This window comes from Natator depressus, chromosome 6 (genome assembly GCF_965152275.1).
Source record: "Natator depressus isolate rNatDep1 chromosome 6, rNatDep2.hap1, whole genome shotgun sequence".
Classification (NCBI taxonomy): Eukaryota; Metazoa; Chordata; order Testudines; family Cheloniidae; genus Natator; species Natator depressus.
The window spans coordinates 25,883,397-26,027,575 of record NC_134239.1 but is presented as its reverse complement, the minus strand read 5'-3'; the positions used below and the strand labels follow the sequence as shown (position 1 = coordinate 26,027,575).

The following is a 144,179-nucleotide window of genomic DNA, read 5'->3' as shown; positions in this document are numbered from 1 at the left end:
AAAGCAGGTTGAAGGGACCGAATGAGCAAATGCCATTAGACATCATGTGTGAGCAATCTGCACAGTGAGTGGTGGATAGTGGGGAAAGCCTGGCAGGGTCAGTGCTCCCACCCCATCTGATCTGAGACAATGGATAGGTATGGGAGCGTGGATGGCAGTGCCAGCATAAGGCTATATTGGTTTTTCTCTCTGCACATTAGTGGGTCTTGCAGCCTAGAAACAAGATGGAAGGTCAGAAGATCATCTCCTGTGTGGGTGCTAGAAAATTAAAGATCAGACTTTTACGGGGAGCTGCTTCTGCTTGCTCAGGTGAGAGCCATCAGGTGAGAGAGGGTCCTAAACATGCCCTACCAGATCCTCCCAGCATTGTGGTGGGGCAGAACGCTGCAGGAAACCATAGAAGAGAGAATCCAGACTGGAGCTCCTCCCAAAAAAGTGTTCATGTCCCTGAACTAGAATAGATAAACCTGATTCTCACTCTTCCTGCTCTAAGCTGTGGGGCTGCAAAACTGGATCTAGGAATCCAGGCCCGGGCTGTAACCACCACTGCATATTCTAGCCAGAACCAGAAACAGCGTGGGGGCTGTTGTGAGACAAAGGAGCAGGGATGGAGGTAGAGGGACCATGTGCATTTGGAGAATCTGGGCAGCAAGGCACAGAGAAGTGACAAGAGACCCCACGTACAGGCCATTTCCCTCCAATCCTTTGCTCCTTCTCTGCCCACCCCCTGCTTCTAAACAAGGAGAGAGACAGTTTAGCTGCTCTGACCTGAACAAAGCCCTCTGTCCTGCAAACTGCTTTGCTTCCTGTGGGACAAGCATTGCAGCACTGTGGAAAGGGCTTTTTTCCCCCTTCAGGCCCCCTGCTGCCTGCACACACAGGGAAACACGGAAAGATGGGGCCTTCCCTGCCTTTCATCTCTTAGCTTGTTTGTTTTCTTTGTTCTGGTTTTTAAAGCCTACTGGATGCCCAAACGGAAGGTGGTGGTTGGCTCTTTACAAGAAAGGGTGAAAAACAAGTGACACCAGTACTTTAACAAGACCACAGCAGAGAGTCCCTTATGGCACACGCTGCAGGATTTAATAGAAAACTATCCTCTTCCTAGGCATCTTTTGAACCTTCCTATTAAATGTAATTGAGAATTATATCCCCGCTACCAAATTCTTTTTTTAATTGCCAGTAGAAAGGACCTACTTCCCCTGGGTTTTAGAATAATTGCTATAGAAGTACTGCTCATACCAAGCATCCACAATCATGAGACAAGCTCCAAAAAACATCCTGAATTTTTTTTTAAATCTCATGATTTTTAAGCCGAAAAAGGTTTTTTCTTAGCCTTATGGTTTTTTGAGCCTTTAGGGTTCATGCTTTCAAGCTTTTCTCTGCATTCTTGAGGGCTACAAGTTCACTTAAAAAAAAAAAGTCACATAACTCAGAGCTGGGGCTTTGGGAAAACCACCAAATACTGTGAGATTCATAATGAAGTTGTGGGAGCTGGCAACAATGTTCACTGGATGCCTCGCTAATAAATTCGATAAGCTTTTCTTAAAGGGCAGCTGCACGCAATAGAACCGGTCAGGTCCCAGCCTTTGGAAGGAGGGGGAAGACTTTGCTCACGACTTTGCTTGCTCCCGAGCACTAGCAAAAGTCTATGAAGAGGTAACGGTGATTTAATTCAAATGCTCTGTGTGTATTTACACCACTGCATCATGATCAAAGCCAGTACATGCACCTGCACTCACATTTACCACACTCTATCTTCAGCAGCCACAATCAATGATGGATCACAAATGATAAGTGCATGCAAGGTGCATCCTCCTGGCACCGGCAATGCCTAACTTACAGTGGTGAAGCCAAGCGTACCACTGATTAATATGACCCCAGGAGAGCAGAATCTGGCCTCTTTATACCAGGTAATCTGGAGTAGCTCCCCTGAAATGAGTGTAGTCACTTCAGATTTACACTTGGTTTAGAGCAGAATCTGGCCCATTGTGCTCAAGGTACTTTACTCAAAGTGAAGACGACAACACTGAATATTTTAGGCCCCAAATGTGATCAAACAGTGCCTCAAAAAGTGTTTGCTTCTTTTGAGCTCTGCTGTCTGCATTCAAAAGCCAAGACCCCAGGCTCTGCTATAGCTACTTTGCACCACTCCAGTAGCACAAAGGAGCCAAGAGGTCCTCTTAACTGTCTTGTGGAGAATCCCACTAAATGGGGGTATCCCAGATGGAACAGTACCACTGTAGTGACTTTTAAGCTACGTCCCATCCTAGCACCTAATGCAGGAGGTCATGTACAGAGGCTCTCTCTCTCTGCACCTATGATCCCCAATGGCTAGAATAGTCCCTCGGAGCTATAGGTAGCCACCAGTAAATTAGAGCAGCCTGCTCCAATTTATTTTGGAGACTGAGCTAGTCCAGCAGCCAGACCCAAGGTCTTAGGGGCAGGTAAAGGGGGCATAAAATTACCTTTGTCCTCCCTCTCCCAAAGCTGCAAAGAGTACAGCTCTGACAGCCCAGAATCAGGACCTAAATATCTAAATTTAAAACCTCGTTACTCCATCCTCCTAAAGCTAAAAGATGCCAGTAACCAGTGTTTATTTAAGGCTGGATTTGCAACAGGGCCCAAAGGACTGATTCCCATTGACTTTCACTACAGGAGCGACACATATTTGAAAATCCTAAGCACCGCATTGCACACCGCTCCTCCCATCAGCAAAAGGGAGTACAAGTTAATATCACCAAATGGAGCAGAAGGACTGTGATTTGCTATAAAAAGAGTTAACTGACCACTGGGCTTCCCTGCAGCTGGGCATGACATAGCAGCCTCTCCTCTTCCAGCCCTGCAGCAATCTGCCTCTTCTTGTGACTCAGACCTCCCACCGGGTCACATTTACTCCCACCCCTTGAGGCATAGCATGGAGTCCTGCAAGAACAAGTCTCTCTATCTGGTCTGCCACCTTCACTTCTGAACTCAGTGCAGGAGGACTTCAGGCCTGTAGCAGAGCCAGTTTCCAGGCAACCTAACGAGCACAGCTGGCCTATAGAAAGCTGCCTAATTGGCTACCCTGTCTGAAGAGTCAGCAGCCCAGCAGCAGTAGTTTGGCAGGTGCTTAAATTATTTGCCTACTGTTGCATTAGCTGCTGGTTGTTCCTAGCCCTGTGTCACTCCAGGTAATCCAGCTCTGATCCTGGACTCAGATTCTGGCTACTAACTCCTGCTTCAACTACTATTCACATCCCACTCTCAGACACAGTGGGCCAGACATCCTTTTCTCAGGGCTTTCAGTAGTCCACACCCTCTTTTCAAGGACTATATGCTATCATGCTAGTCTAGGGACCATAGGAAAAGCAGTCAAGATTCACTGCACCAGGATCCTTGCTACAACCTCTCTGGACTTCTTCCTATGAAGCATTTCCCTAGGCTTTCTCCTCACCCTACAAGAGTCTTCTTATTCCCTGACATGCTCTTCACTAACTGAACCATGACTGCAGAGCTTCTCCATGCAGTGGCCAAACTTCCTCTGTTTATAGTACCATCCAGCCCCTCCCCAGCTAGGTGCCATCATTAATTAGAGTTGGCTCACCCACAACCAGGTGGGTTAATTGGCATCTCAGACTCACATTAATCCTTTCACCAGCTTGCCCTATCACACTTGCCCTTGCAGGGGTGACGTACGTGGAGGTCTGAACATCTCTTTGTCTAGCTTTGATTATTTCAGAATGTTCATGACCCTAAAACAATGCTCAAATCTCAGGTCGGACCACTGGTGAAAGGGATTAAAAAAATACTGGAAGAAACGGAGACTGGAACAACCCCTGTTAAGGACACAAGAAAAAAAATGTTAAGTTTTATCAAACCAAACAGGACAAGATTTTTTTCCCCAAAACTCCTGAAAGGGCATCACAATCAGTGGACAGTAAATAATTTGTCTATTAAAAGCAGAGGTGGGTGGGTTAGTCACTATAAATAATATTTATTGGGAATTTAACTCTCTTTATTCTCCTTGCCAATTGTTCGCAAACCAATCCTGATTTCTCCAGATGGATCTGTAATTTCTGATGAGGATTTTCAAAGGCATCTGTGGGAGTCAGGGAAGTTAGAAATTCCATGGCATTTTGGTGCCTAATTCCCTTAAAGGCTGTCTCCATATTCAAAGGACTTTACTGAAATGTCTGGACAAATCATTTGCAAGCTGTTCACTTCGACTGTTTGCTATTTGTCATGTGTGATTTGTCACATGATACTGTTCCTGCTCTTTGACTGGATGACTGAAAGCTTTAAAACAAGACAGTAAATAATGATGAATAGCCAAGAAGTCACTTTTAGTTCACTTTTTTGGACAAAACAAACTTGTGTGAATGTTTGTGGTAACTTCTAGATTCATAAACATTTTTTCCCACTATCCAGACGTCATCCAAATATTTAAATAAACCCATAATGAAACTCCGTAGAGAACAGCAGAGCCAAGTCAGACTATTGGTTTGTCAAAATTCTGTTTATTCCATTAGCTGACAACGTCCTTGCAAAAAGGTATTTGACACTGTTCCTTTAAAAGCCATAATCCAAAAGAACTCATAATCCATTTTAGAGCTGCCAGACAATACCTGATTTTCTCCTTGCAGGCTCCTGTGCAGTTCCATCATCCATATATTGGATGTCAAACCATATGGTCTAAACCTCCTTTTAAAAAACACTTGCCTGAATGGATTGGAGAGGATTTTTAAAACTGATGAGGTTTTAATCGAAACACAAACATTGCAACATTTAGAAGTGAATGGATTTGACTCCAGAAGTGTCAGAGGGAAATGGGAGAGGGTTCTGGAAACAACTAAACCTTTCACCTGTCTCTCTTCGCCACCATTGCAAAACCCTCTGTCGAAACACAAGACAAGTTGAGCTGCCATATTTTAAACAAAACACAATGGTTTATTGTACTACACTTTTGACACTGGGAACTCGGAGTCGGAATTTTCAGCCCTCTTGGGGTTTAAAGTATACATACACTGGCTGCCTTACTATTGCAATGTAGGGGCTTCAGATTTTCTTTTACGATGGCAAAACTGGAGAGCAGCGTGAGCTGGAACTTCAAATAAAAAATTCTGAAAAGCTCTGCTATGTTTATCTTCACTTTCCCATCCTGGGGTTTTCACCCACTGGGACCTGAAACAAGTATTTTTTTTTAAATGTGGGTGGGGGGTGTATTTTCTTTTACAGATTTCAGGAAAATTCAAAAGCTGGATTTTGAAGGTTAGCTCTGTATGTTACAAAATGTGTCAGTGTGAGTAATGAGGACAGAAGATCTGCCAGAAGGGTCATGGAACAGAAAGAGCATAGAAGGGGGATGTTGTCCAAGAAGTACATGTGAAATAGGCCTGGGTTTGAAATGCAATACAGGGAGAAGCGAAAGAAAGATCGAGTCATAGATATTGAGTCCAGAAGGACCACTAGGATCATCAAGTCAGCCCTCCTCCAGAAAGAGGCCATAGAAGTCCCATGCAGAAACTCCTGCCATGGAAGCAACTGGTTTTCCTGCTATCTAAGGTCCCCCGCCCCCGGTTCATCAAAGCACTTAAGCACATGTTTAAAGTTAAGCTGAACCTTGGGCCTTAGTGATCATTATTGAGATGAATAACTTGTGGATGAACTAGAAGACCATAGGCCAGATCCTGAGCTGATGTAAACTGATGATACTCCATTGATTTCAGTGGTGCTAAACTGATTTACACCAGCTGAGTATATGGTAGATTATCTTTCAGACAAATTGACTGATTGGCAGGATGGAGAAGATGGGTCCCAGTAGAGATATATGATGAATAGCCTATCATCTATCTATGCAGTTCAGATTATTCCCACTTCCTCCCCAAACCTATTTTATTACATATCTTTATGTTAACTACTGGCAAGCGTACACATTTTGCTTGATATTTTAACCCACTTAGCATGGGACTGGGAAAGACAGTTGCCAACTCCGGGCTTCCCATCCAAGTTCTAGTCTCCCTCCCCAGGCTCCTCATCCCACTCTAATGCTGCCCAGGCTCTTTACCCTGCCAGTCCCAGTCATCTCCTATTCCCCCCCCTTCATTTTCCAGTCCCATCAGCCCAGCTCCTCTTCCTGTCTTTCGCCTCCCGCACTGGCTCCCAGTCTTCCTCAGCTTCCTCCAGGCTCTCCAATCCCCACTCTAGTCTTCCCCTCTGCTGCATCCCCCACCAGGTCCAGCTCTTGTCTTCTGCATTTGAGTCTGGCTGTCTCCCCTCCATGTCCAGTTGTGTGCCTGGGCAATCAGAATACAGGAGAGACAGACAGTCTCTCCAGTCACAGTTTCTGTCCTACAGCTGCTGTGAGTACCCGTTGCAGGGAAAGTATTGCTAAACCCCGACAGCTCCAGGATGGAGCATTGTGACAGGGTGCTCTACTCAACAGCACCCCCTTCTGGTGATTAGCACTGCCAGGGAGATGCCCCTTCCTGCAGTTGCACTTCATCACTCTCTCTCACTCCAGGAGCTGTAGCATCTTCTTTCGCGATACAGCCCTCACGCCAGATCACTAAGTGGTTTCCCCTTTCAAGGTTGAGTCATTCAAAGCCTTTCTGCTCAAGTGGCATCAGTCATCACACCCACCACCCTGACCCTGCCATTCCTGCAGTGACCCCCCAGGCAGTCTTCTAGTTCACTGTCCCAAGCCGTACCACTCTGCAGTGGTTGGCAGGGGAACTCAGGTTCCAGGCCAGGGCCCTTTTCCAAGCAGTCAAGGTGTGCAGCTTCTCTAACCTTACTGCTCTCACCCTTGGACTTCTTCCTAACTTACTTTCACCCATTCTAGTCAGACCCCTCTCTCCTGAAGTCCACTGGGGTCTGAGGGATTCCTATCCCTTCTTCCCTCAGGGAAAGCGACTGTCACTCTTCACCTTGCAACCCTCTTTCAGTTGCTAGTCTCTGCTTCACGTAAGCCCTGCCTGTTTCCTCACAGGTGAGCTTGCTTGCAATTACCAGCCCCCTCCTAACCTAAATCTCTCCCCTGTTATCTGCTTCATTGGCTGAGTGGGCCCACCTGGCCTAATTCAACCCCCTCTGGGCCAGTATGGGGAGCCAGCCCCATCACAAATATGCTCAGTGCAGTCAGCACCAAGGAGTTGTGAGGGGATGGAGCATGGTGAGTGCAGGTGGACTTTTTTGGAGAATCTACCTGCAACCTCTAACAAGTCTTTACTAAGTATATACAAACAGATTTTTGAATACTTATAACTTGGCCAGATGTGCGTAGTTTTTCACAGGAACAGCAAAAGACTCATTCCTGATATCAGAGTGACTCCCCCCCCCCCCACTCCAACCAAATGTCAAGCCTCTGCTTCAAAACATGGAGGTGCTAGAGCTTCTCAATGAAGGGGCTACAAGAATTTTTAACATGGATAAAACAATGCATTTTCCCCTAATCTTGGTCTGGGCTATGGCTGAGCCATTTTTTTTGAGGAATCTTCCCCCAAAAATTCAAAATGAGGCAGACACCCAGCATGGAAAATTTCAGCACAAATGGTTAAAGTTTGGCAAAGTTCTACACTTATAATGGGAAGTGTCAGGCAACATGAACTGTAAGCGGTGCTACCAGTTCCATCTGTAATATACAGGGCACCCACTATGTCCATGTGGATTTAGAGCAGCTTTTCCATTCCTAGTAAATAGCTCCATCTTCTTTTCCGTTTGGAAAATATGCTAGTTTTTGTTTGTTTGTTTTTTAAATGACTGACCCTTGGGAGGGGGCAATGAATTTGGTCTAAATTATAAGGGGAAAATATTCATGGAAAACTACTTTCCAAACTGAAATAGTTTTCAACTAATCTTTCTACTCTGCAGGATTCACACCTCCCTGATGTTAACATTCTGCAGGCTCCAGTTTCTGACCCAATCCACATGAAATTTTGAGACAGGTTGTCAGATCAATACTAATATATTTTTCAAGTATTTAAAACGGCTCCCAGCCACTTCTTCCATTGTGCCCTGCAGAGATGCAGAGGGTATGTGTGCCTTAGGGCATGGAGAGAAAAAGGAGCTTCGTTTATTACTGGGTAAAAATAAAAGACAATAAATCAAAGGAAATTAAATCCGCTCCAGATATGTTCAAGTAACATTGAAGGCCTGTCTTAAACCACAAAAATCAAAGAAAGTCAGTGTTACTGTTGCATCCCTGTCCTTAACTTACCCTGATGTGTTAGGAGTAAGATGAGAGTTTCAGCCTTAACTGTGGATTCCTTGGCTGTCTTGCGTTTCCCACTTGATATCATTTTACTACAGTATTTTGTTAGATTTTAGCTCCTCCATGGCTAAAGGTCAGGGCAAGTGACTCGGCAAGACATCTATTCAAACAAACAACAATAATGCTAGCAAGAAGGTACATGACACTTATGGTTTGCATTGGGGGGGGAGGGGGAATCCCATTTCCTAGGCATGCTAGGTTACTGCAGGACATATATATGTGTGAAATCTAATTCAGCCCCCAGTGATGAAAATGCCACCCTTACAACCATCTTTAATGGACTCTGTAAAATTAAGCCCCTGGCCTTCTGTAGGTGTGTCTACTTCTTCTGGGCAATGGAGCTGCTGCTGCTTTAGAGAAGTGCAAGTGAGAGGTGAAACAGGCCCATAAGATCAGAGGCCTGGATTATCCGCTGCCTTACACTTTGGGTGTGTCTATCCTTTGAGGTGGGGGCATCACCCCCAAATCAAGGAGACATACCTACTATGCAAACTCTGATCGAGCTACTGCGCTAAAAATAGAGGGTAGCTGCAGTGGCATGAGGGGCCCACCTGAGTATGTTTGGATAGGTAGGTATGTTGGGTGCCTAGCCCTTCCTGGTGTTTATGCCACCCCAGCTGCACTATTTTTAACATGCTAGCTCCATCAGAGCTAGCCTGGGTATGTCTGCTCCAGCTGGAAATTACACCTCCAGCTCCCAGGGTAGACAAACCCTGTATCATCATTTATGCAAATTGAGTATAATATGTTGCCATTCTGATCTGGTGGAGTTTCACACTCACTGTATGCAGGTGTGAATCACAGCCCTAGGAGCAAGGTGGGAGAGAATCAGGCCCTGGAGAGCAATATGGGATATTTTGATCTACTTCAAATTCCTCCTGTAACTGCAGCGATTCTTCACCTCCCACACTCCACTTTGTGACATGCACATGAGGAACGACTGCCATATTCTACCCCAGATGGATGGATGCATTTCAGTTGTGAGCAATCACTGGATAAAAAAAGTAGATGGTTAAAATATATATGCAGTCTATGAAGCACCTGGGATGAAAGAGGCTATCAAAATGTAGGAAGCATTTTTATAGCTGTATAGCCAACATTATCCCAAGTGACTAATAATTTTGGGGTACCTTTAGAAGGCCCTGATTTTCAGAATATGCTGAGCACCTAGGAGCTGGTAGGCCAGCCAGGGCTGCTGGAACCCAATGTGGTCTAGCCCCACCCCCTTCTGGCACCAGACCACCCCTACCTCACGGTGGCATGGAGTAACTTTCCCTGTACCTGTCACGGAGTTCTCTATTACAGGGAACTTAAAGCTACCTTAAAGCAGAAGCTGAGAATTGTTTTATGATAGGGGGAGCCGGAGCTGCTGTGTGAAACCAGCTTTAAAAGCCCTTTGCTTCACTGCAGCAGCATAGAGGGGACTTACCTGGGGCCGAGGATCTGATGCGTAGATTCTTGGGATTTCCCTGTAGCAGGGGCCAAAAAGCTGGTAGTCTGTGGGGAAAACCCGTAGGCTTGGCAGACCCAGGATGATCACTTAGTCATCAGTAAGGAATCCTGCTAAAAGGAATAAGCCGGTTATGTGAACAGTCTTCCCCCAGCACCGCGGCTGGGTGTTTAGCAGGTACTGCCTACGTTCTCCAGGTACTCTGCACTGTTCACCTCATCTTGGAAGATGTGGCCGTTGACAATAATATCTCAGATACTTTATTTTTTATTGCAAGCCCTCCCGCTTTAGAAAGCACTCATAAAGGATCCACTGTGCTCCTGGCAACGTCAGCTCCAAAAACTCATGCCTGTGGCTTAGTGGTACATAGGATGTACCAACACCCCTCCTCCTATCCCCCGCTTCCCATCCCACAGCGTTGGAGAGCTGCTCTGAGTCATGGCAAAAAATTTTCTGCATAGTTTGCTCACTGACGTACAGAAGGGATTTTACCTACTGGAAAACAATTGAGGCAATTCCCCCAGGGTGCCCTGCTGAAAGCATTCGACAACTTGGCGTCTCTGTGATGTCTCTGCGACGTCAGTGATGGATCTGGGGTCAGGTCTGTTTAAGGGGAACTGGAATCCTGGATTCCACAGTGATTCTTCAGACACCAGGGAGAGGTGGTACAAGTTGCGCCTGGGCCAGAGAGGCATGTACATGGGACATGAAATTTGAATCACGTGCAGCATGGGAAGGGCATGGCAAAGAGGTGGCCCAAGGCTCAAGGCTTAGTATTCATTGTTCTCATTGGTATGCTCACATAGGTATTGAAGTCATTTGTGTTACGGAGCAAGACAATCTAGTCTAGCAGTTAGAGCTGGGGATTGAGAGTCAGGACTCCTGAGTTACAGTCCTGGCTTTGCCATTGACTTGCTCTGTGAAAGTCACTCAGGATCAGATTGTGATATCCTTACTCCCAGCAAGTAGTACCTTACTCCACAAGCAGTTCCATTGACTTCAGTGGGGTTACTCATGCCAGAAGGTACTAGTCAACCTGAGTAAGGGGGTGGTCACAGCCCTATCCTTCACCTTGCTGTGCCTCAGTTTACCCATCTATGACAAGAATACCTACATCACCAGGATGTCGTGCAGCTGTGTTGATGAAAGGTTAAGCTCCTTGTGGAAGGGTAAGAGAAGTGCAAAGTGTTAGTTACCTGGGGTTTGGTGGCACTCACTGTAATTACAGGTTTCAGAGTAATAGCCGTGTTAGTCTATATTCGCAAAAAGAAAAGGAGTACTTGTGGCACCTTAGAGACTAACAAATTTATCTGAGCTTAAGCTTTCGTGAGCTACAGCTCACAGTTGCTAGCCAGTTTCAGTTCACAGCCTCCTGTTTCACAGGCCTGCATTGGTCATCTCCATGGACATGGACCCTTACGGCAGAACTTGAACAGAAAATACAGGTAGTAGAGAGGAGATGCTTCCGTAAAATCCTGGGCATCTCCTATTTCGACCACGTCACTAATGAAAAGGTCCACAACATCATCACCCGATGCGCTGGGTCATATGAAGACCTCCTGAGGACCATGAAGTGCAAGCTGAAGTGGTATGGCCATGTAACAAGATCATCTGGCCTATCCAAGATCATCCTCCAAGGGACAGTACAGGGGAAGAGAAAAAGAGGTAGACGGAAGAAGAGATGAATTGACGACATAAAAGAGTAGACAGGAATGGACTTCACGGAGACTCAGCACTGACACACAATCGTCAGGGGTGGAGACAATTGGTTGATTGCTCATCAGTGATGGTGCCCCAATGACCAATGCAGTTATGGGAGTAATGATGATAGCTCAAATGGTTGAAAGATGTGAAAATTTGCCACAGCTATAGTCCTTATTAAAGGGGAATTTGATAGCAGCCTTCAGCTACCGGAAGGGGGGTTACAAAGAGGATGGAGCTCTGCTGTTCTTAGTGGTGGCAGATGACAGAACAAGGAGCAATGGTCTCAAATTGCAGTGTGGGAGGCCTAGATTGGATATTAGGAAAAACTATTTCACAAGGAGGGTAGTGAAGCACTGGAATGGGTTACCGAGAGAGATGGTGGAATCTCCATCCTTAGAGGTTTTTAAGGCCTGGCTTGACAAAGCCCTGGCTGGGATGATTTAGTTGGGGTTGGTCCTGCTTTGAGCAGGGGGTTGGACTAGATGACCTCCTGAGGTCTCTTTCAACCCTAATCTTTTGTGATTCTATGACTAATATGTATTGAGTGGCGCTGTTGGGCACTGTATGGAATGGCTAAATTCTGCCATAGATGCCATCCTGAGAGGCGGTAAAAAGGGGACAGAGTGTCCAGGCAGAATGAGGAGTGACTCAAGCCAGACTCACTCCCCTTGGGTGTCTCCTCAAAGACAGTGCACCATACTCTCCCTCTGCACCTGAGCGGCTCCACTGGGCAGTGTGGGGTTGGGGGAACACAGCTATAGTCTGGTACTCCCATTCTCTTTCTTCTGCACTTAGCCCTCAGGATGACACCCGGGGGGACAGTCTGAGAAGCTTACTGCAGAGGACATGTTGATTAATTAATTGCCCCTTTGTTTTAGAGGGGCTTTAGCTCCTGCAGCATGCCTTCCTTATCTCTACTGAGCCCTGCATGTGAGCATGCACCCTGCCGGAGAGACTGGGATCTTACATCCTAGATCTAGCCGAGTGGCTTTTACAACATAGAGGGCAAGATCCTGGCCCCTTTGCGCCACTCTCACAGTGCACGGGAAATGGAAAGGTGGTTCAGTGAGGATTCGCCATGCATCTGAAAACCCAGAGCTGGGCAAAAGCCAGCCTAGCCAGCTCTGGGCTAGCCTGACTTCTCAGTGCAAAGGGAGAGGCTGGAGGTGTGGTCTGAATGCGCAGGGCTCCGGATGGGCCAGTGGTAATCAGGCGTAGTGTAGAACAGCCTGCTCTAGCTTGCTCCAGGGCTCAAAATGGAGGAAGAGCAGAAGGGAATTCCACCTCTATCTGCACCGTAGGTGCACTGAGTGTCTAAGAATCTATTCCGGGTCAGCTGAGAGCATGGCTCCTTAGATGACCACAGTTGGGTGTGACTCGCAGTGCCCGCAGAAACTCGGGGGGTGCTGAGTGCGACTCTCGGCACTAGTGGTCTGCTCATGCATGAGTCATGCTTCATTTTGCCCACCCCGGTACAAGAATTTCAGTGTGCCAGGCCTCGAACGTTCGTCTTTGTGTCAGAAGAAGTGGTAACCAATGGCAGGTCATTGCCAGTCCTCTCCTTCCTCTTCGGCTTTTCCCTTTCATAGATTGATAGATTCATAGATATTAAGGTCAGAAGGGACCATTATGATCATCTAGTCCGACCTCCTGCACAACGCAGGCCACAGAATCTCACCCACCCTCTCCTGCGAAAAACCTCTCACCTATGTCTGAGCTATTGAAGTCCTCAAATCCTCTCAGCCTCTCCCCATGTACGCACACCAAGAGGCTGGGGAATCGGAGCTGACGCAGATGGTAGGTGTCAAGCAGAGGAGGCCGTAGCATTGGTTTAGTTTTAAAAGGAACAGAAAACATACTGGAGTCAGTGGACGCAAGAGCTGAGCCTTGTTTTTGATTTCTCATAGACTGGAGTTACTCTCCCCAGGGAGAACTATCTTTTTTTTTTAATATATTTTTTTATTTTTTTTGTTATGCATGTTTTTGTTTGTAAGTTAAAAAGTCCCAGGATTTGCAGTCTTTGAAGCACGGTCGGCCTGCCAGATGGAATCAGTCAGGGCCTTTTCAGTCGGAAATCCTGGGAAGATGAAGCAGGATGAAGATACAGTGTTTTTCTCATTTGCCAGGGAAAGCTCTGCCCCACCCCCAGCAAGTTCAACTGGAGACTGCTGCAGGCCCCCTCAAGTGGTCAGGACGGAGGCAGCAGGAAGCCAAGCAGAGGGCCAGATTCTCCACTGGTGTAATTCAGTGTGGCTCCACTGAAGTCAATGGCATTACACCGATTTACAGCAGCTGAGGATCTGACCCAGATGTTTCTGGTGGTATATGCTCTAGCTATAAGCAGTGGAGTTTCATCCACTTACACTGGGTCTGAATTGGCCCTCTCTCTGCCTTGATGCATGCCTTCACCCCTCCGCTCCCCCTTCCTGTCTTGAATCGGTCACCTCCTGACTACACTACAGCTTCCCTTTCCTGAATTCCTCAAGGACTTCCGCAGGGAGAAGAGTCCTCTGTGTTCCACATCTCTGACCGGGCTCTTTCCTCCTTTAACTGGACACCTTCAATTCGCTCCTAAGTCTAGAAATCTTGGCCTCACCTTTCAGCCTAGCTTACCTTTTCCTCTCCATTTCCCTTTGCCTCTCAGCCTGCTCTGAAACGCTGCCAGAATTCATCCTTCCTTTGCTCCCATGTCGCTGCTACACCCTTCAGTTATCCCGTGATCACTTCCTGTCCAAATTGTTATTTCACAATAGTATCAGCTTACTCTCTCCTCAACCAGCAGTGGAGTGAGACCATCGGCCACTGACTGCAACCTCTGGCATATGAATCACATCCCACCATATACACCCAGGCATTCAAGTGTTGCTAACGGAAGAGTTCAGACACATTACACTTGGTCTGAAAACCTCCTAGGGGGAGGCCAGGGTCATGTTTACTCACCATTACTCTGTGGATATTCTGATTGCCTCCGCGAAGAGGAAGAGGAAGGAGAGAGGGGACAACCACAGCGTAATACATTGTAATGCACAGTTGAAGGAGCAATTTAAACCATTTACACATGGCAGAATACTGCATGAGCTCGAGGCTTTCAGAAAGAAGTATCTCTGCAGGGCTGAGGCCAACTCAGTGAAGTTTTCTCAGCGTGCAGTAGCGGTCCAAAGACAGGGAGTAAGATGCGCAGCTGTATTTGCAAGGGAATAAACTAGAAAAAGTGTAGCTTTCAACATGGCCAAATCTTGAGAGGGAATGAGCATCTGCAATTCCTAATTATTATTTATATTACACTAGTGTTTAGAGGGCCTAAGCAAAATCAGGGCCCCATTGTGCTAGGCACAGTATATACACATAGTGAGCTTGTTTGTGCCCCAAAGATCTTATAGTCTAAATAGGCAAAGGGCAGGAGGGGAAACCGAGGCACAGAACGATGACATGACTCGCAGCAGGTCAGTAGCAGAGTTGGGACTAGAATGCAGGTGTCTTGAGTTCCACTCCAGTGCCTATCCACTGACCACGCTGCTCCTCTAAAGGCAGCAGAAGTTTGGCTGAGTAAACAGTGAGTATGGCCCTCAGGACTCGGCCCCCAGAGGTTAAACTGTGGAGCTCACGGCTTTAAGATATTGTTGAGGCAAAATATTGTAAGAAGATTCAGAAAGGACTGGGGTTTTAAACGAAGAAGAACATAGGGCAGTAGATTGGAAAGCCCACCTCCAATGGTTGGAATTTCAGGAACAAAAATGGAAGCCAGCCACGTGACAACTAGGCTGGAAAACCAGGCTGATAATCTACATTTGCTAGGATAAAAACTAGCAGGGCGAGCGGTGGTCATGTGCTGAAGCATACGCTCATTGCCAGGCAGCGCTCAGAAGGAATTCTCCTCTCAAAGATTGTGTAACTGGCAAGGTAACTTGACCAGCTTCCCCTTCCTTTAACGTATGAGGTGCAGCTTATAGTGTGTGTGTGTTGCGGGGAGGGGCGCTCTATATCAGAAGAGAAGACCATTGCTGTGTCCTAGTGTGAGAGTGCCCATGTCCTTATGCAGAGGAGTAGGGTCTTAAACTCAAGAGAAATAGAGTCGTAACAAATACAACATGGAAAACATGAATCAGGTTCTCTGTTCCCATGGCAATTTCCCTGGGCAAGACGTCTCCTTCTGCAGCTGGGTTGAGATCACGAGGTCACCTCTCTTGAATCAGGAGCAGCTAAGACCTTAACAGGCAGATGGGTTAATATTCAGTCAGCCTCTCCTTCCACCCCTGTCTGACCCTGGGGTCACCTGTATCCCTACGTCTCTCTCTCAGTGCTGCCAAACAAATGGTGGCACAAAGATAGTGGGGCTGGTTACCCATATTTATGAATGTCTCCCCTCTGATGCCCCACCTACACCGCCAGGTGGATGATTCCCCAACAGTGTTTCTGTAGAGTGACACTGCCCTCCTGTGGCTAAACAGAGCTGCTGCCAGCTAAGGATCCCAAAGGATAAAAGTCACCTGTTTTCCCCACAGACTAGACAACAGTCAAGGTCAAAGAGCAGTGACCCTGCTCCTCCACTCCCACATGCACACCCTGCCTGCAGTGAGAATCCACATGGACCTGCTATCAAAATGGCAATATGGAAATCATTAAGCATCAGGAATGTCTTTTTAAAATCCCTATTTCTCATGCCTAGGATACTTAACAGCAGAACAGTATTGATCTCCCTTTTGCCACCAAGGCCATGAAATGTCTCATTTTTATGGGCCAAGAGATTCCTCTCAAATTCCATCTTCCTCGTTGCCGACTTGCAAATACACTTATGGTGCCACCCCCTGAGCTTGTCTTTGGACTTGTCTTTTAAAGCCTAATCCCCATTCTGAGGGTGGACAACAGTCTTAAGGCTCAAAGCAGCCTGTGCATGGGGAAAGCAGAGTGCCACAGTGCCTTGACTGTCCTCCTCTTTAATATGGAGGTGCTCTGTGCAGAGAACACAAGTCTCAGCAGGTAACGAACACCACTTGCGCTGGAACAGAACAGAACCGCCTGCTGGGATCTGCAGGCTCAGTGGGCCACAGCTTCGGATGGAAAACAGGGGCAGAATCTCGATGGAATGATGGCAGTTTACACTAGCTGAGGATCTAGCCCTGAAGGGTTGTGTTCTACTCCACTTTGTGCACATTAAGGGCTCCTGGGAAGCTGCCAGCATGGCCCAGGGCTGGGCAGAATGTCTTAGAATGACAACCTGTATGGAAGTGTGGGGGGTATGAAACCAGGGAAACAGTCCCGTTTACAAGCCAAAAAGTAAGAGCATGTAGCATAGTCCAAGGTCCAGTGTGTTTTCCTTCGAAGTCACTTAGACTTGGCTTCCCGACTGCTCTAAAGTAAACAATGGAGAGAGATACAAAGAAAGTGGGCAGGCTTCACAGAGGTTATAAAAATATCATTTGTATAATTAGATTGAGTCAAAACGCATGACTCTCTGGTTGGAAGGGAGGCTTGTTTTTCTCTCATTTCTTTTTCTCCTCTGCCTTTTTTTCCCCCCAATAAAAATCTGGATAAACAAAATCCCTGGGATATTAGAAGGTTGTTTCCATATTGTTTCTAAAGCAAAACAACAACAAGAAGAAAGAGTATAGATATTTGGTTTCTCCACAATCAAGAGGCTAAGAAACTTATTTTAAAGTAATAAATATATAAATAGTCTCACATAATCACAAAAAGAAAAGGAGGACTTGTGGCACCTTAGAGACTAACCAATTTATTTGCGCATAAGCTTTTGTGAGCTACAGCTCACAGATGAAGTGAGCTGTAGCTCATGAAAGCTTATGCTCAAATAAATTGGTTAGTCTCTAAGGTGCCACAAGTCCTCCTTTTCTTTTTGTGAATAGAGACTAACATGGCTGCTACTCTGAAACCTGTCACATAATCACATGAATCAAGGAGCTGGGTCTTAAATAAAATCATGTGATTTGCGATAAAATTGTGAGAGCTGATTACATACAGTATGAATAGCAGTTGATAACTCTCTTCCCCAGCTGCCTGCTCTGTTTATATCTTCTCAGTAGATTTTTAAAATAAGTTGTTGTATGACTTTGCTTCTCTGTGGACCAAGCTACACCCCCTCTAAAAGAGAAGGGACAAACCAACCAGGAATGGTGCTACTTTTTCCATATATCTTCCTATGCTGCGACCTTGGAGCACATTCCTATTTAAGTCTGTTTGCAGTATGGTAGTTAGTCCTCTTATTGATCCCTCTATTTTTTTTGTTTTGGGGGAACCTCAAGAAGGAACAGTTTTATAAGTCCACACTAGGCAGTGGGCAATGCACAGAATCAGAATGGTTTCAATAACAAGGCCTTGACTACATGATAACAGGTTTTTGCATTTCAGATCCTAAAATTTTGTTTGGGGAAGGTCCACCTTACTGAGGCCCTATCTGTCTCCTTCTGCCATCCAGGCCCTTTGGGAATATTCATCCTTTCTTCGTAAATTTTAACTGTATTGTTGATGATTTTGTGCCAGATCCCATTTATATTAGCTAAGGTTAGTTAGGGGCTCCATCCCAGGCAATCCAGAAGAGAAACAGTGGAACTGAAGTGCAATAATAGTGAATTCCAAGGAGATTCATTCTCCGTTCTGGATTACCCACTACTGAGATGACAAAACCAGGAGGCTGGTAATGATGAACTGTTGGGCAAGTAGCCATCCCTCTCAGTTGCTATTATGACAATGGGTTTGGGCAGCAATTATGTTAAGTGTGAAGGAGATTAGCCCTCCGGCCAGCTCTGGAGTTCTTTTAAAACCTCCCTTTTTTCAGCCTCTCACAGATAAGAAAAAAAAACTGATCTTGTGAGCTGTAGCTCACGAAAGCTTATGCTCAAATAAGCTGGTTAGTCTCTAAGGTGCCACAAGTACTCCTTTTCTTTTTGCGAATACAGACTAACACGGCTGTTACTCTGAAACCTACAACAGACTTGTTATCCTACTTCTGCAGTCACAATGGCTAAAATTCTTTCTAGTATAGTACTAGAGAACAGCGATCGCCCCTAACACTGCTCCAAAATACCACTGGGCGACACTCTTTTGTGTAGTGCTAACGAGTAAGAAGGCCTAACAAAGGAGAGAAACATAGTTCATGCTAGCAACTGTATCTACAGACACATCTCTTTGCTGCCCTCTACAGAGGAAATCAGGTAAAGCCAAAGGGGTGAAACACTGGCTCAAAGTATTCAAGTAACAGGCAGCTTAGCCAGTCTCAGAGGTGCTGATCCAAGGAAAATATGAAATAAAAGTCAATGGATCAGAGTGGAAAGTGTTATAGCCGTCAAATAGGCTGTTCCAATACCTCTACCCACAGGTATGTTTGAAGGGGCAGGGGGGTGAGAAGGAGAGAGAGAGCTCTGTGTTGAAAATTAAGGTTGGGGTTTTTTGCATAAATCCCACCCATCACCACAGCAGCCATAGGGCTGCCCAGTTTGTAGAGCCCTGAGGCTCAAGGAGGAGATGACCGAGGAGGAAGTTAAAACAACTGCATGGCCCATTACACACACCAGATCAGCTTGTATAAGGCCTTGTATAGATCGTTGTCACAGGGCAAGGAACAGTGACATCAGCCCATTGCAAGGTCACCATCCCAGCCGCTCCTAACACAGGATAATACCTCCCCCTGATACGGCACCTTTCACTTGAGGACACCCCTCCCAACCTACCAACGTGTGACACAAACCACCGAGTTGGGACAAGGGACTGAAACGCGTGAAACCTGCGTGTTGTTACACACCACAACTGACAGATTAGAAAGTTTTTTTTTTAAAGAATAAAACCTATTTTTAAGGCTCTCTCACTGTGTAAATCAACTACACCAATTTTGCAACCTGTAACAGCCTCCCACATACAATGAACCTGCCATAAGCTTCAACCAGTTCAATTGCTCCCCCTTAAAGCGCTCCCTCCTCCCCCAACCCACACGTATGTTAAGATGCCTGGGGAACCCCCAGAACAATCTACCAAGAGCCTGAGGCAAGCAGAGATGGGGACTCCTCTGCTAGGAAAAGGAATTTCACAAGCAGAGCAGACCTGTATGTGTGCGTGTGTGTGTGTATGCAGCAAGGAAGCTGTATTAGTACTGGAATAGAAGCAGTTCAATAGATCACGATCCTGGTGCATACACAGAGCTAATACAGCTAAGGACTAAGATGCATTAGCTGGGATGTGTGAAGAAACTGGAACAGCAAGGAAGTTAGCAGGTGGCAGAGCTGTGGTGAGGAAGATCTCACAGCGCCTGTCCGCACCATCCATGGGTTTAGTGATTGCTATCAGTCACTTCTGATTAAAAGCGCTAAAATATATCAAATTCATCCCTTCTCTCTTAAAATCCAAGGCTGGCTAATTGAGCCTGAGTCCTCGTGTTGAGTTCATCCCTTCCGATGCCGGTGAGAGATGAAACCAGAACCTGGAACTCCACAGCTGAAAGCTGGGCATGATGGTTAGACTCCAGATCCCTAAGAAATCCTTTGTGGATGCAGAGACGTCACAACTGAGGTGGGTTTTACCCAGTTTGTGGAGGCAGCCTCTGGTTGTTATTAGCTGTATTGAGGTATGGAGGACAAGAAGGCAACAAGCCAGAACCAACTGCAAAATGTAGTGAGCACACACTTGTGTCTGGTCTTCATTAATTTTAATGTGTGTGTGTGTGCATGAGTTTACATACATATGTGTGGGACAGATGGGCCTGTACCAAAACCCTGGCTTCAAACTCCCCCACATTTGATGGGATGGGTGGATGTGAGGGAGAAAATTTGAACCTGGATCTTGAATTTTGCAGCATGGTCCCAACTGTAGTGTGAATGACTAGTTCTCTCAGAAAGAAAGTGAGAGAGAGGGAAAGTGGGTGGGATGTACATGAGTAAATGAGTAAGTAGATGCCAGCAGGAGTATATATGTGTATATGTGTCCATCTATGTATAGGTAAAGGAGCAGTGTGTACATGAGCGGGTGTTTGTCAGAGAAGGTGTGTGTATATATGATTAGACAGATGTGCCTGTCTAATGCACAGTACTTGGATACAGGATGGTAGCAGATACAGAAAAACTTCCAATGGACAGATAAGATGTATATATGCGTGAGTGGCTGTGTATGAGCATGTGCTTATGTTAAGGAGAATGTGTTTGGGGGTGTAGGTGGAAGGATGGATATATAAAGCTGAATGCACATGTGTGGGTAACAGAGCAAGTAGCTGAAGGAGAGGGTGCAAATGTGTGGCTATGTGAACACATGAGTGTATCAGTGAGTGCATGTACAGGAGTGAGTGTGGGCCAAATTCAGTTGTATGAGTTACGCACAGTGCCAAATTCGGTCCTCAGTTAAACCCGTGAAACCCCATTGATTTGTTGTGGTTCTACACAGTACAACTGAGGGCAGAATGTGGCCTGTATAGAGTGTAAAACTTTCAGAACTGTAGCCTAGGTGGTCGAGTGGTATAACTTGCACTAATGTGATGTTCAGGGAGTGTGCAAAAATGAATACTTTAAACATCAAGTGGGCAGAATAGGAGGCACAGTGGGTAAAGCAACTAACAGGAGGGTGTAAGGTGAGTAAGGGAGAAGGGGAGTAAAGGTATAAGCTTGATCTTACACTCTGCAGGTAGATGCTTTTCTTGTTTCATCTCCCCTCTTCTGCTCTCATGGTGGTGAAGTTACATGGGTTTTGAATGCCAAATTCACCTGCTGAATCCCAAACTGGTGCAAGTTCCCATTTAAACTGCTGTTCTAACCCACATGAAACGTACAACACATCATGGTTTACATCACTGCCAAAGTTCGCCCAGAATGCTTGGGAGGCTGTAGGTATGCTCAGAGTTAATTTGGGGGGAAGTTTTGATCCCAACCTAAATTTTGCAGCTGGGCTCGTCTGATGGGCTGAACCAAAGTTATTAATTATTATTATTATTACTACATGTATTATGGTAGTGCCTAAAGGTTCCCACTTAGATTGGGTCCTCACTTTGCTAGGGTCTGTACAAACATACTGTGACTGTGGTGCCTGGAAGGGCCTCACTGAGATTGCTCAATCAGGGTAAACTGCAAAGAATGGGGCAGACAATCCCCCAAAACTGGTGGTTTATTCCAATACTTAGATTCACCAACCCAGCAACAAAACAGCTTCTATCATACCTAACTGGTTACCCAGGAGCTGAAAACAGAGCTCCCTTAAAGCAAGCCAGCCCTGGGCTTCCACCCAGGCAGTCAAGTCAAATATGGTGAGGCTTACTTAAAACATATATGAAGTTCAACCAATCCCAAGCAATCAGACACATTATCCATCCGGTCAATGAATGTTCCAGATCTTACCCAAATACACGCTTACAGCCAATTCTTATTAACTAATCTAAGATTTATTTTAAAAAAAAGAGAGAGAGTATTGTGACTAAAGATCGTTATACATACAGATATGAGTAAAGTTCTTAGGTTAGTTTCGTAAGTAGAGATGGTGAGCTGCCAATTTGTAGAAAGTTCTTCCAGAATCAGTCCCATAAATGATAATCCCATAGGCAGTCCACGTGCAGTGTCTGTTTAAATTCTTCCATGAGAAATGGCAGGCTAATCCAGACTGGAGCGGGAGACCTCAGTCTTGCGACTTAAACTTCCCCTGACCAAACTTAAGCAGATCTGAGATGAAAAAAGGATCAGGTCCCAAAGTTCTTTTATAGCTCTCTGGCCGGTTATGTAGCCTCTTGCTAGCCAATAGCACAGCCAGCATTCCTTGGATGAAGAATAGGTAATATACATGGTTGCTTTGAAGTCAATTCCTATTTCCTATGTATACACAGGTAATTAGTTGCATTGATTAGCATAAAGCATTTTACCATTCAAAGGTTCACAAGCAGTTTACTACAAACTTCAAAGAGAAATAAAGACAATGATACCATTACACCCAAGTGTCATCTAATTGCTAATATCCGCTTTTGATTTCTGAATCAATAGAATATAGCAATGAAATATTACAGACAGGAACCGAAGTATAGCATCTACATGAAAATTAGATCACATTGCTCAACGCCTTACAGATACAGGTAAACACAGACAAATACAATAGTATTTACTAATTCTCTGACAATATAGGTTTGCATTTCAAAGGATTTAGTCCACTTACATGGCTTTGATAACTATCTACAAGAAATGGCCCTGCTTATAATGTCAATATTTCTCGAATATGTTTTTAAAGGTTGATCTTGGGTCAATTAGCCTGCTGGTGTTTAACCCTCACTGGCTGAGTGTCACACATATATTAGAATATAGTCCCTGCCCCAACCAGTTTATACTCTAAAGAGATAAGACAGATAAATAGCAGGAGGGGAAATAGAGGGAGAAGAAGGTGAAGTGACTTTCTCAAAAAGACTCAGCAGGTCTATGGCAGGCCTGGGAATAGAACGCCGGTCCCCTGAGTTTTTCCCCATTGGAGCATGCTGCTAAGAACACAGAAGTGCTGAACCTTTGAAAAGGCCACACCTGGATGTAAGCTCAGATTCTGATCTCTGCTACACTGACCTAAATGGAGTTACTCTGGATTTGTGCTGTTGTTAACAAGGATCCACATCTAGCTACTTTCTGCCTTTAGCCCAACTCTAGTTTTGATGACATTTTAGATAGACATAATCTGTGTGTAGATATTCATTACCCAGAGTTCTGGGCACCCTCGGTTTGAATGCGCTATCAAATGTTTTTGGGTTTTTTTTTTTCTGATCAGTAGAAACAGTCTCATCACATTCACAAAGAACTGAAAGTACTTTGCGCAATGGATGGTTTTAACCTTGGGGTTTCTCATCACTTTTTGTTGGTGGTGTGCTTCGGTGGTGTTAAAATTGCTATTCACTCCCCCCCCACACACACACACTTCCAACACTGCCGTTGGGGAGGGCAGAATATTACATTTCTAGGGCAAAAAATAAGGGTGTCTGATCTCCACCAGTGCACATATAGACAGAAAAGTTCAACCATATACAGATGTGCTAGCTGTAAAAACAGCCTTGTTACAGTGACCCAGTTAAACAGACACGCTGAACAAAATACAGTTAGGCTTCCTTTGGCCAGCCTATAACATATGGTATTTGTCAGCCAGTCTTGTTCCTCTCTGGGGCCTGGCAGGAGACAGGTGGCCGGTTCCAGAATGGAGAGAGCTCCTGGAGAGTCAGCACACTGAGCACACTGTAGGAGTGGGCTAGCTGGGAACATAACAGCTCACAAAGGCACAGATTGAACAACATTTCTTCCACATTGTTCAGCGCAGCACTAGGTTATAGAGGCTCTGGCTTTGATGAATTTATGGTTCACACTGTTCCCTGTGGTATTGTATCTGTAAGTTCTCATTTGCTAAGCGTACACACAGTTCTATGACAAACCTCTCTTTCCAAATGGTCGACAGACAAAGGTGTGTGGCTCAGGGAGAGTTTGGGTTAGCTTGGGAACAAAGAGATTCTCATAAAGATAAATCACACCAACTGTCTGTAGGTAGGTGGCAGACTGTTGTGTTGCCTTTCTACTGTGATGTAAACTGAAGATGGTTGCTGCCACTAGGTAATTTTAAGGGAGACTAATCATTGCGGGGAGGAATAGCTCAGTGGTTTGAGCATTGACCTGCTAAACCCAGGGTTGTGAGCTCAGTTCTTGAGGGGGCCATTTACGGATCTGGGGCAAAAAAAATTGGGGATTGGTCCTGCTTTGAGCAGGGGGTTGGACTAGATGATCTCTTGAGGTCCCTTCCAGCCCTGATATTCTATGATTCACAGATTTGATGGGTAGTCACAATGAATACTAAGATGCAACGTCTCCCCACCTTCCCCAAAGGAATGTTCAATTAACATGACTATTATTAACTAAAAAACTATCCTCCAGTTCTTGCTTTGCCCAGGGATTATTATTCCCTAAAGCAAGGGCCTTGCCACTCTGTGTTACAAATTAAAATGATGAGGAGGTCTTCTAATTCATCTTGAAATAAGTATGGGTTTTGGAACAGTGGAACTGGAAAATTCATCGCATCATGCTGCATGTGAAACAGATGTCCCAGCGCAATCAGTTAGTGATATGGAAAAGGAAGCTGATTCAGGATTATCTGTTTATTCCAACAACAGAAAAGGCTTGAGAATGGAAGAGATCTGAATGCTTCATTCACATGTTCTGGATCTGAAATTCTTGCATTTTCTGCTAATTCAACCAATGAACCATCTTAGCATCTAAAGGGCCAAACACTGCTAATCATAACTCCAGCATGCAAGACATGCCTTTCATCATATGTTTGCTGTGTATGACACTGGTCCTCTTTCAGCAGTGAAACTCATTCAGCCCTTGCAGCATAGATATGAGCTAGTGCTGCTTTTAAAATATCTGTCTGTCTTCTATCTGCTCCCACTCCTTGTTGATTTCACTTCTCCTTGGCAATGACTCAAGATGTGTTTTGATAGATTAGTAAAAATTAGCTAATGTTATAGTAGAGATGTGCAATGTAATTTCTGCTGACTTGTTCTGTTTTCTTCCTGTCCAGAGGGATCGTCCAGTGTCTTCTTGCCACACTTTATTGCTGGTTTGTTTGTTTTTTGGCCAGTATTGGCCTTTTCTGTGGCCACTTTATTCTGCATACAGGGACAATCAGTTGGTTCCTCGATAGTATATTGCAAGCCCATCTGATCTGTACACGAGCACACTATTCTTGATGTCCAGTCTTGCCACATCAGTAAAATCCCAGAATACCTGACATTTCCCTTGGAATCTTGTACCTTTTTGGATGAATATTCAGCACTAGGGATTCCCTGGGCTGCAATTTCCACAGCCTTTTGGCCTGTGAGATCTGGCTCAGACAATAGTCACTTCTGTATATCCTCACTACGAGGACTGAAGACCAGCTTGACACAAAGGGTGTCTGCCAGCATCAAACGCACTGTGAAAGCATTTCCCACTCTTTTTGGTTTCTATTACAAAACAGAAATCTCTCCATCACCACCAGCAGTGTTGGAACATACTGTGACTGCAACACTTGCACAATCTTTTCATATGTTTTGGTTCCAGGTCTGTCTAGTCCCATTATGCTCAGGGGAGGGGTTATAATCCATTGCTCCACATATGACATTTGTGTCTGCAAAGTGTTCAGTGTTCCGTTCCATGTGCCCCAGAAATCCGGTTACAGCTGCTATTGTTGTGCTCTTTCTTCTAAGATCAATGGGCCAGATCCTCAGCTGGCGTCAATGGACGATAGCTCCATGGACTTCAGTTCAAAGAATTGGCCACACTCCTTTGGGTTTGACCTAGAAGATAGTGAAGAGATTAATTAATGCAGCCAGATGAGCCATCAGTCCATATGAGTTCAGTAGCCTCTGAAAGGAACTTGGTGGACTCTTATTTTCAGGAACTGGGGTACCCACGGTGGCCTTGGCCTTTACTAGTAACTTGTGAAGACAACACACATCAGTTTTGTGGCCATGATATTCTATGGAGCGCTGCAAAAAAATCACATTTCTCCTCCAGTCTGCAAGGCAGAATCAGGAGATATCTGCTCTTGTTCTTGTCCAGCTCTAGAATGTCACTTACATAGCATTTCAGTGGAGCCAGGTGAATTGACACCAGGTGAAGATCTGACCTAGTAACTTTAGTGGTGTCCCATAAGCACTCAGCCATGGCCAGTAATCTCCCTTTGCTCTCAGATTCTGTCCGGCTGCACCTCAGTTGGATTTCCTTGCACATAGTTACTGGCAATCTTAACTTTCTCTCTCAGGGTGTAGCTCCTCCTCTATGTTTGAAAGCTTCTTTTCTCTCCAAAGAACTTCTGACTTTTACTACATGGTGGTGGCATCTTTGGAAATACGCATGGCTCAGTCAGACTTGTTTCATCCTCCTAGCACTAGGAAACTGGACATACTTTCGTTTCTCTTTGGCTTTTCTGTTTGCACAGTCCAATCTTCCTGTGGCTTTTTCCCCAGCAGCAGGGCATTTATGGCGCCTGGCCTCCAAGACACAGATTTAAGATGACTGCTGCCATCCCATAACTTTTAAAGGTAAACTGTTAAAGATAACTGTTCAATCCATAGACAGTCACACCGTTTCATAGTATTATCTCCCTTAAAGGAGCCGTATCTCTTTGTTTTCTTCCGTAGGTCTCAGGGTGCCCATCCCTAACAAGGAGCTTTATCCTGCTCCAACTGTCTTCAGTGGAGCAGGATGAAGCCCAAATCACTACAGCCACTGCAGTATAATACCCAGGCATGTCCCTCTGCAGATGACAGCTCATTAACTACAAAACCTTGCTGGAGCCAGTCGCTCCCAGGTCACACATACGGCCAGTTTTAGTATGCTGTTTGATTTTGTACATGATTTATATTATTTCACATCTCAAAGGGTATCTCACAATATTTTTAAAGTTTTCAAAACCATGCAATGGAAACAGAGAGAACTAAAATGACATTTACCCAGTCCCAGCAGGGTTGTGTCATTGCTGTAACATTACCAGTACTGGGACACTACTACCCAAGAGTGGCCAGTGATCTGGGTGGGGTTGACCAGGGTTTAAAAGAGAACTAGATAAATTCATGGAGGTTAAGTCCATTAATGGCTATTAGCCAGGATGGGTTAGGTATGGTGTCCCTAGCCTCTGTTTGTCAGAGGGTGGAGATGGATGGCAGGAGAGAGATCACTTGATCATTTACCTGTTAGGTTCACTCCTTCTGGGGCACCTGGCACTAGCCACTGTCGTCGGACAGGATACTGGGCTGGATGGACCTTTGGTCTGAGCCAGTATGGCATTCTTATGTTCTTATGACCTTGTAGGTAATGAGAAACAAGAATCATTATATGCATATATGGGCCTGGCTTTCAAAGCAGCCATCCAGTTTTGTGGGCAGAGTATTAAGTCTACAATTAATTGTGCCCACAGTTTTCCACCTGTAGTGCATTCATGCTTTTTCCTGGTACTTCAATATAGCCACACAATTGTGGGTGTAAGATTTTCATGGCAAAAATCTAGCTTGAAACTTAGAATCACATTGTACTGAATGCCGTTTGGCATGGTTTATGGGGCAGTTGAAACAAACTGCTCTTTTGTAAGAAGATGTGCAGTTCCCCCTTATGTCAGTGGTCTGAGTTCTCAAAGTCAGGTCTGTGCAAATGCATGCATATATTTGCATGTGCCTCATCAACAGATAACTGGTGTGCGAATTTAAGTCAGGTATTTGCACAAGAACATGGACAGATAAGTACAAAGACCTGAGTTTTGCACACAGATAGAAGCACTTGAGCGTGGAAATTAGGCACATGCAAATATATATATATATACCCACCTCACTTTGAAAAATTGGCCCAGTACGTGAGTAAATGTTAAACATAATAAAAATAACAAGACACAGACAGGCAACAGAATTAAGAACTATAGCCATCTGCGTTCTTCTAATCATGACATCAAGGGATTGCTTAGGTAATACACTGATGGTTTTTAAATGAGCTGTAACCACTCAGGAAAAAGATCCAGGCGTCATTGCAGACTGCTCAATGAAAACATCTGTTCAGTGCACAAAGCCCAGCAAAAAAGCAACCAAAATATTACTTTGAATGGGGCAGACAACAATACAGAAAATATTTTAATGCATAGTAGGCATCCTTAGAAAAGGTTACAGTCTCTTTGTAATTAAGTCATGTATCAGGGGGTAGCCGTGTTAGTCTGTATCCACAAAAACAACAAGGAGTCCGGTGGCACCTTAAAGACTAACAGATTTATTTGAGCATAAGCTTTCGTGGGTAAAAACTTCAGATGCATCTGAAGAAGTGAGGTTTTTACCCACGAAAACTTATGCTCAAATAAATCTGTTAGTCTTTAAGGTGCCGCTGGACATCTTGTTGTTTTTGTAATTAAGTGACACTCCTGAAATATTCACCGATTTCCTTAGGTATTTTCTATACAAAGGAAAAAGAGAAGTTCAGATACTGTGAATACACAGAAAACATTAAGGCAAACATAAGGCAAAACTGTACAGTGGGTATGTCTGTGAGCGTGGCAATAGGCATGTCTGTGGACCAGTATGTGCAGTTCTGTCCTGTCAAAGGTGCGTAGGGGTTGTTTGTGCATGTGTGTGTGTTTCAGTTTGTGTCTGTGAATGGACATTTGTATGGCATAGGTGGGTCTCTGTAGAGATCTTTGTGCAAATATTCACAAGTGCATTCCCCTAGGCATGTTTAGAGTACCCCAGCTGTGCGTGTGTCATCAGTGAGTGCATCTAGAGCAGTTTCACCATCAGTGAGACGAGGGACCCCACAGGGCACAAAGCAAAGGTCCCAATGTGTGCTCCCTTTGAATATGAGCTTATGTCCCTTCAGAACATCAACCTTGATGACTTTCCCCCAAACAGCTGCTGGGCAAGAGGAGTAACAAGGGCCAAATCCTCATGTTGGGTAAAACTGGCATTGATTTCTTGCCTCTTTGTGCTTATTAATCATCCAGGAAAGGCAACTCCTCTCCACTTGCCTCCTACTCCAAACCCCATCTGCACTCCTTTCCCTGTGTCTCTCCCAGCACACAAGCAGCATTACCAAACTACAATACTCACAAGTTACAACACGATACAGCAACAGAATCATGTGTTGTTTAGGGAAGGCAACTGCAGCCAGCATCCCAAGGAGCACAGTAAATGCTGTATACTCTAGTGCCGTCAGACTCCATGGATGAATTTCTCCAGTGTTTTGGGAGGGGGGAGGAGAGAAACAGACTGAGCTTTGTGGAATTCTTTTAAGAGTGTGTGCACGACTGTATAAAAGAACATTTTTTTCTGCCCTTGAAAAGATAATATTATTTCACCCAGGCCCATTTCCAAGAGCAGTCGAGCTGTTTCTAAATGAACCAGTGCCTGGGTTGAAGCAGAGATGTCGGGGAAACCCTCTCGCCGCGTGCGACATGGAAATTCCTTGACCTCAGCAGGAAAGCAGAGCTACTTGCACGCAACCAGCCAAGGGGAAAAAATATTGAGGTGGAAGAAGTGGACAGAGGCAGGTGTGTTGGGAGGAGAAACAGCCCGCCTTTTACCGGCAAAGGGCGTGCTCGTCTGAAAAGCCATGTGTTTGTGACCAAGTTGCAAGGACAAGATGGACAGGGTTGTGCACAGGATGGGGTGGTGGTTAGGGCAGTAAGAAACTAGTCATAAAAAGGAAAGCCAACCAAAATGCCTGTCACAGGGGCTCGGCGTGACGAACGGGGCCACCCCTGTTTGCCCAGTGCGGGGTTCAGCCACCTCGTCACACAGTTGTTGGGATTCTCTGTTGGGTCAAACAACCACAATTGGGGTACCTCAGGACCCCTGAAGGGGCAGAGCAACCAAGCAGTCCATAACCCCTCAGGCAGGGCAGAGCAAGGCAAACACTCAGTCTATGGCCCCTGAGCCTCCTGGCTGGGGCAGGCAGTAGCAATGGGCGGGAGGGGCTCTGACCCTATGGGCAGGGCAGAGTAACAATCAGTCTGTAGTCCCTGAGGAGGAGCAGAGCACTCAGTTTGGGGCTCTGGTCCTATGGACAGGGCAGAGCAAACACTCTGTCTATGGCAGGAGCCCCTGGTAGCCACAACGAGTGGCAAGTGCAGGGGGGGAGAGGGTAGGGGAACCCGGGCCCACCCTACTCCACCAGGTTCCAACCAAGGGCCCTACGGAGCCAGTAAACTCCCTATAAAGGGTCCAGGCACCAGCTGCTAACACATCCCCTGAGTCATTTCCTACCAAAAAGCCCATCTCGAGCATCTTCTCAGCTGTTAGCAGCTTGGCATCCCAGTAGGTCTCCGAGGTCAGTTAGTTGTCCGCAGCATAATCTGAGTTCACAGTCCCTACAGACTGGAGAGTTGACAGTTCCTCAGCGGAAGCCTGCAACACATGCCCTTCCTCTTCCTCCACCAGCCCTGACTGAGCTGGACTGCCTTTTTATCTGTCCCTTCAGCTGGAGAATGCACAGCAGGAGTGAGGGGTCATGGTCTCCTGGGCCCACAGTGATTGGTCAGCCCCCACTGGCCCAGTCACAATGCCACCCCGTCACAATGCCAAGCAAACAAATTCTGATGCAAGCCTCCTTCTTCACACTGGGACCATATCCTGAGCTAGGGTAAACTGGCATTGAAGTCAATGGAGCTACATTGACTTACACCAGCTGAGGATCTGGCAGCAACCTGAGTTCTTCGAGATATTTTGACCCTATAGGTACTACACTACTGGTGCATGCATGACAGTGCATCTTTGATCAGAGGTTTTTGGTAGCAGTGTCCATGTGATCCTCACCTGTGCTCTGTACACCCTCAGTGTGGAACTGCTGCCACTCCAGTTCCTTCTCCTTTGTGAAATATGGCTTAATGCTGGCACTCCGAAGCAGAGGGGAAGGAAGGCAGATAGTGGAGCACCGATAAGGACAAAACATTTTGAAGAACTCACCTTGCTGTACCAAGTAATCAGCAATCCTTCTTTGAATAATTGTCCTTATGGGTGCTCGACTTCAGGTGACTCCCAAGCAGTGCCCAGACTAAGGGGTCGGGTGATGAGGAGTCCTGTCTAGTACAGTTTGGAGAACAGCTGTCTCAAAAGCTGCATCAGACCTGCACTGTGGCATAGTGCTGGGAAAAGCAGTGAACAGATAACCAGGTGGTAGCTTTACAGCTGTCTTTGATGGGGAGATTCATGAGCCAAGTCAGAGAGGTGGGCCCTAGTGGAATGAGCAGTCACCTTAGTGGGAGGGTGCATTCTAGAGAGGACAAAAAGCATCCCAAGTTCCCTTTGGAAAGTCGTGGGATACAAATAGAGGTTCCACTCATCCTATGAAGGAGATGAAAAACTTAGAAGAGGTTTTGAAGGGTCAAATTCTTTCTAGGTAGAACGCTAGTCCCTCCAACATCCAGAGTGTGGAGATTAGCTTCTTCCCAAGAGTTGTGTGATTAGGGTAGAATATGGGTAATAGAATGTCATGGAGAAATCAGAGGAGATCTGGGAGAGAAAACAAAGATAGAGGAAAGAGTCACTTTGCCCTGATAAAACCTGGGGTAGGATGGATGTGCGAGAGCTACCAGCTGCAAAATGGACTTCAAAGGAACTTAGCAACAAACCCACGGTGTTTAAATTTAATGGGTAATCTAAAATCTGTATTATGTGAAGCTTAGAGGGAAACAATCACGCTGGGAGCACCAGTGGAAGAATCACATTCATTTATGAAGGTAAGTCTTCCTCACTGATGGTTTCCTGTTCATCCCTATGTTCTGCACTTGAAAATGAACAATCCCTTCCTATGCCCGAGAGTCATCCAAGAGCCAGCCCTTGAGATATAGTGTGGGTAAATTGGGGTAACTATTTTTCCCGAAGAGGTTCCCTTGAGCCAGCAAGTTTGTTGTCAGTGGCAGGTGAAGAGGTGGCCAAAGTGGCAGGCAAATCAAGTCTCAGAATCAGACCCCTCTTGCGTAGGTTGATTTTGGATTTGTCTTTTTTTCATCTTTTTCAGTCCTTTGAGAAGCAGTGGCATAGGAGGATAGGTATACAGCAGGAGCCAATTGTGTAGGCAGGGAAAGACTGCCACTGCTGTCTCAGCTGGGCAGCCACCACTGAAAGGACCTTTGTGGAGCATCTTGAGACAGTCAAGAGGCTCAATGGAAGTATCCACTATTGATAATATTTGTGACCAACCATGAACCTCAGGAAGTGCTTGTGAGCTGGACACAGTGCTATGTAAAAGTATGCATCCTAGAGATCGAGGGTCATAAATCAACCCCCTGGATCTAGAGATGATATAATTGCTGCTAAAATTGCCATCCTGAACATAAGAGTCTTGATGAATATGCTAAGTGTGCTGAGGTCCAAAATCAGTCTCCACCTCCCTTTTTTTCTTGGGTACCAGGAAGGCTCTGGAGTAGACGCCTTTTCCCACATAGGGAGGGGAAGCTGGCTCTACTACACCCAGTTATTTCCTATCTTAGGAGACCTTCATGAGATGGGTCCCTGAAGAGTAGGTGGGGAGGGATGGAGCTGAAGTGAACGGCATATCCTGATGTGATGCTTGCTAGCACCCATCTGCTCTATGTGATTCATTACCATGAGTGCTTGAAATGGGAAAGACAGTCCCCATAAGGTGGAGAGGTAGGAAATAGAAGGGTGATGCAGCATAAGATCCAGATGACAGAATGACTTGTAGCTATTGACCAATAACCAAAATGGCTAGAGGTTGATGGCTGGATGTAGATGTTGTAGAGGTTGATGGCTGGGTGACTATAGCTTTGGAGATCAATGGTCTTTTCCTTTGAATCTAGGTCTTTTCCCAGGTGGCTCTATAGCCCTGTGATATGTTAGAAACCGGACCAGGCTGGATCTTTGGGCTGTAAGATCTGCTATATCTTCTTTTGGTTGCAGAGGTGTAAATTCTCAAAGACTGAAGAATTGCTCTGGAGCCCTTTAAGGAATGGAGGGATTCATCCATGGTGTTGCTGAATAGCTTCGAGCGCTCACATAGAAGATCCTCCACTATGTTCTGGATCTCTCTATGGACTCCAGAGGACTGTAAGCAGGATACGCAGCACATTACTATGGTTGTTGTCATAGACCAAGAGGCTGTGTCTGCCACATCCAAAGTTGCCTGTGATGGGGCCTTGGCCCCTAGTTGTCCTTCAGTGATGAGTACCTAAAACTGGTCTTTGTTCTTGTGGGAGATATTCAACAACATGAGTGAATTTCTTGTAGTTTGTGTAGTCATACTTAGCAATCAGGACTTGGTAATTTGCTACCCTGAATTGTAAAGAGACCAAGGAATAACTTTTGTGCACTTACATTTCTTTTTGGTGTGGTGTGGACCAGGAATGATGCTGTTTGTTTCTTTCATTCAGAGCATCAACCATGAAAGAATCTGGGACAGGATGGGGGAATAGGTATTGTGTGCCTTTCGAGGGTGCAAAATATTTCTTGTCCACCCATTTGCAAGTGGGAGGAACAGTGTCTGGCATTTGCCATGCTCTTCTGGTTGGCTCTAGCAAGGCATTATTTATTGGCAGGGCTTCCCTGCCCAAGTAGGTGGTACCCAGAAGGCTGTTGAGGGACTTGCAAGTGCCTGTTTCCTGATGACCCTCTTTCAGAAAAGGCTGGGGGGGAGGGGGTCTGAATGGGTAGGTGGTGGAACCCTGAATGGAAATCTTCAAGACAGAAGAGGGGAGCTGATCTTGTTGGTATTGTTGGTATTGCAGTGCTTCGGTGCCAGAGGAGAGCATAAGCCCACACAGCTGCACTCCGTCTCAGGCCTCAGATGGTTGAGAAGGAACTGGAGGGACGGCAGGTTCACCCTGCCTTACATGCCCTTACATGATCAGAGCATGAGGACACACAGCGTGAAGACGTGGACTACGTGGACACTGCTACCAAAAATCTCCAGTCAGAGGCATAGGGGTGTGCACACACCTGAAGTGGAGTACTCTTAGGGACAATTACTTGCAGAAGTAGTCCTGGTTCTCAGATTTGAGGAGGTCATTAGAGACTTTGGTGAGAGCAGTTTCAGTGGAGAGCAGGGGGCAGAAGCCAGGTTGGAGATGGTCTGGCATGAACTTGGAAGAGAAGAACACCAGATAGCATTTGTAAGCAGCACATTCACTGAGCTTAGAGATGAAAAGGATATGGTGGTGGTAGCTGGACAGGCAACTGGAGTTAAGGATGTTTTCTGTTGCTGAGCTGGAAGAGACAAGAGCATGTTTGTGTTATGAGGGGAAAGAGTCAGAGGAATGTAAGAGGTTAAGGTAGGGGATGAGAGGGGGCACCAGAGCAATGAGGAGATGGGCCCAGGACAGAAGTATATTGTATTAGGACTAACAGACTACCAATGAATGGAGTGTGTATGAATTAGAAAATGAGCCCAGTTTGCACTAGGGTTGGGCAAACTTGTTTTGCCTAATTTAGAGGCCACTCAAACACTGTGGGTTTGAATGTCACTGGATTAGTGTTTCATGTAGGAAAAAGTGTAGAAAAAAAGGTGCAGAGAAGAGGAGAGGGGAAAAAAATCCAATGGAAAAATAAATACAGTATAACATACACGGGGCATCCCCTTGTGCCAATGTGGCATTTCTAGCCCTAATTCATAGCACAAGCTTCCCTTTAGCTAGAAGATCATTTCTAAAAATAAAAAATTGGCTCACCCTGGAGGGGAGGGAAAGATGAATTTAAATTACAAGGACATCAGGTTCTAAATGATGAAGAGTGGGGGTGTTCATTAATTCAAACCAGTTTTGTGAAACTTATAAATCCAGAAACTAATTTGTGAAGTTCAGAAAAACCTCATACTCCTCCAGGTAACAATAACAACTCTTAGAATTTATATAAACACTTTGCAAATATAAATCAATCAACTAACAAGATTCATCCCACTCCCTGGCTGCGCTCTCTGCTTTCTGAGCTACATCACTGTACACCTGTATCCAGAAATCTCCAGGGCTTCTGGAGACATTTGTTGAAAGCCAGTTTTAATTTGCATTTTGCTTTCCTCTTTTCTTTCTTTCTATGGTGCCTTGTTTGAGTAATTCAGATTTGGGTTGGACTGGAACATTATGGGCCACATCATCGGCTAGAGTAAATTGTTGACTTCAATGGAGCTACACTGATTCATACCAGCTGAGGAAGAGGCCGTTTGGTCCAAATCTGATCTAAGACCAAAGTTAGACCTGTCCTGTTCTCTCCAAATAAGTACAAACAATAGGGGGAGATTGGAGAAAGACTTGGGACAGGGAAAGAGAGAAGGGAACAAGAGTTGAAAGAGGTGAAGAACTGGAAGAGAATGAAAGGAGATGTAAAAAAGAGAAGCATAGGAATTTCCACACTTGACCAGACCAGATCAGATCTAGTCCATCATCCAGTCTCCAAAATCGACCAATGCCAACTACTTCTCCGGAAGCTGCAAGTGGCCAACTATAAAGTAACTTGTCCACAGGGGAAGTTTCTTTCTAGTCCCCGTCAGTTAATGTTCAATTTAAATAAAGATAGAGAAAAGGCAGCCAGGAAAAGGAAAAGATATAAGGGACTGAAAAGAAGGGAAAGGAAAGGAAGAGAATAGGGAGAGAGGTAGAGACACAGATGGGAGGCAGAGGATGATTTCACACACTGCTCATGCCCAGGGGGACAATGATCGGGGTTTGAGGATGCTGGATACTCTGACAATCATCCTCCTACAGAAACCTTGACAAAGGTTGTGCACCTGGTACGCAGTGACCCCTGCCTATCACGTGGCCCAGCATCGCCTCACTGATTCCTTGAAGTTCCCCATCCATTTATTGTATCCACCTGTTGTCTACAGTCTTGTATTTAGATTGTAAACTCCATGGGGCAGGGACTGTCCCTTTGTTAAATGTCTGTACTGTGCTTAGCACAATGGGACCCTGGCCTCTAGGCACCACAAAATAGAAAGAGGGAGGCTGACGCCTACATTTTTTCAGAATAGTTTGACCAGGGTGGCAGGGAAAGGAAGAGAAGAAAATCCAGGCCAGAGCCTCAGCTGGCACCACTTGACACCTGCTGAGATTTTGAGCTGATGTGTCATCCGCACTACTTCTTCAAGAACCGCACTCCAACTATCGCCTGACCAAGACTGTTTCCTCTGTTAGGCAGGGTTCAGAGCCGAGTTGCCAAGATTCCAGTGTCACCTATTCACATGCATTATCCCTGAAGATGCCGTGACCCTGGAGCTGTGAGGGATGCAGCAAAGCACATGGCGTTGCTTCTCTTTTCAATACATCTCCTCCCCCACCGAATCTATGGTTTTTTTCCCCCAATCCGATGTATACTTTCCAGCTCGTTTCCTCTTGCGGTTCTCATTTCCCGCTCCTAGGAGGTGAGCTCATACGTTTCTCAATTACAGGCCAAAGAAAGGGAGAGGGAGAAAGAAATCTTATGGAAACAGATGAAGTCATGCCTGTGCAATGCTGTGTTATGGCCCATGCTCACGGAGCCATGAGGAGGACGCAACCGCCCCCCAACCCTGGCGGGACACCCTGGTTTGTTTATTTCCTTCTCATTCTCTCTGTTGTTTTCTTCTTTGCCATTGAGAGAAGATGCACCACTGACACACAATAACAGCAACATGTTTTTGTCTCCCTCTTTCTCTCTCCCCTCCCCTTTCATTCTCCCACCCATGGACCTTTGAGTCATTCACAGCACGCACTTGAGTCAATAGTGAGCCCACAGACCATGTAGAAGTCTCCGAGTGCTGTGTACTCTCCGATGGCTATGCGGACTTCAGAAAAGTTACACAAGGGAAATCTAAAGGCAATTAAAAGAATAATACAAGTGGTTGTTTAGAAAAAGGGGGGTAGAGAGGGGAAACTAAAATTAAAATAAATAAAGGGAATGTTTTAAGGAGGTTAACAGTGAAAGCTGAATTAGAGGCGCCCGAACTTCATCTATATATTTCTCATATAGAAAGGAGCTCTGCCCTGTGCAGCCAGAGCTGACTAAAACTAGCCAGGGCCTCAGGCTGAGGGAAATATTTGCATAGAAAGGAAAGATGGTAATTGCTGCAAATGGAGACTAATTCAGAAAACAACTGACTCTGCATTGGGTCACTGTTCTTTTGCTTTCAACGAGCTACTGATGCTTCATGGAACACTGGGGATGGAGGGACAAGGAGCTCCGGAAAATCTTTCCTTCCTGCAAGTCACACATGGTTAGCACTTCTTTTTCCTTATTCTTCATTCCCAAGGATGCTTCCTACCTGCCTCGGTACTTACATGGCCCAAGCATCACCACAGCATCCAAGCACCTTGCAGTCATTAACATAGCATTTCCCAAAGTGTGGGACATTTCCCTACAAGGAAGTGTCCTTGCTTTATAGATGGGGAACAGAGGCAAGGAGAGACTTAACAATTAACTCAAGGTCACACAGGAAAAGTTTGTGGCAGAGCTGGAAATGAAACCCAAGTCCTCTAGTCCAAGGTCAACACCTTAAGCACAAGACCTTTCTGAGAGCTGGTCAAAAAAAAATATGGGAAATAATTTCCATTTTCCAATCAACTTTATTTTTTCCTAGCAAAATCTTTTTACTTTTTTTTTAAATTGCAATACTAATCTGTTTTATCATGTATATTTGCTTCTGCAACAAACACTGCAGCAGTCTTCTTCCCATATAATTTACTCTAAGAACTGACCCAGACAAAATCCTTTGTTGGATGAGACTAAAGACCCACAGATCTGCAAGGCACTTTACAAACAACTACATATAACAGGCCCCTGACTTGACAAATTTAAAATATAGAACCAACCCTGGGTGGCACTGAGCAAGGGCATATTCCACTGAATTCAATGGGTGCTGGAAATAGGTGTTCGATGTTTCTCAGGATTTGGCACTAAATTAGACATGAGAGATGACAGCGGACACATCTCATGTGCTAGTTATGTGTATAACAATGAGTGAACCATGTCACCCTCTTGTGATAACCCCAGAGACACAATAAGAGAGAGACCTGCTACTGAAAACATTGGAGAGTCCTCCATTAGTTCTGGTGGTAGCTACATATGTTTTTCTGGTTGAAGAGTAAGGGTTTTAGTCCCAGTTCCCTGAGTATGTTTTATACCCTATTTGTGTCTGTTGCCTGTATCATACAGATTAGTTACAAAAAGATAGGATTAATACAATATATACATCAAGAGTTTGGGTTGATAGAGGAATGTGGGTCAGTAATGGAAAGCTTTCTACTATATAAAGGAAATATGAACACATAGAAACTAGACTGTCTTTGCAGTCCACCTGCTGTTCGGGGAATGCATGTGTGATCTGAGAGACAGTGTACAGAGGACTCTATACAGTTCAAAAACATCAGCCATATCGTTAATAATATTTTTGTTTCATTGGAGTTCATCTGCCCCATTTCTTATTCCTAACTAGACATCCTAACCCTGTGTTTGTGGCGCCCGAATTAATTACCCATAACAATTTACATCTTCAAAGTGCATTAAGGTTGAGTAGTATTGTAACTACTGCTAGCCCTATATTACAGGCATGGAAACCAAGACTTAGTGAAATGTCATGACTTGCCTGAGCCCTACAGCAAGTCAGAATTAGAATTCAGGTGCTCCTGATTCCCCTCTACCAACCTTTAACCAGGCCATGTCCCTGCACCTGCTCTTGCCTGCAAAGACAATAATTACGATGTTACAAAAGAGAGGATCAGCTGTGAAATCCTGCCCTCGTTAAAATCAGTGGCAAAATCCTCATTGACTTCAACAGGATTAGGACTCCCCCCAACCCCCAAGACTTAAGGTGAAGAGGATGAAATAGGAAGCAGATAAAATCTTAGGCTGAGATTCAAATTCAAAGCTACCTTAGGGATTGCCATTAATGGAAAACTCCTAGGCAGCTATGAAAATTGAAGCTGTGACAAAGGCCTTACATTAATGTTGAATAAGCGGTTAAATTAGCTCCTGTTCGTACAGCACTTTGGAAAAATGTAGAGCACTTACAGAAATTCTCACTATGATTGAGAAACAAAGATCCCATTTAATTGTTTTTAATTACCCATACTGGGTCAGACCAAAGGTCCATCCAGCCCAGTATCCTGTCTACCGACAGTGGCCAATGCCAGGTGCCCCAGAGGGAGTGAACCTAACAGGTAATGATCAAGTGATGTCTCTCCTGCCATCCATCTCCACCCTCTGACAATAGAGGCTAGGGACACCATTCCTTACCCATCCTGGCTAATAGCCATTATTGGACTTAACCTCCATGAATTTATCCAGTTCTCTTTTAAACCCTGTTATCGTCCTAGCCTTCACAACCTCCTCAGGCAAGGAGTTCCACAGGTTGACTGTGCGCTGAATGAAGAAGAACTTCCTTTTATTTGTTTTAAACCTGCTGCTCGTTAATTTCATTTGGTGGCCCCTAGTTCTTATATTATGGGAACAAGTAAATAACTTTTCCTTATTCACTTTCTCCACACCACTCATGATTTGATACACCTCTATCATATCCCCCCTTAGTCTCCTCTTTTCCAAGCTAAAAAGTCCTAGCCTCTTTAATATCTCCTTATTTGGGACCCGTTCCAAACCCCTAATCATTTTAGTTGCCCTTTTCTGGACCTTTTCCAACGCCAGTGTATCTTTTTTGAGATGAGGGGACCATATCTGTACGCATTATTCAAGATGTGGGAATACCATGGATTTATATAAGGGCAATAAGATATTCTCTGTCTTATTCTCTATCCCTTTTTTAATGATTCCTAACATCCCATTTGCTTTTTTGACTGCCGCTGCACACTGTGTGAACGTCTTCAGAGAACTATCCACGATGACTCCAAGATCTTTCTCCTGATTTGTTGTAGCTAAATTAGCCCCCATCATATTATATATTGTGACAAAGCTCTGTCCTCGTCTCTGTGGGTCCCGCGTTTCCTAGAGGATTTCGCTAGCCTCAGAGACTCACTGTGACCTTCCCCATAACCCTTCTCTCTCTAGAGACAAGGGTCAGTCTACTGAGCCATTTTCATCATAAGGCAGCGAGGGAGGTGAGGAGAAGTTATCCTTCCTTGCACAGTCTCTGTTGTCTCCCATCTCAGTGATTAATCAGGGGTAAAGGGGGTGGGGGGGAGCCCAGGCCCACCCTCTACTCCAGGCACCAGCCCAGGGACCCTAATAGTATCAGCTATGGTAGCTGACCTTTTAGAAACATGACATGTACAATTCCCTGGGCTACTTCCCCCACAGCAGCCCTCACTTCCTCAAGCTCCACTTCACTCTTAACCCAGGGCCTCCTTCCTTGTGCCTGATATGGTGTGTGCTACTCAGTCTCTCCAACAGCACAACTTCCTCCCACAGCTCCTGACATGCACACCCACCTGACTAACTGGGAGGCTTTTAACTAGTTTCAGCCAGCCCCTGACTGGCTTCAGGTGTACCAATCAACCTAGCATTCTCCCTGCCTTCTGGAAAGTTCTTAATTGGCCCCAGGTGTCTTAATTGACCTGGAGCAGCTGCCATTTCACTTATCCTGGTACCAGGGATTTGTTTAGCCTGGAGTTAATATATCTATCTCCCACTACTTTTCTATAGCCATCTGGCCTTGCCCCGTCACAATATATATAGTTGGGGTTATTTTTTCCAATATGCATTACTTTACATTTATCCACATTAAATTTCATTTGCCATTTTGTTGCCCAATCACTTAGTTTTGTGAGATGTTTTTCAAGTTCTTCACAGTCTGCTTTGGTCTTAACTATCTTGAGCAGTTTAGTATCATATGCAAACTTTGCCATCTCACTGTTTACCCCTCTCTCCAGATCATTTATGAATAAGTTAAATAGGACTGGTCCTAGGACTGACTCTTGGGGAACACCACTAGTTACCCCTCTCCATTCTGAAAATTTACCATTTATTCCTACCCTTTGTTCCCTGTCTTTTCACCAGTTCTCAATCCATGAAAGGATCTTCCCTCTTATCCCATGACAACTTAATTTACATAAGAGCCTTTGGTGAGAGACCTTGTCAAAGGCTTTCTGGAAATCTAAGTACACTATGTCCACTGGATCCGCCTTGTCCACATGTTTGTTGACCCCCTCAAAGAACTCTAATAGATTAGTAAGACATGATCTCCCTTTACACAAACCATGTTGACTTCTGCGCAACAATTTATGTTCTTCTATGTGTCTGACAATTTTATTCTTTACTATTGTTTCAACTAATTTGCCCGGCACTGACGTTAGACTTACCGGTCTGTAATTGCCAGGATCACCTCTAGAGCCCTTCTTAAATATTGGCGTTACATTAGCTATCTTCCAGTCATTGGGTACAGTATCTGATTTAAAGGACAGTTACAAACCATAGTTAATAGTTCTGCAATTTCACATTTGAGTTCTTTCAGAACTCTTGGGTGAATGCCATCTGGTCCCGGTGACTTGTTACTGTTAAGTTTCTCAATTAATTCCAAAACCTCCTCTAGTGACACTTCAATCTGTGACAATTCCTCAGATTTGTCACCTACAAAAGACGGCTCAGGTTTGGGAATCTCAGCAGTGAAGACTGAAGCAAAGAATTCACCCCTGACTGATAAAGGTATCCTGGTACACAATCTTCAATCTGTGTGTGGACCAGGCTTGTGTATCATTATCATCATTTGACAGATGGGGGATCTGAGGCAAAAAGAAGCAACTTATCGAAGGTCATGCAGCAGAATAGAACCAAGCTCTCCTCAGCCCACTCTTGTGCTCTATCTGCTAGGCCTTTAATTTCTCCAGTACTGTGCCTTGTGCCATTAACAGAGGAAAAAAAAAACACGCCTTCTTGAACTGTTAAGGAAGGTATAATTCTCCAGAGAAAAATGTCATTACGTGAATCAAGGCCAGCTGACTCCTGTAGTGACCCAGTGTCACATGACCTTCCTAGAGAGAAAAGATAGTCCAGGTGTTGGAGTGCTTCCCAGGAAATGAGGAGACATAGGTTCAAGTCCCTGCTCTGCTACAGATTTCCTGTGTGGCTTGGCCAAGTCATTCAATCTTGCTGTGCCTCAGTTCCCATCTGTGAAATGGGGATAACAACACTTCCCTACCTCACAGGAGTGTTGTGAGGATAAATATATTACAGATTGAGAGACACTCGAATACTACACTGATAGATAGACAGACAGACAACATGCACTGTAACAGGACTGTGTCTAAAAATATCAGTGGGATGTGTTGCCTATGAGTCTTGCTTTGAATTCTTCCCACATAAACGAGAGACTACAAAGTTAGGAGGGTGCTGGGTGCTCACATGCAGGCAGTCTTGGGGAAAGTGTTTGCCTTAGCCTGTGGGATTTAAAATTGCAGGTCTCTCCCTCTTGCCCAATTTTTTGCTGGCTGAGTATATAAGCATCAAAAAAAGATGCCTGGATTTTAGAAAATGCTTACAAGGAAGCTTGGTTTTGATACAGGAAGGTTTTTTAAACCACCTATCGAACCAACAAAGGTAGTGCCAATGTGCTCACCTCTGCTATAGCTAGCAGAGTAGTCTGGATCTAGGACTGAAACACTATTAGGGAGGTTATTGATCAGAGACAGGAGCTGGTACGGAAAAAGACTGAATACAGTTTTCACTTCTTTGTCCCCACTTCTGAATAGATTAAGTGAATTCCTGGAAACTCATGGGCTTGGACAGTAGAGTTGTAGACTTGGAAAAATACTCCTTCTGGTGATGGTGATTTATTTATAGTTGCAATTAGAGACAAAAGGGCTCTTCAAGAGAGTGGGGAAGAAGTGGAAAACAAGGCCGGGATTAGAAAGTTGACAGATGGGGATTCCCAGAGCAAAGTGAGTCAGGGGAATGAGCTGTTTTCTAATCCCTTCATAAATAGTTATCGGCTTTATTTGGCTATGAGTTCCATTATGATTAAATCTGTCTTTCAATGGCCAGGAACATTACCTGCTCGAGAGGGTCCTTACAAGGAAGTTATTCCTGTTTATGTATATAAAATTTAGAGAGAGGCCCAACCCAAAACTCTGGCTCTGAGAACTGCTGAGTTTTGAATGCTGGATATGGCCCCTCCATATTGGTTTTGGATCCAGGCAAGATCCCAAACGGGCAGCAAAGGAGCAGGGATAGGTATCAAAATGGCTGAACACTTTGCAAGAGTCATTTGAAAGATCTCAACCCCATAAAAGGCCAATGCACCATCCAGCGGGTGCCATTTTGCAAGTGGTAGCAGTAGAGGCAGTGGTGGTCTAGTGGGAGAGCAGAGCCAAAGGTCACTGACAAGCCACATCAAATAGTTTGGGACCTTGGAGATGGATAGAGAATAAAGCGGGGAAGGGAGGGGGAGAAGGAAAAAGAAGCCCCTGCACTGTTAAAGAGATAGTTTGTTTCCCACGCGGCCCTGTTCTTATAATACCCTGGTTTATAGTCTACAATTATATATCTACCTGCTTTACATTATTCAGCTATTAGATGTCTGTGTGCTGTATAGAGATCCAGACAGGGTATGGTCTCTGGTAAACAACACAGTTAGAGCTGGAACCCGAGCTGAGTGGAAGTCTGTTTGTTGGTAGGTTTCAGAGTAGCAGCCGTGTTAGTCTGTCTTCGCAAAAAGAAAAGGAGGACTTGTGGCACCTTAGAGACTAACAAATTTATTTGAGCATAAGCTTTCGTGAGCTACAGCTCACTTCATCGGATGCATTCAGTGGAAAATACATAGGGCCTAATCACATCAGCCACAATATCAGAGGCTCGTTCACCTGCACATCTACCAATGTGATATATGCCATCATGTGGCAGCAATGCCCCTCTGCCATGTACATTGGTCAAACTGGACAGTCTCTACATAAAAGAATAAATGGACACAAATCAGACGTCAAGAATTATAACATTCAAAAACCAGTTGGAGAACACTGCAATCTCTCTGGTCACTCGATTACAGACCTAAAAGTGGCAATTCTTCAAAAAAAAAACTTCAAAAACAGACTCCAACGAGAGACTGCTGAATTGGAATTAATTTGCAAACTGGATACAATTAACTTAGGCTTGAATAGAATTGAATTGAGACTGGGAGTGGATGGGTCATTACACAAAGTAAAACTATTTCCCCATGTTTATTCCCCCCCGCCCCCCACTGTTCCTCAGACGTTCTTGTCAACTGCTGGAAATGGCCCACCTTGATTATCACGACAAAAGGCCCCCCCACCTCCGCTCTCCTGCTGGTAATAGCTCACCTTAAGTGATCACTCTGGTTACAGTGTGTATGGTAACACCCATTGTTTCATGTTCTCTATGTATATAAATCTCCCCACTGTATTTTCCACTGAATGCATCCGATGAAGTGAGCTGTAGCTCACGAAAGCTTATGCTCAAATAAATTTGTTAGTCTCTAAGGTGCCACAAGTCCTCCTTTTCTTTTTGTTTGTTGGTAGTTGTTGTTTTGGTTAAGAAATGCCTCCTGTTTAAGAAGATCTGCAATTTCATGTATCTTGATCCAGATAACAGAGAAGGGAGGGAAATTTGAGGGCCTGAAGAAAGAGAATGCAAAAGAGCGACTCCTCATTAACCCCACCCTCAACATGTTTCACGAATGGGGGGTGGGGGTGTCTCCAAAATACAGCAAAATCTCCAATTGATGTAGCACCCAGCTTTATAACATTCCAGTAAGGTGATTGCTGCAAAGCACCCAGCTTTGCAAAAGCCGGGAGGGTGATCTCCAATCTGTGTAGCACCCAGCTTTAGAAATGCAGAGAGGGTTTTCTCCAAAGGGCGCCCCGATTCCATACAGCACACTGGGTGCTCTCCCTTCAGCACCTAAATCTAAAATATCAGGCTGAACCTTCCCTTCACGCAGACATTGCATGCCTGATTGGAATAGGGGCCTTACCCTGACCCCAAGTGCCTACCATTTATAAGCACTTTCCACTAAACCGTTCATAGAGGCTCGCCACTAAATCTGTGTGTCCACTGTTTATGCACTGCATTCCAGACTGTAAGAGAGGCTCACTCCTCCACCATTTATATACACTGTGCTACAGAGAGGCTTTTTACTCCACTATTAGTTATTGAGTTCCACAGTTCCACACTGTAATAAGGGGCTGCCATTGTACCATTTATATACTGTGTTCCACACTGTAATAGGGCCCCTTCTCCTGACCCGGTGCACACACCTTTATACACTGCATTGCTGCTTGTAAATGGACTTATACTGTCACTTTTAAGCCAGTATTTCATTCACATGAAAATCTGCCCAGGCACCCCAGCCAGGCCTTTCAGAAAAATCACAGCCATGGAAAACAGGAATAGCCCCAGATAGCGCAGAATACATAGAACCAAAGAAAGAGCTATGCAAGCATCCGTGCCGTGCAGCACTGAGGAATATCCATCTTCATCCATGTGTACTATGTCGCCTGAAGAATGACCATGCAGCCCAGCTGTAAGGTCCGTCATCAAGCAAAGAATGCACATGGACATCTGCAAAAGGGTAAATGATGACGTGGACATCATGGACTATCTGTCGCTTTGTATCCCTCCATGGGTTCTCCCTTCTCAGTCACATCACACGTAAGCTGCTTGCCTTCACTTTCAAGGCCCTTCATGGCCTACTCCCCACCCACCATCCCTATTCATCTCTCATTCTCTGTTGAGCTGTCGACACTCCCCCGTGACTGGCCCACAATGCCAGCCTCCATTGCCCACTTCTTACATTTTCATATAAACACCTCAGTGCTTCCTCCCATGCTGCCCCACATGCTTGGGAGGTGCTCCTTGTAAACATTCACAAAGCTACCTCCTTATCCATGATCTGAGATTACAGCCCATCATGCTGAGCAATATTGTCTCATTGTTTCCTTGGACTCCCCCAGTTATGTGTATCCACCTGTTGTCTCTCATCTTGGACTTAAATTGAAAGCTTCTTGCAACAGGGGCCACCTTTTTGGTTGTTAGTCTGCATTTGTACAGTGCCTCGTACAGTGGGATCTTGGTCCATGAGGGCTCTTTGGTGTCACATAATACAAATAACAACTAAAGAATAATAACAAATGTGCTAAAACCACACATATGCTCTCAACATACAGACGGACACCATCAGCCAAACCATCCCACAAATACATCTGTCGACTCAAAGGTTGGCGTGACAAAGACAACAGTGTTGAAGCCAGAATAAAGGTGTGATAGGAAAGACCATCTGTCAATATTCTTCTCCAAGATGCTGTGATGTGAGCATTACTATCTTCCCACCACGTGAGATCCATGATTCAACAGCAATATGGTACCCAGGCTGGTCTCAGATGATGCCTCACAACTGAGCTGCTGGAAGGAGACAGTTTATGCATAAATTTTTTGCCAAACAAGAGATGGGTTTGCGCAAGATTTCCATCCCTAAGAGCAATAGAAAAGACCAACAAAAAGACTGCATCAAAATACTTCAAATTACTGAGTTAATCAGATTACTTTAAAGCTCAACAATCGGATCTGGTGGTTATGAAACAGGCTGCAACTCTTTTGCTCCGTCTCCAGAACAAGTCTATTATCTGTCTGACAAGATAGACACACTGTATTGAGTGAGCTGCTAATTTTGGATAACAGTAGCAGTGATGAAAGTCCTTTGCAATACTGCAAACAAAAGCAAATATGGTGGTCGCCATTATGAAGCCAAGAATGTGTATTGCAACCAAGTTTTCAGTAGCCAGTGCAAGGAAGAATTTCACCCCAAAACAAAACATGGAAACACGTGTTCATCAGAATATACTCCATGTCTGAGAGGTGTCTCTGGGTGGCACCAAAAGAGGACACGCACAACAGGGAGGGTGACAAACTATGGCCACTTTTCATGGAACAACTGCTGACAACATAGACATCTGATGATCAGCAAAAATACCAGTGGAAGACATTATCTGTGCACTGTGACAGGAGTGGGCATGTGGGACCTTGCAAGTGGGCGTGTGGGACCTTGATTAGACACAGGGTCTGCTACATGGATCAATTATGCTTCTGGCTGTGTGTGCATGCATCCTCATCCTTAGACTGACTCCTCATCACTGATAAGAGAAATGGTGTATAGGGTAGCACTTTAAGATCTCACTGTGACACGCTCAGAAATTATCAAATTCACTGCCTCCAAAGAGACACTGTACCCACTAGCTTGTCAGGTTAGCTGAAATCACACTTCATGTTAATATACAGCACTGAGATGGTTTTGTACTAAACCAAGAATAAATTTATTAATAAAGAACAGAGATTTAAGTGATACTAAGCAAGAGAAAAGAAGACTGATATGGTTACAAACAAAACAAAATAAAACATGCTTTCTAGTGTCTAAAGTTTAACAGATTATAATCTTGCTCACAGGTGATTTCTCACCTATAGTTAGGGCCCTACCAAATTCATGGTCCATTTTGGTCAATTTCATGGTCATAGGATTTTAAAAATAATAAATTTCATGATTTCAGCTATTTAAATCTGAAATTTCACAGTGTTGTAATTGTAGGGATCCTGACCCAAAAAGAAGTTGTGTGTGCGGGCGAGAGGGGGGGAGGGGAGATCGCAAGGTTATTGTAGGGGGGATTGCAGTACTTATACCCTTACTTCTGCACTCCTGCTGATGGTGGCGCTGCCTTCAGAGCTGGGCAGCTGGAGAGCGGCGGCTGCTGGCCGGGAGCCCAGCTCTGAAGGCAGAGCCACCGCCAACAGCAGCACAGAAGTAAGGAGGGCCTGGTATGGTATTGCCACCCTTACTTCTGAGCTGCTGCCTGCAGAACTGGGCCCTCAGTCACCGGCTACCACTCTCTGACCATGCAGCTCTGAATGCAGCAGCGCAGAAGTAAGGGTGGCATGCTATGGTACGGTATTGCCACCCTTACTTCTGCACTCCTGCTGGCAGGGCGCTGCCTTCAGAGCTGGGAGCCTGGCCAACAGCCGCTGCTCTCCGACCACCCAGCTCTGAAGGCAGCGCAGAAGCAAGGATGGCAATACCGCGACGCTCCTAAATTAACCTTTTGACACCCCCCTCCCTCCCCCGCAAATTCCTTTTGGGTCAGGACCCCCAATTTAAGAAACGCTGGCCTCCTCCATAAAATCTGTATAGTGTAGAGTAAAAGCACACAAAAGACCAGATTTCACGGTCCATTACATGTTTTTCATGGCCGAAACTTTGGTAGGGCCCTACCTATAGTCAGTTTCCAGAGACTTCAATCTACCTGGCTGAAGGATCCACCTTTCACAGGTTCCAAAACCTCTGGCCTCTTTTGTCTCTGAAGTGAAGGAGAACTAAAATATGTTGTTGCTCTCCTTATATTACCCGAAGTCCTTTGTCTATGCTTCCAGGAAGCCTCCCTGGGAGTGCAGACTCTGTCCCCTGGTGTGCTTACTAAACCGTTTCCTCCTCCCACTTATTAGCTTGATTGTTTAATGTATATGTAAATGGACTTTCACTGTCATTGCCTGTAATCAAGCCAGTCAGACAGGGGAATCCACATTCCTGTGTCTAGGGCAGGTTTGATTTCTGGACTGCCTCCAAGACACATTTAAAGCCCATATTTTTCCAGCACAAATACATAATTCTTTATACACAACCCAGACAATCAGGCAATGAATTTTCAGAAGCAGGTTGTCACCACTTTACATCTGACACCTTACACAAACACCTTTTTGATACATGTTATGACAACAGGGTGTTGGGGATAGTGACTGTGTCAGGCCTGATATGAGCCACGATATAGTGGGCCCACTGCCAGTGAACACTGAGAGGTTCTTAGGGTCACACTACCTGAGTAGCCTAACTGAGCACTATGCAAGCACTGTGCCTGACAGGATTTGCAGGATTAGGCTCTCTAGTAAATCTGTACTACAGGTCTGTGGGCAGGTGGCCATGCCACAGTTGTGCTAAACATTCCAGTTCACAGAGAAGCCCACAATCTCAGCATTGCAGACACTTGTCAAAAAGCCAGCAGACTCCATAAAAATGAAGGTCCGTTTCTAAATTGCTTACTGGGTGACATGCCTACATCCACTGTGACAACTAATGAGCTCACACCACTGAAGGTAAGCCACATGTGAAAATCAATTTGAAACTCTTTGTTGTGTCCTCCTCTCTGTCTCTCAGCAATGGGGCTGGATTCGGTGGATACTGGGACCTGGTCTATTGCCTCCCCTGCCCACCCCCCCCCACCCCCAATTGTCCTCCTGTCTATCTTCACAATATGGGGTTTTGTTCAGTGTATGCACATAAGAACACACAACCAGGCCAATCTTTTCAAAGTAACTAGTGATTTTGTGTGCCCAACCTGAGACACCTTAAAGGGGCCCATTTTTCAGAAAGTGATGGGCACCCACTCTCTTGAAACCTGGCCCCTTTCAGGTGTCTCAAGTCGGGCACCCAAATATTGAGACATCCAGACAAATCACCAGCCACTTCAGAAAACCTCAATGTTAGTGTTTTGTCCGGCAATGTGGGAGACACTGAAGGATTACATGACTAGCTCAAGGTCACAGAACAAGTCTGTGTTATAGCTGGGAATCAAACACAGGTTTTCTGGCTCCTGGGTTTGTGATCTTACTGTGAAGCTGTCTAGAGTGGCTCATGAATGTGGGTGCTAACCTCAGGGGAAACTGTTACAAACCAGGGCACAAACCCCAAACTGGTTGTGTGTTCTATTATTAGATTTCATCAACCAAGTACCAAGTGTGAACTCCTCAAGCACGACAGCAGTCTTAACATGGAGTCACAGACAGTCCCCTTCAGTACTCCAGTCTATCTTGCACCCAGGCAAACCTGACTTTGTGATAGATGGTCCCTTACAGCAAAAATCACAACAATATTCAGGTTATTCCCAGTCTCAAAGGACCAGTTACTTACCCCAGGTCAATTGTACCTTAGATCTCTCACCAAAGACAACACTTGTAGCCACTCTTGTAACACACTAACTAAAGGTTTATTAACTAGGAAAAAGAATTGAGAGTTATTTACAAGGTAAACATACACACACAAATGAGTTATAGTCTTAGATTCCGAAAGGTGATAGTAGCTGCTCTATATACAAGCTCTATACGCCCTTTAGGGCTCACCCAAACTAAGCACCTTGGGGATCCCTTGCTTATGCTTAGATATATTGTCCTCTCCAAATTCCAAGCAGCAGTTCCTTTGGGTCAGGCATTTTTATTCCCTTCCCCCAAAGTGTCAGTGCCCATCACCTCTTCATTGGGGGTGGGGGTGGGGGGCAATCTACAAAGTCTTGGTCCTTTGATGTTTCACAATGGCTCATTGGGTTTCAGTGGGCCTTCTTGTGTGCAGGACAAGCATTTTACACAAATTAATGCTTCTTTCCTGTTTGGTGAGTTACACAATTACAGAGGTTTACCATGCAAACGCTCAGTATAATTTTAGACCATGGGCTACAGATGTTATAAGTGAGATCAATACATGCAGCATCCTACAAACATTTTATCAAGTCTAAACACTAAACACATTCTTATCACTTAACAATGCTAACACACAGGTTGAGCCACCCAGGTTTCCCACTATGCATTTGTCAGTGTTCAGTGAGACCTTGGGGCCTTGGCATGAGGTGGCACCTGGCCTGCCTGTATCACACGTACCGCACCACAATCCTTCCCCCTTGTCCCTGTACTGCATTGAGTAGATTGCTGCAGATAGTTACTGGGAGTGTACTGACTATGGTCTTAATGGTCTGAGATCTAGATCCAACTCCCACTGAAGTTAATGGAAAGAGTCCCAAGCAAATCAGTGACAATGGAGCAGGAGAAACTCAATAGCTTCCTCAAGTGACTTGTCTTCTTTGGGGTAGGCAAATAAAGATAAAATGCAAACAAACAAATCCAGCAGCAAACCGGAGCCATACTGAAGGCGTGGTAGCACCAAATTGCAGTGCCAGGCAGGACGTGAGTCTGGGACTTGGCTCCCTCCCCAGACTCAATGGGTGTCAGTGGCAATGTGGCTGGTGTCCTGGGGAATGGGTGACATCCAACCCTTGGTGTTACTCAACGCTGCAGGCTGCAATACCCAAAGTGCAGGAAGGAGCATTCTACACTCCCAGTTGGAGGGAGAGAATCATCTCAGCATGAAGAGGAAGGGGCACCGCCCATGCTCAAAACGCCTAGAGCACCGGCCAGACAAAGACAACAACAACAAAAACTGAATATGAAAGGAATAAATAAATAAAAGCAGATGGAGTTGTGCAGCCTCCATGCAGAGGGCTCTTCCCACCAGCATTCCAGGCGTACCAAGACCGGTCACCTCCCCTGACTAGATTACTCTGTCCTCATTTAACAGGAGAACTCCACTATAAGATCCATCTGGTATTCCTCATCTGTGAGGAAAGCAAAACCTCATGTCTCTGACAAATAAACTGCAGCTGTTCTTTTAACTCTCTCTCTCTCACACACACAGACCCCAAAGAGAATCCAGTTCTCCTCCTTTTGAATTCCCAGCAGGAGAAGTGTCATCTCCTGAAAAGATAAACAGTCAGACCACAGCTAATGAGAAACCTTTGAAATTTTCTCCAAACAAAATTTTTTTTTACATTAACAATTCTCCCCTGTTTTCCAACTGGATCGCAGGCCTTGTCAACACATAGAAGTTGGACTGATTTAACTTAAATCAGCTTTTAAACTGATTGAGTTAAACTAGTGCAAAACCATGTATAGACTCTCTGATTTCAGTTTAGTTTAAATCTAGTCCAAATTGATTATATGTAAATGAGGTTTATAATGATTTTAAAGTGTCCACATAGTCATTTGCAGCGGTTTAACTAAATCAATTTTAAAAAGCTTGGTGCAAATTTGTGTACCAACAAACCCTAAGTAAGGCCTGGTCTGTACTTGACAATTGTACCTGTAGAACTATGTTAGTTAGGAGAATGTTTTTCTTTTTTACTAATATAGTTACACCAGTATAATCCACAATGTGGATGCAATTACACCAGTATAAAGATGCCTTATACCAGAATAGCTTATTCTCATGCTTGGACAAGAATAAGTTATACTGGTATAACTGCATCCATGCTATGGGGTTGTTTCACTTTAACTATCCAGTAGATTTAAATCAGTACAACTTTTATATGCAGACACACCCTCCCACTATTTATTCCCTGAAAGCAGGGACCTGTGGTTACCTTGTACCACAATTGCATTGATGTCTTCACTCATTCACTAGAAGAACACCATGCATTTAAGTAGGTCTACAGAAGTGATCCAATACCTGAAGACCTCATGCTGTTTTTTCTTGCACTTACTGGATTTAAAAATAACAGATTTTCCTTCTTGACTAGTCAATGTGATCTGCTAGTTGCTCCAGTTCTTTTGGGGCTGATTGAACAAGGAAGAGGAGGCTGGGAACGGCCAGTGAGATCTTTGCAAATATAGAGTTGGGCAGCAGTCAGTGGGGAAAGACTTCTTCGGAGTGAGAACCTTTACCACCATTGTGGCATGCCTGCATCGACTCACCAGTAGCCAGTGGGACTCCAAACAGGAGTCAGTACACCCATCAACATAACTCTGCGGAGAATCAGGCCCTTAAATTGAAGCCAGGAGCCAAATCCTCAGCTGGTGTAAGTCAGTGTATCTCCACTGAATTCAGATTTATACCAATTAAGGATCCGGCCCGAGGTGTCCAATTCATTGTCATCTTGCACCTTGAGTAGTGTTTTACACTAATGCAAAGTGCTAACGTTCTGATTTGTAGCGCGTTACACACATTTTGCACTTACTTTACACTGGTGTAAGTGACCACACAAGGCATAAGGTAGTGAAGAATTTGACTCCTGGTCTCTTATTTGTCTGTTAATCACCATGCATATTTATCATCGAGCCAGATGCATAATAACTTTTAAAAGGGTTTAACTCAGAGCTAAGATCCCATGAGAAGAGAATCTAAAGGATAAAGGAGTTCAGGAGAGCTGGCAGTGTCTCAAGGAGACATACTGAATGCACATCTGCCAATTTTTCTAATGCAAATGAAAGATACGAAGAAAAGTAAGAGGCCAATATGGCTCCATCAGGAGTTCCTTAACTACCTGAACATCCCAAAGGAATTCTACAAAAAGAGGGAATAAACCATCCCCCTGAGCGACATAAGTTACACAGACATACACACTATGTTGGCGGGAGAAGCGTAGATTCTGCCGCACCGGGGGGGGGGGGCAGGGGCAGGGGCAGGGGGTGTTATGCCGACGGGAGAGAGCGTCTTCACCAGACGCGCTGCAGCAGATTGATATGGCCTTTGTTCTCAAAGTTAGGAAGGCCTCCTGAGGATTCAGTCTCCAGTGTCTCTCCAAGGCACAGGAGCCATGTTAATTCTCTGTCTCTTGAATTCAGGCTCAAGCTCTGCTGGGTTGCTTGATAGCTTTGTTTACAGCTAATATGTAAATTAACATAAACCACATTCTTTTGTCCAAGACAGACCTGTTTCTCACCTCTAACTAGGCTAGGCTATCTTCTTGAACCTGTTCTAGCAACATTATACAGAGGGAATTCATAACTTCACGTATACGGTTAACACATGCATCTTACAATGATATTATTGACCAGTGTGCTTTTCGTTTTTAAATTATTCCTCACAAAGCATATTTTGGATAAATATCATTGCAGTAGTGTGTAAGATGTGACTACAGGGGTGCTTAGGATTACAATGATGCAGCTGCAAAAAAGGCTAACATCAGTCTGGGGTGCATTAGCAGGAATGTTGTCTGTAAGACACGGGAGGTAACTGTCCCATTCTACTTGGTACTGAGGATGCCTCAGCTAGAACACTGGGTCCAATTCTGGGTGCTACACTTTAAGAAAGATGTGGACAAATTTGAGAGAGAAGAGAGGAGAGCAACAAAAATGATAAAAGGACCTAGGGGGAAAAGTTACAAAAGAACCTGGGCATGTTTAGTCTTGAGAAAAGAAGACTGAGGGGGCTCATGATAATAGTCTTCTTCCAATATGTTAAGGGCTGTTATAAAGAGGATGATGACCAATTGTTCTCCATGTCCACTGATGGTAGAACAAGAATTAGTGGGCTTACTCTGCAGCAAAGTAGATTTAGGTTAGATATTAGGGAAAACTTTATAACTATAAGTTCTTAAACAGGCTGCAAAAGGAGGTTGTGGAATCCCCATCTTTGGAGCTTTTTAAGAACAGGTTGGACAAACACCTGCCAGGGATGGTCTAGGTTTACTTGATCCTGCCTCAGCACAGGATGCTGGACTAAGGACCTCCTGAGGTCCCTTCCAGCCCTATACTTCAATGATGATCTGATAAGGGATGTAAGGGTGACATTTTAACCAGTGCTATGAAAAATCTGCTGCTGATGATTTATCGAATGTGTAAATATTTAATCACATGCTCACTTAGGGCTTGGCTATGCTTGCGAGTTACAGCGCAATAAAGGAGCCCCGGGCGCCCTAGCTCACTACACGTCCACACTGGCAAGGCACGTAGAGCGCTCTGTCTCCGTGGCTACAGCACTGCTGGTACTCCACCTCGGTGAGTGGAATAGTGTTTGATGTACCCCCGCTGGAGCGCTGCGGCACCAGTGTGGACGCCCTGGTCTGTTATTGCGCTCTGATCGGCCTCCAGAAGTGTCCCACAATGCCTGTTCTAGCCACTCTGGTCATCACTTTGAACTCTACTGTCCGCCCTCAGGTGACCAACCGTCAGACCCGCCCTTTAAATTCTCTGGGAATTTTGAAAATCCCCTTCCTGTTTGCTCAACCAAGCGTGGAGTGCTCTCAGCGAATCTTTCCAGGCCTCCACGCACCAGGCAATGCCCAGTATGGAGCAATGGCGAGGTGCTGGACCTCATCAGTGTTTGGCGGGAGGAAGCTGTCCGGTCCCAGCTGTGCTCCAGCTGCAGGAATTACGATACCTTCAGGAAGATATCAAGGGCCATGCTGGAAAGGGGCCATGACCGGGACGCACTGCAGTGCAGGGTTAAAGTGAAGGAGTTGCGGAATGCCTACCGGAAAGCCCGCGAGGCAAACCGCCGTCCCAGTGCTGCCCCCGCGACCTGCCATTTCTACAAAGAGCTGGACGCGATACTTGGGGGCGACCCCGTCTCCATGCCGAGTACCACCATGGACACTTCAGAGGCTAGTGCAACAAGGCAGGAGGCGGAGGAGGAGCAGCAGCAAAGCAGGAGCGAAGGTGCTCCGGCGGAGGAAGACACCCCGGCATCCCTAGATGCATGCAGCCAGGAGCTGTTCTCAAGCCAGGAGGAAGGTAGCCAGTCGCAGCAACCGGTGCTTGGGGAAGGACAAACACCAGAGGAGGTTCCCGGTAAGCGGCTTCTATTTTGGGAAGGAAGTTATTCGGTGCGGGCTCTTGGGGCGAGGACGGTTGGGGCTGCATGCATGCCTGGATGAGGAATAGGGTATTGATGTGCTCTCTCACATCACAGTAATCGGCCTCAGTGATCTCTTCAAAGGTCTCAGCCAGAACTTGGGCAATGCGCTTGCGTAGGTTTTTCGGGAGAGCCACTGTGGTCCTCATCCCAGTAAGGCTAACGTGTCTGTGCCACTGTGCCATAAGGGGCAGGGAGACCATTGCTGCACACAGGCAAGCTGCATATGGGCCAGGGCGGAAGCCGCATTGCAGTAGAAGACCCTCCCTTGTTTCCCTGGTCACCCTCAGCAGCGAGATTTCTTCCAGGACGAACTCCTGTGGAAAATGTGGGGACAGTGTTCAGTACAGTGGCCTGCTGCTGTTGGCTCTCCCCAAAGCACAGAAACCCAGAGACCAGTACAGCCGTGAAACAATCAGTCAGGCTTGACCCTGTGCTTACTCACCATTTTGGGGCTCCCATGGGTTATGTGCGCTCGCTTTGGGAGAGGCAAATTATGCTATTGGGTAGACTGTGCTTGCCCTTGAGTAAGGGGGAATCATTGCTCCGTCTGGTGTGAACAATGCTGCCTCTGTTAAGTGTTGCATTTTGCTTTTACAGATGCAATCTTGAGATCTCAGCCCTCCGTGTTATCAACGACCAAGAGGCTGCAAAGAATCAGGAAGAGGCCACGTAGAAGCAAAGAGGACATGCTGCATGAAGTCATGTAGCATTCAACTAATGAAAATAAAAAAGTGCAGGAGTGGTGGGAGAGTGAAAGGAGGGTCCTCCAGCAGAATGCGGATCGCCGGCACCAAAGCACAGAGCGGCTGATAAGCATCATGGAGCGCCAAGCAGACTCCATCCAGGCGCTCATAGCCATGCAGGCAGAGCACTACCGCGCCGTCCCCTCCTGCAGCCCTTGTCCCAAAACTCTTTCCATCTTTGTGCCACCATGTCACCTCCAAACCACTTTCCCCAACATCCGGGTTCTTACCGCCACCCGCTGCCTCCAACACCGGTAGCTTCTCCACCCAGCCCTGAAAACGATGACCCTTACCCACGGCACTCAACCCCCATCACCATGCAGTGTAGCCATCCTGAAGTGCAGCACTCATTGCAGGGCACTCCAGACAGGACATTCGCAAATCTGTGATTGTACCGTTCCCCATCTCACCCCACCCCACCCCCTTGCCCTTTGTGTTTCCCAAGCAGTTGTGTTGTGTTTCTTTTCAATAAATTGATTTTTTGGCTTTGAAAACATTCTTTATTATTGCATAATGGAAAAGAAACCTTAGCCCAGGAAAGCAACAGGCACTGCAAGTCAGCGTATTATATGTAGCAAACACAGATTCCTACCGCACTTCACTCCCATGCAGGGCATCACACCAGACATTACTGGTGGCTTTCAGCCTCAAACTGCTCCCTCAAGGCATCCCTAATCCTTGCAGCCCCACGCTGGGCCCCTCTAATAGCCCTGCTCGCTGGCTGTTCAAATTCAGCCTCCAGTGTTGAACCTCCGAGTTCCATGCCTGGGTGACTCTTTCACCTTTCCCTTCACAAATGCTATGGAGGGTACAGCACGTGGATATAACCGCAGGGATGCTGTCATTGGCCAGGCCCAGCTTCCCATACAGAGAATGCCAGTGACCCTTTAAACAGCCAAAAGCACACTCCACAGTCATTCTGCACTGGCTCAGCCTGTTGTTGAACCGCTCCTTGCTGCTGTCAAGGCTTCCTGTGTAGGGTTTCATGAGCCACAGCATCAAAGGGTAAGCGGGATCTCCAAGGATCACAGTGGGCATTTAGACTTCCCCTATGGTGATCTTCTGGTCTGGGAAAAAAAGTCCCAGCTTGCAGCTTCCTGAATAGGCTAGAGTTATGAAAGATGCGTGCATCATGCACCTTTCCGGGCCAGCCTGCGTTAATGTCAATGAAACGCCCATGGTGATCCACAAGCGCCTGGAAAACCATAGAGAAATAGCCCTTCTGATTAACGTACCCGGAGGCTAGATGGGATGGTGCCAGAATTGGAATATGCATCCCATCTATCGCCCCTCCACAGTTAGCGAAACCCATTTGTGCAAAGCCAGCCACAATGTCATGCACGTTACCCGGAGTCACGGTTCTTCTGAGCATCAACACGATTCCACCGGTCGACTTCCCCACTCCAAACTGGTTAGCGACCGATCGGTAGTTGTCTGGAGTTGCCAGCTTCCAGATTGCAATAGCCACCTGCTTCTCCACCGGCAGGGCAGCTCTCAATCTCGTGTCTTGCACTGCAGGGTGGGGGCGAGCTCCTCACACAGTCCCATGAAAGTGGCTTTCCTCATGCGAAAGTTCTGCAGCCGCTGCTCGTCATCCCAGACTTGCATGACGTTGTGATCCCACCACTGAGTGCTTGTTTCCCAAGCCCAAAAGCGGCGTTCCACTGTGGTGAGCATGTCCGTGAATGCCACAAGCAAACTCGTGCTGTTTGCGTTACTCGAGTCGATGTCATCGTCGGAGTCCTCACTGACACTTTGGATCTTAAGGAATAATTCGACTGCCAAACGTGACGCGCTGGCGAGACTTGTCAGCATATTCCTCAGCAGTTGGGGCTCCATTCCCGCAGACCAACAGGGAAGACAGAGAGCGCAGTACAAAAATCGTTGAAAGATGGCGCCAAATGTGGACGGAAGCAAAGGGAATGCTGGGATGCGAACCGATGCATCACGGGGCGTTGGGACGGGATCCAGAATGCCCCGCACCCCCCGCCCCCTTCCCACAAGCCACAGTGCCAGATTGGGAAGAGGTGCTCTGTGGGATAGCTGCCCACAATGCACCACTCCCAATGCCTCTGTAAGTGCCACAAATGTGGCCACGCCAGTGCGCTTGCAGCTGTCCGTGTGGACACACTGCAGCGCTTTCCCTACTACGCTCTACGAAGGCGGGTTTAACTCACAGTGCTCTACATCTGCAAGTGTAGCTATGCCCTTAGTGTAAGTCGGTGAACGTCCCTTGGCTTCCATAGAGCTTTGCTGATTTTATACGAGCTGAGGACATGGCCCGTTATTTTAACATAGGGACTGCTACGTTCTGAAGTAGCTCGTCTGATCGACATTCTGAAATCCAAAAACTAGGTACGAAGAGAAGTATTATTATGAACGTAAATAAAGTTGATCTATAGAGCTTTATATTCTCCCATGTTATTATTTCTATTACAGTAGCATCTAGAAGCCACAGTCAAGACCAGGGACCCATTGTGTTAAGGACTGTACAGTCCTTGCCCCAAAGTGCTTATAGTCTAAACCAGGGGATCGTGCACGCCCAGGGCCAGCTCTAGGGAAGCAAAAAAGAAGAAGAAGAGGAAGAACTGCCGAGGGCGTGCTGCCGAAGACAGAGCGGGGAGAGCTGAGCTGCCGCCGGCACGTCGCCGAAGAATCAAAGGTGTAGAAGCGCTGCTGCCACCGTGCCGGCGGCGCTCCTCCTGCCGTGCACCCCCTGGGATGGTCTTGCGCGCCCCACTTTGGAGACCACTGGTCTAAACAGATATGAAGTGACTTGCTCAAGGTCACAAAGCAGGTCAGTGGTAGAGCCTGGAACAGAACTCCGATCTCCTGGTGCTCATGCTGGTGCTATCCGCTAGATCAGAGGTGGGCAAACTATGGCCCACGGGCCACTTCCGGCCCGCGGGACCCTCCTGCCTGGTCCCTGAGCTCCAGGCCCGGGAGGCTCGCCCCCTGCCCCTCCCTTGCTGTTCCCCTTCCCCCGCAGCCTCAGCGCACCATGCTGCCGGTGTAGTGTATTAAACTGCTCCACATAGGAATGTGCTGCTAGTAGCAGTTACTGAGAGGAATGTACGACACTACACCGGGGCTGCTGGGCAACGCTCTGGGTGGCACTGCTTTAGCACTGCCAGCTACTGGTGCTCTGTGCTGCGCGGTAAGGGGGCAGGGCGCAGAGGGTGTTGGATAGAGAGCAGGGGAGTTCGGGGTGGTGGTCAGGGAGCAGGGGTGTGGATGGGGTCGGGGCGGTCAGAGGGCGGGGTATGGGGGGGTTGAATGGGGGCAGGGGTCCCGGAAGGGCAGTCAGGAAGGAGGGCGGGGGGTTGGATGGGGTGGTGGGGGGCAGTCAGGGGCAAGGGTTCCGGGGGGCGGTCAGGGGACAGGGAGCAGGGGTGGGGAACAGGGAACAAGAATAAGTCAGGGAACAGGGGGGGTTGGATGGAGTAGGAGTCCCGGGGGGGGCCATCAGGGGGCAAAAAGCAAGGGGGGGCAGATACGGTGCGGGGGCACAGCCTCCCCTAACCGGCCCTCCATACAATTTCCGAAACCCGATGTGGCCCCCAGGCCAAAAAGTTTGCCCATCCCTGCGCTAGATCATGCTGCCACACTACTAGCATATAGTTCAATATACAGCACAAGCAACTCACACACATGTGGTTGCTGGAATATTGCGCAGAAGGGGAAGACAATAACAGACCATCTAAGAATAACAAAATACTGTACATCTCAAAATGCGGAGGGGAACCTAGCCAAGTATGCTTTTTCCTTCAGTAGAATTTTCTTTCTCTCATGCGTGTGTTAATCTGAAGCAGAGTTTTGTTTGTCTAGGAAAGTGTATATCCTGGAAGCTGTCTTCTAAGAAGAAAAACCCTCTAGATCACAAAAAATATTATAAATTTTTTAAAAAGAGTAAATGCAAGAAAGAGATGCAGTAAGACAGGGAAATAACAGATGGAAACACTCTTCATTAGGGTTTACAATTGAACCCTACATTTACACGTATCATAGAATCATAGAATATCAGGGTTGGAAGGGACCCCAGAAGGTCATCTAGTCCAACCCCCTGCTCGAAGCAGGACCAATTCCCAGTTAAATCATCCCAGCCAGGGCTTTGTCAAGCCTGACCTTAAAAACCTCTAAGGAAGGAGATTCTACCACCTCCCTAGGTAACGCATTCCAGTGTTTCACCACCCTCTTAGTGAAAAAGTTTTTCCTAATATCCAATCTAAACCTCCCCCATTGCAACTTGAGACCATTACTCCTCGTTCTGTCATCTGCTACCATTGAGAACAGTCTAGAGCCATCCTCTTTGGAACCCCCTTTCAGGTAGTTGAAAGCAGCTATCAAATCCCCCCTCATTCTTCTCTTCTGCAGACTAAACAATCCCAGCTCCCTCAGCCTCTCTTCATAAGTCATGTGCTCTAGACCCCTAATCATTTTTGTTGCCCTTCGCTGGACTCTCTCCAATTTATCCACATCCTTCTTGTAGTGGGGGGCCCAAAACTGGACACAGTACTCCAGATGAGGCCTCACCAGTGTCGAATAGAGGGGAACGATCACATCCCTCGATCTGCTCGCTATGCCCCTACTTATACATCCCAAAATGCCATTGGCCTTCTTGGCAACAAGGGCACACTGTTGACTCATATCCAGCTTCTCGTCCACTGTCACCCCTAGGTCCTTTTCTGCAGAACTGCTGCCTAGCCATTCGGTCCCTAGTCTGTAGCGGTGCATTGGATTCTTCCATCCTAAGTGCAGGACCCTGCACTTATCCTTATTGAACCTCATCAGATTTCTTTTGGCCCAATCCTCCAATTTGTCTAGGTCCTTCTGTATCCTATCCCTCCCCTCCAGCGTATCTACCACTCCTCCCAGTTTAGTATCATCCGCAAATTTGCTGAGAGTGCAATCCACACCATCCTCCAGATCATTTATGAAGATATTGAACAAAACCGGCCCCAGGACCGACCCCTGGGGCACTCCACTTGACACCGGCTGCCAACTAGACATGGAGCCATTGATCACTACCCGTTGAGCCCGACAATCTAGCCAGCTTTCTACCCACCTTATAGTGCATTCATCTTTGGGGCAGGCTCTCTCTTTTTGTTCTGTTTGTACAGTACCTAGCACAACGGGTTCCTGGTCCCTGACTGGGGATCCTAGGTGCAACAATACCAACAAATAACAATAAACGATGAATTTTAAAAAAGACAAGAGCCTGATTTTCATTTACATTAAGGTCTCTTTGCACAAGTCTGGCAAAGGCTACTCACCGTAAAGCCCCTTCACAGTGCCACAGTGATGTAAAGGGGCCTTAGTTCAAATAGATTCATAGACTTTAAGGTCAGAAGGGACCATCATGATCATCTAGTCTGACCTCCTGCACATTGCAGGCCACAGAACCTCAGCCCCCTCTCCCCCATGACCCCCCACAACCCGACTCCTGTAATAGACCCATAACCTCTGGCTGAGTTACTGAAGTCCTCAAATCATTATTAAAGACTTTGAGTTACAGAGAATCTGCCATATGCATTAGTTTAAACCTGCAAATGACCCATGCCCCATGCTGCAGAGGAAGGGGGAAAAAAACCAGGGTCTCTGCCAAGCTGACCCGGAGGGGAATTCCTTCCCGACCCAAAATATGACAATTAGTTAGACTCTGAGCATGTGGGCTAGACCCACCAGCCAGACACCTGGGGAAGAATTCTCTGTATTAACTCACATCCCTCCCCATCTAGTGTCTCATCACCAGCAATTGGAAATATTTGCTACTAGCAGTCACAGATCGCCTACATGCCATTGTAGGCAGTCCCACTCCCATCATACCATCCCCTCCAAAAACTTATCAAGCCCAGTCTTGAAGCCAGTTAGGTTTTTCGCTTCCACTGCTCCCCTTGGAAGACTGTTACAGAACTTCACTCCTCTGATGGTTAGAAACTTTCACCTAATTTCAAGCCAGTTTATATCCATTTGTTCTTATATCTATATTGGCACTTAACTTAAATAACTCCTCTCTCTCCCTGGTATTTATCCCTCTGAGGTATTTATAGAGAGCAATCATATCTCCCCTAGCCTTCTTTTGGTTAGGCTAAACAAGTCAAGTTCTTTGAGTCTTATAAGGTAGGTTTTCCATTCCTTGGATCATCCTAGTAGCCTTTCTCTGAACCTGTTCCAGTTTGAATTCACCTTTCTCACCTCCCATGTTTAAGAATTGCACACAGTATTCCAGATGAGGTCTCTCCAGTGCCTTGTATAATGGTACTAACACTTTCCTGTCCACTGAAAATACCTCACCTGATGCATCCTAGGACTGCATTAACCTTTTTCACAGCCGATTCACACTGGTGGCTCATAGTCATCCTGTGATCAACCAATACACAGAGGTCTTTCTCCTCCTCTGTCACTTCCAACTAATACATCCCCAGTTTATAGCAAAAATTCTTGTTGTTAGTCCCTAAATGCATGACTTTGCACTTTGCGCTATTAAATTTCATCCCACTTCTATTACTCCAGTTTACAAGGTCATCCAGATCTTCTTGTTTGATAATCCGGTCCTCCTACGTATTGGCAATACCTCCTAACTTTGTGTCAGCCGCAAATATTATTAACACACTCCCACTCTTTGTGCCAAAGTCAGTAATAAAAATGTTAAATAAGATCTCTGAGCAACTCCTCTAGTAACCTCCCTCCAGCCTGACAGTTCACTTTTCAGTATGGTCGGCTGTAGGATCAAGCCCACAAATATTCACTGATTAAACAGCCCTAATCATGGAGTTTATGTTGTCTACCACACCATAGTGTGTACAACACTCAAGTGTACAATGGGGATTTTTGCATGGGAAATGTAGAGGATAGAACAGACTAACTTGTGTTCCCAGGTTCCAACAGAAGTCACCCCCTGTTGGTCACAACGTCTTTACACACAAACTTCAGCCTAGAAGGAGGGTCAGATGAAGAGTTATTAGCAGTTGAGCCTGCCCTAGGAAATAAAGACTCTCCCTTCCCTTTGAATCTTATTTTCAGCGGAGGGAGTTTCCAAAGCTGCAATCAAAATGAAAATGCTACCTTCCTATAGGTACTTAACCAAAGCCCATTGCAGTCAATGGGAGTCTTATCACTGAATTCAATGAGCTACGAATAAGACAGTGGTCAAATGGTACAACAGATCAAGGTTCAAGATATCAAGAAACTGCATCTCTAAACAATTGCTTCTTGGAACAGCTAGTTGTAGAGTATAAGAGAGGAGGCTACTCTCGACTTTGTCCTCAGTATCTCACATAAGTTGGTTCACAAAATAACTACAGTTAAGCCATTAAGTACTAGTTACCACAATATAATAGCCACAAAAAAAAAACCACATTAAAATGGAGTTAAGGTTAAGAGTGCATATCAGTAATCTGGGTAAAATACATTATAGCGCTGTTGTAATTATCCCAAATCCAAGAGTTATAAACTCATGAAATTCAGAGTTTAAGATTCAACTTAAAAGAAATACAAAAATGTTAAGGTATGGAAGTGCATAGTTCAGGCACTCAAATAACCTTAACTCTGCCCGCCACTGATGCCTAGAGGTGGGGTGGGGTGGGGCGGGGCAGGGAGAGGGAGGGAAAAATCTAATATATCTTTAACAATCAGTTCAGTCTAATCTGGGTCCACAACCACTAACATGCCATAATGAAAACTATGGTTTTTGCATGGTGTCACTGAAGGGCAAAGTTGGTTTCCACTGAAGAAGAAAGTTTAGTTATGAAGAATAATGGGAAAAAATACCATTAATTCTAAAAAATAATTATTCAAATGTAATCTATGTTCATGCATAATATTTCAGTGAATTTTAACTACAAAGGAAGCTTCAAGCATCTACATCATTCGGTTACTGAGATCATTAGGGGCCACACACAAAAAAATAAAAAAAGTCAACACGGGATGCAGAAAATGTTAACATTCCCATTAATTTTAATTCCAAAACTAATACATAAATGTACTCATAAATCCTCACATAACAATAATAATTTGATACTCACAGGGTTGCTGTAATTTTGGGTAGGATACATTGTATTTTTCATAATTACCAGAGGTTGAATCCATGCTTTCATTTCAAAACTCAATTCAACCTTAAGTATGAAGGAGCTCAGAGAGCCAGCCAACACCTCTCTCTGCTGCTTTCAGCCTTCAACCCTCTCCGGCCTGGGGAAGTTTGTAGGTGATCCCCCACCTGCCTTCTGCTGTCACAAGGCTGATCTGGCTCTAGTGGTTAACCAGAGAACTCTCACTGCTCCCCTCCCTGAAGCTCTCAGCCCAGCTCTGCTCTTCCTCTGAACTCTCTACTTCTTAAGACCCCTCAGCTCTGGACTCTGGGTTCCGCACTCCCTTTTGGCTGTCCCTCATTTATAACTCCCTCAGAAGCCCCCACCAGCCTCATTACACCAAACTAGGGCACACCTGGACTGGAACAGGCGCATTGGGCCCATTTAAGGAGTCAACTACCCTGTTGCACTTGTTTTTAAAGGATTCCATTGCTACAGGCTAGTGTGCCTATCCGTGCTTTAAAGGCTCCCCATGCCACTGCTGCTGTGGCTCGACTGTGCGTTGAGGCAATACTGCTGCGGGACCTCAGGCAGGAGCATTGGGAAAGCCCTTAAAGCACAGAGACATTGGGACTCAAGCACTGGGCTCTTCCTCCAGCATCACATAGCACCAGTCTCACTAACAGCCCTCTAAACCAATAAGTCAATTGCACATTTAGGGGCAGATTCACCAGCAGTTTGGGTGTTTTGTGTAGTTTAGTGACGCAAAGCCTCCGTAAACCCAGCTTAACTGGACAGCCTTTCCGCTGCTTTGGTGAATCTGCCCTTAAAAGCGGAAACGATTCATTTTATTTTAGGTTGATCCCACATATTTTCAGATCATTCGAAATATCTCACGGGGGCATTCTCTCTGGGGTTCTTGTTCAGTGTTCACGTGTGAAATTTTGTAATCATTTAAAAAAATCGTGTTAAGGTTGAGGCTACATAACAGTTATTTAAAAGTCAAGAACATTACATGGATATTGTCATGATCATAAACCTAAGCATTATGTACCCAGGAAATTCAGAGTTAAGGTTAAACTTCAAAAAAATCCAAAAATGTTAAGGTATGGAACTGCACAGTTAAGGCCAAACAACATTAACTTTGTCTTGCAGTGCTGCTGGGCAATAACTGTAGGATTAAGGCATTTTAGCATTTGCAGCCCTGTATTAAAGTAAAGTGATTTTTGAAGATTATTTTCATATTTTTCCCATTATGGCTACTCCCTGCAAGTCTAACTATAAATAAATATAATTATTAAAAACTACAGTTTTAAATTAATTTTCATTTTCAAACGAATTAACGGATTCATTTGGAAAACCTCTGAAAATTTATTCTATACTCAAAGAGTAAGTGCTGTAAATTTGGGGAAGATAAACTATTTTTCATACATAACAAAGAGGTTGCACCCCTTCTTTAAGGGCAAAATAGCATGCAAGCTTAATGCAATCTGTGCCACCATGATTACATTCAACATCCTTAAGAAAGGAAAGAGACCAAAAAATAGCATGGTGACACAAAATTTAAGAAAGGGGGATTTCAGAACATTGAGGAAGTAAGTCATAAAGGGCTTAAAGTAAAAAAATAAATAAATTCTTAGATTTATGGTATGTGTTGGAAGCCTCCATACCAAGATGGTCACAAAAAGAATGCTTAACCCTAAACAAAAAGAGAGGTAGGAAGTCAAGAAGTAAATCAGTATGGCTAATGGAAAGGTTGAAGAGGCTTTTTCTGTTTTGAGACAAAGAGGTGTCTTTCAGATTGGAAATCCAGCACTACCAAAGCCAATACAAAGGAATATAAACTATGACAGGAAATATGTAAGGAGGAAAGTAGGAAGGCTAACGGGGATTTTGAAGAACAAGCAGCAATAAAAACAAATACTAAGAAATTCTGCAAGTATAGCAGAAGCATAGAAGCCTGCAAAAGAACCAGGCAATTCTGCTAGACTACCAAGATAAGGACAATGCTGAGAGTCTACATAATTTCTTTGCATTATCCACCACAGAAGATGCTAGGGAGATCCATACTTTTTGTTTTCACGTAATAAGGATGAAGTACTGTCAGGGATCGAGTTGTCCAAAGAAAAGGTGCTGAAACAAACTGATAACTAAAAAGAGCAACAAGACACCAGAGCGAGATGGTCTACGTCCATGAGCTCTGAAGGAGCTTAAAAATGAAGTGGCTGAGCTGCTAACAAAAATAAACAACCTCACTAACATCAGCTACTTTACAAGAGGGATGGAAGGTAGCAGGGATTGTACCTGTTTTTTTTTTTAAAGAAGATGGCAGGTGTGATCTGAGAATCACAGACCAGTAAACCATGCTTCAGTACCAAGTAATTTGGTTGGCAATATATCTCCAGATTCAATGAACTTGGTGTACCTGCTGCTGCAAATATACAGCCCTTCTCAATCTCTGAATCTTCAGAAACACTTCTGTTCCTCTTCCATAACAAACTGAAATGAGATCCAATTGATTCCTTCCTTTGAAAGACATGCACAAGGCATGATGTTTTCGCACATCATAGGATATCCTGGTACCTACTATGTAACAACACTGGCCTTTATCATCATTTGAAAATGGACAGTGATAATATTCTCAGTAGAATAAAGAAAGCCACCATCAGCAAACTACTGTCATTTGATTTTCTTAGACATCTTGGGAAGTTACTGGGGATGCTTTGGGCTGTGTTCTTTTGCAAAAGCCAAAAAGGTAAGAGCTAGATTTCCATAACAGCAGGGTTGGGTGATGTTCTTATTGTCATATCTCCAGCAAATTGTGCTGTGTTTTCTGAAGTAACTCAAAAAATGGAGGTATATTCTGAAGCACAAGCGAAATGCTAAAACGTATAGGATCAGATGGAATGTGATGTTGGAACCACAGGTCACTCTTTTCAGAGTAGCAGCCGTGTTAGTCTGTATTCGCAAAAAGAAAAGGAGTACTTGTGGCACCTTAGAGACTAACAAATTTATTTGAGCATAAGCTTTCGTGAGCTACAGCTCACTTCATCTGATGCATTTATTTTTGTGCAACAACACACTGGCCAGAGTGTGTCTTTGTCATCTCAACCCATACTACCTCTGTTGTAGATGAACCATATAACAAGGCTTGTGAGGATATACCCTGTCGCTCAATAGTAGAAGCCCATGTGCTCTGACTCAGAGGTCAGAAGTTCAGAACCCACTTGTGGAACCCATCTAGAGGTATTGTTAGAAGTGGTGATTCAAACTGCTGTGAACCTCTGATGTTTAGGACAAGCTTCCCTAGCTAGAGGGTATATGTAACTCAATGGCCAAGTGAGTCTTTGCCCTGCCTCGCTCCCCTCTTTCCCCCACAATAGCTGGACCATATAAAGAAGTTTATAAATCTGATACTGCCTTCAAGTTAACATAGCTAGTCTTTTAGCTCAAGCTTTGTAGACTCATGCTTTTGGATCTGGAGGTCCCAGTTTCAGTCCCTACAGCCCAATAGTCTAGGGGGTCATTACACCTGTTTTTGTATACAATAGTTATGAATCTAGTTGTACTGGAGTTATCTAACGCACATGGCCAACGCTCCAGTAACTACAGCCAACAGAAAGATGAAGTAATCACTCCATAACACACTCCCTAGCTTGTTTTATTGAGATTATGAAATGGTATGTCTACTTAAAAATAAAGAAAATAGCTGGAACCGAAGGTCATAGACACAAGAATGACATCACTGGTAACCTTGCGCTCCTCTCTGTACGTGCATCAGAGGGAAACTAAACTCCTCCATTTTCCATCTTATCTGCCTCTTCAAAAGAGATACATCATCGTTTATGCCCTGGCTGCATGTACACGACTTTATAAGAACCAGAAATCAAGGGAATGCATGTTTTTAGGCTGACGAGGTTTTTTATAAGATTTCTTTTCCAATTAAATATTTTTATTGTACAAAGGAAAACAAAGAGCACTATAGAGTTTACAGTGAAGTAAGAAAAAAGACAACCAAGTTCATCAGACTTTACAAATGTTTGACATTTGTACATTCCTTTTGCATTGTAAGAGCACGTGGAGAAAAAGAGCCAGAGAAACATCAGACAAGCCATAGGAAAAAAGAGAAAGATGATACTGTAGACAAAGCAGGTCAGAAATAAGAAATACCATGAAGAACAAGAAAGTTGTCCACATGCAATGATGACATCGGTCTAGAACTGTTTTCAGCACTGTTACACCAGATCCACAGATAAAGAGTCTGATATGTATTGCCACTCCACAGTTTGGGCAACCAGCCAACTCTAAAAATAAAGACATCAAGCCAGCTCCTCAGCCGGTGTAAATCAGCAGCGCTCCATTGACACTAATTACAGGCAGAGGATCTGGCCCCAACTATCGTCAAAATTGAAGAGCTCTTCCCTTCTTTTGCTCTTCCCAGAGCTCCCATGTCACTCACATCCAGTTCTGCATGCTGGGAGATGTAGGTGATTTCTGGTGCTGTACGATTCGATGTTTCACTGCCAACAAGGCCCATCAGAACCAATATTCCCATGAATCATTAAAAGTAAGCTTTTGGTTGGTGGACACCGATTTAAACAATTTGGTAGGATCAAAAGAAGTCGCTGATACTAAGTGCACTTTTTTTTTTTTTTAAACAGGTTCATTAGATATGACAGAGAGCTAAGGAATCCTCCAGATTTCCAATACCCAGATGTTTATTTAATGCCTACTTGGAATGTAAAGGTCCAAGTCATGCAAAAAATAATCTCCTGGTGAATTAGTTAAAGAGGAGATCCCAATTAATGCTTTTTCTGTATCATGCTCAATTTTGTTCCACTGTCCCTGGGATCCTTGAATCCTGCCTCAATTTATTTTGAAGGGTTCTCCATACTTTTTCCAGTGGAAGGTCAATAGGCATATATTGATGCAGTGGATCTGGTGTGCTGGCCATTTTTTTAAAATTTTTAATAAGTTAAAGTTAGTTGATTCCAGAGGTGGTACTGCACGGGGGCCAAACTGATTGGCTAATAAATGTCTGGCACTGCCAATTTTTATAGTTAATTTATAGGTGCAGCCAAAACTGCAGCCAAATTATTGCTGCAATGACTTAAAAGTATCCCCATGTAGATTGGATGCGACAAGGCTAACATCACCCTTTTCCATCAATTGCTTCTGCACCTTTGCTTTGCCTGAATTTAATGCGGCTGGATTACCCCACAGTACTGAATGGTTATATAGCAATGGCTTAGCATTTTTCTTTTGTTGCTAGAATAGGCTCGAGCAGGAAGACATGGGTAGGTGGTATAGGAGTTCATGTTCTAATGCTGGTGAATTATGTGCTATATCTAGGTATCTTGAGGAGGCTTCTCTCAAGAGGAAGGCACTGTAATATATTCTAATAATGGGAAACCAGAATCCCTCCTTTCTTGCAAAAAGATGTAGTGGGATTTTTTTTCTATTGCTACTGAAACCTTTCCCATCCCCTGCTCCCTTTTTTTAAAAAAAAATGGGGCCAGATTCTCAGCTAGTGTAAATCAACAAATTTCCATTGACGACAAAGGAATGACACCAATTTACACAGCTGAGAAACTCGCCCATAGGTTTCACTTTGTTTTTCTAAAGGAACAGGATATGTTGGTCACCAGCATATTAAATTTAAAGAGTTTGTGGCACTAACCAAGCTAATAACGGTTCCAGTGGCACCCAACCTCATTCAGCGTACAACAGACAAGATACACACATTCACTATATGGCTTAGTAACTTAAGTATCTTCAGCACAGCATACCTTCACTCCTAATGTAAATTACTGGGGTCACTACAGGAGTAACTGGATGGAATTCTACAGCCTGTGTTATACTGGGGATCAGACAAGATGATCTTATGGCTCCTTCTAAACTTAAAAATCTGTGAACCTACAAATGTTGGCAAAAAGTGCTAAAGTATCATGGCAAATTAAGTATCAGATGCAGGACTAGAGTCCAGTTCTATTAACTCTGTAGCCAATCTGTAACCCATGATGATCAAACTTTTGAGCCTCATTGTTCCTTAGTTACCACCACTTACATAATGCATTCCCATGCGCTGCCCTCAAAGCACTTTACAGCGGTGGTTACACATTATTATCCCCTTTTTACACATGGCCTAACTAAATAGAGGAATTTGAACCAACAGGTACAAAAGGTGCTGTGGCCTAATGACTAGGACACGGGTCTTCCACCTCCTCAGAGATTAAGGTTTTGTGCCTAGCTGCGCTCCAGGCCTTCTAAAGTAACTGTTAGTACATCCAACTGTTTCACTGAACTGGGTCTAGTTTTCAAAGCATGGCAATTTCTATGCTATTTTTACAATTCTGGCTAGTGAAAACTCCCTCTTGCGTGAGCCAGTGTCCAAATGTGCCTAATGTTGCAAACTGTGTGGTGTAATATGATTTTGTTGGCAGTTAGAGGGACATAAAATGTTAGACACTTGCAAAAGTTTTAAAAAGGAACAACTGAATAAATCTTTTAATCTCTCGTAGTACGTACTTCATTGCATCAGCATTTTTCAGGGAATGTTCTAATTGTCAGTTGAGAATCAGCTCCAAGAATTTTGAAAGCATAAGAATTTACAAGTCAATCAAAATCATGAGGATCATGGTTGCAACTTTAGAGCAAGGCTATGATTTTTCCATAATAAAACAACACCTACTTGACCCGGGACTAGAACCTTGGCTCTTGTTGCTTCACAAACACGGGTCCCTCCCTACTACCTGAGAAAGATTAAAAGGGAGATCGCTCTCTAGCAATGGGAGCTGTCAGCTCCCAGCTAGAGAAATATCCTCACACATACATGTACTGCCCTACCCGGCTCCCACTGAAGTTATCAGCAAATAAAAGAAAAAGCCTTCCCACTGACATCAATGAGAATAGGATCAGGCCCAGAACTACTATTTATTGTAGTTCGGTGGAAGCTGGACTGGACCCCAACATGACCCACAACAAAAATTGTTAATAATTTGCTTAGTTACATCATATTTTCTTCAACTACAGCCAGCACACAAGTAATAAAGGAGATTTAACTACGTGAAAAGTTTGAAGGGCTAATAATCATTTGGGTTTTTGAGCTAGAGGAAAACAAACATGAAGCAAATGTCAAATTTTCAAATCACAGTCATTTTTAATGACCTGTGACTTAAAACACATTGACACATTTTCTTCAGACTTTGCAGAAGCATGGTCACTTGCCTTCAGTGTAAATCTAACAAATGCCCAACCAAACCAAATTTTTCCAAGCCCAGGTTAGTGGGAACTTCAATATGGAAGAAATTTTCAATGTGAGCTATAGAAAAGCTACTGCTTCTCCATAACACGCTCACTGCTTCAGACAACTCAGCTATAAAAGACGAGAGGCAGGGGTTATCATGCTTTAAAAACAATCATCACCTGCTCTCCTGAAGCCATACCAACTTTGTGCCAAGCGCCTGTTAGCCCTTACAAGCTAAGCAACAGATCAAATCTGGTTGACTGGGTTTTTGGAGAAAGCTGAGGGAATGCTTCCTATGGCGACGAAAGGGAGAAAAAAAGAGTTGCTGTAAAAGGCTGCCTTGCTCTCCTCCTGTCGAACTGATCACTTTCATGCTCCTGGGATTTTCTTATATTATTAAGGGTGTGTCAGGGCATGTAGATTATTGGATAGGCATCTTTTTTAGTTATTATTTAAATCAAAATAAATAATAAAACAAACAAACACCATCTGTACCCGAATGGGAGGCCACTAGAGAAGTGGTGTTGGTGATTCAATAGCTGATGCTATTTTCTGTGAGTCAGTGATGAGCAAAGGCCTCTGGAATGTGGGTTAGAAATCACAGAGGTTAGATGCCATATTGAGGTCCTCCTGATTACAAGCTACAACTGCTTGCTGTGTGGGCTAGCAATTCCTTAAGATGCCTCATCCTTGCCAAGAGCAAGGCTCCCTGACGTGACATGTTTGTTCTCTCTGTTAGGGCCAGGTTGCAACTGTAAACACAGCCCTGAGCAAACCACACAGACCTAGGAGTATCCCCAGGAGGCACTGTGCGTCAAACACCGCTCTGTGAGTCACAATTCTCTCCCTGCTTCCCCTTACTCATGGGGTGGGATATGTTAGTTCACTCCTGTGCACCCACCCCTTTGCCATCAGCTATTCTTCCTGGCTAGGGGCCCCTGCTCTCCCTCACTATGGCCAGAGTTGCAATCTGAGCAGCAGAGCAAGGAAGTTTTACTTGTTTTTAACCCCCTGTGCAGCCAAGTAAGGGCTATGACAACATAGCCTGCAGTTATTTGAAAGGTGCCTATTATTCTGGGGTCTAACTGCAGCTACAACAACAAATCAATGCCATTCATGGAAGACACCTTTAAAAAATCACTTTTCCTCCTTAAAATCAAATGAACCATCATTCACCTACCAATGAAATGCTAGGAAATGACATAAAGATTTTCCTGATGAGACTGTGAGATTCTCACTGCTCTTGCCTCTAGGCCAGGGGCCACGTTAAGCATCTGAATTATTACAAGCTATAAACCTGTTTGCTGGAAGCGTTTTGCAGTTCTCAGAAAGACAATGTGATTTGAAAAATTGGAAAGAGATTGACCTGGATCTAATGGCCCAGTGGTCCCTGTTCAGCCTGGGGTCTGAGAAAGGCAGAGGCAGCCTTCCAACAAGGCTAAGCAGAAAGCCAAGATACACACTGAGACTTGGGACCTGTTTTAATTACGCTTTTATTTCTGTTCTTTCATTGCACAGGAACATGTAACAAGCTGAACTGTGCATTGTCCCTGTAAACATTTACTTTCTTTCAGCCTTGCACAATAACTGTGTCTCTTCCTGCCGGATAATTCTTGGAACGTCAGACTAGCCAGAGCAGATCAGCCCAGTTTGGACAGTGACTAGAACCAGCTGTTTCAGAGGAACATACAAGAAACCCCACAGTGAAAAATTACATGGCCTTCTGGGAATTTTCTTCCTATCCCCATGCAGTTAATGTTTGATTTATGCCCTGAAGCATGGCACTTAGTTTCCCTTACTTTTTTTTTTAATCCCTGCTAGTGTAACTGTGGATGTTTTTATTCATATGCACATTTTGGCCTGAACAGTCGCTCGTAACAGTGAGTTCCACAGGTAAATTATGTATCCTGTGGCTATATTATGTAGAGTATGCAGTTTGATGGCAGAGAGGTGACTGCCTGGGATTGCTGCTTCTTGAGGACTAATGCCAGTGTTACAAATATAGAAATAGAGATTTGATTCATCCTCTACTCTTGCATATTATCTCTGCAGTTCCACAACACAGATGCACTCTTGCCATCTGCTTCCACAGTCTGGGCACACAGGGTGCCTACAGGTAGTCAGACTGTTTCCCTTGTTTATATCTTTTGAAAATCAATGTCTATAAACTAAGGGAAAGTGGGGGAGCATGCAAAATCACTGGTGTATTATTTTTTCCAGGCCTGATACTTGGACGAGAATTTGTCCCACGAGCCACAATTTGACCAACAAGCCCAGATACACAAAAGCCTGATCTGAGGCTTTAACGAAGAGTTTGCTGGCCAGGTCGACTTTGCCTGCCCCCTCTCTGAAAAAAACCACCCGTCTGCCTCGCACACAAAACTAAAAGAACCTTTGCTCCTTGCCTTAGTTGCAAGTAGCATCTACAGAACTGAAACCAATCAAAGCCAGCTGTGTAAAAAACAAAACAAAACAAAAAAAACCAACTTGATTATTATGACTAGGAAAAGCACTATTAAAAAAAACAAAGAAAAGGGAAAATGATCCCATATGGGAGGTGAATGAAATACAAATGTAAAACAGGCCATTTCCCTGTGTTGTATGGCTGCTGCTTTGGGGTGCACTCATGTGTGGGAATGCAGTGCCTGCCTTCTGAGATCCTTCGGAAGATTCCCCTCTGCTTTATTGTAGGGGGTTTAAGATTACCTTCAAACATCCTGACTTCCAACAAGTGGTGTCCAAAATAAATGGGAGGGCTGGTGATTAGATACACACACAGCCCACAGACACAAGATCATGTCTGGTCTTCCAGATAAAATCACTCAGCCATCCACAGAATTTGGGGCTGTTCTCTCCCCCCACATTAAAAAATTCTGTGACCCTTCTACCCATTATCTCCTCGGCTGTATCCCCACTGCTCTTCTCCAAGTGAGCTAGCAGACTCTCTCCCTCTCTCTTTCATTCCTTTGTTAGGTCACAGGCTCCCCTGCCTGCTGCCCCTTTCCTCCTTCCATTCTCCTCCCTGGACCACAAGCTCTGCCCCCCCCACTTTCCCCTCTGACAGATCAGCCTACCTACTGCTCTCTGGCAGTCTCAGGCTGGCCCGCTCCTCACTCCCTCTGCCTCAGCTTCCCCAGCTTGGGCCTCTGCTGCTGCTCCTGAGTTTGGGGCGTGGCTCTGCACTGAGGCTGCTGCTCAAACTCTTTGGGGCAAATTTTCTTCAACCACAAGGAGGCCTGAGAAGGCAGCCAGTGAGCAGGCTCTGGTCTCAGCCTTGCTCTATACTTTCAATAGAGAAACAAGCTCTCTTAGAGCAAACAGCCTCGGCCTCCCCAGACAGCACCCTTTGGTGCCACTGTACTAACAGGACTGGAAACCCTTCCCTTCTCCCCACCTCCACCCTGCTGCTTTCTCCATTGTGCTGCGGGAAAGATGGAAGAAAAGAAAGGAAACTGCTGCCACAAAGGATTTTGCTGTTGGTGGTTGATTGTTCAAGAAGAGAAAGGAGATGGGGAATTAACCAGAGAGGAGAAGCAACATAACCCATCGTTACCAGCTGCCACCACTTCGGACAGCTTTACCGACCCACAGAAAAGCTCTTCTCAAGAGCAGTCTGATCAAAAGGAGGCCCACTGCTACTAACACTCATGATACTATTGAGAATCTGATGATATCTGGTGTTTTTCCTCAAAGCCTCAGCTCATCAGTATCTCAGCCTACCTTTTTTTTTTTTTTTTTTTAAAGTAAGTTTCTTGGTCTTCTGGTTGCAGAGAAAAGTTTGAAAATGTGAACCCTAAAAGCTCAAACACCAGAAGGCGAATTAAAAAGAACCCACGTTTTATTTATTTATTTATTTATTAAATCTCATCTTTAAGCCCAGCTCATGATTTCTGGGACCTGGCTCGTGATTTTTTGATTGCAGTAGTGATTTGGGGTGAAGCGGCCGCAAACATTCAAAGGCACTGTTCTGTTAAAATTCCAAATGTGGCTTCAATTGTGGGCAGGTCTACACTACAGCTGGCATCAATGCTATGAGAGCGATCCACCGGCGGTCGATTTAGCAGATCTAGTGAAGACCTATCAAATCGACTGCAGATCGCTCTCCAGTCGACCCTTGTACTCTACCCCCGACGAGAAGAGTAAGGTAAGTCGACAGGAGATTTTCTCCCATTGACCCCCCACGGTGTAGACCCCGTGGTAACTCGACCTACGGTATGTCGACTCCAGCCACGTTATTCACGTAGCTGGAGTTGGGTAGTGTAGTTCGACTTACCGCGGTAGTGTAGACATAACCTTAGTTGCCATAAACCACCTTTGGATGACCTGGGCTGCTTTTCATCAGCCGTGGAAGGGCTGTCTTTGGTATAAGTGCTTGGATGGGTGAGGGAAATACATTAACCAATGTTCTAGCGTACCACTCTGTGTACAGAGAGAAATCACATCTCTTTGATAGCAGAACTGCTGGAGTCCGAGTCTAGTGCAAAACGCTTCATAACTTCCCTTGGCAAGCCAAGAAAAACAGAGCATCTATCTAAACAGAAAACAAATGACCGTAGGCGAGTGGGAGTATATGCCCCTTACTAGAATGGCATTAAGCAGTTGGAGTTAGTCAGTTAGCGCTGATTAACCTTGAATTACTTATGTACTAATGAGCTCTGTCTCAGGCATTTCCTGGCAGCTAATGAGCGGCTGGAGGAGTTGGGGACCTATTGCACTATCTTCGCCACAGGCCTGAAATCAAGACAAGGGCCCTTCACCCGGCTGGTCATTAACTGCCAAGAAATGCTCCATGTAGAGGTTGTTTATTGCTATTAAAAGCAGTAGAAAATACAAAGAAAAAATGATCAGCTATTTTACGGAGAAGTCCAGTGCTGACCTGCATGTTGCCATGGATAAGATGTTCAGGATATAGTACTGGTCTAAAAGAATGGTGAAGCAAGGACCAAGAACACAGGACTTAATCCTCAGTGCACCATTATTATGATTATTGTATTACAATAGTATATCAAAATCCCAACCTAGATGGTGGCCACAATGGGCTAGGCGCTGTACAAGAGGCTGTCCCTGCCCCCAAAATCTTACAATTTAAATAGGTCAAGCGGACAAAGTGTAGGTGCAAGGAAGGATTGCTATCCCCATGTACCAGATGGTGAACTGAGGCAAAGAAAGAGATTAAGTGACTTGCCCAAGGTCACACAGGAAGTCTGTGGCAGAGCTGGAAATTTAATTCAGTTCTCCTGAATCCTTTCTTTCAATGGAAGTTATGATGTTTACAACATACAACTTGGCAGAATGTAGAAGCTAGTATCCAATCTAGAAGGGTTTGAGAACAAATTATTAGAAATGATGTCATTATTACTAGAAAGATCACTCTTCTAATACCCTACTAGGAACATCAGAATTGCCTACTAGCTCAGACCAGGGGTCCATCTAAGCAGTATCCTGTCATTAAACAGTGGCCAGTACCAGCGGATTCAGAGGAAGGTGCAAGAAACCCTGCACTCAGCAGTGAGGGGATAACCTGCGCCCAGAGAAAGTTCCCTCCTAAACCCTGATAGCTAGAGGTTCGCTCATGACCTGACGCATGAAGATTTATATTGCTCCCAGAACTCCTGTTGTTTTAATATCTACCATTATCACTCTAATTATTCTTGTGATCCATACAACTGTCTCATCCTTTTTTGAACCATGCTAAGCACTTAGCCTCAAGACTTTCTTGTGGCAATGAGTTCCAAAGACTAGTTGTGCATCATGTGAAAGAGTATTAATTTCCTTTTAACAGTTTTGAATTTGCCATTTTTTAAATTGCATTGAATGGCCCTGGATACTTGTATTAGAAACAAGAACAGGAGTTCCCAACCTCCTCTTGTTCATCGCCTTTCTAAGGCAAACCATCCCAGTCTTCCGATGAGAAATGTTTTGTGTACATAATCATTCTCATTGCACGTCTCCGCACGCCCTCTAATTCTGCTATTTTCTTTTTGAGATGCACTGAGGATCCCAAGTGAGGGTGCACCCGACACGCATACTATAGCATTATAATATTTCTGTATTATTCTCCTTTTGGTTAAAATAAGGAATCTGGAGGCAAAGGAAGCTAACTCCCTCCTTAGTTCTAAGACTTTCCTGTATTCCACAGACCACTGAAGATAACTGTACCAAAGAATGTACCTGTGCCTAACTAATGGGAGCGAGGGGAGGGAGGGAAAGAGGGTCACTGATTGTGGCTGATCTGGCTGTCCATCCACTCTCCATCACCCCTAGCAGAAAGCTATAAAATCACAGAAAATGGAGAAACTGCACCTGGCAGGGCAGTTCATCACTTTGAAGCATATAACGGGGACCTATTACAGCTGAATTGCACAGTTGTTCCTATGCAGCCATTCTCCTTCACTGTCTGGCTACTTGTTAACCAATCCTTTGATGTCCAGCTTGCTGTGGTTAGCCACAGGCATTACGTGTATAGCCATGTTAGACCCAAAATAAAGCCAGCCAAATTGAAGAGTTCACCTTTTGGGATACCTCCATTTGTTAACCTAAAAAAATTATCCCTACCCCTAGCCTATTTTATCTGCTCCCCAAACCCACCTTCAGAATTCAGTTCTGGTCACCCCACCTCCAAAAAAACACACACAAAAAAACGAAAACAAAAAAACTCTATTAGAAATGGGAAAGGTACAGAGAAGGGCAACAAAAATGATTAAGGGTACAGAACAGCTTCCATTTGAGGAGAGATTAAAAACACTGGGACTGTTCCGCTTGGAAAACAGACGACTAAGTGGGGATATGATAGAGGTCTATCAAATCATGAATAGTGTGGAGGAAGAGTTATTTATCCCTTAGCATAACACAAGAACCGGGGGGGGGGGGGGCACCCAACAAAATGAATAGGCTGCAGGTTTAAAACAAAGAAAGGAAGTACTTCTTCACACAACACAGTCAACATGTGAAATTCATTGCCAGGGGATGTTGTGAAGGCCAAAACTATAACTGGGTTCAAAAAAGAATTAGATAAGTTCATGAAGGATGGGTCTATCAGTAGCTATTAGCTAAGATGGTCAGAGATGCAATCCCATGCTCTGGGTATCCCTAAGCCTCTGATTGCCAGATGCTGGGTCTGGAAACGGCACGGATCACTTGATAATTACTCTGTTCTGATCATTCCCTTTGAAGCATCTGTCATTGACCACTGTTGGAAGACAGGATATTGGGCTAGATGGACGATTGGTATGACCCAGTGTGGCCATTCTTATGTCCTTGTATTCTAATTCTCTGGGTGCCAGAAGAAAGGAAGACAAGTTGGGTGAGTTAATATCTTTTATTGGACTTCTGTTGGTCTGATAAAATATATTACCTCATCCATCTTGTCTCTCTAATATCCTGGGACCAACACAGCTACAACACCACTCACACAAGAAGAGACGAAAGGAAGGTCCAACAGGATGGTTTAACATAACCACCTGAGACTTCCAAGCTGACCAAAACTAATATTACTACTTTGCATCTCCACAGCGCCTTTTGTCAGATGATCTTAAACTGCTTTGCAAACATCCAGCCCTGTTGTGAGGTCTGTATGTAGTACTGACCTCAGATAGGGAAACTGAGCCATGAGAAGTTAAATGACTCACAAAAAGTCACAGAGGAAGGCAGTGGCAGACAGGAATACAGCCCCCTAGTCCCTTTCTTTAATCACTGGAACATGCTGAATTTAGCTTCTTTTTGTGAAGAGCTGATCAGTGAAGGGAAAGATGAATTCGCCTGTAGCTTCAGGGCCAGTGCTGGGTGGGGGGGGGTGGAGGGGATGTTACTAGCCTGCACACGGGGGGTTGAAAGCAAACCAGGAAGATCCCACAAGCAGGAAAAGACTGCAATCTGATGCAGCTGTTCTTTAACTCAGCTTCTAGTCTACACAATTCTTAAGCTTTTCACACCAGCTTTATAGGATATTGCATCCATGAGCAATGACAGTGGGCCCAGGCCAGTCCATGAAGTCAATGGCAGTTCTGTCTGCATAAACAGACCAGACTCAGGCTCAATATATATTTAGCAAACAAGCAAAAGAAAGAGCCCCCAGAATCTTTTAGCTCCGTTTCAAAGGAACTGGAAAGTTGCTAACTTCCTCTTCTCCTAGCCCCTTCCATAAAAGCTTCGCATGCAAAGCAGTGTCTCCTGAGTCCCTCATTCTCCCTAACAAAGTAAACAGACCTCCTGTGTAGCGACAAATGAACAACAAACAAACGGAGGGGGAAGAAAAAAGATCTCACTGCCAATTTGGGGGTTTTTCAGGCTGTTTTATTTTTCAATAAAAAAGAGCCATGCCCTGAGGGTGACCCTGCAAGGGGGGAGGGATAGCTCAGTGGTTTGAGCATTGGCCTGCTTAACCCAGGGTTGTGAGTTCAGTCCTTGAGGGGGCCATTTAGGGATCTGGGGCAAAAATTGGGAAATGGTCCTGCTTTGAGCAGGGGTTGGACTAGATGATCTCCTGAGGTCCCTTCCAACCCTGATATTCTATGATTCTATGAAAAGCTTTTTGGCAGCCTGAATATACTGCAATCACCCCCTCTGCAACCACCACATGGGTGCATGCATACACATGCTCTCCCCCCACTAAGTACAGGCACTATGTGTAAATACATATGTCTCCATCAACATGTTTATTTTGCTTTGTTTTCAGGGTTGTTTGCCCAATTTGGAGTGAGGGGGAATGTTGTTTCTCGCTGAATTTGTTGGTATTTATCTTTCAATCAACTGTTCCCTGTTGCAGGGATAAACAGGATGTTTAGAGTCACTGGGTATGATGACCAGTCTTCCGCAGCTGTTAGGACACGCCACTCACTGGGCTTGCCATGTGTACATGTGCCTGAGCATAGGCAGAAGCAGTCCCTCCCAACTTGTGGAGATCAACTATATGACCAAATAGGTCATTTATCCCAACTCTAACGTATAAGCACAGGATCACAGGTCTGAAATGCATCTGTCCCCCTCCTCGTCAGAATCCCTCAGCTGTAAAGTGGGAATAATACTTGCCTACTCTACACAGGTTACTTCTTGTCTGAATTTGTCGAGCTTCAACTTCCAGCCATTGGCTCTTACTATGTCTCTACTAGATGAAAGAACCCTCCGCTATCAGAAATCTTCTCCCCACATAGGTACATACAGACTGTGATCAAAACACCTCTTAACTTTCTCTTTGATGAATTAAATAGATTGAGCATCTTTTGATCTGGTCTACACTACAGAGTAAGGTTGACGCAAGGCAGCCGACATCGACCTAACTATGGATGTGTCTACGCTTAAATTTCCCTCCCGCCAACGTAACTGCCCCGCTACACCGACTTAATAACTCCACCTCTGCGAGCTGCATAGTCAAGATCGACGTAGTTTGGTCCACACAGTGTCAGTGTCAACTGTTACTGGCTTTCAGGAGCCGTCCCACAATGCCCCACACGGATAATACAATCAATGCAAGTGCTCCTGGTAAGGACACGCACCTCTGATACGAGAAGCAAAGGGTAGACATGCACAAGTGATGTAATTACTGTGGCGGCTGTACGCTGACATAAGTTAGGTCAACTTAATGTTGTAGTGTAGACGTGGCCTTAGTCTCTCACTGTAAGAAGGCAGGTTTTCCAGACTTTGGATCATTCATGTAATTCATTGACTTTCAGTGAGACTTAGTGCCTCAAAAATGGCTTTTGAAAATGCTGCCCTAAATAACTTGTGATTGTTTTGAACTCTTAGGATTTAAGAACAGCTAAAGGCAGAAAAGGAGGAGCAGTGATTGGTAACCAGAGTTGTGTTTTGTAATAAAAACAATTGCTTTTGGGCCAAGACCTAGTGCACCGAATTCTCAGGCAATGCATTGAATTATTATAGGATACCTTGTAAACTCTAGAAGATGGGTGTGTTCATAACAGTCTTCAGTGTAGCAGCACTCATTTTGATAAGCTATAATATACACAAGGAGCTGTATGCTGTCTAAATAGACATAAATCATTCTACAGGGAATGCCCCAGTTAGTCAGGGTGTCTCACTGTTTACTCTAAAACCCTTTGGATTTAAAGAAAATTTTTTTAATAAAATTATCCTTCCTCTTTACCAACCCTTGATAATGAATATCAGTGCTCAATTTTCTACACCTAAGCCTCTTTAAGATCAAGTCAAAAGTGAGTAAGACAGAACTACTCCACTTACTTAATTTCCAGTTGCTCAAGCACTGCCTATTTAGGGAAGTTTGATCCAGTTTGCTTGATCCAGATACATTCCACCACAAGTTTTTGGGTTCCATGTAGGACTTACTAGATGAAAACTATGGCATATTACACAGGAGGGCAGATTAGATAATCATAATAGTCCCTTCAGGGCTTAAACTCTATAAATATGGGAGTGTCAGCTAATGTAGATGGGGCAAAACCATTTTCAGCCAACTATTTTTAAATGGTTTATGGTCAGTCTTTGAAAACTGTTTCAGGAGAAGGCAGGATGGACAGGACCTTAGTTTTTTTAGCTCCCACACCCTAAAGCAATACTATGGTATGTCTATAGACGCTGCCCTTTTTCACTTACAAAGCAGACCTGTTGTACCAGCCCTTACTACCCACTGGAGGTTATTTCCTCTGCCCCAGCTGAAAAAGCAATAGAGAAATTCCACTCTGTAAAACAACTTTCTCCTCAATAGCTACATCTTTGGAAACGACTGGGAGAAAAAAACCTCTGCAGGTCATGTGGCTCCCAGACAATGGCAAAGCTCCCGCAACAATCATCCTGGATGAATATAAGCAAACATTTTCCTCAGTTTCATTCATTCAAAAATATTGGTGTTACCCAGATCTCAGGGACAGATAGTTCCACACATCTTTTCTGCCACTGGGAGCACAGACTAATGGTCACGGGACTGAGAACCAGAAGCTCTGAGTTCTGTGCCCAGTTATGCCACCTATTGCATAAGCAAGTCACTAAACCCCTCTGGGTATGTCTACACTGCAGCTGGGAGCAAGCTTCCCAGCCCAGGTAGACAGGCACGAACTAGCTCTGTTTGAGCTAGCATGCTAAAAACAGCAGTGTGGACATTGTGGCCCGGGTGGCAACACGGGCTACCCATCCAAGAACAAGCCCAGGTCCTAGCTTTGGTAGCTAGCCCAAGCTGCCACCTGTGCCACAACATCCACAACGCTGGTATTTTTAGTGCGCTAGCTTGAGCACAGGTAGCACATGTGTCTACCCAGTATGAGAGGCATGCTTCCAGCTGCAGCGTAGACATTCCCTCAGTGACTTGGCTTCCTCAGCTGTAAAGCAGGGATAATACTGGTCTGTGCCATGGGGGTTTTGCAAAGCTTAATTAATTGTAAAATGCTTTGATGGGACAGACCACAGCAATGCAAAGTAATATTTACTTTTATTCTTACACCATTATTTTGCTTAGCCTTTTCCCTCAATGCATCTCCCTTACGATATAGCTTGATAAGTTAAAAAGGCAGCACAGGACAATGGAATGTGAACCAAAGGCTGAACTGAGTGGGATATTTCAATTGTCTCTCTGTTCTAAGCGTGCCAAAATGGTTACTCTAGGCTGTGCTTTTTCATTTCAAGTGAGAACTGTGTAATCCTGTCTCACCCAAGGGCCAACCACTCATTAGCTTTTCACACAAAGCTTTTGAGCAAGCAGGAGAGTAATAGTACAAAGCTATTTTAAAGCTGTATCACTAAGGAAGTTATTTTACAGGTTGTGGTGGTTTGTAATTCAGGTTAAAATAAATGGCAACGGGAGGGTGATCTATTGTTTGCATTTGTATTTTCACAAGCTGATCATCTCTCTCAGCAACTAAACAGAATCCCTCACTCAATTGAATTGACATGCCCCATCCCTCGCACATTCACTCTGCATTCCAACATGTTACGCCATTCTGGGGTCTGTACATGACAAGAGGGGAAAGGAACCATTCTGCATCTCCGCTATGTTTTCAGGGAGGCCGGCAGCTGCAGAGCTCTCTGTGCCAAGTATGGCTCTGTGCGTCATACCAGAATGTTATGATGTTGCCTTTTTCAGGCACTTCTTCTATCAAGTAATCAGTTCACTCCATGGAGAAATTATTTATTTCTACAATCAATACTGGCCCTCTCAGGTACAGCTGCTGTCCTTCTGGCCTATCAGAGACAGCTGTCGACCTCCCAGCAACAGGGCAGTATCTGACCTCCCAGAAACCACTGCTGACCATTTGGCATACTATGGGACATTGGGGTGCACTGAGGCAAGCATGGTTTGTGATCTCAACATGGGACCAAGAGTCAGATAGTTCTCAGTTCTATTCCCAGTTCTGCCACCAACTTGCTGTGCACCCCGGGCAGGTCTGAATCTATTTTCTAATCTGTAAAATAACATTTCTGTGAGATCTTCACTCGGATTGGAAAACTCTCCTTTGTGGGGTTTAGCTGCTGGGTATCTGCTACAATGTGCAAGGGCCAGTTTTATACAGACTCATAGCACCAGATCCTGGCCCCTATTCCTTCCCATCTGTGCCAGCCCTGCAGTGCAAAAGGGGCAAAAAGCTGGCTTAAACAGCCAGATAGGGAGTCCTCTTACACAGGGGAACCCCTGGGTGGCAAGGGGCCACCACAGCAAATCCCCCCGCATAGGGTATGCTCTGGACTGCAGCATACTATCGTCACCCTGGGCTGTTACTGCTGGTGCAAGTCATCCTCAGGCTACTCTAACTTGCATTGCGGGCCTATCCTGCCCTGAGCTACTCTGAGAACCAGGAATTGGGCAGGGCAGAAAGGCTGAAGGTTAGAGTATCATGGCTAAGCCAGGTACCTGTTGCTATTATGTCTAGCTCCTATAGACAAAGAACAACCCCAGTTAACCGAAGCCGAGTCATACCTCCCTATGACTATACTATACTCTTCACAGTGAAGAGCTGCTCGGCTCTTTGTTTAATGCTCGTTGACCAGTGACGAGGAAAGAGGTAGTAAAGAACACCAGCCGGCTTCCCCAAAGCCAGCTGGCAGCAGGGGGGTGGCTCCGCTCCAGCTCTCCCAAGCCCATGGTACAAGGAGGAGGCAGATCGGCAGATCCCTAGCTCAGTACACCAGCTGGCTTCCACATGTATTATTTAGCATTCATGCTGCAGTAGCAACTGGATACCCCCAACAGGATCGGGTCCACGTTGTGCTGGGAGCTGTACAAACACACAGTAAAAGACAGTCCCTCACACAAGTGCTTACAGTCTAAGACTGGGGTTATGCTAGTCTGAGCATAGCCCCTTTAAACCAACTGGTCTGGAAATTCAGCCACTCTATTCTAAAATTGTAGGCCATCTCCTGACTTACACAAGGTTTCAGGTGTCACTAGAGATCTTCGGCACTGCTGGGTTTGTCGCATATGCTGGCCATAAAAACTAATTCAGATGGACCTAGTATTTTTCCATGTCTACTACAGTAGCTCTGTTAGCAGTTCCATGATAACACCTCCCTTCTCGTTTCCCCCCTCCAAGAACATCTCTCTGTTTAAGCATCGGCTGGCAGATCGTGATGCACTCTAAATCTCTTTCTTGGATGTTGTACAAGGAGGGGGTGGGGTATTCACTGGTGTTGTAAGGAACCAACCACAGGAATCAGACTGTCATGCAGGGGACAGGCAGCTAATGAGCAGGACGGAGTGCATAAAATCTTATTTGGATGGCTTCTCTGGGGAACAGCTGTCTCCTTGTAAACATCTTGCTAGCTGTCCAGTCTGCACAGAGACAGTCAAAGGAGAGTGCCTGGGTAGAGGGAGAAGGGTGTTGAAGGAGGGAGTTCATTCATTGCACAGCCAAGAGCTTCAAGTGGCAGAACTCAACAGCAGGAGAAACTTGACCTGAAAGTTTGATCTCTCACATGATGGAAAGGAGGAGATTTGTATGTCTAGTGGCCAACCGAGAGAAACGAGAGAGTGCTGAGGGCGGCACAGCTTCCATTCCAAAGGCCTCAGTAGTACAGTTACTCTAGCTGCTGAAAAGCAGCCTCCCTTTTGACATACAAGCAGAGCACATTACCTGGCGAAGAGGAGAGAAGGAAAGGATACGTCCTCACCACAGCAAAGAGAAAAGACAGGAACACAAGACAATGGAAGAATCTGAACACAGTGGCCCTACACTAGAAGCACTTTGCTGGTGTAACAGCTGGCAGACCCTCTTATCATAGATGCAGCTATAGCAGCAAGAAAGTGCTTTTGCCAGCATAGTTTACACCGGATCTGTGAGCAAAAATAAACTATGCTGGCAAAAGCATTTTATGTCAGTATAACCGCACCTTCCCTAGGGCTTGTGCCAGAATAGCTATCTCATAAAAAAAATCCTCCCCCTATCTGACATTGTTATGCCAGCAGAAGTTTCCAGTGTGCACTTGTCCTAAGAATCAACTACTTATGTCATGTATCAGCATTCAGGGAGAATCATATTCACTAGTTCCTGAAAACCTTTGTGGACTATATAAATGTGTATATGGATGTGTATCCATCTTGTATAGCCTCCTCCTCCAATATTAAAAGCCCCACAACACCAGAATGTATTAAACATTAAGGAGTACTGAAATTAGATCACAGCTACATCCCCAAGCAGAAAAAGTCACTGGAAGTAACTACAGCATAGTATCCTGTGATCAAAGCATTAGTCCACTTGACAAGGATGGAAACTGGTGCTCTGAAGCCCATGTAACCAATCCACTGGTTAGCTAGAGCAGCCAGTCCATGTTATATTGCCCCATCAGTATAACATCCACCCAGCTCATTCTTTATACAATCTATTCAATGCACACTACAATTAACGTTGGACAGTGACATTTCTGATACTGGTGCTCAAATGACCTGCAGGAGGCAGTGGGTAAGGAGAGTGGGAGTTGAGGTCTGCTTAGGCCTTTAAATTTAAGCCCGACCTATACCTGAACTGGACCCAAGCCCACCCGACCCGAGCCTGAGAGGGTTTAGTCATTTTCCAACCTAACCCTGAATCTTTCACCCCAAACTTGAATCCCTGCTTCCCCTGCCTCCTGCCCATGGGGTTGGCACAGTAGTGGCTGCATTCCCCGCTCCTGCCAGCCACCATCCACCACTGCACTATGGCGGAGAGAGAGGCACTGCACCTCATCAGCACGCTCTCTCTGCAGCACGTACAGAGTGCAGTGAGATGGCAACAGCCACCAGCAGTGGGGCATAAAGCAGCTGCCACACCAACCTCACAGGCGGGAGAAGGTCATCAGAGACAACCTGACCTGACCCCAAGAGGGTTGGGTTGTTTTCTGACCTGCCTCAAACCTGACCCTTGTAGTTAGGTTCCGTTGATTTAGGTCGAGTTGCAGGGCTCTAAGTGGGAGGGGGTGGGTGACACACTCACCCAGCCAACAAGAACTGCCAGTGAGTCTGTATTTATGAGGTCCAGAGCCTTTATAAGAAAGATCTGAAATGCTGTCTTTTTATTTTTATTTCTCTTTTGTGCCATTTTGTCAGTTATGCACAGATAGGCTGCTCGAAATAAACCCTATGTCATAGGGAGAGAAAGACGCAGGTTCTGCTGATTAAAATCCACCAGAAAGGCATAAAGAAAGGCAGTTGCCTTGTTCCATCAAAGTCCAAACCAGTCGGTGACTCCTCCTCGCCTGGGGTCAGCTGTCTGCCTCTGTCTCTCGTTCTCCATAAATTGCTTCTGGATGTCTTCAACAGAGCCAGGTTCTGGGGTTTCTTCTTTCTCTGGAAATAAGTTTGGGAACTGAAAGGTTTGTCCCTGACCCTAAAGAGAGAGAACAAATGGTAAGATACACATTCCAACCTCTCTCTGAAGTAGCTGTGATGTACATACTTACAGCTACATCTGAAGACCTCCCCAGAAGCTTCAGCTGGTGAAGAATGCTACTTCCCATCTCCCAAGCAGGACAGGGCCCTACACACACCAACAGCGCATACTCTGCACTGGTTTCCTATTCTCTTCTATGTGCAAATCCAGGTGTTGGCAACTATCTTCAAGGCATGAATGCTCAGGAGATGACTATCTGAGATCCATCTCTTATATTATACCACAGTGCATCAACTAAGAGGTGTTTGTATTAGCTCCTAAGATAAGATCAAGGCCACCGGCAGGGAGCAGTTCTGCCAAAGTCCCAACTTCAGTGAACCATGTAGAGACCATTTATTTTGTTTAGCACTTAGGTAATGGTCTGTGTTTATGGCTGGTTAATTTATAATATAAATGTTATACTTAATATGCCTAGCTATCATGGCAAGAAGTGCTACAGTTCAGTTTCAGCAGTAGTCACAATGGGCGGTCGTACAGGATAGTGGCTGGCAGGGGTCTCTCACCAGTTGAAACAAAGAATAGAATGTAAAACAACAGTACAGTGGAAAAAAACTGTAATATACCAACAACGTTCATGAGATAAAGTGATTAAACCTGTATCAATCATTCCGCCTAACAGACAAGCTGTTGTAGTATATTACCATCACAGGATCAATGTTTCCCGCTTGGATGGAAAATAAACATCACTTGGCCTCTAGCTTTTATCTAACAGCAGGAAACCATTATTCTGTGACAACGTTCTATCCCATTGACATTATCTCTGTTTCTGAGTATTGTTTGTACCAATCGCATCCTCTTTAAATCAACAATGCAAGCCCTGTCCATTCACTTCAGTATGAAACGCTGCATAATTAAACACACACAGAATAATATGGCAGAGAGAGAGATGTTATAAAAATAACACTGGGGCTGTTTTAAAACTATTTGACAAATAAATGCACATTTCTCAGGGTTTTTATATGCATTTATTGCCAGTCTATAAACTGAAATTGGTTTTGCAAATTCGAGTGCATTTGTAAAAAGATGGGTAAAGGCCCATCTACACTACAAACACAACCACATCAGAGATCCAGTTACAACACAGCTCTAGATGGGAGCTTAATCACATTTCATACCAGGCTGGCATCAGAACAAGGCTCAACTCTGCTTCCAGAACACTGTTGTGTTCCCATCTACATTTCATTTTAGAACTGAAAATGTGATGTAACTGGGTCTGAGGAGAACAGTAACCATATCACTGGACACAGCTGTCCGTGTATTATTTTTTTATTTAGCCTTATACACTGCATGGCAATTTACAAGTGAGAGCTGATCTAAACCACAAACGTAGACAAGGAAGTTGCAAATTTGCCCCAGTTGAGCTTATCCATGCTTGAACCTACCACAAGTTCAACTAGTGCAATGAGATTCCCGGGTTGTTTCTGTAGCATACACTTCCTGGGGTTCCTAAGAGGCTATCTACTCTACAAAAACAAACAGGAGACTGGGTACAGCACAGCTGTCCTACAACAATTAAAGCACAGCTCCATTTCATAGTATAGAATTGGGTCTCATCAGTACTCCTAAACAGTGTTGAAACCATGGAGTATTGAAGCTCCTTTGCTGTAAGTACCATGAAAGTAGCTATACCATTCCCTTAGAAAATACACAGACTGGACCAGCTGTGAGCACTCTTACAGCCCATGGCTGTCCGAGACTTTAGTAGACTTCAGGCATGTGGCTAAGATCCTATCTACACTGCACAATATTAATATGCTTTAACAAAAACAAGGGACAAACATGTTGTAACGAAATCCCCTGACACAGACCAGGTCAGCCCTAAAGCCTCATTCACACTGGGGATTAAACCATTTCAGCAGAATTGATCTGAAAACAATTCAAGCCAACATGTAGGCAGGACCTAAGCACGAGTTTTACTGGTAACAATGTGGAAAGGAGTGATCTCCTGATGTAGCACAGACATTTTGGTATGTTTCCAATACCAATATGCTTCCATTATTGGAGAATGAAGGAAAATAGTCCCTGCAGCATGTTAGTGATATCCACTGTGATTCACTAAGCATTGCAAGAAGAGAATACAGAGTTATGCACAGAGGCTACAGTGGAACCAGACAAACCTTTCATCCGTTTATCAAAGTGCTCAGAGTTCCCATTTCAAGGCTGGTGAAAGTAAAATATTGAGCAGATTAAGTGTATCTTGAGCTTTTTAATAAATAAAATCAGGGTAGATAAGTTGGCTCTTTCCAGCTCTTGTTTTGTAAAGAAATTCTGATTTTGGCTGGCAGCCAGACATGATTTCCAACAGCCAAGACATTACACCCTGGAAGTGAAGGTTTATAAATCCTAACAATACTATGCTGTAATACCGCACTGTGAGACTCTAGAGTGATGAAAGCTGCATGAAAAATAGCTATTGTGCATGCTTGGTAGCTAATTTTCAAAAGCCTATTTCTGGACTTTTTCAAAACTTAAAATTTATCAGGAGGCATCAGTTTATGTAAAGGGCAGAGTGTACATTCAGACATATTTAAATTCAGTATACCGAAGGCATTAGGTGTATTGTTTGTAAATAAAATATACAAGTTGATCATTTTTTAAACGAATAGAGTAAACAATTGGCAGCCATATGATAAAAAGATTCATAAGGGAAATCCTGACCCATCAAAAGCAAAATCACCATTGACTTCAATAGGGCCACAACTTCACCTCTAAGTTCCCACGTGATGGAATGTTGACTGTTACAACATGCAACTGGAAGGCATGTTTCTGGTGTTCTATTCCTAGTACTCACAATGGTTTGCTGTGTGACTTTCTGTAAACCACTTAACCACACTGGGCTCCAAACTGCTCCTTTTGTATATTGAAGATAATGCCCAGCTCACAAGGGTGCGGTGAGATTTTGTGTCTAAAAAGTGCTTTGAGATCACTGAATGAAGGGGGCTTTATAAATATATTTTATTGTTGTTGGGATAGTAAAACATGTTGGTGCTAAAAATCTAGGTATTGCAAGGATATGGGTCTTCTCACAGATGTAATTGTTTTCTACAAATTATAAATTTATATGCAAGAGAGGTGCATGGTCCATTGTTTACATAAAAAAAGGAAGCAATTAATTCCCCAAATCTAATCCTTCTGTTTCAGTTTACCCTAGTATAAAATTCATTTACATAATGGCTATTGTAAGGATTAATTCATGAAATGTTGCTAAAACCTTTAAAGATTAAAATGCTATAATAAGTGCTAAGTCTATTTTTAGTTTACATTTCTAGCTCTTCTGGTTAGGAAGATCATTTTCAGGGTGGACATAAAGGTTGTCTTCAGAGAGAAATATCACACCAAGAGGTACAAATTGCCTCCATTCAGCTTAATGGGCTGCTAAGTGATCATAATTAGGCCTTTAAAGTTAAGTGTTAACATTGTTAACCTTTTCACCACTGAGCCTCATGCCGGAAATATCCAGCTAATAGGCTTGTCCAGCACAAGCTAGTTATACTTGCTCTAACCTTCCATTTATTTCACAAATTTAGAAATGGAAGGGCAGCACAGAAACTGTTCTATAGGAATAATGCAACAAATGTTGAGTTTGCCAACAGCTGAAAGCTCTTTTGATTATTTGGATAATTAAGACACTTACTACTGTCCTTCAGAATTAGGAGAGAGTGATGTTTATAATGTCATCATCTAAAATATGCTGGACTCCTACAGTGTGGGACATGGGCCAGCAGCAAAGGCAGCTCAGTTTTATAACCTAATATATTTGAATGACTCTCCTTGTGTCTTATAATAATATCTGGTATTAAAATAAAGAGTAGGGCCAAGCAGAATAGGAGACTTAACTTTAAAATCCTTTCTGTAACATAGCAGCATATGGGGAATCTTACTTCCTCCAATATTCCTCAAATACAGTGAGAAACCCTACAAACTGCTGCCATCTTTGGATGGGAGCATTTTTTAAAGTGACGTGAACTGCTAAACACATACTTATAAGGCACTGAGGCCAAGATATATGTAGGAATATTTACAAAAAAATTCCCACTGGTGCCATCCCTTGTACAGCTGAACAGGTACTAGCCCAATGTAGACAAGACTGCTCTTCTTTTTACTACCATTTCCATTAGACTTTCTCTAAGCAGGTATAATTAAAATGGAGGTAAAAACAAATCTGGATTTCAGAGCCTTGTCTACACTTCTGCTCCACTTGCTTATCAGAACTAGTGATAACACTGGTAGGAATTTTTTTTTTTTTAAGTTTCCCCAGTGTTGACATGGCCATAAAGTCTCTCACTGACTTTTTATGGCATCCATACCTTCATCAGAGCTAGCATTTGCCAGTTCGTTTTTCATTAAAGCAGAGAAAAAAAGCTAAACCACATTTGCAGCAGCTTCTTTGCAAAGATCAATAACTTGGCTTTTATGAAAAATAAAACAGCTTAAAAGGCAGCAGCATTCCATACTAAGGACTATGAATCTAACATAAAGCCTTCCCCCCAGAAGGTGGGAAGAGAAGAGAAGAAACAAGGCTCTAGAGTGACTCGAGACATTTTTGACCACAGCTTTGACGATTTAAGGTCATTTTTAATAGGAGAATAGTAACAACTGGACTGACAACTTATTTGGCAAGTTAGAGCCTGAGGAAAAAGAAAACCATTCCAAATCCCCAAAAAATAGAATTTGAAAGAGACTGAACAGGTATACTGTATATGATTCTTAATAACGTACCGTTCATCTTCAAAACACTTTCAGTACATTAGTATGTGCAGGTGCTATGGAAGCTGTTGTTCTCCGAAGTAGACCAGCATGACTAGTCTCTTTAAAATGAATCTGATTTCATCCAGGTAACCAGAGACTTGCTAGCGAAGGAAGTCACACTAGGAAGAGTAATGCTTCCACCTAGTGGTTGATAAGAAGGCCAACACAAAACACTCCTGACCTCTTCAATTTTCTTACACTCTTACACCATTTTAACTTGAAACCAGGCTACAGAAAACACAGCTGGTAAAAATGATGGGGAAGCAAAAAACACTGACTAGTTTGACCTTAGTTGGAGTTATTACAGATGCAGCATGATTCTAATCAAAAAGGGATTTTGAAGTGCTTAGCAGAGGTTTTTCTACACTAGGAGTAGAGTTCTATTTTAACCATGGGCTCCATGGGGCCTAATGCAGACAAACCAAGTTTCAGAATTGACAGTGGGGGCATGAACTCTAGTCCACTGCTGTAAAATCAACACTTACACAGAACTGGGAGCAGAGCGAGAGACAGACCAGAATTAGTATTTAAAAAAGAAAAAAGAAAGACACAAAGAGGAGAAATACATGCGGAAGACATGAAAGTAAAGACTATTGGGGGCCAGGAGGCAGAGCACACACAAAAGAAATAGGAGAGGGCAGGAAGAGCCTGGAAACCTAGAGGTGAGGGGAAACAGAACACACACATGATATCCTGGCTCAAGATTCACTGCATCACTTTGTAGTGCCTCGTGTTAGTACTTTACTTGTATTACCGTAGGAGCGTCTAAGAGCTCTAACTATGCATCTGGGCTCCATTTGTACAGCGCCTAGCACAGTGAAGAGCAAATAAATCATCAAAGCTGTCTCATATCATGGAATGATAAAGTATGGCATTGTTAAACGCTTGCCCCTCACAGATGTGATGTCTATGATTGCTCCAGGTACAGATGCTTGGCCTGAGGTAAGCACACACAATACTGCTCTGAGTCTGCAATCTATTCCACAACACTGGAGAATTTTGTTTCTAATTACAGTGTAGACATCTTCTGAAGATCTATGCCTGTTTACAATCTGGCTGATCCTTCCTGAAAGCAGAGAATGTGGCTGCCAAGTCTCTATTAGGGGACTGCATTGGCCAGAAAGTGGAGCCTGGCCAGGAAATGCAAGGAAACCATGCACCCCTAAATCCCCTCTACCCGCAAGGCTCCTTTTAAGTCTTGACTGTGGCTTAGAGAGGCTTCCTCACACTGGAAGCCCTGAGAAGCATAGACAATATAGTAACACTGCCTACCCTCTCTCAGGGTAAATCTTCTCTGTATCTCAAACTATGTCTTCACTGAAAATAATAGGTGTGTTTTTACATCAATAGCTATTGCATGTTGTAAAATCCTAGGGAGACAAGGACCTGGAGTTTTTGCCTCCATGTAAGCTAGCGGGGGGTCAACTTTATACACTCCCCAGGAGGGCTGTTACACAGTTGTACATAACGGACTTTATTTTTATCTTGGTCTTTTTTTAAAAAAATGAATAAATTACATATAAAAACCATTAAAAGAACATTTAAGGTTGCAAAGTCAAGCACCAGAACATTAGGAAATGCCAGATTTATGGTTGACTATGCAACCTTAATTCAGTTTTCTGTGCACATAGATTACGATCCAGTCTTTAATTACATGATCATATACTATTTTTCCCACAAAACATTTGCTTCATTCAATGCACAGGATGGATGCACAAGGGAGTAGGATTACGGTTGTATGGGCAATAGTAATTCTGGCATTTCCTAAGTTTCTAATGCTTGATTTGGCAATTTTAATAATGTTCTTTTAAGGTAGTTTTTGTGAGTGTAAGTTTTAGATCAGAGAGGTTATTCCAGGAAGGGATTTGAACTATAATATGCTTGGGTTGTTAAAAAAAAAAAACAACACAAAAAAACTACCACAGTTATACAAAATATTGGGCTCCATCTCCACTGGAACACCAAGATTTTAGAATCCAGTTTAGCCACAAAGCATAATTGTTAGACATGACTGAAAGCCCTCCAAGGGCAGTGCCTTAAACTCTTCCAACCATTCCAACATCCAAAGAGTTTTATTAAAATACCCCCACCTTTATTCTTTAACTTAGTAAACATTTCAGCAATCAGCCACATAAATGGTGAACCTTTCAACATGCAAAGTACAGGATCAGCATGAAACTCACTGGCAGATTGATACTCAATGCTACCAGACTGGACCTTAGATTCAGGCCTCAAACAAAAAGGGATTTAAAAACTAATGGTTTGTTTGGGTGTTTCTGAACTAAACTCTTTTCATTCAGACAACCTCATCATGAGGTCTCAAGGGTGGCAGAAGTAGCAGGGAATGACACCATTAGTACAAGGAAGGCTGAAGTTGCATAAATATACAGTACAATGGACAATTCACTGAGCATTATTTCTAATTATGCTGATTAACAGACCCTACCCTCACTTCAAACACACATACATGTTTACTCACCAGCTGCACGTACGCAACCTTGTAATCTGGCTTCTTCACTTTCTGGTTCTTGTGGTTCCTTTTGTTGTTTGCACCTGTTCAAGTGAAGATAAACTCACTTTTACTTTCCCAGAGTCACAGGCTCCCCCAACAGAAAGGTCTGATTTGAGTTTTGATTCGTTTGTGAGGAAGAATTCTATCTTACATATTTCTACTATTACCATAGAATCTGGGCACATCACAACGATTAAAACATATTTATCCTTTGGTAGGTACTATTATCCCAATTTTAGACTGGGAACCGAGGCGCACTTGCTGAAGGTCACACAGGAAGCCTGTGGTGGAGCACGAAATTGAACCCAGATCTCTGCTAGTATCCTAGCCACTAGCTCATCTTTCCTCTTTCAACAGCTATGGGGAACCAGTACTCCCAAGGAAGAAAATACTCATTTATTAAGTGGCTACAAGATCAGTGTCCCTGCTCCATGGAGCTCCCCATCTAAACTAGGCACTCTGTAGCGCTAGTGCACAAGTGCAATTTACTGTTTCTGCTTTTAAAGAAATTACAAAATCCAAAAAGTTTAGCAATTTTTAATTTTCTAAAATATAGTGGCTGTGCTTCATTATAGCTCCCCAACTAATGACACTTTCCGACTGCCTGCTCATCTATCTTCCACCTCCTCCCAACATACACACACAACCACCATCTCCACCAGCCAGGCTAGGATTTATGGGGAGTTGGGGTGGAGAGGTTGTCAAATTGGGCATGAATATTTTTAGAAGTTGTTTGGAAGTAAATGTGCATAAAGTCAGTATAAGGTTATTTATAAAATAAAAATTTGAAAATACAACATTTGCTCTCCCTTTAATTTACTCTCTCCTTTTCTCCCCTACACATACAAATACGTATCTATTTTAAGGAATTTTAGAAACATTTCTTCATGTTTTCTCTAGGAATTTTTAACTTCCCTCCTGTCTCTTCCTCCTCAGGTTTCTCCTATAAACTTTTTTTTTTTTTTAAAACCCTTTTTTTTAAAATGTCCTCCCCACTGCTGGCCTTCACACACACATCCAACCAGTTCCTCTTCTCTAGATGTGAGATGCAGACTAAGAAAAACATCCAGCAACCCAACACAATTTGACCTGTCAGTCAGAACAAGTTACATTTCAGTTACTTACTGCTTGAAAATGAAGCTGATGACGTTTAAAAATCCTGCCCCTTACTCTGCATTACTCTTCCAATGCATTCCAGCTATGATTACAAAAGCTCCAGGGAGGGGGGCATCAGATGCAAAGGCTTTATGACACCTTTATGTACCTTAATCCAAGGGCTGTTTGGCACCAGGTCAGATCCAGGCATTAATCAGAGCAGACTATTATGGATTTTTGGGTCTAGGGACCAGGGCACAACCATGACAATTATAGTGTCTGGTTGTTAGGTAAACTCAATTACTTTCGGCCTTAACTATTTCTTAATACTTTGTTTATTTGTTTTAACTAATTTTATATAAGAATGAAGGTTGGGGTTGGCAGGTGTCTAACTTCAGAGGGGATAAATTTTATGCTCAGCAAAATGAGGATCCAACAGTACAAACCAGACGCATGAAGGTTGTATGCAGGTGCTGTGCAAGCTTTCCCCATCATATAGCTGTAATCACATCTCACTTTTCACCTGCAAGTTCCTGCTATTCCAGTCCTGGGCTACCCTCAGAAGTCTAACAGAATTCTGCCAACAGAACCTACAGCCAACAGAATCCCTCCTGCTATTTCAATCTTGGGTCCCTACCAAACAGAGGTTGCTGATCTTGCCAAATTGTGTGAAGGTTATGTGATGTGAAATATAATAGCAGAAGGTAAGGACTGAGCAAACAGAGATACTTATTTTACCTCATCCCAAGGAAAGGGGGTCCTCTGGCTCAGGACAAAAGAAAAGGTCCTGAATTGAACAAATATGAAGACCAAATTCTACTTTCCCTAGAATAGGACAGTCTCTTCTGGGACCGGTTGAAGTTCACAAATAAAGGAGTTTAGGAAAGCCCAGGACTGGATGACCATAAAGACACAGCCGATCTTCAACATTGGAGAGGAAGATCTCTCCACCACAGTGATGGGATCTATGCGGTGGCAGGGGGAAGAGAAATTTCACCACACCACCCTCTCAAAATACCTTACTGGAGAATCAACACTTGGGGATTAAAAAAACACAGTTGTAGGCTGAAGAGGAGCTTTATTAAAAACAAAAACTTTTTAAACATCCCAAAAAGAAGTTTAGCCTCTGTACTCACCATACTGTATTCTGGTCCTCACAACAGACACTGGCACGTTATATATTTTTTCAAGGTAATTCTTAACATCCACTCTCGTCATCCTGTGCAAAGAGGAAATATTTTGGAGAGGAGAAAAGAAAAGCGTAAATGTTTAAATTCAAAACAGAAAAAAAATATGTATAGGCTTATCAATGCTTTAGAGCAAATATATCAACAAGTTCATTCGGCCAAGATAATTTGACTGCCACAAATATACAAACAACATAGTTCACAATGGTGCTATAAGCAACCACAGGCCACAGCAATAATAACTATCTAATCCAATGTAGTCTTAACAGTAAAAAACTCAAACGCCAGTTGTATTCAAAGAGGGTGGATGGGCTCACTCTCTCTATCCCAGTGGACAATTCTTTTGTTATCTTTGTAGAAGTCTCTAATCTCTGTAGGATCCTCTATAAACTTGTAGACTTTGCTGTGTCCAGACAGACTGGTGAACAAAAGGGTTACTGAAAACAAATGGATGAGCAATGTGACACACAGTACCCCATGTAACCGCTTACAATGACTTAAAATCTATCTTTCTATAATTAATAAACTTGTTTTATTGTCTTATCTAAACCAGTGTGCTTTCATTGAAGTGGTTGGGGAATCTCCACTCAGGTTCACAAAAGCTCAGGCATAATCATTTTCTTTGATAAAATGACAAATTATTGATGAGCTTGCTCTGTGCAGTAGTGTGCTGGACAGTGCAAGATGCACCTTTCTGGGGTGCAAGGCTGGGGAATTTGCAGGTGTCACCCTCTATATAGTTCATGAGTGGCTAATAGAGCATTCTTGTAACTTTGCTAGGCATGCCTTTACATGTTAATGGCTGCGTGAGCAGAGCTTGGAGAGGCTGCTTTTCAGTAGCAAAGCAGTGTAAGAAGCACTCTGGGCTGGAGAGTGAAGGGGACACAGTGGTTCTGGTTGCACCCTGCGGGATATCAGAGCAACACCCTGCCTCCAGGAAGGGTCTCATTACAACCAATGCATTCTCCCAAGCCCCTTCCCTTGGACAAACGGAGAGTCGTCTTAACACATGAAAGAGGCACTAGGGAAAGCTTATGCTTAAGAAGCTACGGCCTCAGAACCTAGTGTTGTCCCTGATATAAGTTACCTCAACTGTGACACAGTGCCCAAAGCCGACTATATACAACAATCAGCTTCTCTATTCCTCAGGCAGTATTTTACAGTTATTGCTCTCAAAGCCTGTCACTATTATTGTCCATTTGTATAGATTTCCAGTGAAATCTTGTTGCTCCAAAAATGTTTATTTTTAAGTGGGACTCACTGTCAAAAATCATTATATACCTAACAGGTGCTCTTCTATAGCAGCTTTCCTCAAATAAACTTCAAGTGTTTTAAAAATGTTAAGCCGCACAACACCCCAGTATGGAAGGCAAGGATTAAATCGAAATTATAGTTGTCAAAACTGAGGCAAAAAGAGCTTTAGTGACTTGTCCAGGGTCACAATAAATCAGTGGAAAAGGTGGGACTAGAATCCTAAACACCAGACTCCCAACTCTTGTTCTGACCACTAATCAACATTCCTTTCCTACAGAGTGTTTCGGTATATCAAAGTATCAATGGGCAGACAATCAGTATTGTGAAGACAGGGTTATGTAACAAATACAGTTCTGTTCTCCTTGCTGGTCAACAGCTATTGGCACCAAAAAGCTACTGGCTGGCTAGCAATCCACTGAACAAGATCCTGTGACCTTGTGTCAATTAAAGGGATTATGTCTTGAAATCAAAGGAACAGATTCTTTAGGATCCTCTTTATCTGTACAGTCATCCAAGACAGGTTCTGCAGCAGCCTAACAGAGGTCCAAAAGTAGTGGTGCATACAGTGAATCTTTTGAAGTGTGTGTTTTTCTCTAGAGCGAGGGGAAGCAGTTGTGGAAAGACATCAAAGTTGGACTCTTAATTTGAAAATATAAAAAAAATTAGGGTATAAAACCTTGGCTTGGCTTGGAAGACAGAACTATCACTAGCCAAGTGGATTCACATGCAGAACCACACAACCACTATACGTTAAAAGCTTCAGGATCTGCAGCTATGCAACCTTAGGCTGTGATCCTGTCAGATCACATATGCTAAGCAAGGTCAAAGTAAGTTAAATCTTTACAGGAGAGAACTCCGAGATTACCTACATGGTGGAGGAAACAGTGTCAATAACTAAACAGGTGTCACTTCTTGCCTCCAAATCAGTACAGAACTATTACCAAGCATGTTGTAAAGAGACACTGTACTGCTGGACGTGGCATATTTTGGGTGAGATGTAAAACTCAGCTCCTGAACACTTGTGATAATTAAAGATCTTATGTCCTTTAAATAGGTGCAGGAGTGTTCGCTTAAAGGTCCTACCTAAAATTCCCCTTGAGTTTCAGTTAGATATGGTATTCTACACATTCCGTCTGAAACTGCAATGTAGTGTTGCTATGTTTCACTCCAGAGATGGCTGCATTTTGGTGAAGCAATTCCAATAACAGTATGCATTTCGGTTGGCAAATGGGTTTTGGATGCTTCACAATGAAAGATGTTATCAATATTGTAGATATTATTTCTAGTTCAAGGAGCATGCTTGCACCTGTGCAACATTCACTGCACATGGCATCCAGGCAATGGGCTTATCTGCTCAAACAGTGGGCATGAAGTTTCACAACATGGGAGATTTAACAAATTCTAATTACAACCCAAGTCTACTGTAACTAACAACAACAAAATATGACCTCAAGCCTAGTGAACTGCATTTCCAGAGATATTGTTCTTCTCATTATTTAGATTGCTACCCCTGCAGGCTTTCAAACTGAGAAACAGATGACCCTTTCATCTACTGTTTCTCTGCTTGCACTTACTGCATGGAGACACGGAACTGTACAGTGTCTTCTGGCTGTGGCACACCAGGCCTCACCAGCGTCATGAAGAAGTTAGGTCGGAAAATCCGCAGCTGGGGGTTTCCCAGCTGGTACAGGGGGTAGCTAAAGGGGGGGAAAACATCAAAGTTACTCATAAAACACTCGTGGTATTATAAAATCTTGGTTTTGATGGTTTTACTCCCCGAGTGAAATCACATACTGTACACAGAGCAAAGAACATAAACCTCAGCCACAGCACTATTTTATTTTAAACTGGCTTATTCCTTTGCCAGACAGACATGCTTTTGCACTTTAGTTTAAAAAAAACAAACAGGCAGCAGCATGTATAAAGAATAAATCATGCGCTTGGCGGCAACCCTTAATCAGCACCATATGATGATATTTCTAAGGAACAAACAAGGCCAGATACACGGTTTTAAACGAGTGTCAGGATTCAACTCTTCTCTACCATCCAAAGCAGTACACAGCATCGTTTGGGAGAGGTCCTTGCAGCAGGGGAAGGGACCAAACCTGCGAGCCAGAAGCTCGTAGGCCGCTTAGGAAGGAGACAGCAAAAGGGATGGGACGGCAAGAAAAGACGGCAGGCGGGAATCGGAGAAGGAGGCAGCGTTAGTGGGGCAGCACCAGCATGAGGGAAGAAGGGGGGGAAACGAGGGGGGGGAAGGACACAAAAATACAGAGAGCTCCAGGGAGAAATCCAGAGAACAAGACCGAAGTGCCCCTGAGGAGAGGGAACTGAGCCGCTGTTGCTGGGGGAGCGGAGAGGGGTCCCCCTCCCGCGGCGGTCCGCCCTGCGGGGCTCCGGAGCAGCCCTGGAGGCGCGGGGGCTCGGCCTGGGGGGGGGGAGGGGCTGTGCGTATCTGGGCGGGGAGGCGGCTCGGGGGCGGCACGGTTACCCCCAGAGCGGAGGCGGCCTCCCTACCCCGCCGACACGGCCTAGCCGGGAGGGGAGCCAGGCCGCGCCAGGGGCCGGGCTCGCGGCGAGCGCGCGCGCGGGGGAGTGATGCCCTGACGCGGCAGCCTCGGGACCCTTCGCGCGTGGGTGAACCACGGAGGGGGGCGGGGCCGGCTACTCACAGAACCTTCCCGCTGGCCATGGCCCCGCCGCGCGCGCAGCGTCCCCTGGGGCCCCAAGCGGCCGCGCCCAGTGTCCGTCCGGGCCGCTGCGGCGAGCGGGGCCCGGCGCAGGAGAGTCTCCCCGGCCGGCTCACTGCAGGCGGAGGCGGCGCTATCGCCCCCTGCAGCTTGGGAGGCCTCGCGGCACGCGAGCGTTCCGCGCCAGGGGCGCTTGTCGGGCTGGGCTGGGCTGGGCTGGGCTAGGCTGGGGAGGGGGCGCGTGGCCCAAGCCAGCCCCAGGGACGTAGGCGAGGTGGGATCCCACAGGGGTGCCTGGCCCCCAGCCACAGCAGGGCTTTTCAACCCCTGTTCCTGGGTGGCAGCCCCCAGCCTTCAAAAAACATCAGCCGTCAGCCCTACCCCCAAACCTCGCGAGATTGCCCTAAAAATCGCCTTGGCTCCCTGGTTTCTGAGCCTATGGATGACACTGAGCCGGGGGGAGAGGGGAGGGGGGTCTTGCCGCTTTGCTGTGCAACTGCCAGGGCCCCAGACGCCTACTTTTAATTTAAATGGACGTTGAGATTCTCCTGATTCCAGGAGCTGGGGCTTGAAGAAAAACACCTGCTTTAGGTCCAGCCTTACAGGCATTTGAATGCAGCCCTCATAGCCTGGGGCAATGTGGCAAAATGGACTTGTTTGTTTCTTGCACAGGGAATCATCACTCACATCTTGTCCTATTAAATGTAAACCAGCTGCAACCTGCTGTCTCTGCCTATGTTTTCCAAGGCAGCAGAGTTCCAGACCTCCAGCGTCCTTCTGTGTGTGTTTGGTTACTCGGTGAAGCAAATGCAGTGGCTGTGATGTATATTCAGATATTATTGTATTTGATACAGTGTTTCAATCTAGATTGAAAAATTAATTTCAGTTGTCTTGCATAGGAGCAGTATTATGTGGACTAAAAACTGGATCAAAACCTTAAACAGGGCAGTGATTTAAGTACAGAGTAGATGGAAGATCTATCTAATCAGGATTCCTTAGTTCAGGCGTAGGCCCAGCCTAAACTTAAAAATTAGATGGACCTAGCTATGTCGCTCAGGTCACCATGAATGCCATATTTAGGTCAACCTATCGCACAGTGTAGATGCTGCTAGGTCAACAGAAGCTACTGCCTCTTGGAGAGGTGGATTTACAACATCAGTGGGGAAAAAAACCATTGAGGTATGAAGTATCTACACTACAGTACTACAGATGCACACCTGCAGTGCCATAGCTGTGCTGCTATAGCAGTTGTAGTGTAGACATACCCGTAGTTAATTATCCACCACTTCCTACTCAAAGAGGGAGTAAACAGCACATTAATGAAATTCACAGTGATACTAAATTTGGAAACATTGCAAACCCCAGTGAGGACAGAGAAATAATACCAGGTGACCTAGATAGATTAGAAATATGGGCAGAAAATAACCCAATATGATTCACCTTGGAAAAATTCATGCAACTATGTGCGTGGGGAAAATAGTACAATGGAAGAGATTGGCTTGTGAAGAAAGATTTAGAGACTGTGCCAAGTTTTCATGTGTAGTTTGGCTAAGAAATAACTAAAAGAGGACTGGTCAAAATCCACAGATACTTGAACATAGGACTGGAAGTGACCTCTTGGGTCATTAAGTCCAGCCCTTTGCTATTGCAGGCAACCTCATCATATAATCCTGATCGTAATTGTATCAAGTACCATCTTAACACTTGTTAGGATGTCTGTCCCCCCTACACACTCCATTGGAAGGCTGCTCCAGATCATCATTCCTCTGACTGCTCGAAATCTTCTAATTTCCAGCCTAAATTTATTCATTGCCAGTTTATACCCATTTGTTGTTGTTGTGAACCCTGTCCTTTAGCTTAAATAGCTCTTCACCCTTTCTGCTGTTTATTCCCCCGATGTATTTATAGAGAGCAATCATAACTCCTCTCAGCCTTTGTTTTACTAGGCTAAACAAATCTCTTTCTTATACTCTCCTCTTATAAGATAGGGTCTCCATTGCGCTGATCATCCTCGTGGCCCTTTTCTGCACCTGTGCCAGTTTGAATTAATCGTTTTTGAACCTGGATAGCCAGAACTGTACACCAGCATTAAAGGGTACAAACACCAGGCTAGAAGAATTACAGTGTGGAACAAAGGACAATGGTGAGAAGTATTGGGAGACAATTAAGAAAGCAAAACAGCAGGCTAAGTGTCCAGCAGAAAATTCCACATAGTGAGATCTGTTTGATTATGAACTAGTTTCCCAATGGAAGTGGTGGAAACCCATTGTTTGGGTATAAAGACCAGTATAAACAAGTCATAGTATGAAATTTTAGTTTGTACTGACTTTGCTAGTGCTTTTTATGTAGCCTATTGTAAAACTAGGCAAATATCTAGATGAGTTGATGTACCCCCTGGAAGGCCTCTGCGTACCCCTGGGGGTACCAGTACCCCTGATTGAGAACGATTGCTGTAGGGAACAGTCCTGCATTGGTCCCTGGAGATGGATTGGATGACTTAGCAGGGCTTTTCCATATCTATCCTTCGATGATTCTCGGTGTTCTTTCAACTGTCAATGGAGTTTCTGCCTATTACTGCAGCAAAAAGGAGATGAGACTATATTAGAATGATTTCTTATTAGAAAGGTGTAATTCAACAGCCTTCCTCATTTGTTAGTGAAAACTCCTTATGAAAAAAATGTTTCCATTTCTGATCCCATTTGGGAACCTAAAATTTCATCCAACTTGGGGCACCAGAAACTCTGAAAAGTTAATGATAGTTAGAAATATATAAGGATAAAAGTTGGCCAGCACTTCTGCTTGCCCTCTTCCCCTCATGATGAGCCAAACACTGGGCAAATAAAACACCCAGGAAAACTCGGACTTCTTGAATCCTTACTTTACCAAATGCATTTTATCCTGAGTGTTTTTGTGTTCCCTGGCCTCAGAGAGCATCTTTGCTGAATCACCCAGATCTGTCATATTTTAATATTAGATTTTAGATTTAAATTTAAGTTTTCATTGCCCTAATAGACGCTTCTATATAATGTTTGAATGAATTGCACTTGAACATCCTCTTGAAGTCTTTACAAAGTTGGATACAATTTTAATCTATTGGAATTGAATAGAAGAACCCGAAACAGCAGTTATGAGATATATAACTGAAGAAGGTATCGGTCACACTTTATTTACAAAATCCAGAGATTCATACATAGCAATCTACAGGGAGCAGAGGGCTGGTGTCAGGAAAACAAAGGACACATGAAGCAGGAAAGGTGCCAGCAGGGAGTCATCTCTGTTCCACGGGAACCTCCTTCTTTTTGGTTGAGGACACTGCTGGAGTCCTTAAAAAAGGAGTAGGCAATCCAGGCTGGTTTTGTAGTTTTGCTCAAGCATGGGAGTGAAATTGATTTGTGAAGGGGTTAGGGGGAGGCCAGCAATGTTTAGCCACGCCACCGGGGATGATCCTGCCTGCAGTCACCTCGTGTTTCTTTACTTCCAGCGCCCTCCAACTTTGCCCTTGGCTCCTGCTTTCTTGCTGCTGTAGTACAGAAAGAAGGAAAACACATCAGTGTGACTGCTGCAGAAAAGTCCTCTGACCTTTTGACTTTTCAATCAGCTGCTACTTTGCTGAGAAGCTCTAAACCTCAAGTCAGCAGAGCAGGCTGATCAGATAGCCGGTGAATTGGATGCCACCTGCTCCAGAGCAGATGTAGCACATTCTGAGGAAAGAGATATTGGTGGAAGCAGATTTTTACTTGGGGTCTTCAGAGGATGGCCAGGAAGTATAAGCATGGAGGGGTGAGAGGCTTTGCCGCTTACTGAATTGTATGCCCAGAGAGAAGGGGATCCTTGAAACTAGTGGACATGGGCCCCAAACTGCAGAGTGCAGATCCAGTTCCAGATCAGAACATTTCCCAAGTTCAGATCTGGATTATGGGTTCAGGTGCAACTCTGGAAATGGAAAGGACTTCCTCAAACAGGACTGTACCAGTACAGTGCCCAGAGGCTCAAGTCACCTGACAGTAGAATTTTAGAAATTATTCCCATGCAAAATAATCAGAAAAATATTTAAATAAAACTAAGGCTGAATAAAAGAATTACTTTGCCATAATAAAGGGGACTGAAGTCCCCCCCCATACAATGCCTGGGGAATGTAAAGAATTATAAAATGTTTTAACACATGCAAAGAGATGATTCTGGTTCCCTAGAATTACATGTGTCCTCTTCTGACCCTCATTGGTACCAGTAACCCAGTCTTACTGGGGGATGTATGGATGTAGTCTCCATATGATCCTCAAGCTAAGGCTTGTAAAGCACCCTGAGGAAATGATTACCAAGTAATATCTTCTTGCATGCAGAATAGCATTTCAACATGCAATCCACTTACCCTCCTGCTGTGAAACAGATGCATGCCTGCTTCCAGGTGTGTTCCAAGTGAGAAAGTTAGTCTGGTTAGGCTCTGCACTGTGTCAGCAATGGGTCCCTGTGCAATGCACTGATTCCTTGTGCACTGCATAACCCGTACCCTTCCATCCCAAATATACACCAATAAGGCTACTTCTTGAATCAAACCACTTGCAAGCTGTTTAATCTTTTTGGTGCTAAACGGCAAAGCAAGGGTGCCGAGCAAACACATCTGTCTGGCCAGTGGAAGCAGATAGCGAATGTTGTGTTGGTTGGAATGGATGTTTCCAAGGAAGCTGCATTCGGAACACATGTTCCTCGAGGCAGCAGGGAAGGGATTAAAAGGCAACAACAGAAGGGCATATTTAGCATGGTTATATAGGCCCCAACTTACAGTGGGTTTGTTCAGGAGTAGTAGGCTTATGTACGGGAGTCTTCCATAGTGACTCATACACACATACAGTGAATACTTTACCTCTCAACCCACTTTAGAATAGAAGACAGTCTATTCCGAAAATTAACCTTTTACATGAGAGACAAGGGGTTATTGTCTGTTCACTCAGAGAATATCCTGTCTGACATATTATTAAGCTCAGTCTTCTTTAAACTCATCTCATTCTCCATTATGCTGGCTTTTGGACTGGATCAAAAATCACTGTAGGAGCTGCATGCCTAACCATCAGTTCCCCAAATTAATACAGAGCCCTTGTCACTTCGAGTTTCACAAGGTCTAAGATGTTTTATGTTATGCCTGCCTTTAGGCTATGTTTATGGGGGGTTATTGTTCCTTAAAACAAAAAGGGACCATAGAAGGCCAATACACCAGGATGAAAGACTTTTACTTTAGAATGTCATGCTCTGTTTCTGATGGAGAAATGCCCCCTAATACCTGGAGGGATCCACAACCATACCTTTCCAAATGAAGTGCCATCACACCCAGAAGAACCATCTCTGGAAAGAGATGCTTCCAGAAAAAATATCACCTCTTTGGATAATTGGGAGGGTCCCTAGCATGGTAACATTTCATGTTGGTTTTTTGGTAGTGAGATCAGAAGACATAGGAGGAAGAAAACCATGCAGATGAGCCTAATCTTGCAAGGTTCTTTGAGACCCCCATACTCCCTATGAAGCAAATACATCAAGCCCTGTGTCTGGAATCTACAGAGAACTGCACCCAAAAAAATGTTAAATTCATTTGACATTCCAGTGTGAATGGGGGACGAGGGAAAGACTGTTTGGTCCTTGGTGATACCTATATCTTTGAGTCATTTGCATGACTGGAGCTCTTAATGGTACAGAGAAACTGCAAAGAGCAGATTTCAGCTTTTGGAGAGCTTCCCTCACCTTCTTCCCGTGACTCCTCCTCCTTGCCTTTTACTTCTCTACACACCCCTCCCTCCCCCAGCCCCTTGTCTCTGATGTATTGAGGTCTCCTGATGAAAACATGCAACAACAAAGACATGGGACTCACAAGCAGGAAAGAAATTAAATTAAAGAGGTAAGGTGGGGAAGGAAAGTGGGAGGTCATATACCAATGAAAAGAACCCACACCCCTGATCACATGACATCCATGTGACGGGGTAACCCTGGATGTCAGTCTTATTACACACCTTTCCTTGCAATCTCGGCAATCACTTCTCCATCCTGTATAAGCAAAGGCCATTTCCGTTCCTGTGTTCAAAACACTTTAGCCAATACTAACAGTCACAGCTTGAGCGACTGGTGTCTGCAGCGATTGTGGGAAGGTGTGTGCATGGGAGATGATGGTTCTTTTACATTAGGTTATGGATTCACTTCAGTTTGACCATCATTTTCTAAGGGTGGGGGCGGGTTGGAGGTTGCCCTTCCACCTCTCGCCTCATTCCCTTCTGAGAAGAAAATGTCAGCATCAAAGCTGAAGTGTCTGCTGGAACACTGAGCAGATATCCCAGACTTTAGGCTGGGACATAGGTACTTACTGCTTCTGGGCCTGATCAATCCGGTTCCTGAGGGTGGTGATCTGCAAACAACATACATGACTAGGGTTTTCAAAGAGCTCTGCCAAGTGACCTGATTTCCCCATGGGGAGGGAAGTGGTTTACCTGGCTGGAGTTCTGGAGACAGGTGCCTGTGATGGGAGAAACTCTTTCTTTTCAAATGAAAACTCTCTTGAGTGAGAGGTTGCTAACTAGCAGTAAATTTACAAGCTAATTTCATGTTTTACAAGGAGGCACAGATGAGGAATTCAACTGAAGGGACGGTGCTGTTGCCCTTGTTAAAATAATTCATTAATTCATGTACAATGGAACCCATTTATGGTGAACTCATGTATAGCCAAACTTCAGGTAAGTGGCCTAGAAAGTCATAAATTGGCCATTTTGAAAGCTCAGGAGACCCTGAGAGGTGTGATCTCCTTGTGTGTGTGTTGTCCTCACCATCCCGCCATCCCAGCTGTAAATTTACCAGGTAGCTAGCAACATTGAAGTGGAAGGTGGGTTTGACCTGGACAGGTGAGAAATTGGAAACAGAAAAGCTCCAAAGCTGGAGGAAAACTAGTGAGAATGCTCAGCAACAAATAACTCCAGGGCTTTCAATAGAGGGGAAGTATATTGGAGGGGTGCAGGATGCACTTGCCTCTACCCATCAATATCATATAAAGAGACCGCTGCACTTTGGGAATGAGGGATACTCCAACTGAGGGGTATTACTGGGCTTAGGCACCTCCTGATACCTTGATAGTTAGTCTCCACGGGTCCATGGAAATACTCCTGTTGTCTTCAGTAGGCTTTGGATCAGGCCCCAAGGCATTAGGCTGATGGAGCACGTGCTCTCCTAGTACCTTCTGCAGGCTAATTAGTAGAGCAGCTCTGGAGCTGATTTGGGGGCAGGAGGTAGAGAATGCACAATGCAAAACCCTTTGCAGACATTTCTCTAATAGACTGAAGGGTTCCCAAAGGGGACCAAGAGGAAATATTAGAAAGGAAACACAGCAACCATAGAAAGAAGGGCTGGAGTGGGGGATTTGAGGTCCTTCCCAAGCCATCTTCCAGACTGTGGCAATTTGTGGTGTGGTAATACTTGTGTCTCATTGCCCCTGGGGCAGGGGGAGGGGGGGAATTCATGATGAAGATGAGCTCATCCTCTCTTAATCATGGTGGAATTTTAGATACGAACTAGATGCTCAGGAAAGTGAAGGACTAATCCATAAAGTACCAGATGTGTAGACCCAATGTGTGGCTGCTATGTTGTTTTGCCTGATTTAGCACCTCAGTCCTGACGTGCAGTCTTGCTATTCAAGTCTTGCAGGGATCTTTGTGCTCTGAATATATGTCCACTAAAAACTAGAATGAGTCTACAACCCACTTCTGTTCGTTTCATTTTTCCTGTGTAACCCAATCAGGATCAAACCCTGATTTCCAGAGGTGAAAGTTCACCTGCTGAGCCCCCTCCTCCCCCTACTTCTGCTCTTGGTGTAATTCAGAATTCTCCATTGCCTCTGGACTCAATGTTTTGAGCAAACTCACAGTCAAAGAACTGGTGACCCAGCAAGAGTCACATGGCATTTGAAATTACCAGTGCTTGAAACAGGAAAAGATCACATTTCAGGATGGTCTGCCATCTCGGATTTCCTGGGCCAAGTTTTCCCATGGCAAACAGGAAAAAAAAAAGAAAAAAAAGAAAGAGACCGAGACTGAGACATTAGAGGCAACAGGACAACATCGAAAAGGAAAGATCTGCTGCATTCTGTACTTACTCACGGTAGTTTAAAAATCTGCTCCATGGATTTGACTCATTTATCGCAATTGGGTATTTTTTTCAGACCTGGCAGAGAGTCAGCTTTGCCCTTCAAACTGACTCAAGGGCTTGAGACTCACCTTTTCTGCTAAACCAGTGACAGCCGGCACAGCATTCAGTGTCTTACATAGTACCAGTAAGCAACAGGGGTACAACAACACTACGTTTTAAAACTTTCAGCACCGGGTCTCAGAGGCCAGGTCTACAGGCTAGGGCTCACGGGGCTCATGCTAGGGCTCATGCTATGGCACTAAAAACAGCAGTGTAGACACTGCAGCTCAGACAGGAGCTCGGGCTCTGAAGCCCAGTTCCCACCACAGTCTCCACTGATCTCCAGCCTGACCTCAAATGTCTACACAGCTGCTTTTAGCACAGTAACTCAAGCCCCATGAGCTTAAGTATGTAGATCTGGGCTCTGAGACTCACTGCCGTGGGTTTTAAAACACAGTGAAGATGGACACAGAGGCGAGTGCTTAAAACCAGGCCCCCTCCCTGACATCTTGTGTGTCCAATTTTCTTCCTTTTTCTCTCCCTTGCTTTCTTTGTTATTTTATGTCTTCTTCTCTTTTTCCTTCTCACACTTTCCCTTCCCATCTCTCTCTCCTTTCTTTCTCACTCTTCTCTGCCTTCCTACTCATTCTGACCTTTTTTCTTTCTGTCTCCTTTTCCCCTCCCTCACTCTTTCTTTATTACACTCTGCTCTCGTCTCTTTTTCCTTTTGTACTTTCTATAAGCTATGGGGCTCTACAGGGAAGCATGCAGTCTGGATCTTTCAGCAGTCAGTTCTGCACAAAACCAACGTAGAGTAAGGTAGATTAATTCGTGCTTCTCTGGTTTAAGGAGCAGCCTGCTTTATCTCTCTCTGTTTTGGGGTTCTTGTGTGTTATTCTAAATTCTAAGAAATTTAGTGTTATGTTGCAACCTTCCAGCAAGAGTATTTTTCTGTTTTTATCTAATTTCTCTGTATGTGTGCCATGAACATAACAATTCCCACTTTATCTGCGGTGCTGCTGCATTCCATTTAAACTAGTGGGCTGTCATGCAGTGTCCAGAAGATTCATTCCATCTGAGCATACATGAATCATCCAACAGCAACTGTTAAACACCACTGTGATTTTGTGCTACTGTTCAGACTACACCCTGCTTTACAAGAATGGAAGGTGAGAGAAAAATGAAGTGAAGGGAGACACGCAAGACTCAGTCTACTCATCCCTCTGCCAGATGGAACTGAGTGCCGGTGCGCTGTCCACCTGCGTGCGCAAGCGCACAAAATCTCGCCATGCAGGAGGCTCATGCATTTTAGCAGACTTCGCTGCTGCTGTCACATGGGCGAACTCTTTGTACTTACAACTTGGATAGCGCCTGCACCCTGCTACGTAGTGATATAATCTAAGAGAGATTAAGATAATCATGTTGGTGTGGGTTGTTCTCAGTCCAAGTATTTTAAAAAAAATTGGAAAAAGGAAGTGAAGACAGAGAAAAGCAGCCAGAAATATCGATCGCAGCAGGATTCTGGTCACTGAAGTGTAGTGCAGTTGGGTATGGGCATATCCCATGATCAGACGTGAAAGGGACATGTCAGCACTCTGATACCATGTGGCACTTCAGTAAGATGCACATCTACAGAGGCATAGATTTCATCAAGGGCCTCCTAAGAGTTCAGTCCACAGGGGGTCATTTCCGTCCCACTCTTTTTGTTTTAACTCTATGATGGAAATAAAAATTCCAAAATTTAAGTATGAAAATGAACATGTGGTTAAGAAAGTCACTTGGTGAGGGAGACAGGCAACTGAAAGCATCTGACCAACCCCTTTTCATACCTCTCTTCCAAACTAATAAACAATGGGGTTTTTCTTTTCCCATTGTGGGGCGTGTCTCATTTTCATAGATTCTGGTCTAATCAATTCCAACTTTAAGACTCAATTGCAGCCTTCTAATATAGCCCCATGCATGTGGTAGGTATACAGTTATGGGAAATATGATTCCCATATGCCATGCATGGCTCTGGCAATTTACCCTGCTGGGTAAATATTCCAAAAGTCGTGTGTGGAACTAGCTTAATGATATCTCCACACCACATTTCCTATGGGAGTTTCACAGCTTCCTGCAGATTGGACCCAGAGGTGACTGGTGCCATGACCAACTTGCTTCTCAACCCACCTCATATTTTTGACTCTTCATCTTCTCTCCAAATTCATACTTCTCAGTTTCCAGCTGGTATAACCAATCCCACAGTTCCTTGGCCTTATCCCTATGCATTGCGGAGGGAGGAAGACAGGAGAAATATTTCATACATTTGAAATGTCACATGTTTGCTGTGGCCCCCAGGACACTAGTAGCAAATTGTGTGTGTGTGTGTGTGTGTGTGTGTGGCGTGTGTGTGTGTGCACGCAGCCCATACAGCTTCCCCTTCAAAACTCCTCCCCAGCTTCACGTCACTGACTATTTTTATGGTCAGATTTTATTTTCCTCAGCTTTATCCGTGTTAACATTTCAGCCTTGCACTGTTTCCTCTTATCAGGCATTAACACCCTTTCACAAATTTATTTATTTACTCGGCTCTTTGTCGCTCACTAAAGAACCCAGGGGAACTGGAGGGGAAGTGGTGAGTGGGATTCCAAAGTTTGAATGAGCAATTGGCTGAGCAATTGGCATGGTAGCTTTCACCAGTCTCAGGGCTAAGGTGGATGAGCAAAACTGGCCCAGTGTAACATTAGTTAGAGATTGGCTTGGACCAGAACACTAGATCTCTAGAACCCCCCAAACTCTGAGACGGTTCACATCTAGATTTTTGCATCGCAGACCCATCTCTACTACTACTGATGTTGGCAGAGGCCTGCTCTTCTTCCCTATCCTTATCCATCCACCTCCTTGGATTGCAATACTCCTACAATTATGACACTAACCACATTACAAACAACCCTTTCTGTTTCTGGACATCCACCATTGTTCTGCCCCCATCTCCACCAGGGTTGGCTCTTCTGTAGGGTGCCATTTCTAAAGTGGCCCCTACCCATTCCTTTTATATCCCAGGGCACACAGGTCCTCCTACAGCACACTCTCTTTCTATGTCCCTAATTTCCCTTAGATTTTAGACTGTTTGGTTTTTAGGATTTTGAGGACCGTCTACAAGGCAAGGTTAGCTGTGTGGGGGATGGGACGTAACAAAGCTAACATGCTCCTCTCTACCTCTCATGTCATGCAGTTGCTTCAGCGTGTGTTGATGTTGCACCACCCTCTCCTCACCTAATACCCTCACACATCATGGAATGAAGAGGCAGCTTCATGTTGTGACAACGTGCCATGGTGGAACATCACGATAGCACAGCGCCCAAAATGAACCTGAGCTCAGCTGAGCCGAACTAGTCTGTAGGTTTACAGGATGTCATTGTCCCAGGAATTTTGAGATGAGTGGCAACCGTAGTTTGATTAGCAGCAGAAGGAAGGCAGTCTGACTAAGCCATGACCACAGCTGGATGTCCACCTCATGTACAATGACATCTGCTGCCCCCTTTTCCCCTTTGTGTCCCAGCACAGCCAAAGGCACAATTTAGCATTGGCTTCATAAGGGCTCCACAGTTGCCTTATCAGGAAGTTCCTTCAGTGTGGTAGGCCCCAGACCACTAGAAGAAATCTCTCTGTGTCCTCATTCAGAGCTGTCAGCCTTGACCTCCCTGAGAAATCATCTAATCTACCTGCAGCAAATGAAGATGGCATGTTACCTCAGCTTGTCTTCATTCAGGTGGTCAATGTTTAGTGTTTTGCGCCTCTCTGCCAGGATCTTCTTCTTCATTTCCCTAGCAGTCTGCTTCTTTCCTCTCTTCTGGTCAGCCTGTAGGAAACATACGCCCAGAATATCAGTGGATGCTGCCCTGCACAAATTCAGGATGAAGTACAGGGATATTGTGGAAGGGCTAAGGAACCATGGACACGTACTCGAGCATTTCCGGGCAGATGCACTGGGGTCATTCTGGAGACATTAGCGCATTCCCAACAACACTTACTCCACAGGAGCTGAGACACTCCTAAAAGTTATGCAATGGCCTTGAAACTTCAGGGAATCCCAAGCAGTTATAGGAGTTGTCATGAAAATCTAAGGGATTCCTAGCAACTGCTGGAACAAACTTAGAGAATTCCAAATGATTGGTAGAGAATTTAGGAGACTCAGTGGGGACAGAGAGGTATGCGAGTGGTGATAAAACTCAGAGAGGTGTGTTTATTGCCTCCCTATTTCATCCATTGATCAATGCCTTTACCTTTGCCAAATAGCTGCTGTATGTGGCACCCATGGAGGTCAGAGCCTTCTTTTTCTTCAGGTCATCCTCAGCTCTTCTCTTAGCATCTTCTTCCTCTCTTCTTACCTTCTCCTCCTGCAGAATGCACCATAGAAAAACAAGTTACTGAAAGGACTTTGGCTGGGGGAGCCCACACCTATTCCACTAGCAGCAGGAGTCACTGCAGGGAATGATGTAGGAATGTATGCGTCTGGGAAGTTATAGCTGCTTCCTTCCCAGGCTCTGCCCAGTGAGCCTCACTGTAATGAGGAGACTAGCAGTATCTTCTCTGGTGTTCCTGAGGCAGGCAGGACCTAAAGCTTCTCTCCATTTCCTTTCACAGTTCCCGAACAAAGTCTGAGCCCAGGTACTTTCTTGTTATGTGTCAAGAGGAAAACAGAAAGCAGAGGCACGTACCGCAAGCCTGACCTGACGCTCCTTCTCATTCTCAGCCCGGATTCTTTGTTGTTCTGCCCTTTCGGCTCTGCGTTTCTCCTGCCCGAAACAAAGGAAGAGGCACAGAGTCATCAGTATGTGGCTTTATTTGTCTCCAAAGCTTTATAAAGGATTTTAGTTTCCATATTAGGCAGTGGACCGTTCCCATTACTTTACCAAAACGTGCAGGATGAGGCACATAGCCAGCTGAAGGGCCCCAGGTGAATTCCATGACTGTAAAACACCTGGGAGGCTGAGAACAGGGATGGGTTACAATGAGTATGGTCACCTCTGTGCAGTGTGGGACAGGCTTCCCTCAAGTCAGAATTGAGGAAGTAGAATAGACTGTCAATCTACAGAGGGGACCCAAGGCTAGCAGATGGTTTCTACGCCTGTTTTCAAAATGGTTATGCCTCATCCACCCAGGGGTGAAAGTAGGCCAGTATGGACCAGTACAGGCCAGTACAGCGTACCGGTAAGAAGTGGCTGCCGGTATCAGCTCGTACGCAGCCAATATTAAAGTGCTGCCCCTTGTGCCCCGCCCCAACACATACACACACACTGCTTTGGCAGCCCTGCCAGTAGGGATCCTACCGGCAGGGCTGCCAATGGTAGGGGCGGGGAAGGGGCAGCTGTCCCAGGGCCTGGCGATTTAAAAGGGCCCAGGGCTCCCAGCCATCGCTACTGCGGCAGCGGCCAGAGCCCCAGGCCCATTTAAATCACTGGGCCCCGGGACAGCTGCCCCTTCCCCCCCACACCATTAAATCGCCGCTGGAGCCTTTAACAACCCATGCTATCCTAGTTATGGGCTTCACACACAGCTCTGTTAATGCACCTTTGTTCTAACCTGCAACACCCCTTGATGTTCTAGTTCTGAGTCCCACCACACACCTCTGCCATTCTACCTCATCCTTGACCTGCCTAAGCCCTGCTACTCCAGTCTTAAGTCCATCTCATCACTTTACCCAATTCACCTCAGACCTGGCCTGCAGCAACCTCCTCCTGGATATGTCAGAGCAGAAATGGCCTGTGGTCCTGAGCTGTGCTTAACTGTACATGGTGTTTTGTAGTATAAACAAACACACCCCTGAGGAACGACGAGAAGACCCAAGACTTATTTTCATTTGGGACCTAATCCAGGTTTGCATTTAGCTCTTCATATCTGAGAGGCTAGTGCACTGACCCAAGCCTCATTAAGGCTACCACTGCAAGGTGTCCTTGATTTCCACATTGGCACATTCCACTCTATACCAGCCAAAAATACACCGTCATTATCTTGATCACATTGGGAACAAGATGCAGTCACCTTGAAGGACTATCGTCCCCTGTTCTTCTGTCTCCACTTGTTGGACAGAAGGAGCAATTTGGTCTGTAAGGTTCCAGTTCAGTTCTGAGGCTCTGAGGTAATTACACACACTATCCTCCTGAAGCAGACATCACTGGGAATGGCACCATAGAGACTTACAATTCTTTCCTTCAGGGCAAGCAGTTCCTCTTCTTCCTTCTTCCTGCCCTCGAAGTGATTGTCAATCAAGGCTTGCAGTTCAATCAGGTCTTTGTTCTGCCTCTTCTTTTGGATGTCCTGAAGGAGCAGTAAGGCGTTATTACAATAACAATCTAACACTGGTACAGCTCCTTCCATCTGAGGATCTCAGGCCACTGTACAAAGGAGGCTAAGTATGAACAGCCTCATTTTACAGATAAGGAAATTGAAACACAAGGGGCAACATCTGAAAGCCAATGGAGTCAATGGGAGCCTTTCTATTGACTTGGGTGCTGACTCAGGGCCAGAGACATTTAGTGACTTGCCCAAATTAATAGCCAGTGGTAAAACAAGGGACAGAGTCCTGGTTTCCCAGCTCCCACTTCCTCGCTTCAATGGATCATCCTATTTCACCTACTCTTACATTTTACATTTCTTTTTACATTTCTCTGCAGACTCCTCATTTTACCTGAGTATTCCTACACCAGTCAAAATTAATAGAAGCTTCATTTACTTGTGGACAAGGTGAACACTACAGTGACCCTGAATGAGCATACAACTTATCCTGATGTAATCATGTACCACTCATCACAAGGGCTTTTTCTTTTCCTGTTGACTTACTAGAAACATATTTGGGTCCATGCTTGTTTGGTTATTTGGTGGTGCCATTCTGAGCACTGTTTCTCAGAGACAGACTTGATACAACCTGCTTCATGTGTGTGGATTCATTACAGGCACCTGCACAGCTGGGAAAGCCTCCTCCAAGGGACTTGCTTCTTTAAATCTCTTTTCTGCTTATTGGTGCATTGTTATGGGGTTTGGGTTTTTTTGTTTGTTTGCTTGTTTAGTTTAAATCTATTGTGTGGCCTATTAAAGGAGAAGTGGTTTTTTACCCCCCAAAAGCTTATGCCCAAATAAATCTGTTAGTCTTTGAGGTGCCACCAGACTCCTTGTTGTTTTTGTGGATACAGGCTAACACGGCTACCCCTTTGGTAAAGGACATAACCATTTCCCATGCACTATGTGCAGGTTCTTGATACCATGAAAGCCCTTTCCTGGCCACTGAAACTCCAAAGTTAATCTTATTTCATCATTCTTGAGTCAGGGAAGCTGCCTGGAACACTCAGCAAAAAGACAGGACACGGAAGTGATTGAAAGGGCAGTTGGATTGTCCTTGAGAAACCGAGGGATAATTAACTGACCAAGATAAAGATCACAATAAAGGTCTGCAAGGAAGAAGATCTAAAGGCTTTATAAGCAGTTACTAATTCCATTTCCACCCTTCAGATTTCTCTTTCCAAGACAAATTAAGCTAGAAATACAGCTGCACAACTAAAGCAATGTGTAAGCAGGTTTTTCAGATATGGACCCCAGATTAATCTTTCACTGAAAATAGACTCCTTTTGCCCTTGGCTACATGGCAGTGACATTTTCACAAAGGCTAGTAGTGATGCAGGGAGTGGTGGGTGTGCGTATGTGATGGACATGTGTCAGGAATACTTACATCAAAGTCTACTTTCTCACCCTCTGGTATTTTAGGAGCAGTCAGTCTGTAGGGGATGAAAAATAGAAGGAATTGAACCTCAAAGAACCAAGAGATTAACTCATTCACCAAATGGAGCCATGCTGAGGGAGAAATGTTGATGAGGAGGTACAGCTGAAGCTATGGCTTGATTGAAAACCCAATGGAGGAAGGGAGCTGACCCATCCCAAATGTTTATGGGGTCATCCCATTTTGCACAAAAAGGTGCAGAATGGGACAACTCACATGTAAAGTTCCATGAGGCTGCTAACACAAAGAGAACACTGCATGACCCATCCTGGGATGCTGGCTTGGTGGAGAATCAGGGCACTGATCCACTAGAGCCAGAAGATCCCTGGGGAATCCTGGTCAAGCCTTGTGGAGCCCAGGACAAACCAACTGTGTTGCCTGCCAGCAACACTGGAAGTATGGGTAACTCCCATGACATGCTGCCATTGGCTGCCCTGTTCCCCACATCCAGCTGCTGCAACTCATGCCCCCTTTCATGGTTTGAAGAACAACGGAAAGGATTTAATGTTGAACCCCTCAGCATTCATTGTCTGTGGCAAACTGCCATCCCCTGTCAGACATTCTCTTTTACCCGCACACATTGTTGCAAAGGGAGCCACAGAGCAGGCAGAGAAAGGTGGGCAGAGTATACTGCACACATGCCTTTCCCCTCTTGGTACCCTCTCTTCCCATTTGTGTGCTACCCAGGAGAAATTAGCAGATAACATGAGCTCAGCTTCACCCAACACAAGGTGCTACAGGGGATGGAGTAGGAGCACTTGGCTGGAGAGACCTGATGTCTGTGCCAGTCCTCGCTGTAATAAGATGTATGAGCTGGTATGGGACTGGTCTCTATTTCCTGGCCTGTAGCCAGTCTTACAGTAGCTTCTGACAGAGGGAGGCAGTCTAGGGAAGAGTCCAGAAATGCTGGATGTTGCATGAATGGTGGGGAGGAGGGGGTTGTGCATAGGTAGTAGGAGACATTTCTCTGGTAGGAGGAGGTCTATGGATGGTCATCACATTTATACCAGTATTTTTAAAAACAACCATTAATGCATACTTACTTTGGCCTGGGCTTTTCCTCTGAGTTTGGAAACACGGACAGAAAACAGGAAGAGAGGGGAGAAAAGAGGGAGAACAGTTAGAATGAGAAAAACAACACCAGCTGCTGTTTGTTAAAGCTGGGAAACTGAAGGGAAATCCAGGTTTAGGAGGAACACCCCTGAGTAACTGGTTATGCCTCATACACATCCAAAAGAGACCTTTCCCTTTGGTGTCAGTGAAAGCAGACTGATTTGACCTCAAATCAGAACTCTACAGAAAAGGAAAGGAAACAAGAGATTGTTTAAAAGTCCTAACGTAGCATCTGGAAGTTAATGGTTTCATTTATGAGATGAGTGCTAGTTCTTACCCCCTGGAGACCAAAGCTATAGGGAGGATGACAGAGCTTGAAGGTAAAAGAAGAATATTCCCCCTCGTAGTGTCAGTTTCTCATCTCTTTTACACTGGTGGATATTCTCAGCAACTCCACTAAAGTCAATGGAGATATTTTGGGTTTACACTGGTGTAAATGAGAGCTAAACTTGGCTACAGATCTACTAAAATGTTGCATACATGGCCCAGAAGGGGAACAGCTTTATGGTAAATCACCTCCAGGCGCATTCACTCCCAGACATCCCCACATGGCATCTATGTTTCCCAAAGTCTCCATGTTCTCTCTTTCTCTCGTTCATACACAGCAGTGCCCCTCAAACCCAACCTGGAAAGATCATCCTGCCTAAGGGGGCTTATTCTGCATAAGGGGGCATTGGTGGATATTCTAAGCAAAATTCCCATGAATGTTAATGAGAGTGAAACCTGTGTCTCCAGGAGAGGACAGGCCCCCTCAGTATGCAATGTAAACCATCTCCAAGATAGTCAATCCTGGGCTTTTCATAATGAGAGACATTCTACTGCACCAAACAGCCATTTACTGTTTTGGTGATGTGCTGTTTTGTATACACTTTGAGCCTGATTCTCCTATCTGTAATACTGGGTTTATATCAGTGTAATGCCAGCAAATTCAATGGAGTTTCTCCCATAAGTGGAGGAGTATTAAGCCCATACATTCTATCCTAATGTTGTCTCTTACAGACCCAGGTTGACTTTCATAGCCACATGCTGAGTTTGAACTTTTAGGAATTCATCTGAATTCTGCCATACAATGCTCTTGTATTGTTTGCTTGGTGGGATGGATTAGAAATAAAAAGCTCACAGCCTATTGTGGACAGAGCCAACTTTGAGGAGCTCAGCTTCTCTCAGGATTTGGTCCAAACACCCAGTTATCCAGAAACAATATGTTTTCCCTGTAATTATTTGAGGTCAGATAATTATATTTTGATGCATTTCAAAGGATGACCTTTTTTTTAAAATGGAGCACCTGTACTCTGGGAGTCTCACTCCTGGCCACCTTCACCACCACGGTGTGTTCAAGCAGGCCATTGCCAGTCATACTATTGCCATATTTACAAGTCCCAGTCAGCTCTTATTTCTGGGGAGAAAGGCAGCAGTGCTAGCAGCCAGTTCTGCCTTCCATGAGGCTCTTCACTCACTCACCCACCTATCCTCCCAGGGCTGCCTTCCTCTGTATTTAGCTGCTGCTAGCTGGTGGGATTGCTTCGCCCTCTAATTAGCCCTTCAGTGTGGCTCCACTTGTTAATTGATCCTCTATACTGGTGGGGATTTGAGTGACAGGTTACTGTCAGCATGTTTTCCCCAGGAACTGAAATTAGAGAGGGTGTTGAATGTACAGGGGAGGTGTTGGAAAATGACTAAATTGGCAACATAGGCCCCGTCACCCTCCCATTTTTGCAAGTGTGGGGGCATGCGGGCGAGTGGGACAAGGGAGAATAAAATAAAATAAAAGTCAATGTCCTGTCGATCATAAGGCCAAAAAAAAAAAATCCCCTCTAAAATCAGGGGTGAAAAATCCTTGCAGGAAATATCAGCTATTTGGGGTTTTGCTAATGGGGGGAGCTGATTAAGGGATTCAAGGTGAGAGGCATAACCAAGGCTGTGACTACACTTAGAGCTAGGGATGTGACTTCAGCTTGCATGTACACACTTGCATTAGCCCTCGCTGAGCTAGCTGGCTCACAATAGCAATATAGCTGAGGCAGCCTGGGCAGCAGCAAGTGGCAGCAGGGGCTAGCCATGCTGAGTACATGCTCACCGGGGTTCTGGCGGGTTTGTACTCGGCACAGCTAGCCCGTGCCGCCACTCACCTCTGCTTGTGCCACGCGACTATTTCTAGGGCGCTAGTCCCAGGACCGCTAGGATGAGTGTGTCTAGGCGAGCTGAGAATCACAGCCTAGCCCCAAGGGCAGACATACGCTAAGGGCCACAGAAGAGTGAGTGTCAGGTGGTAATAGTTCCTTTCTCTCACTCTCTGGCTGTCTTGTCTGTTTAGATTTGTAAATCCTCTGAGACAAGGACTGTTGCTTACAGGATGTGTGAACTGTTGCTTGCAGGGTGTACCTAGCACAATGAGGCCCTGATTGCAGTTGTGGGTTTCTAGATGCTACAGTGGTGCAAATAAATAATAATAATAAAATAATCAAGTGTCAAATGACCAGGGTTTTACTGTACTCTCATAAGAATATAAATAAAAATAAGTCAGAGATCATCCCCGATAAAAGCAAAATTAGCTTATTTCTCCAGGTAGGATTTTTGTTGTTCATCTTCTTTTGTTTAGATTTGTCCATAGACAGTGAGCTTTTCGTATGATTTTTTGTTGTTGTTGTTATTTATTTGCGGGGGGGAAATTGCTTCAACCAGTTTGACCTGGATGTTATTCAGAGACACGCAGGATTCCCTTCGCCTATGAAATTCTAAGGAAATAACCAAACCATTCCAGTTTAACAAGGAAGTTGTAAGTTAGTGGCATTTGTGGCATAAGAGAGAGAAAAAGAGCTGTGGAAAGACTGATTGTTTTGTGCTTGTTTGTTATTCTTGGTTGACCCGTCTGTCATTGACTGGGTGAATCCAACCACATCAGTTGCTGCTAAATTGTTGCTTTCTGAATAATTCGATGAACAAATGATTACCAAAAAAAAAAAAAAAAAAAAGTTAGTTTGCTGTTGTCAAAATAAAGTATTGTAGATGTGACATCTAAATGCACCACCAGGAAACTAGAAAAGGGAGAGACTACAAAAAAGGTCAGCTTTCGTCCAAAAAACATCCTGCAGTGTGCATGGCCCAGCACAGAACGTACTGTATGCACTAAAACCGGCCACCAGGCTGGGATTTATTTTTAAGATGCTCTCTCTTTCAGGGCTACCAATCAAGGAACTGGGCCAAAATTTGTTAACACTCAGGAATTGTCGTAGCAAATTCCTATTCTTTGATGCATATGGTGGATTCTGACTCTCATATTCTGTGCATTCTGCCCATGAACCATGGGTCTGTGAGAAAACCCCCACAATCATCCTGCCAAAAGAAGCCAGTTCTGCAAAGAACCACTGAAAATCCAAGTTCACTGATGCTGCAATAATACATATATTCCAGAAGTTGCTGGTAGTCACAGTGGGATAGCACAGGAACTGCATATGTATCATTAAGGCATCCTCCATTGTTTTTGTTACATCTATAACATATTCTTACTGTGCTCTCCCTTTTCCGAGAATCCAACTTCACTACACCTCAACTGCATCAGATTTCTCTTGTCGCTTCCCTTCCTCTCATCTGCCAGAAACAACACTTCTAACCAACATTAAGAGCTTGCAAAGCAATATATTATTTAAAAAGAGAGAGAGAATTCACATCCTGAAGTGAAAACTGATGTAAAGGGCCCAGAAAAGTTCTCAAAGTGTTTTTCCTAAAATAAGAAAAAGGCTGAAAAAAGTGAGCTGACTTCAATTAATGTTGGAAGAACCTCAGACTCTCACTTTAGAACCTGCTGTCCCTTAGTACTGTAGAGCTCCTGGGATCCAGAAAGCGACAAAACAACATCAAGAAATGAGGGCTTCCTTTAAGACTGTACGCAAAGCCCATTGGTCCTTTACATTCATTGATGATCACAAAGAACTCATATGGGGCGGGGGAGGGGGGGCAAAGTTGTTTGAAAAAAATATCTTTTAAAAAAATCTTTCATTGAGGGAGGAGTTTCCAAACAGAGATTAGAGGTAATAAGGTAATAATATATCACCTCGCTCTTATGTAGTGCTGCTCATCGGTAGACCTCGAAGTTAAGTATGTGCTTAAGTGATTTACTGATTTTGCTGGACTAGGATTTAAATATTTGAAGGCTCAGGGCCTGTTTTTTTTGCATCCATGCAGATGGATCTTAGCACCCATACACAGCCCCATTGAATACAATGGGCTTCCCCTGTGGTGGGAGTACAAAGCCACTGGCACAGATCAGCTTCCAAGTTAAGGCACATGTGCTGTATATTTGGGAAGCATAATTTCAAGTTTTACATACCATGAATATTTGCTTGTAACTCTTAAAATCCTCCATCAGTTACCCATTCATTTTAATAGGAATATTTTGTTTTATTCTGAGTCAGTTCCAATTTAGATCAAAGACATATCCTGATTCAGTAAAGCACCTAAGCATGTGCCTAACTTTTAGCATATGCCTAAGTACTTCCCTATTCATCAAAGCATTTAAGCATTTGCTTAATTTTAAACATGTCAATAGAACTTAAGCACATGCTTACAGGCCTTTCTGAACTGGGGCCTTGCTGAAAATACCACATTATTAAAGGTTCTAGGTCACACCTAGAATACTGGGCAGGGTTCTAGAGCTGAACATTCTAGAGTACAAGGTTCTCCCGGTGCTAATTTCCCTGGTGATGGAATGCGCTAATAAACACCTCAGACACAGCAGAGTCCCCTGAGAGAGCCTGGATATGCACAGTGAATGAATGTTTGCAGCAGTGATGTTTTGGCCCAGTTCCTGAGTTTAAATCAAGTGAGGATTAGAAGCAGATGGAGAACAAAAGGGTAGGGTTAGAAAGATATTTTTGTTGTCTCAGAACAACACCAAACTACCATCATAGTATTCTCCTTCGTCTCCAGCTGCAGGTTGAAGAACAAAAGCAAAAGAAAGAAAGTATACTAGTCAATCCACAGTTGATGCTGTTCTTCTGTAAATACCCCACTTACTCTTTCCCTTTCCCTCTCCACTACTCCTGGAATCTTGAACTTGCTGGATAACAAAGAAGAAAAAAACGAAAGGAGAGAAGAGGGTGTCCAATGACTCAAATGCATGAAAAGAAATTACCCAGAGGAATCATGGGACACAGTACCTTTGCCCAACAGAGCTACTGAAACCCTAAGTGACTTGTAATTATTATACTGTAAGTCCCAAGACCATTGAGAGCTATTGTCTGTAACACACATTAAAGTCGTTTATTAATATAGTCATTGTTATTATTAAAATAATCACTGCAGTTACTGTATAAAGTATGTTAGCAATTGTTTATCCTGACTAGTTTATAGCTGATAACTAGGCCCCTACCAAATTCACGGTCCATTTTGGTCAATTTCGCGGTCATAGGATTTAAAAAATAATAAATCTCATTATTTCAGCTATTTAAATCTGAAATTTCATGGTGTTGTAATTGTAGAGATCCTGACCCAAAAAGGAGTTGTGTGTGTGTGTGTGTGGGGGGGGGGGTGTCACATGGTTATTGTAGGGGGTGTTGCGGTACTGCTACCCTTACTTCTGCGCTGCTGTTGGTGGCGGCACGGCCTGTAGAGCTGGGCAGCTGGAGAGCAGCGGCTGCTGGCCGGGAGCCCAGCTCTGAAGGCAGAGCCACCGCCAGAGCAGCATAGAAGTAAGGGTGGCCTGGTATGGTATTGCCACCCTTACTTCTGCGCTGCTGCTGGCGGGGCGCTGCCTTCAGAGGTGGGTGCCAGGCCAACAGCCGCCGCTCTCTGGCCACCCAGCTCTGAAGATAGCGTAGAAGTAAAGATGGAAAACCACAGCCCCCCCTAAAATAACCTTATGACTCCCCTGCAACTCCCTTTTTTGTGTCAGGATCCCCAATGTAAGAAATGCTGGTCTTCCTCCGTGAAGTCTGTATAGTATAGGATAGGAGTACATAAAAGGCCAGATTTCACGGAGGGAGACCAGATATCGTGGCCGTGACACGTTTTTCATGGCTGTGGTAGGGCCCTACTGATAACAAATTGTTAAAGGATCAACCTGCTCATTTGAATTATATTGAACGTCTGATTTTTTTTTTACCAGAACTGAATGGAGCTCTGTAAAATATAGCTCTGATACAGAAACAAAACTAATTCCTCAACTGGTGTAAATCAGTGCAACTCCGTTGACTTCAATGAAGCCTTGCTGATTTACACCAGCTGCGGATCTCCCCTAAAATGTGTACTCCCAAACCTTTGATGGAGAATAGTAAGGCTCATGCAGCTGTCAAAAAAATTCCCTCCTATTCATCTCAGAGAATTCATAGAATATCAGGGACCTCAGGAGGTCATCTAGTCCGACCCCCTGCTCAAAGCAGGACCAATCCCCAAATTTTGCCCCAGATCCCTAAATGGTCCCCTCAAGGATTGAACTCATCACCCTTGGTTTAGCAATTCCAGTGAGGAGTTGTGCTGGGCAAACAGCTGTCAACATCAGCTTTTTCAGTATTTATCTGAAGTATCACACCTCTAGGCCCACTAGCCTCATTCTAAAAGAAACCCATTAACAGATTTTACAACTGTCTAACAAGTGCAACCTTTCCCCCCTCCCCGAAGAACTTTCTATGTGGCCCTTAGGAAGGCTGAAGCTTTGCTCTCCAGTCATGCTAAAGCCAGAGTAAAGCAACAAACTCAGATTCAGCCAGGAATACCATAGCAGAAGACAGGAGACATCGACTCAGACTGAATAGAGCTGACCAATACGACAGCACCATGAAGCAGCAATGCTGAGACTTGGTAGCATCCCATAAAGCCCATCACTTCCCAGATTCAAGGACAAGAAAGAAAGACAGACTTACCTTCTTCATACTCAACCTCTTGCTCTTCTTCTTCAGGGGCCTCTTCTTAAAGGGCAACACACACACATACAAAAGAAAAGCAAGTGCAAGAAAGCACAAGGGACATTAGAGATGTACAGGAGGAGCTTGGGATGGGAGAAGTCAAATTAGCTCGATTGTAGGGCAATAAAGTCAAGATGAAACAAAGGATAATGTCATCTAGTGAAGGCACTTGTTCCCCTTGGTTACTCTTCTGGGGCCAGATTATGCCTCAACAGGGCTACTCCAGATTTACTCTGGTGTAATCAAAAGCAATATTTGGCCAATGGGAAAGTGACTTTTCCTCTCTGCTCCTCTGCCTGTCAGATGAAGAAGTTGTGGCAAACTGCGTACTATCAATTCCACCACCCTGCATGTTCAATTTGTAGTGCACATCCCCAGTTACCCAGTAAGTGCAGATATTGGCATTGGCCAAAATTTACAAAAATAGGAAACTAAAGGTAGGCTGCTAAATCCATATTTAGACACCAAAGGGTGAGATTTTTAAAAGAGCCTTAAAAGCACAAGTCCTGTTGTCTATCTCTTGAAGACTTAGTTCAGGTGAGAACATATGCCCATAATTCTGGATGGCAAGTAAGAGATGGAGTATAGAATTTAGGAGGAAGACCTGGTGAAAACTAGAAGCATATGATTTATTTGAGAAATTGTGTCTGATTATGTGTGTAAGCAGAGTCTGAATGAGCTCTCCCCTGACATCTAGTGGTGAGCTGTGGAAAAGGATTTCAGGAGTTGATCTCGTCTGCATGGGCACAGCCACCCTGCCTATGTACTCAGCATGATGGCATTGCTTGCCCAATGATCACTTGTGGCTGGTGCTGGATCCCCAGTCTCCTTGTTATTGGGGCAGGAGTAATAAAGCATTGTTATCCTTGTTGTGTGAATCAAGGGCAGCAGAACCGTACCTGGCATACCCCAGTGGAGGGACTCACCCTCAACTGAACAGCACTCGCTAGGCAGGGGACATGGGTTCCAAAGCCCAATGAGTTGAGAGACGGTGGGTACAGGTACTTGTATCTGGTGGTGTGGACTGTATTTAAGGGTCCTAGACACCATTTGACCCTTCCTCTCTCCACGTATAATAAAAGAGCAAATTTAGACTCAACTGAGAGTCTTGTTACATGTTGCAGAGCTGAAATTACTGATATCTAGGTCTAAGTATTTGGGACAGTGAGGGACAGTCTAATTTGGGACAGTGTCTCTGGTGCAAGAGACTGCCCAGTGTGCACCAGCAGTGAGGCCCTGCCCCCCCGCCGCCACTAACAGCTGAGAGCACTGAGAGCTGAAATCACTGACAGTTGTGTTAAGTGGTGGGCCCTGAAGACATCTTGGCGAGTGACCAGCCGAGCGGCTGGTGGAGAGGCGTGGCCAGCAAGGCGGCTGGCGGAGAGGGCCAGAGAAGAGCCCTGCAGAGGGGTGTGGCAAGTGGCTGGCGTGGCAGTGTGCCCAAGCAGCAGAGCGTGTAAGGTGCCTCTTTAACCACCAACCCTTCCACCCAGGATGGGAGATGAACTCTGCAAATGAACCTCTGGACTCTGGGGCTGCACTGACCAAGGACAGCAACTGTGAGTGGGGTGCAGAGAAGGGACGGGCACATTAAATGGACTTTTGGGTTGCTGGACTTTAAGAACCTGAGGAAAAAAGGACACTGCCCAACTTACTTGGGGGTGGGTCTTTTGCTCAGGGTTTATGTTTATGAACCTAGTTGCAGTATTTTCCCAAATTAATGCTGAGTTACTCCCCTCCTTTTATTAAAAGGTTTTGCTACACTCAGACTCTGTGCTTGCGAGAAGGGAAGTATTGCCTCTTAGAGGTGCCCAGGGGATAGTGTGTAATTGTCCCAGGTCACTGGGTGGGGGCTTGAGCCTGTTTTGCATTGTATTCTTGGAAAAGAATCCCTAGATATTGAATCCGATCTTTGTTGATGCCAACTCTGACTGGCAGAAGGGTTACATGTGTTTACAAATTGTCTACAAGGAGCTTTCCATTTTCTAAATTGTTTGTAGAATAATTCCAGAATTTTTATTTTAAGTATTCATACTTCAGACTGAGAGTATTAATACTGGATACTGGAAATTCATATTGTGTCGATTAGTTTTGATAGGCCATATAATATTATTTCTGTTCCTTCTTAGAATCAGGTTTCTAGTGCTAACTCTCACATTTGTGAATTCAGAATTTGCTTTCCACAAACATACCCTCATATGCAATTTTATTTTAAGCAAATTATTAAGCGAATGGGGTTATTTTTGTTTTGTTTTGTTTTTTTGCATTTTTCTTCCACTTCCAACGAAAATCTAAAAAAATCCAGATTTTACGTTGCTTGGAATCCATCAGGGTATGACTGACAGACATAATCAAAATCACCTGTGTCATTCTGGCTATCATCTGTGCTTGCCAGACTCCCAACCAAATTTCACGGGACCATACTCATTAGCATACAGAATTCCAACCTCCTATAAATTACAGAAGAGAACAACTTGAAGTATCATAAAAGGTGTCAAGGAAAGAGTTTAAGGGAGAACCATCTCCCAAGCAACTGGAATTCAGTGAAGACCCAGAAGGTTCTACCCTGCTGTGGGATGGTCTTATTTCAGTGAGAAGAAAACTAGTAATCCCATACGTGGAGATTTGAACAAAGACAAGAAAAGCACATGACTCCATATTCTAGATGTTGCCTCCTCAGAATCTCTCTCAACCATGCAATATGAGCTTTGTTTAGCCTAATTTACAAAGAAAGGAGAACACCAGACTCAACAGACAACAGCATTTTGCCATGCGCTTTTTACACAGAAGATTGTTTTCCTATTGTTAGTTGAAACTATTTCCAAACCAATTCTGCATCTCTCTCCTGTTAATCCCCAGTCTGAAAAAAACCCTATCAGAATGACGTGGGTGTTGAATTACTGAAATTTTCTTTAATGTCACCTTCCAGACCCCCAAACTGTGCAGTTCCATACTGAGCATTATAGATTAGGTATATTAGGTACTGAAATCATGAATTTGGACCATAACAAATAACCTAACATATTTTGTGAAATTGGGTGGCTTTATTCTTCATAGTATGTTTTTCACTTTGGCAGAATTCTGTGGAGTCACTTTTCTTATCCACTCATCTAGACACCCTTCCATCCATCTAAATCTTGATCCATTATTTCTTCTCTTTCTGTGACTACCATCCCCCTCAACCATGTGTGAGGATGCTCTCCAAGAAACACTATAGAATTACAGATGGACAAGATGGATCAACCTGTACTTGGAATTACAATTTTGGCAAATACCACCATATAATCTGAAGGATCGTCAACAAGCTTTGCAGCAAAATAAGTAGTTCTGAGAGCAAAATGTTAATCTCCTTGTCTCTCTCAAAGATCACAAAAGCAGCCACGGGTCTGTCAAGCATTTTCCAGCATCACTGCAGGGACTGCCCAACATGCTAATTTTTTCATTCTAGAACTCAGAACACGCCCGATAATTTGATCTAGAACCCAAAGCTCCTTCAGTAGCTCTAGCTAAACTCAAAAGCCTAACTTTTCAAGTGTCTATGGATCATCAGTGCTGCAATTTTTGGATGCCCAGCATGAGACACCTTAAAGGGGACTGATTTTCAGAAAATGCGGAGCATCCACTCTCTGAAAATCAGGCGATTTTGAGCAGCCAAAACTTGAGGTCCCACTTGAAAATTTAGGCCAGAAGTTTCAGTATAGAACCTGTAACACTCTTTTCATATTGCTTGAAACCACAACGCTTGGCAAACACAACCCTTTTCTCAATGTTCATCCAAAACTCTTCAGAAAAGAGGTCATCCCCGCCCCGCCGCCCCCCCCCCCCCGGACATCCCTTTCTTGGTCCTCATCTTGTGCAATCTTAACCTTTTTGAATACTGTTTTCCCAGCAATGGCATGGCTTGTCTTCACTACCAGGGTAAATCGACTTAAGTTACGCTACTCCAGCTATGTGAATCATAGAATCATAGAATATGAGGGTTGGAAGAGACCTCAGGAGGTCATCTAGTCCAACCCCCTGCTCAAAGCAGGACCGATCCCCAATTAAATCATCCCAGCCAGGGCTTTGTCAAACCTGACCTTAAAAACTTCTAGGGAAGGAGATTCCACCACCTCTCTAGGTAACGCATTCCAGTGTTTCACCACCCTCGTCGTGAAAAAGTTTTTCCTAATATCCAACCTAAATCTCCCCCACTGCAACTTGAGACCATTACTCTTTGTTCTGTCATCTGCTACCACTGAGAACAGTCTAGAGCCATCCTCTTTGGAACCCCCTTTCAGGTAGTTGAAAGCAGCTATCAAATCCCTCCTCATTCTTCTCTTCTGAAGACTAAACATCCCCAGTTCCCTCAGCCTCTTCTCATAAGTCATGTGTTCCAGTCCCCTAATAATTTTTGTTGCCCTCCGCTGGACTCGTTCCAATTTTTCCACATCCTTCTTGTAGTGTGGGGCCCAAAACTGGACACAGTACTCCAGATGAGGCCTCACAAGTGTCGAATAGAGGGGAACGATCACGTCCCTCGATCTGCTGGCAATGCCCCTACTTATACATCCCAAAATGCCATTGGCCTTCTTGGCAACAAGGGCACACTGTTGACTCATATCCAGCTTTTCATCCACTGTAACCCCTAGGTCCTTTTCTGCAGAACTGCTGCCTAGCCATTCGGTCCCTAGTCTGTAGCGGTGCATTGGATTCTTCCGTCCTAAGTGCAGGACTCTGCACTTGTCCTTGTTGAACCTCATCAGATTTCTTTTGGCCCAATCCTCTAATTTGTCTAGGTCCCTCTGTATCCTATCCCTACCCTCCAGCGTATCTACCTCTCCTCCCAGTTTAGTATCATCCGCAAACTTGCTGACGGTGCAATCCACACCATCCTCCAGATCATTTATGAAGATATTGAACAAAACCGGCCCCAGGACCGAGCCCTGGGGCACTCCACTTGACACCGGCTGCCAACTAGACATGGAGCCATTGATCACTACCCGTTGAGCCCGACAATCTAGCCAGCTTTCTATCCACCAATAAAGTAGCTGGAGTCTACATAGCTTAAGTCGACTTACCCCAGTGTCTTCAATGTGCTGGGTCTACGGATGATGCTCTCCAGTCGACTTCCTTTACTCTTCTCGGACAGCTGGAGTAAGGGGGTAGACTGGAGAGCGCTCTGCCATTGATTTAGCGGGTCTTCATTAGACCCACTAAATCGATCCCCGCTGCATCAATTGGGGCAGCATTGATCTCCCTGTAGTGGAAACCAGCCCAAAGAGAAAGGGAGTGAGATTCTTTAAGTGGGTCACATACCTTCTTCGTGAACTTCTGTAAGTGTCATGGAACAAGCAGTGATGGGAAACAGAGAAATAGAGAAAACAGAATACATATGTAAACACTTTGGAGCCTGAGAAAGACATCAAGGAATGAGTGAAGGAAAATAAGAATATTGATGCAATAAAGTGAGAAACACTTGAAACAAAGGTGCCTGGAGAGGCTGCTGGGAATTAAAGATGCTGTAAAGTTAAAGTAGCAGCAAGCATGGAGATTAAAGGAGAAAACCGCTGTAAGTGATCGTTTGTGGTTAATATTTGTTTCTTATGTTCTTTCTCTTCTACCAACCCAGGATTCCTGGTCACACACATACACACACGCACTTTGGAACTACAAAGAGGAATTCAGAAGTTGTGTCACATACCTGGCTCATGAACTTCATCAGGTGAGAAGTGTCATGGAACAAGATGCAACAAGAACAAGAGAATGAGAACAAGAAACATATTATTAGAAGCATCTTAAGCTCTTTCAAGCCAGAGGAGGTGAGGGGAGAGTGATTAGGAAGTAGATCATAGGTAAATAAAAATAATAACATTTAAAAGGCAAATAAATTGACAGGGTTGTGAAAGGATTTTGTCAGGTGAAATAGGCATGCAGCTTCATGGTAAGAAATGTAAAGCTTGCAAAACCTATAGAGAGGAACTGACCACCATGCTTTATAAAGGTTTCTCCTATTTTTAAAGCTACACATGAGCATAGGACTTAAAGTGATCGCAAAGAAATACTGGGTCTGTCATTTTCCAAGAGTGGGATTTCGTTCATTTGCATTATAACATTAGAGGGCTTGAAAACCTGGTTACATATAATGGTCCATCACTAATAATCAACTAACAGCACAAATCTCTCTGTATTTTTTCCTGGATCTACAACTCAGGCCACTTTATGCCTTGAATACAGTTTTGGAAGGGCATCTGTATGTGTTCTTGTTGCTATTCACATCCATTTGCAGTTTTGATTTATAAACACGTTATTTCATAAGGGGAAAACCTTGCTCACGGGTCTGTGTGGTGAATTTCAGCCTAGCTAGGATATGAATTTCAGTATTCTACTTTCCAAGTATGCAAAAGGGTTGACCCTGTACATCTGAGAGCAAGATTTTGACCTTTAAATGTGGTTCTCTTGCAAGCATTCCAGACAATATTGCTAATCGTGCATAACTGTAATGCAAAGATCCAACAGTATTAGATTCCCTTTATACAATCAATGGGCCAAAAATGGCTTTTTTCTCAAATATATTTCAACTAGGCTGTACTGAATTGGAAAGGGCCTATTTGCAACACTGCCCTCTATTGGATGGAATCAGAACTGCTCCACTTTGCGTGATGGAATCTATACTCTTCATTGGGCTTGGAAGGATTAGATTTTTATTGGTAAATGTCAATAAAGGTTGATTTCACCACACGTACACAAAACTGATTAAAAAAATATTTCTACCAATAATTAAAATTTACAGATAGGTAAGAGCCAGCAGTAAGAAAAATGCTGCTTGAGAACTTATTAGAGTTTGATTTAGGGGTATTTATTGTGTATATTTTGGTATGTGATGTTGTGTTTTAACAGTTATAAAGCTTTAACATTTTGAATCTCAACTTCTATCATCATTAAATAATTATTGTCTGGCCTCCACATTGATTGAACCCCACATAATTACCTACAACTGTGAAAATTTAAATAGATAAAAATAAAAAAGCCTAAAACCCATAATTTTGCACAAATGTGAACATTTAAATCAATAAAAATCTTTTAAAATGCTTTAAAATAAACATTGATATCTTCTGTTGGTTTGTGTGTGAACAGTGAAATTGACCTTTACCGACATTTAATGATATAATTGAATTCTGGCAAGTCTACCCTTAATACAGTAGAAGCTTAGTTTTAGGAACATCTGTCTTATAAACGATTGGTTACATGAACCATCTTTCTGCAGCCAACATCATTTTTCTTCCACCAAATGCCATTTCAGTCCTTCAGCCAACGTCCAAGCAGCTGTACAGGTTTGAAAAGACACCGCGATTTGGTGGCAAAGAAGAGATGCAGTTCTCATAAAGAAATTCAGGAACCCTGTATACATTTGTTACCATTCATTAGGTACACTATTATTGAATGATTAACACATTAACTTATGCACTGTATATACGGTGATTTTGAGATGTTCAGTTTTATGAACTTTCCAATGTTATGAACTCAATCCCCCATTAGTTCATAAAAGAGAGGTTCAAAAATAGCTAGAGGATTTTCTCCATTAGCTCAAGTGGAAGGGGCTTGTGTCTGTGCTTCTGTAGAATGATGATCTGAGTTCTATCCCTGCTGTCGGAGCAAAGCCCCAGTGTACAACACAGATGCAGTCCTAAATGGATTTTAACATGGTTCATATTTTTCCTTACATGTGTTATTCTTACACCCAGAATTTAGGATTAGATATCATCATTTGTTATTTTCTGGAGAAATGGTTATGGAAAAACAATTAAAAGTAGAGAAGTAAAGAAAAAAGTATCATTAATATCTATTGTTATCTCCTGTTCCCTTGCACCACCTGTGATTTCCTGTGCACATTAACCCTTGAGACTGAAACAGAGGAATTCAGAAGTCACATCACATACCTGGCTCATGCACTTCATTAGGTAGGAAGTGTCAGGAGAAAAAGATGCAAAGGAAGACACAGAATTAGAAACAAGACACACAGGACGGCAATAACCTTAAATTTTTTCAAGCCAAGCTTGTGTGTACTCTATGAATAGGTTACAAGGAAAGAAAACTAAGGACATTAATGAGAGAACAAATGGCACATACAAGTTTGAAATGGGAAGAGAGGGGGATGGGAGAAAAAGGGGAAGGAGCATGCAGATGAAAGGTAAAAAAAGTGTAAATCTTGCAAAATACATAAATATTGTGTGAATTAAGTACTGCTGGCTCCCATTTGTTTACAGAGAACCATATTTATTACATCAATGCAGTTTTATAAGTGTGAACAAAATAGAGACATCATATTTCTATTCTGCGCTTGTGGCCATTCCTTTCTTCCAGCACCCCCAAGAATGGATCCTCATCCACAGGCTCTACCTTGTACTTATATAAAGGGCAGAGCATAGAGGGTTTAATCTATGCTTTACAAAGCTATGTGCTAGAACAGACTTGTAGCTTAGTATACATCTTACACAACTGGAGTATGCTTTGGTGCAGCAGGGGAAGTGTATGAATTAGTGTGCTAGGAAAACAATGTCCAACTGTATTGGGCCAAATCGTGCCCTCAGATGGAACGTGGGCCCATATCCTGAGTTGGTATAAATAAGTGGATCTCCAAATGGAGCTACACTGATTTAACCAGCTGAGCCTCTGGCCCAGTATATAAAAATGTATAACATTTTTCATGCAGTGATTATCATTATCACTAGTCAATCTACAGAGACAAAGTTACAGAAGAAAGATTGAAAGCCAACATATTGTAAGTGATAACGTAACAGAATTGTGTCCCTTCCCCTTCTACCACCTTTGAATTCTTGCACACACTACTGCAGGATGGAAAGAGGAATTCAGAAGTCATGTCACATACCTGGTTCATGAACTTCATCAGGTGGGAAGTGTCAGGGAACAAGATTGATGCGACAGAAAACAAGAGAATTAGAATAAGCAACACATGATTATAACAACCTCAAACCTTTCAAGCCAAGCAGGGGAATATGAATTGGTTATAGGGAAAGAAAAGTAACACCATTAAAAGAAAGAGAAAGGGTGAGAAATGGAAAAATACAGGATGTGATGGAACAAAGCCAGGTAAATGGAGCATGCAGGTGCCTGGTAAGAAATATAAATCCTTCATAATATGTAAAAAAATTGTAAACCAAGTGGTGCTGATCCATTTGGCTTACTAAGGTGTTTGTACTTATTTTAAACATGGCCGTGAACATAAATTTACAAATCTGATGGGAATATACAACCTGTGTTACTATTCATATCTAGAATGTAGGTTTACAAATATCTCACTATGTTTTGGTCCCAGACCTCTGTTCCACCATTTTGCTCTCCCTTCATGCACCTACCTAGCTTGTAAATATCATGTACAATGCTAGTATCCATGTGTCACTGTTATGCAAAGGTTTACTTAAATCCACTTTGTAAGACCTACATTCTGCTGTGTAGCATAGCTACATACATTTAGTTATATATGCTACAACAGCCTTGCAACGTTATGGTTTAAAAAGAAAAAACCTTCTCTTTACAGTCTGCAAAGTTACATAATTTTGACATTTAGTAGAAAGCTTCACAGCTGGACTAAAACCTTACAGAGGAACGCTTAGGTAGGCAATAGAATTCATTATACAAACATGTTTGGCTAAACATTATCCCGGGATGCTCCGATGTGGCACATATCAAGGACCTAACCCTGCATTTTTCATCCACCCAATTCTCTCACTGAAGTCAGTGGGAGATTTAAGCATCCAAAGAAGAGAGGATTAGGCTGTCAAATGGGAGAGACATACACACATAACCAACGGCGCAATATGCCTACAGAACCTGCTTCCTTTTTCACTCCAGTGTACAACAGGAGAAACTCCAGAGAAATCAGTGGAGCTACACCAGTAGAAAACTGGTAAAAAGGGAAGACAGGACTCTGTATCGTTTTGACAAATGGAGGTTTTCAAAGCATTTACGTGTTCCCCCAAGCTTAGTGCCTTTTTACATGCAGTGATCATTGCTTATATATTAATGTACAGATGAAACATTTTAAATGCAAATGATGCTGTGTGAGTAATAATTTGTCACGAATGGAACATTTTCTTGTCTCCATCCACCTTCTTAAGAATTCCTGTGCATGCTAGCACTGCTGAGGGAAAGAGATACATTCAGAAGTTGTTTCACATACCTTCCTCATGAACTTCTTCAGATCGAAGCATCATGGAATGAGAGGCAATGACAAAAAGAAAATTAGAAAAAGAAACACCTGATTAAGACAGCCTTGAACTCTGTTAAATTAATGGGTTGGGTGCAAGAAAAGAGGAACTTAAAAGCTATGACATGGGAGAGAGAATTAATAAAATTGATAGGAACTGAAAGAGCAAGCTGAGGGTGAGCTGAAAAGATACTGGGGTGTGAAAACATGGCTGGGTGAAAAAAACAGTAACATTGGTATAGATACTATTATTAGATTAGAATTGGTTGAAATTTTACCCAATTGGATTTTTGATGAAATTTTGGCCAAATGAAACGGGATTGTACAATGTTTTTCATGATTTTTTTTTCTACATTTCTCAACTGGCTAAAAATTGGATCAATATTTTTTAAATTTTGAATTTTCGAAGACATTTATCCTCAAAATTTTGACCAAAAAAAGTGGGAAAAAGATTGCAACAAATTCTTGAAATTTCAAAATTTCAGAAAATTTCAACCAGGTCTAATAATTATGGGATGTTAACATTTCATTTTACTTCTGTTCCATTATAAAAGGCCTGATTCTGGTGTGATCCAAACTCCCACGGAGGCAAATAGGACTTTTGGATCTGCAAGGATGTCACTTGATCCAAAACCTTTGAGATTAGAATTGATTGATATGTTCCTTGAAAAAAATTTTTGACAGAAAATTGTTTTTTTTTCCACTAAATGAAAATTTTTGTAAAGAGTGTCTTCTTTCCACAGAACATTTTTATTTTTAATTGAAAACTCAAATGCCTGAAACCCAGAATACTTTGATTTAGATATCTTGGCAGGATGCCTCATGGGATTTGTAATTTATTTTCCTCATGTCCTCATTCTCCTCTATGGTGTAGGCTCCCCAGCAGGACTACATCTCCCATGATGCACAACAGCCAGGGATTCCCATGATACAACTGCCTGCCCTCACCACAAGTGGAGACTGTGATGCAACATAGGATATTTAGTCCAATAAGGGAGCTCAGCCTATACAGGAGAATGAAGCACCCAAACAACAACTCCCATGAGCACCACAATGGTATTTCCAAATTGAAATATTTTAGTTTTTCAATGAAAAAAACTGGGTTTTGACTAAATATTTTAATTTTTCACCAAAAATGTCAAACTTTAGATGAAAATGATTTTTTTGTTGTTGTTTTCATCATTATTTTTCACAGAAATAAACCCCATTTTCTGATCAACTCTACCATTAACATCAATGGGAATCTTTCCATTGATGTCAATAGGCTATGGACCATGCCCTTGGACATGTTGGGCATGTCTACACTTACTTCCGGAGCGATCAATCCAGTGAGGGTCGATTTATCACATCTAATGAAGATGCGTTATATCGACTGCCGAGCACTCTCCCGTCGACTCTGGTACTCCATCAGAGTGAGAAGCGTAGGCGGAGTTGACGGGGCAGTGTCAGCTGTCGACCTACCACAGTGAAGAGGCCGCGGTGAGTAGATCTAAGTACGTCGACTTCAGCTACGTTATTCAAGTAGCTGAAATTGTGTAACTTAGATCGATTTCCCCCTCCCCTCCCCCAGTGTGGGCCAGGCCTTAGTGTTAATGTTTCTTTCTCTACTGTCCCTTCTCTTCTGCCATCTGAGGATTCCTTCACACAAAATCCTCTTCCAAATTTGAAGAGAAAGAAATCAGAAGTCATGTCACATACCGTCCTACTGAATGTCTTCAAAACAAAAGGCAACAGAACAAAACCAAAAAAAGGGCAATAGCATATGGGAAAATAAAACGGAAAATCATTAGACCCTTGAAGTCTTGCAAACTAAGACTTGAGGGTGGGAAGGGGTTAGAGAAAGAGGTTATATGAAAAGGAAACAAATCACCTCGGAAGACGGCAAAACAAAGGTCAAGCAAAGGTATGAATTGGGAAACCATAAAAGAGTTAGAGAAAGCGTGCTTAGAGCATAGGAGCGTGCAGATTAAAGAGGGGAAAAATCAATTTCATATTAATATTTAATTCTGAAATCAAAAAAGGAGAAAGTTAGGTGAGAAAGGAGAAGGGTACAAAGGTGACAAGGAAGAATCTTTTTTACTGGGCATACTTGCCTGTATTATTAACATCCTTATCTCTCTCTTTGCGTGTTTGACAAGAAGTGAATAAACACGGAGTATGACTGGCACCTTCACCCACATCAGTTTGTGCCTCTGATTTTCTGTTGGCTACTTCTCCAGTACAAGGATGGCACTGCCACTCAGGGCAGATCAGGCAGCAGAATATTAGAGACAGCAAGACATCTGGTTGCTCTGAGTTTTTGAGGGTGTCTGCATGAGGCTTGTTTGTGAAAAAAAATCTCTTACCACTGCTACTGTTTCAGCTCCATCCATGTGAAATGGAGGATAGCCACTACGTCACAGAGGAGGCCTTGCACTGTCTTATGGGTCTACAGCTGCATCTGGAGAACGTTGCTCTGCAGACGCCACAAGCATGAGAGAAGGTTCCATCCAGGTAGCAATGTTGGGCGTGCTAGTGCAGGCAGGGCTCCAGGCGGCTGCTGGTGTTTCTAGCACCATGATGTCTCGTCCTGCTGTGGGCAAATCTACACAATGCAGCCCTTATAATGCTAGCACCCGGTCTACATTTGCAACCTCCACTGTCACTACCCCGATGGAAATGAACTGGCTGTAGCAATTTGGGAAATTTGGGACAAAAATGCCTAATGTGCACAAAACCTCTGAGAGTGATTATGGCACAGAAGGAAGGACAAGACGTACCTCAGAAAACCCTTGGCAGCCTTTGAGCCAGAGTTGGTGTCATAATCTCGCTGAACAAATATCTCCATCTCCCAAAGGGGTTTTCTGCCTACCTTTACCAGAGGAAGCTAAAGAACTGGGGTCAAATCCTAAAAGCACCTGCAAGTCCAACGGACTTCTGCACTTCTCAGAATTTGGCCCTCAGTTCTGTCCCAGGAGGTTTTTAACATCTATCTAAATAGAGTGTAAAATAAATTTCACTTAATTGGGCGGGGGTGAATGGCTAGGGGGCACTTTCCTTGCATTCAAACTTCTTTGGAAGAAAATAAGCAAGCCAGTTTTGAAGCACAGCTGCCTAACTTGAAGGCTGGCTACATGCAGGCAATATGCAGAATGGCTCTAGCCAATGTCTGGGCAGTGGCAATAGGGGTATGTCTCTGAAATCTTCCTCTCCCTGACATAGGGGAAAATCTTACCAGTGAAATCGCTCTGGGAAAACATGGAGAAGAGAGCCTTGCACACTCCATCTTTTTTCAAATCTCCTATATTTCTATAGTAGCTTGTCAAATCATTGGCCTGCTAAAGGTGACCCAAAAATACTTATTCTTGCCCAGCTCTGAGTTTCAGCTTTTGTGTTCCTCTTAGCAACAGCTGCTGATGTCCCTCAGGTTGACACTAGACCAAAAACATGTTTGAATTTCAAAATTTCAATGAAATATCCTGTTGAAATTTTGAATTTCAATGAAAAGAGCAAATTAAGCTGAAATTTTTGTGATTTATTTATATATTGTTAGCCACACCTGAGGCCTGAAAGAACACAAGAATCTTCAGCATTTGCTTTCCTTACATCACTTTATGTGCTGTTGAGGTGATCAGCTCATTTAGGGGAAAGCACAGATTCTCATATTGTGAGTTGATCTCAGCAGATAGGTAAAGGAGGAAAACATTTTTCAGATTTTTTTTTTCAAAATATTTGTTATGTTGTTGATGTCAATTGTGGGTTTACCTGAGTAAGGACTGCAGTATTTGGCCCAGGATATGTGGTATTTTAGTAGAGGAGGCTCCATATGCAAATCCCAAATTTGAACAGCCCTGAACTTAGGGGATGACCCCATATAGATTCCGCTTTGAACCACTCAGCTAGACTCTGTCTCAGCATAATGTGATCTAGATGAAATTATATAAGGTGAGTGTAAAAGTGGTTGAAAGATTGTACTCAAAGTGTAGTTATCAATGGTTTGCTGTCAGACTGGGAGGACATGTCTACTAGCGTCTACTTGCGTCTGTTCTGGGCCTGGTAAAAGTCAGTATTTTCAGTAATGACTGGGATAATTGAGTGAAGAGTATGCTTATAAAATTTGCAGATGACTCCAAGCTAGGAGGGGTTGCTGGCACTCTGGAGGACAGGATTAGAATTCAAATTAACCGTGACAAATTGGAGAATTGGTCTGAAAGCAACAAAATGAAATTCAGTAAAGAAAAGTGTAAAGTACAACACTTTTAGGAAGAAAAAATAAATGCACAACTACAAAATGGGGAATTGGCTAGACAATAGTACTATGGAAAAGAATCTGGGGTTATAGCGGATCACAAATTGAATATTAGTCAATGTGATGTAGTTGTAAAAAACTCTAATATAATTCTGGGGTGCATTAACAGGACTGTCATCTGTAAGACAAGGGAGGTATTTGTCCCATTCTACTTGGCATCCGTGAGACCTCATCTGGAGTACGGTGTCCAGTTCTGGGCACCATCCACTTTGAGAAAAATGTGGACAAATTAGAGTCAGTCCAGAGGAAAGCAACAGAAGTGATAAAAGTTTCAGAAAACCTGACCTCTAAGGAAAAATTTTAAAAACTGGACATGTTTAGTCTTGAGAAAAGAAGCCTGAGGGGGCACCTTGTAACAGTCTTCAAACATTTAAAGGCTGTTATAAAAAGAACAAGGATCAATTGTTCTCCAGGCTAGCAGAAGGTAAGACAAGTAGGGCTGTCAATTAATCACAGTTAACTCGTGCAATTAACTCAAAAAAATTAATCGTGATTTAAAAAATTAATCGCTATTCATCACAGTTTTAATTGCACTGTTAAACAATAGAATACCAATTGAAATTTATTAAATATTTTGGATGTTTTTCTACACTTTCATATATATTGTATTCTGTGTTGCAATTGACATCAAAGTATATTATTTTTTATTACAAATATTTTCACTGTAAAAATGATAAACAAAAGAAATAGTATTTTTCTATTCACCTCATACAAGTACTGTAGTAAAATCTCTTTGTCGTGAAAGTGCAACTTACAAATGTAGATTTTTTTTGTTACATAACTGCACTCCAAAACATAACAATGTAAAACTTCAGAGCCTACAAGTCCACTCAGTCCTACTTCTTGTTTGTCTTAGCAATTGGCTGAACAAGTGTGTTTACATTTACAGGAGATAATGCTGCCCGCTTCTTACTTACAATGTCACCTGAAAGTAAGAACAGGCATTTGCATGGCACTGTTATAGCCGGCCTTGCAAGGTATTTATGTGCCAGATTCGCTAAAGATTCATATGCCTCTTTGTGCTTCAGCCATCGTTCCAGAGGACTGGCTTCCATGCTGATGACACTCATTAAAAAAATGTGTTAATTAAATTTGTGACTGAACTCCTTCGGGGAGAATTGTATGTCTCTGGCTCTGTTTACCCGCATTCTGCCATATACTTCATGTTATAGCAGTCTCGGATTATGACCCAACACATGTTGTTCAGTTTATTAACACTTTCACTGCAGATTTCATAAAATGCAAAGCAGGTACCAATGTGAGATTTCTAAAGATGGCTACAGCACTCGACCCAAGGTTTAAGAATCAGAAGTGTCTCCAAAAATCTGAGAGGGACGAGGTGTGGAGCATGCTCTCAGAAGTCTTAAAAGAGCAACAGAACCCAAACCATCAAAAAAGGAAATCAACCTTCTGCTGGTGGCATCTGACTCAGATAATGAAAATGAACATGCATTGACCTGCATTGCTTTGGATTGTTATCAAGCAGAACCCATCATCAGCATGGATGCTTGTTCCCTGGAATGGTGGTTGAAGCATGAAGACATATGATTCTTTAGCACATCTGGCACGTAAACATCTTGTGACGCCAGCTACAACAGTGCCATGAGAATGCCTGTTCTCACTTTCAGGTAACACTGTAAACAAGAAGTGGGCAGCATTATCTCCTGCAAATGTAAACAAATTTGATTGTCTGAGTGACTGGCTGAACAAGAAGTAGGACTGAATGGACTCGCAGTCTCTAAAATTTTACATTGTTTTATTTTTGAATGCAGTTTTTTTTATATAATTCTACATTTGTAAGTTCAACTTTCATGATAAAGAGATTGCAGTGCAGTACTTGTATGAGGTGAATTGAAAAATACTATTTTGTTTTTTTACAGTGCAAATATTTGTAATCAAAAATAAATAGAAAGGGAGCACTGTACACTCTGTATTCTGTGTTGTAATTGAAATCAATATATTTGAAAATGTAGAAAACATCCAAAAATATTTAAATTAAATAAATGGCATTCTATTATTAACAGTGCGATTAATTACGATTAATTTTTTTAATAGCATGATTAATCGCAATTAATTTTTTTGATCGCTTGACAGCCCTAACAACAAGTAACTGGCTTCATGTGCAGCAAGGGAGATTTAGATTAGATATTTACAAAAACTTGCTAACTTTAAGGATAGTTGAGAACTGGAATAAGCTTCCAAGGGAGGTTGTGGCTTTTTAGAACAGGTTCGACAAAAACCTGTCAGAGATAGCCTAAATGTACTTGGTCCTGCCTTAACACAGGGAGATATAGTAGATGATCTCTCAAGGTCCCTTCCAGTCCTATATTTCTATGATTCTATAATGGGAAAATTCATACCTGGCTCTAAATTTCATAGCTCTGGCATATCTCTACATGTTTGGCTCCAAACCAGTTTGGATTGATTTAGTGAACAAGCATTCCAGATCACCTTTAGCGGCATGTAACAAAGAGACAGGTGCCTGACAGGCAAGGAAAGGGGTGGGGTCAAGGGACACAGAAAGAGAAATTACGTTCCAGTTTTTTGTTACCTTCTTCTTCGTATTCCTCTGCATTGAAATTAAAAAAAAAAGGCAGCAAAATCAACAACAAGGCTGAGCATTCCAGCACATAGACCGCAAAAGTTGACTTGGTGATAAAAAGCCAGTGACAACAAAGAGCCCTGTCCTTATAAAGAGCATAAAGATTTCCAAGGGGCTTGGTGTAATCATATTTAAGAGTCCATGGTCAAGTTAGAAAAATAATCACTGACTTTATTGAGAGGCTGATTGCATTGAGCTTATTGTGCTGAGCTTAATTAAAACTGCATGAGCAAGTTGGAAAGGAAGGGTCTGATTCTAATCCAGCTCACACTGGTGTAAATCAGGAGTATCTCCAAAGTAGTCAACTGAGATCTACTGGTGTAAAATTGTTGTGAGCAAGATGAGAATCAGGTCCAGGGAATTCTGGTTCTGTTTGACTTCACAGAACTCCAGCCACCAAAGTTTTCCAGCAGGTATCAAGTTGCATATATGTCATCAGAACAAAACTTTGATGGATTTCTCACACTCTGATACAAGACTCCGTAGATAGGGCGTTGCAGAATCAGTGGCTTCATCTAAATACCCTTTCATGAGTGAAACATGCAGAACCATTTCAATGAATGCAACAATTCTGTCATTGGATCTAACAGCAACAGTCACCTCAAGAGGACATACAATAGCAGAGATCCAAAGAAAGACAAATTGAAAACTGTCACCTACTTAAAGTGAAAATGTCGAGTTTGGATTTTCAACTGAGCACTTTCCTGAGTTGCAGCTATAAGCAAAAGGCATCTGATGCCAATGTAAAGAAAAATGATGGCTGAACTGTTCCAAAATGTGATTAAATGGCTACGAAATTTCATGCTAGGAACAGTTTTGCTCAGCTACAGTCTGATCCAAAACCCACTGAAGTCAATGGGAGACTTCCACTGATTTCAGTGAGCTTTGGATCAAGGCCTTATTGAAATTTTGGCAAATTGCATCGGTTTGATGGGGAATGTCTGGTAAAGTGAGAACTAATGAGTTACCTCACTCAAACCACAGAGAAAAAGGATCATAACAGATGGACACAGGCCCTACACTGCTGGCCACCACATTTAATCTAACATTTCACTACAGTGAGCAAAGTTAGATTCATTAACCAATGACCTGTTAGCCTGTAACATGTATGATGGTGGGACCATCAACATGAACAAACATACAGCCAAATGTCATAACAAACATACAAGATATTTCACCCTGTAGGTGCACATATTCTGAGGGAGCTCCTGCGTTTGAATCTCTGACCTCACACAGGAAGGGGAACACAAGACAGACGGCTGCTGAGAGATCATTCCAAAAATGAAAAAATAAATATTGAATCAAGTGACCTTGAAAGAGAGAGAATTAAAAAGTGACAGAGAAGATGGGCGGGAAATATTATTAAATTATAAAATTATTATTACATTTTATCCTGGGCATGGAGACTTACAAGCACTTTAGCAGGTTAAAAAAAACACAGAAGGCCCAATGTATATAAGAATAAAGCAGCAAGAAAAAAATCAAAATGCACAGGGGCTGAGGTTGCAAATAAAAACAATCACCAGCAGATGGCAGCAGCTCTACAAAAATAAAACAAATCCATCCACACCCAACCAAACATTTTCTGTAAACAAACACATTAAAGGGCTGACTTATATATTCTCCACTAGGTGGATAACAAAGGATTTTATATTTATTATGAGCCACATTCAAGTATTCTTCCAGAGCAGCCCTTAGTCCACAAGCAGTCCCACTGAACTCAACAGGACCACTCATGGAGTTAAGGGCTCCATAATATAAGTCTGGGTATCAGAATCTGTAGATAGATAGATACCAGCTGTATCAGCATAGCTCTACTGAAGTCAAAGAAGCGACATACACACATTTACTCCAGCTGGGGACTTCACCCAGAGTGAAGAAAAGAAAAATAATACGCAGCAGAAAAATAAAATGGAAAAGGCTGTTTAAAACCACATCAGGCTGATGATTAAAGAATTAGAGACAAGGAGCTTTAAGACTTACCCTCTACCTGATCCCTGTGAAAAGAGAGAGACAGAAAGCGAGAGTCTGATCAAACTGAATTTATATTTCATCCACTCTACATTAACAATAGGTGAATGTGTTGCTTTAAACTGCGTATTTGAGTAAGATGCCACATTTACATTTAAAACACAAATAGATCTCCCTTCCCTTCCCACCCCCCGGGCAGTTGTTGTTAGGTCAATAAAATTACTACATTTTTTAAAATACCAGTTATGGCCAGGCTTGCAAAGTCTTACTCGTGTGTGTAAAATTACACACACTAGTAATCCTAATTACTCATGTGGGTAAGTGTTTGCAGGAAAGGGTGGTAGGTAGTAAAAGCTGTCATTGGTTTATTGGCCAAGCCCATTTCTGAATGATTGGACCAGGCCAGACTGTTCCCAGATCAGCAGTGTTAGGGGCTCCCTAAATCCTGGGGTCTCCAGTGCAAGGAGGATGTTTATTGCTCATTCTCGAGGGCTGCATAAGGTGCTTCAGGCTGATTCAGGGTCCTCAGTCATCAGAACTTGAGTCCCCTGGCCAGGCCTGATGTTCTCCCTCCCCATAATGCAACCTACCTGGGGGCACATTGCAAGGTCTTACTTCTGTTTAATAGGAAACTTCCACCCACTACTACCCTGACGCGCCCCCTCCCTATACATCAGATGCTGCATTCTGAAGCTACACCAGTGTATATGCC

At 44.0% G+C, this 144,179-nt stretch overlaps 2 protein-coding genes and 1 long non-coding RNA gene across 3 annotated transcripts; all 3 read right to left on the bottom strand.

Moving 5' to 3' along the window:
* Positions 1 to 21,817: 21,817 nt before the first annotated feature.
* On the bottom strand, positions 21,818 to 29,945 carry LOC141988834 (uncharacterized). Its single transcript, XR_012639839.1, has 3 exons — positions 28,954 to 29,945; positions 27,064 to 27,177; positions 21,818 to 25,668 (listed from the first exon to the last, which is right to left on the bottom strand). It is a non-coding gene; the product is annotated as an uncharacterized LOC141988834 (long non-coding RNA).
* Positions 29,946 to 86,592: 56,647 nt separating this feature from the next.
* On the bottom strand, positions 86,593 to 100,572 carry MRPL23 (mitochondrial ribosomal protein L23). Its single transcript, XM_074954848.1, has 5 exons — positions 100,466 to 100,572; positions 99,368 to 99,490; positions 96,489 to 96,571; positions 94,225 to 94,298; positions 86,593 to 86,933 (listed from the first exon to the last, which is right to left on the bottom strand). Exons 1-5 carry the CDS (start codon positions 100,483 to 100,485, stop codon positions 86,769 to 86,771), a joined length of 465 nt encoding a protein of 154 aa, XP_074810949.1. The 5' UTR covers positions 100,486 to 100,572; the 3' UTR covers positions 86,593 to 86,768.
* Positions 100,573 to 103,689: 3,117 nt separating this feature from the next.
* On the bottom strand, positions 103,690 to 129,725 carry TNNT3 (troponin T3, fast skeletal type). The gene is made up of 12 exons (XM_074956664.1): positions 129,698 to 129,725; positions 124,358 to 124,402; positions 117,431 to 117,449; positions 116,340 to 116,385; positions 114,818 to 114,934; positions 113,335 to 113,412; positions 112,900 to 113,013; positions 112,366 to 112,475; positions 110,804 to 110,894; positions 106,828 to 106,868; positions 104,853 to 104,881; positions 103,690 to 104,003 (listed from the first exon to the last, which is right to left on the bottom strand). The coding sequence occupies exons 1-12, from the start codon at positions 129,723 to 129,725 to the stop codon at positions 103,906 to 103,908; spliced, it is 816 nt and encodes a 271-aa protein (XP_074812765.1). The 3' UTR covers positions 103,690 to 103,905.
* Between the last annotated feature and the right edge of the window lie 14,454 nt (positions 129,726 to 144,179).

Coding starts and splice junctions, on each gene's coding strand:
- MRPL23 (XM_074954848.1), bottom strand. CDS start 100,485: ATGGCCAGCGGGAAGGTTCT. Junction 99,491..100,465: donor ATGGCCAGCGGGAAGGTTCT/GTGAGTAGCCGG, acceptor CCCCCCCTTTAG/CTACCCCCTGTACCAGCTGG. Junction 94,299..96,488: donor GAGGACCAGAATACAGTATG/GTGAGTACAGAG, acceptor TCACTTGAACAG/GTGCAAACAACAAAAGGAAC.
- TNNT3 (XM_074956664.1), bottom strand. CDS start 129,725: ATGACACTTACAGAAGTTCACGAAGAAG. Junction 114,935..116,339: donor GTGAGAAAGTAGACTTTGAT/GTAAGTATTCCT, acceptor CTGCTCCTTCAG/GACATCCAAAAGAAGAGGCA. Junction 113,413..114,817: donor TTGCCCTGAAGGAAAGAATT/GTAAGTCTCTAT, acceptor TGTTTCGGGCAG/GAGAAACGCAGAGCCGAAAG.